Source organism: Enhydra lutris, unplaced genomic scaffold (genome assembly GCF_002288905.1).
Source record: "Enhydra lutris kenyoni isolate GAN:26980312 unplaced genomic scaffold, ASM228890v2 scaffoldscaffold34, whole genome shotgun sequence".
Taxonomy (NCBI): domain Eukaryota; kingdom Metazoa; phylum Chordata; class Mammalia; order Carnivora; family Mustelidae; genus Enhydra; species Enhydra lutris.
In genome coordinates this window covers 14,637,428-14,777,869 of record NW_019154118.1, presented here as the reverse complement: position 1 = coordinate 14,777,869, position 140,442 = coordinate 14,637,428, and the positions used below count along the sequence as shown (strand labels likewise).

General features: G+C 56.6%; 1 protein-coding gene across 1 annotated transcript; it reads right to left on the bottom strand.

Annotated features, from left to right (window-relative positions):
* Nucleotides 1-28,731: 28,731 nt before the first annotated feature.
* LOC111153787 (nectin cell adhesion molecule 1) lies at nt 28,732-87,099 on the bottom strand. Its single transcript, XM_022513026.1, has 6 exons — nt 86,938-87,099; nt 40,438-40,788; nt 39,666-39,968; nt 39,121-39,238; nt 37,652-37,803; nt 28,732-29,279 (listed from the first exon to the last, which is right to left on the bottom strand). The coding sequence occupies exons 1-6, from the start codon at nt 87,014-87,016 to the stop codon at nt 28,732-28,734; spliced, it is 1,551 nt and encodes a 516-aa protein (XP_022368734.1). The 5' UTR covers nt 87,017-87,099.
* Between the last annotated feature and the right edge of the window lie 53,343 nt (nt 87,100-140,442).

Genomic DNA, 140,442 nt, shown 5'->3' with positions numbered 1-140,442 from the left:
GGAGGACGGACCACGTCCAATAGTGCATCACAGCAGAAGCCCGGCTAACCCTCCCGGGTTGGATTTTGAGTGTTCTTGACCAAAGGGGCCAGAACAAAGACAGCATAAGCAAAAATGCATTCACTTGGTGGCACTTTCTCAGGACATGGGGTTCAACACTCTGGCAAGGACCCCAGGGAATGAGCCAGATCATGGGTAGGGGGCATGGCATTTCCCGTTGCAAGTGCAGAATTGGGATCGCGGTGCTAACACCACATTGGACCCTTGGTCTGTGGGACAAGAGCCAAGTGGAAACTTCTGGAACTGCCCCCACCAGCCAAGAGAGCCAGTCAAAAGTGATGTCATATGGAGGCTGGGAAGAGACTAATGCCATCATGACAGCCCTGAAGGATGCAGGGGCGGTCCCTGTCTTAACTCCTCAGTCTGCCTTGCAGAAAGGAGCCCAGAGAATGCTGACTACTGTAGGCTTAATCAAATGGCAGCCCATCTAAATGCCGGGAGACATGCTAGTTCGGTGGCAAGACTTGGAAGGGCCCCTCTGGGGTGCTGGGCCCCCAGCAGGAAAATATATAGGTCCAGGGACCCAAGGGAAAACAGGAGTGCCCCCCTGCCCACCACTCCCAGGGGCCCAGGGAGAATTTGTATTTCCCCTCCTCACAACTGTGGGCTCTACAGGGCAGAGGGCTCCACTGAACTGTCAGCTGAGGCTGTCACCGGCCCAGGGGGCTCCTCGTGTTCAGCCAACCCAGAAGGAGCCCTTCTTGGTGGGGCTGCTGTCACATAGCGGGGAGGGGGCGAGGGGTGTGTGTAGGGCACAGGTGACTCCTGGGGCTTCTTCTCCTTTAATGGTGAATGGGCACATGCTGCAGCCTGGCTGAGGAGGGCATGAGGGTCTGAGGCTCAGACCCCCTCAGGAATGAAGATTTGGGTCATAGCCCTGGGCAAGCCGCCAACACCTGCCAAGCGAGGTGGTAGCTGAGCAAGGGGACGCTAGAGGGGGTGTGGAAAGGAGAGATGAGTGCCAGTTGTGACCCTGAGATCTATTGGGGGTATAGAGGAGCCCATGGAGCAGGGAGCAGACCCCCGTGGTGCCAGGGTGGATCCTCCCATCCGTGGACATGCGCGGTTCGGGTCCGCTGGGGGCTGACCCACCACCGCGTGTGTGCTGAGCTCACAATCCCCATCACTGTCCTCAGGCCGCCCCCACCAAGGACGGAGCATGACAGGGATCGGGTGCAGGACTCCTCCTGCGGCTGCAGGAATCCTCTCGCAGCCAGCTGCGGCTCTAGGACTCTCTCTCTGGGGCCTGCCCCAAGCTTTTGTAGACCACGCTGCAGCCTGAGACGTTCCCGCCCAACACTCCTTCCTTCCTCTCTCCCTTCCCGGGTGTCAGACCTACAGCAGGGGCTGCTGGCTCTCCCTGCCTGCTCCCTCCTTGGTCCCTCACCGCCAACCTCCACCGCAGCTCTGCACATCTCATCCTGTCTTGGTGGCTCCGTCTTGAGAGACTTGAACTGACATAATGGTCACAGGACTCCTCGGTACCATCTTCTGCTCCTGCTCTGGGCTTGGTCTTCCCAAGATGGAGATGCAGGGCCCTCTCCTTAAATGTCCCGCAGTGTCTCCTCCCAGCTCTTCTAGATCTCTTGCTTTGGAGCCTCTGGATGTCCTTCCTGAGTTCTAGTCTAGAGCCACCAAGGTCTGCCAATGGTACCTGCCACCTGAGCAGTGTCCTAGCCCAGAAACCTTGATGGAGGTTGAGGGCTGTGCGGCAGGCTTGGTCAGCGGCCTAGGGCACGTGTGCAGCATGGCGATGGGGCCGCCAGGGTTGGGGGGGGCGCACCGAGCTTGGGTGAGGCTCTAGTTCTTGGCCCCCAAACCTCTGGCAGCCCTCCCCCGCCCCTCCAGAGCCCTGCCTCCGTGAACAGTGCATGCTCTCGGCCGGGCTCCCTCTCACCACTTGTTGGGAAGGAGAATTGATGACAACATCAATAACGTGAGTTGTATACAAGCTGCTGTGTCAACAGCCCCAAGTGCTGGGGATAAATCCGCTCTCGGCCCAGCAACTGCTCTGCAGGCCAAAAGGAATTACACTTCTTTTGGCGAGAACACCAGTGTCTCCCCAGGACGCCAGAGCTGATCTCCCTACGCCACCCTACAGGCCACGCTCATGTGCACCCATCCGCCTCAGTGCCCTAATTGCGTGGCCTCTGTTCAGGATATAGGGCGTCCCTGGCACCTGGCCCCGCCTGCCCGTGGCTGGTGGGTAGCAGCTGGCTCCCTCTGTTCTTTGTCCCAAGTGGTCTTACTGTGTTTCTCAAATGCACAAGCTTCGTCCGGGTTTCCCTCAATCCAGTATGAGCGGAGGCCAGGGAGGGAGGGCTGTTAGGGAGCGGATGGGGTCAGAGCCACGTGCTGAGGTTGGGGGCTTGTATGAGAGAGAAGGTTGCCAAGGGGAGTGTGTATTGGGGGTGTGGGGCCAAGGTGGGCTGTCCCGGGGTCGGGGGCTTGTAGGAGAGAGGACGAGTGTGCATTGTGGGGGTCCGAGGCGGTGGGACTATCCCTGAGCCCGGCCCCTCCCATGCCCCCAGGGAGGGCTGTGCATGCCAGGCTGAGAGGGCAGCAGTCAGTGAGCAGGACTGAGAAGTCATTAGTGGGGATTGGGGCCAGCTGCAGCTGTCCCCTTACATCAGAGCGATTTTTATGCCGAGCCTGGCCCCCCTCTTCAGGGGGTCCCACTGGAGTCTTCCATGATTTTCTGAATCAGTAACTTCCATCACTTACCCCTCCCCCTGTGCCTCAGCGCCCCCCTCCCCAAATCCCCCCCCCCGCCCCCCCCCCCGCCCCCGCCTGCCATTTCTGCTTCTTCCCCTCCCTCCCCCTTCTCAGGGCTCTGGCAAGTTTATGCACTCTAGACTAGGGACTGAGTGAGGAACGAGGCAGATTTGGAGAATCCTGAATGGGGCACGGCTTTCTCCTTTCTGGAACTTTTGGCGTCTCTGCACTCCCTCCTACCTTGACCATGTTCAGGCCTGGGAATGGGTTTCTTTCTCACCGTCCTCAGGAGGGGTGGGTGAGCTGAATCTCTGTACTTATTATGTGGCCCAAAGTGACAGCCAATACCCAACTCAGGACACCAAACCCAAGCTCTGGGGGCTGCCTTGTGTGGTTTCTGCGCCCCCGGAGCTGAGGGACAGCCAGGCGGCAGAGCTGGGTGTTCTGCTGTGGACAGGAAGCCCGATGCCCAAGATGGCTCTGCCAGCCTCCTCAGGCTCCTCTGTCTTTAGGCAGACGCCCCACAGGTATGCTCGTCCTCGTGGCTGCTGTGTGGTTAGGGCCCAGACTGGGGAGCCGGAGGACCAGGGGTTGGAATAGCACTTTTCCCAGCACTCACTGGGTGATCTTGGACAACCCTCAATTCCACTGAGCCCCAGTTTCCTCCTCTAGAAAATGGGGGCGACAACAGGACTCACAAGATAGGTTGGTGTGAGGGTTGGACAGAAGAGGGCTTGAAACCTCGCCACAAAATGCCTGGCACACAGCAAATGCTCACACTGCCATTGTGGTCTCTTCTGCTGGAACGGACAGGGCTGCGCAGTGCATCCTGGGACACAGGGGTCGGTGTGCACCCCCACGTGGGAAGGGGCAGTCTAGTGCCTGTCTAAGGAGTGGACTCTGTGTCCACAGTGAGTTCTAGCTCACATTCATGTCTCTAGGTTGGGGGAGGAACAGTAAATGGCTGGTGGTCTTCTACCCTGCATAGAATCTCAAAGTAGGGCCTAGGTTGGTCCTCTGGGCTAGGCCACCTGGGAACACTCGTTCCCTCCCTCCCTCCCTCCCTCCCCAGGGGCAGGATTTGGCTTCTCAAGATGGACTCACTTTGGCACTTCCAGCAGAGAGGGAGGGTGGTTGTGTTGTATGAAGACAAAGGCCTGGCTCTCCCACGGGTGCCAGGAGAGAATGTGTTATCTTTGGGCCCAGGTGGTCTGGCCTGGGTCTCTGGGCTGGCACCATATAGGCGCCGCCCAGCCCCGTGTCTGCTGAAAGGCAGAAGCTGTGGGCAGAGGCGGCAGCCATTCAAGCGGACGCTGGCCCTCTGAGCGGCTGGGAGTGGGGCCAGGGAGAGGGGCTGCTGCGGGTTTTGGGTGGTAGTTGGCAGGACTGGGGACTGGGGACAGGGTGCAGGGCACAGAGCTGAAAGGCAGGGCTTGGGGCGAGTGCGGGGGAGAGCGGGTCATCAGGTTGGGAAACCATACCCTCCTGCCCTGGTCTGTCCAAGCCCCGCTCTGCCCAGGGCACCTGCCATGTGCAAACACGAAGGGCCACCCCTGCCCTCCCTGGCGGGTCGATAAGCGCCCTCCCTGCCTTGTCTCCTGGGCTTCCTGTGTCCACTTTCCTTCCAGGCAGCGGGACCCTGACTGGGTGCAGCTGGGTTGGCGGCTCTCTCCCGGAGGTTGGGGGTCCTTACCGAGGGGCGGTAGGAGGGGGAGGTGCCCAGATCATAGTAGGGGGTCTGAAGGGGCAGCTGCTCTAGCTCTTCCTGCTCCAGCGGCTGCGGGGGCTTCCCTGGCTCCAGGTGGAGAATCTGAAAGAGGAGGCGAGCGGTTACACAGTCTGTTCCCCTGTCCTGCTCCAGGCAGCCCTCCTGGACCACTCCCCCCACCCCTAGCTTGTTCACACACACCCCCATCCCGGCCTTCACCACGCTGGTGCCTGTCTGGGAGGAGGGAGGCACAAGGGACCAGCATGGGGCCAGGCATCTGCTAGGTGCCTGAGGATTTGCTTTTAATGAACAAATGCAGTGGGAGGCTGAGAGAGGAAGAGCTGTGGGCCCTGGCTGGGGCCTGACGGTCCTAGTGTGTCATTTTGCATCATGGGGGAGGGGGAAAGTGCAGGCGGCGGCCTGTCGCCTAGGCCTGGCCTTTTGCGAGCTGTGTGCTGGGGTCCGTTTAGGGACCCGTGTACGAGGGAGGGCTCTGCTTTTGGGTTGGGTCCCACCCTGGGGCCATCTCCCATTTTTCCTTCCCACCCCCTCCTTCCAGGGACTCGGGCCCACCTGGATGTCCTCAGGTGCATGGTGGCTGTGCCTGTCGGGAGAGGCTCCAGCTTCTGGGAGGAGGGCAGGGCCGTCCTGGGAGAACAGAATGAGGCTCACACACAGGGTTTCTGTTCCTGTCAGGCCATCTGCCAGTTAGCGGTCCCCGAGCCCCACTCCCAGAGTGGCCCCCGGAGCTCTGCCTCCAGGCAGGTCAGAGCTTGGGGTGCTGTCGCCCAGCACCGCTGGGTGGAGGCTCCTGGGTATGTCTGCCCCAGCCCAGCCTGTCCCTCCCTCCAGCCTAGGTGCGGGAACCCTGTGAGTCTCAGGGGTCCTATCTTGGAGGACAGCGGGAAATCCAGAGGCTGCACCTGGGCTAGGACCGGGGTGAGAGGAGGGAGGCCTCTATGTGGCCTGGGGGAACCAGAAATCTCAGATGGTGCAATAAATACTATTGTAATATAATATATTTAAAACCCATATTAAGGGCGCCTGGGTGGCTCAGTGGGTTAAAGCCTCTGCCTTCGGCTCTGGTCATGATCTCAGGGTCCTGGGATCAAGCCCTGCATTGGGCTCTTTTCTCAGTGGGGAGCCTGCTTCCCCCCACCCCCGCCTGCCCCTCTGCCTACTTGTGATCTCTCTCTGTGTGTCAAATAAATAAATAAAATCTTAAAAAAAAAAAAACCCAAATTCAGGCAAAAATCCATCAACCAAATACCAACGTGTTGAAAAAAAGGTGGGGCTGGGGTTACTGAGTTTTCCTTTCGCCTCGTGCTCCAGAATAGCTTGTGTGGCCCTATTCCTGACGCTGTTTTTACTTAACTTGTCGATATTTTGTTCCGACGCTGTTTTTACTTAACTTGTTGATATTTTGTTCCTCATGGACTTCTGCCCTCACCCATGTCCGTGGCTGGGGTAGACTTGTGGCAGGTATTTAACCTGTGGTCTCCTTGTCTGTAAGCCGCGGATCACCTGCTTCTCTGAGCGGCCCCGGCTGTGGAGGGGGGCGTCTGGGCGGGCAGGGGAGCGGGCTTGCCAACACTCACCCGCCGCTGTCTGTCTACAGCCGGCTCTTCTGCTGCCGGTGATGCAGTAAGAGGACAGCAAGAGCCATGGCAAGGATGAGGACCACGGCCACGGTGCCCCCTAGGAACCTGGCCACGTGTCCTGGGCCCCCCCGGGGGAGGGGCTTTTCTGAAGCCAGGAGATGAAGGGATAGAGAGAGAGAGGAAGAGAGAGAGGATTCTCAGAGTAGGAGACGGGGCACAAAGCAGAAGAATCAGACCCTGAGGCAGTGCCCTGCCCTCCCCTTCCCTGTGGCTCCCCCCACCCCGTCCCCCCGGCCCATGCTCCAGTTCTGGGAGGGGCTGCCCCAGTTAGGGTGGGTAGACCTCCTACTCCGCCTCCCCAGGGCCCTCTAATCCCAGACTCCGCTCAGATCTGGGGATCTGGGGCATGGAGGTGGGGGTGGGAAAGGGGGGAACCAGGGCAGGCAGAGGGGTGCTCAGAGATGGGGGTCCCCACCCCCCCATTCTCTCTCTGGCCCTGCAGGGAGGATTCCTGTTGAGGAGTTTAATTTTCTTCCCCTCCCTACCCAATTAAACAAGCAAATGAACTAATTGGTGCTTTGCCCTTGCAGCTCTGGAGAGGGAGGGAGGACGGGACAGAAGATGGAAACTCAGATTGCATGGGGACCCTGGGTGGGTGGCAAACCAAGTCTATGCACTGTGGAAACTGAAAAACCCAGAGGGCCACTGTTGAAGCCCTCTGTCTGGAAAGGCCATCCTCTGTCTGGGGGCACCTGGCCGTTGCCCCGGGGCATTAGCCCCAGGGGTAGGAAGTGGGGCTGGGTACAGGCAGCCCCTCTCAGACTGCTTTGTGATGGGTGGGGTGAATCACTCCGTCTCGTCTCTCCTGGCATCATAAAGAAAGGGTCCTGGAGGGTTGTGAAGGTTCATTGACCAATTTCTCAGTCTGAGCTGGAACCATTGGCTGTCCCTGAAGATAAGAACACTGCGAGGCTGCTGGAAAGGAGCCTGAGCCAGGGAAGGGGGGTTGGAGCACAGGCTGCTTCGTGAGCGGCCCTGATGCCCTAGGTTGGCCTGCGAGACCACGGCAGCGCCGGGCCTCTCCCTTCCCTCCCTCTGCTGGGCTCCGTTTCTCACCTCTGCCCCTTCCAACGTGCAGTGAGGAAGGGACTGGTGAGAAAATCCTATGTACTTCCTCTCTCCTCCCTACACCGTATTATATATAATTAAACACAAGAGCACCTGAATAGAGGCGCTAAATTGCAGTTTGCAATAAACATCATGGAGTCAATTTTCCGGAAGCGGGATTGACAAGCACCTGCCTCTCTCTCTGTGCCATCCTGGGGCCCTGACAGAGGCGGGGTCTGGGGGAGACCTCCATGCCAGCCGTGGCTCCCAGCGAGTCTGCAGTGTCTCCCTGGCCAGGCTCCTGTCTGTCCCTAGCATCTGTCCATCCGCAGCTGGAGGGCCGTGGCCCCCTCGGGAGGGCGGTGTCTGCGTGTGTCTGCGTGTGTGTGTGTGTGTGTGTGTGTGTGTGTGTGATGGGGACTCCAGAGACCTTGCCTTGGACCCTTGGCTCTCCGCCAGCACTGTCTCCTAACTGCCACAGACCCCCCGGGCCAGGATAACTGAGGTCACTTAAACAAACCTTGCCCCATTTCCTGCAAACTGTAGCATATCAGCATGGCCTTTCTTCTTTGTCCTCAAGCCTTCCTGCTTCTGCCCTGGTTTCCGACTCTGCTGCTGCTCCAGTTCTGTGGGCCTGTGCTGCTCCTCTGCAGTGTCCCAGGCACTGTTGGGCCCTGGGCAGCAGGGAGGCATGAGGCCCGGGCCCTGCCTCTGAGCTCTGCTGCCTCCTATTCCTCTTCCCATTCCTTCCTCCTGGCCAGCAGCTCTCCAGGACAGCCGCTCCTCCCCGGCTCTAGTGCCACCAACCCTGGTCGATGCCACCAGCCTTCCTGACCTCGCTGCGCCAGTCTGGTCTCCTCCCAGCCCTTCTCCACCCTTGAGCCCCAGTGATCTTTCTAAAAACCTCTTCAGGCCGCATCTCTGCTGAAAATCTTCCAAGAGACCCTCCGCTTCTGCCACTGGGTGCAGAGGCCTCGGCCCCTCCCCCCCCAAGGCACTGGCTCCTGGAATTCTGTTTCTAGGGGCACAAGGCAAACCTATATCCCCATGTCTCTCCGCATAGCCGAGGCAGGCTGGCATCTCAAAGGACTGGCTGGGGCAGTAGCGGGAAAGCGAACAGGGGAACACAAGCCTGTCTGGCTCCCAACGTTCAGGTTTCTCGCCTCCCCCAGCCAGCTAACCCTGGGGCTGGGGGGCGGCCCCACGGAGCATCTGGGCAGGAGGGAGAGACCGGTTCCTGTCAGCCCTGCCTCCCTGCTTCCAGGTGAGCGCCCCCTGGGACTCTGGGGCCCCTTCAGCAGGAGAGGGAGGCAGCTGTCCTTGTAAGGACATGCTTACGGTGCAGACAGTGACATATGGTAGTGACACCGTGGATATGCCCTTGTGGGCACCAGGGCAAAGGGCCAAAGTGGACGCGATGCTGCGGGCAAGGCCACAAAGGGCCAGGGCCAGAGTGGATAACTCGGGTTTTGTTCCCTCCCAACTGCCCTCTCCGCCTATCCCACCCTCACAAAATAGGAGTGCCAGATCCCAAGAGGCCCGGGACCCTGCCTGATCCCTCCGGAGGGTCCCACCCTGGTGGAAGAAAGATAGGCGGAGGGAGAATGAGACATGGCGACAAGGGAAAGACGAGAGAAGTTGGCTGAAGTCTGTGCCAGGCACCTGTGCTGATGTGGGGTCTGTCTGAGGCTTATGTTGAGGCTGTGAAACTTGATAATGGTACTTCCAGTGAGAAAAATGGGGCTCAGGAAGGTTGAGTAATTTGCCCGAAGTCACCCAGCCAGTTGGTGGCGGAGCAGGCGTGGGAGCCTACATCTGGGTGACGTTCTCTGATGAGGCTGCGGGTCATCTTAGAGGTCCAGCCCCTCGTGTGGAGAGAAGCTGCGTCCCCCGCACCCCTCACCAGACACATCCCCACTGACGCCCTGTGTTGCTTTGTGTCTGAGCCTCCCCTTAACAGCTGTGAGGCAGGGGCCCCGTGCTGGCCCCCGCTGGAGTCCTGGCGCTGGGCCCTCAGACATTCTCTGGTTACACCGGGACGAATCCACTCCCCAACACCCAGCGCCGCAGGCTTTGGGGCAGGACTGGTCACCTGCAGACAGCCGGGCCTGGCCGGGGCCTGGGAGAGCGGGGGACCTGTGTGTGAGCAGGGGGTCAGGCCTCTAGAGAGCATCTCCTGTGAGCCAGGCTGGATGCCCGGCTGAGGCTGGTTGTGTTGACTGAGAAAGCTTAAAGGGGTCGAGTGGGTTGTCCGGAGTCCCACTGCCAGGAACGCCACGGCTGGAATCGAACAAGGTCGACTTCTGAAGTCCCTTGTTTCCTTCTGTGGGCATGGCCTGGTCTTTCTGGGATACAGGAGCCCCCCTCCAGGCAGAGCGTGCACCTGCCTTGGCTCAGGCCCCGGGGACCAAACTGTCTTCTGCTGGTTTCTGGGGCCGAGCCAGTGACACCTGTAAGTCTCAGTGTTCTCACCTGTCACATGGTGACAACACACCCGGTTTTCCTGCCCTTAGACTGAGAACGCGAGATTCCCCGGTTAGCAGGTAAACACAGACTGGGGTCCAGTCTGGGGGTGGGGGGCTGCAGGCCAGGGAGAGAAACCAGATCTGCCCTCCGCACTGTGAGGGGCTCGGATTCCAGTCCGCGTTCAATACCCCATGTCTGCTTCTCCCACCACCCTGACCCTGCACTTGTCATCAGTGGTCCTGAACCCCAGCCCGAGCTCGGTGGCTTCACAGCACACCCGCGTGCTCTACCCATCGCCCCTCAGTAAACATGTGACTGATCAAACAGCTCAGCAAACACGTCCTGAGCACCTTCTGTGTGCAGGGCACGGGGACGGGTGATGGCAGTCTTGCCTCTGGCTCGTGGGGAAGTCAGAAATGTATACAAATAAGTACCCTATTTTGTGATTCCTCAAAAGAAGTCTGTCCCAGGCCTGGGACAGGCGTGGAGAAGAGAGCGGGTGGCTCCCGGAGCTCATGGCTTCGCACAGGAGGAGCCTTCTGAGCCCGGTTTTGAAAGGCTCATAGGAGTTTACCGGAAGAACATTGTCGGCAAGGTGAGGAGTGTGGCAAGGACCCTATGGGAAACGCAGACTGTGTGAGAGATACTGCAAGTTTGGGATGTGGCTGGGAAATGGGAGGCAAGGGGAGACAGAGCAGGAATCTGCGGCAGGGGAGGAGCCAGATCCCACTCAGAGGCTTCGCTTTATCCATAGGTAACGTGACATGCTCTGTCCCACTACCCCTGCCTGGGGACAGAGACACTGCTTTCTCCGGAGCTCGACAGACCAGAGGGCCCCTGTAGCTGCCTCTTCCTGAGCTCCTCGGGGCAGCCCTTGGCCCTTCTGCTCACAAAGCTCTCCCGGGGTAGTCTGCCTTCTGCTCGCATCTAGTGATGCAGGCAGAACAGGTGTTTCTGGGGGGCCAGGAGCTCGGAGGAGGCTGGGTGTCCAGATGTGGCCCCACCCAATGCCGGGAGGTAGGACTGGCTGGGTGGGGGAGGGGCTGATTACATTGCCTCGGGCCCACCCAGTGGGTCAGAGTCCACCTGGCCCTCTCTCCAGCCCAGGTGTGCAGGAGTGGCTCCTTCCCGCCAGCTGGAGGCAGGTGGCAAGGGCTTGAGTGGGGATGCTCTGGATCATTCTCCTCTCTTGGGTAGGTCTGAAGGCAGCCCAGCTGCTTCACAGGGACCTGAGCATCCCTGAGTATCCGATGGAGGCAAGGCTCCCGAGACTCGTTTTAATCTTGTCGTTATAGGGACGCTCAACTGTGAGAATGCAGGTCCCCATCCACCCATGATAGGGAGCTTCTGACGGCCCAGGCCAGGGCACCACTGAGGCTGGGGCTGAGGGCAGTGCAGGACGGCGGGGGTTTGGGCTCAGCCCTCCATGCTCGGGAACCAGCAGTGCTGGCCCTGGAGCTCTGTGGCCTCAGCATCAAGATGAACCTCCCAGCTGGCCCCGTATGAACTCCTTGCCTGGCTCTTATATTGGAGGTTGTGGAAATCTCTTCCCTTTACCCAGGAGTGGACGCTTGCTCTCTTCCCCAGTTCAGCCCCCCTGAGCCTGGGTGGTGGGGGAACCCACCCAGAGGCCTGGAACGGATGCAGCCAGTCCGTGGCTGGCTGGGCATTGTGGCTTGGACTCAGCCGGGCCTCTGCCTTCTCCTTCCCTTGGGCTAGAGAGCTAGGAGGCCTGACTCTCTAGCCTAGGGCCAGAGGTGGGCCTGGACTAGTGCTGGGGCTGAAGCTGTGGGACTGGGCTGTGCTTCAGCCCTGTCTGCTCGGGGTCATCAGCGTTAGTGCAAATACCCTTTACTCTTGGCCACCGAATTTGCTTAGGTTCTGATCTCTGGTCACTTTGCGGTCACCTTGTTCAGACCTCCTGGATGGAGACCGGGGGCTCCAGATGGGCACCATCCCGAGTCCCGGCCGTGTGATCTTTTGTCTCGGGCAGATGGAGATTATGGAAGGGGCCTAGCACGGTGATTGGCACAGAGCGCATGTAAGAAATGGTCACTCTTTTTGTCATCATTAGTCAATCAATGTAAATTGGTGGTGATGATGTTGGTCCCTGGAAGTTTGAAGACTTTCCCTAAGCTATACCTGGGGCCACATTGTCATGATGTCACTTACATAGTACATGCACTTTTTCCTACATCGTCTCATTTGAGGCTTCCACCTCTTTGCCTCTGCTGTCAGATGGGCAAGTGGAGACTCAGAGAAGGTCAGTAAAATGCTCAGGGTCACACAGCTCACTGGTGATGGAAACCAGGCGATCTGATCTTCGGTGAGGGGCTCTGACCAGCCCCCTTGAGGACCTTGCTTGGCGGGGGAGGGGGGTGCGGTCCGTGACCCCTGCTGCATCTGGTTGTAAGTTCATCTGGAGAGGAAGACAGGCCAGCTCGGTTTTGAGTCTTGAGCTTGCCATTTACTCAGCTGTATAATCTTGGGCAACTCACTCAAACCGTCTGAGTCTCAATGTCCTTGTCTGTAAAATGGGACTAACAACAGGTGTACATGAGGTTCAGGCCTTTAGCACGGTACCTGTGACTAGTCAGTGCTTAGTAAGTAAGTGTTGTTTCTAGTAGGGCAGGGACATGTCTGCTTCTTGGGCATCTCCAGGTGGCTGGGGCTGGGGCCCCTTCTCTAATCCCACCTGTTGGCCTCTCAGCCTTGCCCTCAGCTTTCCCTTGTCCCTTGCCGGTCATGATCCACAAACCCCAACTTGTCTAGGCCTGCGTGAGCAGCAAGGGGTCAGGTCTGCCTGTGTGTGTGTGTGTGTGTGTGTGTGTGTGTGTTTACACATGCGGACAGTGTGAGAGGCTGTGACACTCTACTTTGCACAAGGTGTTCTGGTCATCTGGAATGCTCTCCCCAGTGTCACCAGGCCTCCCAGCCCCTCCCACCTGCTCTTCACACCTTGAGTTGTCGTTAGGAGAAAAAAGGATGGCCCACAGAAGAGGCTAACTTTCCCAGAAGCTCACCCCTGCCACGGGGTTTGTCTCAGAGCCCTCTCCAAGGTCAGGCCCAGCTGGAGAGAGTTACTGGGATTTCACGCACATTCCTGGGGGGAGAGGGACTATCTCTCTGATGGGGATCCTGCCACGCAGGGACCTGACCCCCAGTCCTCTCTGAGGGAGGGGATGAGCATCCAGCTGGGGGATAGGTCTGGAGGCATGGGGAAGCCATTTATCGGCCTCTCACCCCGCAGGGATGGTCTGGGGTGTAAGTGGTGGGGGTGTAAGCGGTCTAACTGCCCCTCCCCCACTCCAACATTCACACTGCCCCAGGTCTCAGGAACAGCCGGTCCCCTGAGCCCGCCACTGCCTGTTCAGGGGGGTCCATCACTCCCTCTCTTAGTGCTGCCCAAGAAGACCCTCACTCACCCCACAAAGCCCAGGGTTTCCCCTGCCTGGTTTGAGGCTCTCCTGTAAGGGGCTACACCTCCAGCTCTTCCAGGCTCTTCTCCTCCTGGTGCCCCTCTCAACAGGCTCTGGCTCATGTGGGGTTGGGGGGCGGTCCTCAAAGCACCCCCCTTCCAAGGTATGTGGCCCTGGCAGCCTGGTCTTCTTACAACATCAATCACTCCCCATAGGGCCAAGTCATTCTTGCACTTTATTTCGCTGGGCAAGCTTCAAAAGGAACGTTACTAAGAAAATGAGAACAGGCAATATAAAAACACAGGCGTGGCCGAGTTCATGGAGAACCTATTTCTTCTCCTAATGTAATTTGTCATCCAGTCACAGACTCACTAGAAATTTCTGATGGTCAGCACTGCTGGCAGAAAGCTTGGGCTTCCCTGCAAGGAAGTGAGGTGCCTGTCATAGGAGGTATGCTAGCAGGGCCTTGATGGCTCCTGGGTGGGAGATGATTTTGAAAGGTCACCACATAATGATGATTCTTTATAATCACAGAAAGGCAGGGTTTACAAAGGGCTTTCACTTGTTTTCTCAGGTCTTTGTTATAATCCTAGGAAGCAGGCAGACTACGGATCGATGCCCTTTTTACAGGTAAGAAAACTGAGGCACAAAATCAAAGTGGCTTTTCCCGGGGCTCCTTGAGGTGCCGACTGCTCTCGCTGGGATTCACTTTCTGAGACTCTGGGAGCAGAGCTTCGGGGCACCTGTGGTTCTGTCCCCACCAAGCTGGAAGTAAGTTTGGGCCACATTTGCAAGGACTTAGGAGGTGGCCAGCGGCGATTCTGGAGTTAACGGGCCCTCAGCAGGGACCATGGAAGCATCACTCTCCCCACAAGGACACGTTAGCATGACAGAATGGGGGTCCAGAAGCTGAGGGGCTGCCTGTCTCCCTGGGAGTGGTGCTCGTTGATGGCCCAGCTGTCTGTCCATTCTGGGCAAGGGGCCCTCTCTCATCCCAGGACCCCACATCGTGGCTTCTCCTGGTAGAAAGTCTCCTAAAATCAAATATATATCACGAGTAATCACCACACAGTCTGGAGTTATTGAAATGAGAAGGGATTTCGATATGAAAATGCTTATGTTAAACTGTAATGAAACCTAATGGCTCTTCTCTGGGCCTTGCCAAGGTGGCAGGTGCAAATCTTTTCCACTCAGGAGGGGCTCTGGTTCTCAGATGGGGTGTGTTGGGGCTGGTTGGCAATGAGCTCCAAAACCCGAGAGGGTGCGGAAGACTCAAGAGTTCTGGAAGACTTTCAAAACCTGGACACATCTAGGAGAGGTGGGGAGTGGGGCAGTTTAGTTCTGGCAAGTTCTATGAGCAGCACTGGGGGGCGCCTCGGAGAGAGATGATTTGATTCATCTGTCTTTCCCTCAGGGGAAAACAATCTCAAGAAGAGAAATGGGGACACCTGGGCTCCAGGTCCTCTGTGGAAGTAGTGCTGGAGAGGGTCTGATGGGCACCGAGGCTGAGCATTTGGGTGGACGTGTGGGGCGGGGTGGGTGGGCGTGGAGATGGAGGGTCCTGTGCACAAGCTCCTTTATTGCGCCCTCCTTGACCCTCTCTGCGGCTCTCGAAGTGGGGGTTATCGCCTGCACTACCCTCCACGCCCCACATCACCGAGCTAACAAGAGACAGACTTGGAGGCTGCACCCAGGCCCGTGAGCTCCCAAAGCGGGCCAGCCCACCAGTGTTTGCTGGCGTCTGGGCTCCACTTCAAGACCCCGGAGCATGACCTCACACGGGACCGCATGTGTGCAGTGTGTTTTGCAAGTTACAAGCATTGCGAAACTGAGCCGCGGTGGCATTTTGGTTCTTTTTAATGTGATGTTCAGTACATTGCAAAGAGCACTTAGCTTGAAGTCAGAAGGCCTGGGTCCAAGTTATGAGTCTCCTCCTCACCACCTGGGTGACTTTGGGCAAGACATTTAACTTCCTGAGCCTCTGGTTAATCATCAGCTAAATGGGGCCAGAAAGACCCGCCTCCAGCTTCCCTCCCCAGCCGCTCGTGAGAATCCTGGGGCACCGAGCTTCCCTTCCCGCAGGCCCAGGATGCCTGGCCTAGTCTGGTTGGTTCCTGCTGCAAAGAGTTACACGGAGGTCCTCCCGGGGCTGGGTTTTCGACAGGCTTTTCCAGCTCACTTCCGTTTTACCAAGCCATCATCGATACCATCTTTTCCAGGAAACCTTTCCCTCCGTGAGCCCCGCCTGTCTCAGATGACTCCATCGGACGCCAAACATGGCTCCCACGAGCTCCGTTGTGCACTGCCTGGGGCTCTTGCTGCTTTGTGGGCATACTGAAACTTGTTTCAGGCCCAGGATCCCCCCCACCCAGCAAGCGAGGCTGGGGGGGCCCCCTCTCCTGGCTCTCCTCCAGGCTTGCCGTCAGGACACGGCTCTGCTTTTCAGAGTCTCTATGGTTGCAGGCAGTGGGCAGGGGGTACAGTGGTTAGAGACACAGCTTCCGAACACCCCCTCCCACCCCAATGCGCTCTGTGACTTGGGCAGCTCTCCTCATCTCTTCATTTCTCTGTCTTGGGCAGATGACCATAATACTGCGTCCCTCCCAAGACTGGGGTGAGGGTTTAATATTATCAGATGCTGCCCCTTCGTGGTATTTTAAGTCTTAGCTCCCAGTAAAGGATCTTGGGTCATTTTGTAACATTATAGAAACCTAAGGAAATTCTTACTGTTATTAGCCTTGTGGGACTCAGTTTCCCCATTTGAGGGTTGGGGCACATGATCTTTGAGGGTCCTCTGGTTTTAATGATTTATAATTCTTAAACAGGCCGGTGAATGTCTTGCTTGGAAGCTGAGTGTGTGGTGGTTTAGGGCCAGAAGTGTAGGGCTTGGGGTGACACCCAGGGGCCCAGGCTTGGGGAAGGGGGACCCAACTGCTGAAAGGTGATGACTGGAACCATGCAAGAGGAGGGGCATATGTCGGGTGGTGAGCCTTCCCAACCGGGACGGTCCTGTGTGCCGTCTCTATCCAGAGCCTGTAGGAAGGCCAGTACCCCCAGCTGGGGGAGCCCCAGTTCCCATAGGGGCTGGGAGGCCTCCTGAAAGAGCTGTGTGTAAGGGACTGACACATTTCATGGATCGAAACCCCCAATTTTCCTTTCTCTGGAGGAAAATCCTGGAGACAGATAGCAGCCACAGTCTTTCTTGGGGGGCTGGCCTTCTCCTCACCCTGGGACTCCCTAAGTGGGCTGTCAGAAAAGACATTCTCACCCGTTCTTATTGTGATCTCCCAGTGGGGCCCCCTTCTCTGCTCAGCTCGGGCAGGGGCTTGAGTCTTTGTTAGCCGGGCAGGTCCTTCACTCCTGTGTCTAGAAGCACAGAGTGGGGGTTCTCTCCAGTGGGGAGAATGGCCTGACAGGTGTCCACCCGCCCTCCCACACAGCAAGCCAGACTCCTCCGGAAGCTGCCTTGACCACTATCACTCCAGACACCTGCTCTCAGGATCGACGGCGGTAGATGGAAGTGAGATGGTGACCCATTGCTGTCGGGGCTGCCGAGGAGCTCCAGGGCACCTGCTAGCCCAGCCCCACGTGGTATCCGGGAAGCTGCCCCAGGACAGGCTGCCAAGCTCCTATCTTCCAGGCTTTTTGTCCTGCGTGCCTATAGGCATGGACTCAGAGGTGAAGAGCCTTGCTTGAGAAGAAGCCATGACGGAAATAGAGCCCAACTCCCGGTCTGGCCACTTCCCAGTGCCTACCTGCCTCCCAGCCTGTCCTCTCCACCCCGTCACAGTCATCTCGGAAACCGCATCGAGGTGTGGCTCACAGGCCCTTCTTGTGAAACAGCGGGAAATCTGCTTGTTGAAGACTCAATCCGGGCCGCGGGGGATGGTTTCCCGGCCAGCCTCCCCCGGCACAGCCACTAGGGTGCTCCATGCCTCATGTACCACACAGGACATCTCTATGTTGCGTCAGGATTGGAGTCGCCTGATGGCTGGCCCTTCTTGCTACTCTGGGACTCCCCCCCCCCCCCACCGAGCACACACCATCCTCCCTCCTCCTCTGGCTTCTCCCCATCCCGTCCTGCCTCCCCAGGGCCTCCTTGGCCTCCAGAACAGGGACCTGTCTGAGGAGCATGGCCTGACGGACCCTAAGCCCTCCTGGGAGTGCACCACAGTGGGTTTCACGAAGGGGATCCTTTTAAAACCCCGAATCTCAGCTAGTCATGTGAAAACGTGCTTGATATCCTTCGTTATTAGGGAAAGGCAAATGAAAATCACAAAGGGACGCCACCATGCCCTTACCAGAGTGGCTGCCCCAGAAAGAACAGGAGCGACGCCACGCGCAGGTGCGGAAGTAGAGTCGCTCGAACACTCATGGACCCCTGGTGGGGGCAGAAGTGGGCACAACCGCTTTGGAAGATGGTTGGGCTGGACCTGTGAATGATCGGCCCCCTCCAGGTATACACCGATCAGAGATGAGGGTCACGTGCCCCAGAGTTACCTATAAGAATGTCGTGGCAGCTTTATTCATAATTGGCCCCAACCGGAAACAGCACACCTCTCTGGTGACAGAAGTAATACATGGCAGTGGAGTCGCACAACGCAATGGTACACTACAAGCAGGTACACGCCTCGTGGATACGTCTCACAGGCACCCTGGGGTGTGGAAGGAGCCAGACACCCCAGGAAGTGTGTCCTTTGTATGATTCTGTTCCCGTGAAGTTCCCAAATGGGGGTATTGTCTGGGAGGGAGCTTGAGTGAACATCTGGGTGGGGGGAGCGTGACGTGGGTGTGTACGTGTGCAGTTGTACCCTTAAGGTTTGTACACTCTCTTGTTTGTACGGTATTAATTAAAAAAACCACATAGGATGCCTGGGTGGCTCAGTCAGTTATGCATCTGCCTTTGGCTCAGGTCATGATCCCAGAGTCCTGGGATCGAGCCCCGCATCCCTACACAGCAAGGACCCATACATACATACATACATAAATCTTTTTAAAAATTAAAAAAAAAAGTAAAGTTAAAGGCAACAAAGTGGTAAAACCTTACACGGAATCCTGGTAGGTAAAACAGATGGAAGCCGAGACCCATCCTCTTGCTTCCCACCTCAGGAGTCTCCTGGGGCATTTCGGCAGATGCCACTCTGGGGGACACACTGGGAGCCCTTCCCCTGGAGTAAACATGACCTCAGGGATCTCAATCAGGGCCATGCCTTGGAGGGACACATCCCAGTCCCTCCACGCCTGTGTCCCTCCCAGGAGCTGGTGGGTTCTGGGGGAAGATGCAAACCACGGTGGTCACCATGTATCCACGAGGGCACAGAGCTGGGCTCCTTCCTGGGACTTGGCACGTGTCCTAAAGCCTGATGTCATTTCCGTGACAGGTCCCGTTTCTCTGCCGCAGTTGGCGGCTTAGGGCAGATAGGCCGTGGGGAAAATAATAGTAGGAGATAATTCCCACCTAGCTTGACTCAACTGAGCACTCACTCTGCTTCAGGTGTTGTGTTACGTCTTTACAAAGGGATGATCCTCCTTTAATCCCTGCAGCGGCCCTCTCTGGTAGGTGCCACCATCATCTGCTTTATAAATAACTTTCTCTATATACAATGGTTTTTATTCATCTCAGCAGTCTCTTCTCAGAGCTTCAGTTATAAAGCCCAGGGAAGGCAAGCAACTTGCCTTAGGTACTCACAGCTGAGAAATGGTGCAACTAGTGATGGACTCAAGGTCAGCTGGACCCTCAAGCCCGCCTCTCTCCTTTCGCCACGGCTTCAACGGATGTCTGCTGTGAACAGAACTGGTGATAGAATCATCTGAAAGGACTGCGCCAGGCTGAAACGCTGACCCCGCTCATTAAGGTAAATGGATAGCAGAGAAACATGAAAATCACCACATTTAGGGGAGAAAATAGCCCAAGTACTGGGTGAGAGATACCTGTCTAGAAGTAGCACACATGAAAAGGATTCAAAGTTTTACTCATCCATCCACCCATCCATCCCCCCTCCACCTATCCACTCAACCATCCATCCCGCCATCCATCCATTCATTGGTCCTCATCCATCTATTCATCCACCCACCCAACCACCTATCCATCCATCTGCCACCCATCCATCTATCCTTCCATCCAGTCATCCGTCCTTTCATCTACCCATCCATTCATTCAACCATCCACCCACCCACCCACGCATCTATCCATCGACGTATCCACCCGTCCATCCACCCACCCACCCAGAAATTTAACCACCAGGATTGAGCCCACGCCACCCAGTTTTCTGTGTCACTACCATTACAGAGGTCAGCTGGGTTGGCTGTATCCACCATGCAGAGGGAATGGGCCAGGTTCAGGGAAGACATGCAGATAATCCCCCCCCCACCTCCATCTCCCATCCCCTGATGGTCAGATCTGTTCCAGGAATCATATTTTATCCCTGGTTCCTCAGAATGAGAGAGAGCTAGTGCTGTGTTGTTGTTTTTCCAAACTGTGGAGTATCAGGGACATTTTTTTTTAAAGATAATTTTTAAGAGCGGTTTTAGGTTCACAGCAAAATTGAGGGGAAGATATAGATATTTCCCATATACCCTGTGACGCCATTATGCACAGCCTTCCCTACCACCAAAGTCCCACCAGAGTGGTACATTTGTTACAATCCATTTTGTTATTTCTGTTGATACATTATGACCACCCAAAGTCCATAGGTAGAGGGGGTGGGGGGAAGGGTAAACTAGGGGTTGGGGATGAAGGAAGGCCCTTGTCCTGATGAGCATCAGGTGATGTAGGGAAGGGCTAAATCACTATATTGTACACCTGAAACTAATATCACACTGAAAGTAGCCAGAATTAAAATAAAAACTTAAAAAAAGAGAAAAAATTCAAAGTCTACAGGGAACCGGGATTTTGATGTGACTTTGAAAGTTTGCTCTGTGCAGGGCATTATGATAATGCTTTTCCCTAATGACTGGTCAGCTGAGCCCAGCCTTGAACCCAGGTTTGCCGGACTCTCAAGTTCAGGCTCCTATCAGATGTGTTGCTAAGTGGCCTGGTGATTACAGCAGAGGGATAAGTGTATGAAGAGGTTTGGTCAGGACTAACCATCTCCAGACATTTGAAGGGCTGTCTTAGGAAGGTCAAGGAATTACCAAGGGTGAAACTTAGTGGAGGGAAATTCTATCTCAGTAGAGGAGTTGCTCAATGATGGTGGGCCTAACTTGAGAGGTAGTGAGTTGCCTGTCATCAGAGGTAACTGGGATGCTTGAAGGAAAGCCCTACCTTGAGGGAGTTTGGGCCATTCCACCTGGTAGGTCTTCTGACTCTCACTTTGAGAAGTTCAGTTTAGTTCCACCATTTTGGGGTACCCAGTGTGTGCCTGCCCTGGGCCAGGTGCTGGGGATGAATTAGATGTGCTCCCAGTCTTTAAGAGGCTTACAGCCTAGTGGCGGAAGGCAGCTAGTGGGTTCTAGTCCTTGCTGACTCTTGTTGGCATGGAAGCTCTCTTGGGGCTGAGGGTGCTGGGAGCGTAGCACAAGGGGAAGGTGCTGGCCACTAAGGGGAGCGTGGGTGTGAGTTCGGGCTGAGGGGACCCCAGCATGTTGTCTCTGAGTCAGGCATCCCCAAAGGCCTGCTCTCTGTGGAGCAGGATACCCTCCTCAGAGAAAGCCTCTAGCGCTCCCTGGGGCTGGTCCTCAGAGGGCTCTCCGGGCACAGGCTGGCCGTCCTCCCCTCTGCCTCTCCCAGCGCATCCCCCATCATCTCAGAGAACTGCTACTGGCCTTCATTGGGGAAAAAAAAAAGCACGTCCACTTCCTCCCAGGACACTAGGCAGCAAGAGTCTCCCTTCCAGGAGGGCCTGTTGGAGCCCCTGCCCCGTCTTCTACCTCAGAATCCTACTTTGCCTTCTGGCGTGGACTCAGACACAGGTGCCGAGGAACGGTCTGCCTGCAGAGAGCTGCGTCCCGAGGACTACAGGTAGGTCCCCATCCTGGCTCCCTACTGTCCCCCACTGCTGTCACCAGCAGCCGGGGCCCAGGTGTCGGAGCTGAAGGTGATGATCATGATCAAGGTGACAGCCCAACGAACAGCACGTTTGGTCCCCCAGCTCTTACGTGCTTCACTCACCAAGTCACCCACCTTGCCACCCGTCCGTCCGGTTTCCTAGCTCAGGCCCTGCTTCTTCCTCAGTGACACTTGGCATGGCCGGTGCTTCTGCACTACTAAAGTCTGCTGGGTGGCCTGTTAACGATGCGCCCAGAGGCTCTGGCTCCATTAATGGGGGCTGGGGCCTGGATGACTGATGTTTTTAAGTCCCCAGTGACTCAGGCATGTGTGTGCAGGGTTCACTTCCTTGGCTCAGTGGAGCCTGTGATGTGCGTTGATGGTACCCTGGAGCTGGTTCCCCAGAAGGGCTGTTCCTGAGCCTCCCTGGAGATCAAGGTGAGTTGGGGATGCGCGAGGATGAGTCCCTCTGCTGTGGTGCGCATGCGTGCTGGGGAGGGAGGGTGTGGTTGCCGGAGGGGAGGGAGGGAAGAGGGCAGTGCCTCAGCCTCTCCGCTGGGATCTGGTGGTGTAGAAGTAGAGTGGGGATTGGCCCACTTGATGGGTAAATCAGGCTGTAAATCAGGGCAGAAAATTGGGTTTGGGGACCACAGAAGCCAGTACCAAGGTAGAGCCCCAGGACTGCGTCAGGGCCGAGGTGCCTCCAGGAGCAGGGTCTCCCCGCCAGCTTTCACAGAAGCCTTTCCTCCTGCACCCTCCCCCCTGACCCACCTACCTCCCATTCTCCAAACACACGGCAGATACCACCTGGGATAATTGAGATTTGTAATAAGAAGCATGTGTTTGGTCTTTGTCCTGGTTCCTGGCACAGAGCTCCTAAAACCCTTGGAATTTCCTAAGTGATAAGCGTGATAAAGGTATCTTGATACTCATAAGAGATCCTTTCAACCACACCTGGGTTTAAGTTAATGAAGTTTGGAAAACACCTAAGAATGGGGGCTGGCTGCCAGGGGAACCAACCGTGTGATTAGAAGGTTGGAACTTTCCGCCCCACCTCTGACCTCTAGGGAGGAGTGAGGGGGCTGGAGATTGAGTTCAGTTATCAGTGGCCAATAATTTAGTCAATCATGCCTGTGTCCTGAAGCCTCCATAAAAGCCCAAAGGGACAGGGTTTGGAGAAGCTTCTGGCTTGGTGACCCCACGCAGATGCGGTAAGAGAAGCTCCCCGCTCCTTACCATGCGCCTTGACTTAAATGCAGCTCTTCTAGGAATTATAGCTTTTTCTAATAAACAGGTGATCTACTGAGTTAACTGGTTTCCTAAGTTCTGTGAGCCACTCTAGCAAATTAATTGAACCCAAGGAACCTTTGATTTCTAGCCCGTGGGTCAGAAGCACAGGTGACAAGTTGGATGTGACCCTGGCGTTTGAGGGGGGTGGGCAGACTTGGGGGACTAAGCCCCTAGCCTCTGGGATCTGATGCTCCCTCCAGGTCGACAGTGTCTGGATTGAATTTATTGCTCGGTGGGTGGAAGAAAATGCACATTGGCAGTGGCGTCAGAATCCTACCATCTTTTCTGCTCGACACCAAATGTGGCTCCCACAAACTCCGTTTATAACCCACGGGAGTTCACACTGCTCTGTGAGCGAATTGAAACTGGTGTCGGGTCTAGCATTCTCCAGAGTTAGGCTGGTGCCACCCCCTTGCCTGGCTTTCTTCCCCCTGCTGCTGCTTGAGACCTGGCTCTGGGCCCCTGAGCTGGTTCAGTGCATGCGTTCGAATGGTCTGGTCCCCAAACCTTAGCTTCCTCTCCTGGGTTCAGTTCTCATTGGGCCCAATGAGCATGTTGGGCTAGAATGATCTTTTAGAACTAATACAAGATGCTAAATTCTCAAGTTAGCCTGGGATCCTCTTAAACACTTCTGGTCTGGAGAACTCCTACACATCCTTTAGGCCCAGGGGAAACATCACAAGCCTTTCAGACCTTCCCAAGTAAAATGAAGACATTCTTGTTCTGTGCTACCCATAGGGCTTTATGCACAGTTCTGCTTCGACTTGTGGCCAGCAGGCACTGGCTGTTTTGGAATTTGGGACCCCTGGACGCTCGGAATTTTTTGAAAGAAGGACTCTGGGTGGGACCATTACAGGAACTCAGGAGTGGCCTGGCCCAGAGTGGCCAAATAAATGAATGCATGCATGAGTAAAACAATGAATTCTTCCGTTCATCAAGTTCATTCTCTTCAACATCCTACAATCAGAGTGGTCGAGGTAAGGAAGAAGGGAGAGAGGCCTCCATGGTACCCAGAAAGGAGCTCTAGCTGCCCAGCTATCTTAGTCCCAGGCCCACAGCTGAAGGCAGTGGTGGGCACATCCCAGGGGGACCTTAGCCACACAGGTGGGTCCTGTCCCCAGGTCACCAAGCATTTTGTCTTCTGGATGTGGGGACAGGGCTGAGGGTTGAGGTTTGGGCAGAAGGAGCCTAGCGAGCAAAGTTCTTCCTGAGCCTAGCTCAACTAGCAACTACAGAGTGAGGTGTGCCCTGTACTCCTGGGACCCTGGGGGAAGGGGCTGGATCTGGCTTCCTTGGCCCGGAGAGCCTGTGCCTGGGACTAATTGGCTGGCCCTCCTTCCGCTGCCGGGGAAAGTCTTGGCTAATTTGCCGGAACGCTCTAGTTAAATGCCAATTAGGACGTTCTGTCCACTGCTCTTTTCCAATATATTAATAATGTAATTAAGCATTTATTGCCTGCACAAATTAAAAATTAACTTAAACGGACAGCCTAGAAAACTGAGGCAGTGACCACTTAAACAACCAATTTGCATCTCATTCGAGAACCAGCATCTAAACAGTCTAGGGTGCTGGTCTGGCCTCCCAGCGAGGGGCCCAGCCAGCTGCCAACAGCTGCTGGCTCCTTCTCCACGCCTGATTCCCCGATTCTGCCTGCCCCCGCCTCCCCGCTTCACTGGATCCTAGGTGTGGAGGACGGGCTTCAGCCCAGATGAGCTGGAGGGCTTTCTAAGTGGCCACCTTGGCCTCCAGCATCCCCCCGGCCCCCCACCTTCCTCAGGGGCAAATGGTGTGGATTTCAGTGAAAGGAGATGCTACTGGTGATGATGGGGGTGGGGGAGGTGAAGCCCCTGCCACTCCCACCCAAGACCGATTTGTCCTGCATTCCAGCCCAGGAGATGGGAAGCAGATGGTGCTGGAGTGGGGAGGGGAGGTGACCAAGGAAGGAGGAGCCCTTCCCTGCAACCAGTCCCCTGGAGAGATGAGGAGCTGGGTCTCTGGCAGAGAGAGCTGGCAGGGGACAGGTCCTGGTGGTCTCCTCGAAACAGAAGATGAAAGGATAAAGCTCCCCATCTCTCCCTGTCCCCAGTCTGTCTGACATGACAGGTGTGACAGTGCTGGTTTTCTCCTCCAAACAACAGCAGGAGGGGACTTGGCAGGAAGGAGCAGGACAGCAGGGAGTGGGCGAGAGGGGGAATTGTGCTGCTGTGGGGCAGGGAGGCAGGGACTAGGGCCAGCAGGGGTGCGGTGGTGGGGGGGAGGGCTGCCTCAGCCAGTCCCCAGCCTCTCAGGCTGCGTGTCCTGAAGGCCTCCCCACCTGGGCCTGCCACTGCTGCCCACAGCCTTCCTGGGGGTGGGGGAGGCTTCGGTTCGTGGCAGCTCGTGGCAGCTCGTGCACTGGGGTGAGGTCTCAGGCAGGCCCCTCACAGCAGGGGTGGGCTCCTGGAGGGGTCTGCGTCGCTGTCCCAGAACACGGGCCCCTGGCGCAGGGTGGGGGCTCCTTTCCCTTCACTCCCCTGCCAGCCTGTCTCCAGCTTGACCCTGTCCCCACGCCCACGGCTGGGGACCAGGGCACAGCCTCCGTGGGGAGGTGAGGAGTGACACAGACAATCAAGGTTGTTTTAAACACTTTATTTATAAAAAAGTACATTTTTTTTCCTCAGTACATTTTTTCAACCCATCTTTTTTTTTTTTTTTTTTATACAAGTAAAAGGGGGTGATGCAAACACCCCCTGGGTCAGAACCAGGAGAACTTGCTGAGCCGTCTCCGGGACCAAAGACGACACGGTGACGAAGAAACCGAAGGCAAGGTAGCGGGTTGCTCTCAGAGGTGAGGAGTGGCAGCTTCTCCTGGATTTTTGTTTCCATTTTATACAAAAAGAGGAAACCATTGTTTTCTGGCCTAGAATCCTGTTCCTCACAGCAGGGGTCAGAAGAGCAGCAGCACCGGTGGGACAGGGACTCCTCTGGCCTTCCGGTGGGACAGCAGCAGCGAGAGGCCCCAGGACCCCAGGGCTTGCCCCCCTGGGGCGCCCGTGGCCAGAGCAGGGCTCTCTGTGGGTGCGGGGGCCTGGGAGGGTCCTGCCCGGTCCTTCGTAGGAGCGGGCTCCTGGTGGCAGCTGGGCTTCAGAGGTCTGTCTGGGCCCCTGGAGGCCTGCGAGCAGCCCCCACCCCCGCCCCTCGGGTGAGCTGCCCACATCCACCGAACACAATTCCCGATTCCTCTGCTCGGAGGATGGCAGAAAAAAATTATTGCACCAGTGGCTTGGGCACGTAGGAGGAGGTTGGCAGAGGGGGCACAGGTCCAGGGAAACGAGGCTCCCATGAGTCTCTCTAATGGCCTGAGCACTGGGAATTCACCTCTCTCCTGTGGGGCTTTCAGCAGGACCAGCCCAGTCCTCTGCCACGGCCGCGCGTGCGCACCTGTGCATGCCCAGGGCACCTGTGCTTGGGTCTGTTGGGGGGTGGGGGTGCCCCGCGTGTGCGTGGACGGGGCTGGAGGTGGCTGCGCTCGCCTGCTCACGATCACCGATCCCGTGCTGCTGCTTTTCAGCTCCTTCTGATGAAAGGGGACTCAGATGCTTTTACACATCAGAACAATATCAAAATCTTAAAGAAATGGGTGGGGGTCAGGGGGTTGGGGGGCCAAGAACAGGGAGGGTAACAAGAGGCAGGGTGACAACTGGGGGACGCCTTGGCACAAGGAATACCAAGTTTATTTCATTTCCGGCAAAGGCAGAAGCTCAGCTCATGCTGGGGCATGAAGGAGAAGCGGAGCGTCCTCGTCTCTGTTGGGCCAGGCCTCCCCGCCACCAGCGGGCTGTGTCAGGGAGCCCAGCAGCAGGTCCCACCTTCCTGCAGACTCGGGGTACAGAAAACCCCACCTCCCCAGGCCCGAGTGCCAACCCCTGCCTGCCTCATGCCTACCTTCGGCCCCCGAGCAGCAGCTGCCTTGCCGGGAGTGCCGCTGGGCTCCTGGACAGGCAGCAGCCTCCCACATGGTCCATGCATGTGGCATGGGTCCCACAGTTTGTGCTTTGCTTGGGGGGAGGGTATGGAGGTGTCTTAAAGGGGACTCAGTGCTTTGGCTGGGCCCAGGGGCCCTCCTAAGTACATCATATAAGGAGGAACAGGGATTGGCAGTGCAGGATAAGGGAGACACAGGAGGAAGAGTTCTTTGTTTCATGGTTTCCAGAAGACAGAGAATGCCTCTATCAAGTAGGCCCCCGGGCACAAGGAGACCAAACAGAGGGGCCAGAGTGCCGTGAGGTGGGATGTAACATGGAGAAAGCCCTCTGCCCTGGGTGGGGAGGGGGACACTAATACTGCCAGGAGAAGCAGCCCAGCGCCTCCACACCCCTCTGCTCTGTGGCTAGAAAGACCTCAGAACGTTCTCCTCCAGCTCCACCCCATCCAGTACCCCCAGTGCCAAGAGGGGAGAGCTGCCCCAGGGCTGGCATGGCTTCAGACTTCTGCTACGTGGCTACTGGGCAGCCAGGGCTGGTTGAGGGCAGTGGGGGCCCGGTGAGGGTGGCCCAGCTGGTGGGCCCAGGGTTGCCAGGGCAGAGACAGGGCTGGGCAGGGATTCAATAGCAGCACCAGGGAAGGGAGGAAGGGGTGCTGGGGCTCCCTTGGGAAGCCTATGGCAGGGTAGGTCGGTGCCTGTGGGGCACAGAGTGGTCTGCTGCCTGCCCCCCCAACACTTGCCATCCCACAAAGCCCTGGACAGCCTGGGTTGAGTTAACTAGAACCCTAATGGGCGGGCATGAGCCTGCCTCTCCCATCCCAGGGTCTTTCCTATCCAGAGTGCTGGGGGGACCAGGGTGGGCAGATGGAGGAACTGAGGCACTTTGAGCTGGGGGAATGGAGAGGGCTGGGAGGGACCTTTCCCCCACTGTACAGACAGAAAGCCCTCGTCGTGGGTGACTGATGGGGACCCAGAGCCCCATTCAAGGAGGGAACCTGTAACTCTAAGGGAAAGCTTCCCTAAGGATCCCCTACCCCTTCCCCATCCCAGAATGGAGACCAGGTATAGCTGAGCTGGGAGGGGAGAGAGGAAGGTGGTGAGGGGTGAACAGGAGCTCTTGAATCTGGATTCCTCGTGACCCCACTCCCCTTGCATTTCCGGCAAGCCCAGAACGTCTGCATTGGCCTTGGCAGGTGGGCTGCCCGCTGTACTCTTTGTGTGTGTTCGCAGAGCTTCTACCGTCGACTCCCTTCCCCACTGACTGGTGGTACTCGGTCACCTCTGACACCTGCACATGCTAGGGACCCCAGCCCTGACTCTCCAGGGGAATCAACAGTTACCAGCACTTGACAGGTAAGGGAGAAATGGGAGAAACTCCCCTGCCGAAAGAAGCATTTTGGGGCCAGCCTGAGCTCCTAGGGTAGAGGCTCCAGGGAGCTCTGGTCTCAGCTGTCCCTGGACACTTCTGAAGGCTGTCCCCATCCTCCGCTGGGAGGGGAAAAGGTGGAGCAGAGAGGGGTGGGCCCCGGTGCTGTCCAGCCTGCAAGGGCATATGGCCCCGGGGGGGAACGAGGGGCGGACGTGAGTGGCGAGTATGCATGTAGGTGCCAGTGTTATGCGTTGGTAGAGGCATATGGGAAGCATGGGCCAGGGTCCACCCGGAGGCCCACTGCATGGGGAGCAGATAGGGGTCAAGAGGAGAGACGCACCAGGGCTGGGCCAACTTCATTCTCTGTCAGCCAATGAGGAAAAAAAATGTAAAACCAACCTTGCCAGGAAAATACACTGCCCAAGGCCCTGGGTGGAGACCTCAACTTGATTCACATAAAGAACGAGACAACCCTGGGTGCTTTGGAGAAGCCTCTCCCTGCCTCTCTGGTGCAATGGCCGTCTAGACCAGGGTCTAAGCTCCCGGCTGCTGGTGGCAGGGAGGACTGGGTTCCCTCTCCCTGGGAAAAGAGGAGCAGCAGCTGGGGGTAGGGCGGGGCTTTCCCCCTCAGGGCCCCCCTCAGCCCTCCACCCCCAGTGGGAAGGACGCAAACAGATTCCAGTGTTGGGGGGTGGGGGAGGGCTGGCTCCCCAAACCCTGGAGGGGTGCCCAGGTACACAAGACCAGAATAGGGCTCCCCGCACAGAGGGCAGGCGGAGGGTCAGGGGAGAAAAGGTACAGCAACACCAAAGCCACAGTGAACACAACAGCATGGGGAGGGCTGGGGACGGGGAGGAAATCAAAACCAAGCCAGGTCATGTGTGCCCTGGGCTCCCCGCTCCCCAGGAGTGTGGAGCTGGCTTTGGGCAGCTGGGTGAGTCTCTGTCCAGCTCCCGGAGGAGCGGGCACGGGGGTGGGCAGGGGGCGTGCGGGTGGGGGCTGGGGAGAAAGAGGCGCAGACAGAGGCTGGGCGGGGGGGGGGGAGCTACACGTACCACTCTTTCTTGGAAATGAAAGACCCGTCGTTCTGAGAAACCATGTTCTCGGCCAAGTCCAGCTGCTCGGGGTCATACTGGTAGCCCAGAGTCCGGTCCCCATAGCCATCCTGACGGGCCTCCGCCTCATCCACGGTGAAGTAGGGCCGCTTGGCGTCCTCATCGTATTTGGGGTGGGGACCGCCCACCTTGCGCTCGCCCCCTCCGCCGCCCTCCTCCTCCTCCTCTTCCTCGTAGCTGCTCCCACCCAGAGGGCCGGGCTTCTTCTCATCGTCCGAGTCATCCGGGTACTGCAGGTTCTGGGCCATGGGCGGGTGGTGCTGGGGGATGCCCGCCTTGCTGTAGCCGTTGCCGTACACGTGCTTTTTGGTGCTGTAGTCACCCTTGAAGGTGTGCCGGCGCCGGCGCAGGGCCACCACAATCCCGCCGACCACGATCACCACCAGCAGGATGCTCCCTGCCACGCCCCCAATGATGGCCGTGGGCACCGGCCCGGCGCGCCGCCCGTGTTCGGGGGGAGACGGGGTGTAGGGGAACTCTGGGTGAGGAAAAGACATGGAGGGGGACAGTGTCAGTGTCTGTTCCTGGGGGGAGTCGGCAGGGGTGGCAGGGAGGCAGGGGATGGAAAAGCCAGGAAGTGGGCGGGCCCAAGGCCCAAGGGCAGCAGGGTTTGGCAGGCTTCTTGGCGCCCTGCCCCTCGGGGAGCCCCTGCCCCCTCCAGGAGCCCCTGCCCCCTCCAGGAGCCCCCACCCTGCCTCGGGGAGCTCCTAACCCCTCCAGGAGCCCAAGGTACTGCGGAGTTGCAGGTGGAGGGAGAGGAGAGGCAGAGAGTGCTAGAGCCCCAGAGCCTCCGTGTTGGCTTTCTCCTTGGCTGTGGTGCCAACTAGACCACCCCCATCAGTGGTGCGATGGACCCAGTGTCCCCCTAGCCGCCAGTCACCGTCACAGCACTGCATGACGTAAGTGTGCTATTACTTTCTATTCAGTTCAGGAGGGGATAAGGCTTAGAGAGGTTGAACGACCTGCCCGAGGCCACCAGCCAATGATGCAACACCAGTTCATTCTTTTGCATAGAGAGCCTGTGCTGGACACCTGCAGGTCACTGGGCGCCCACGTCTGATTTCACTGTGCTCCCTAGGGCACACCGAAGAGGACGGGGTCCCAGGCTGGCCCCAGGGACGCCAGCGATCTGGCCCTGCAGAGCAAGGTGGGTGCTGAGAGCACTGCCAGCCTGGGCCAGGGGTAGAAGACGCTCAGCGTGGCTGTGCAGGAGTCAGGCGTGAGCACACGTGCACACATGGCGGCGGCGACGCGTACACACAAGGGAGTGTGCCGGGGCACACCCTGGCCATCATGGCAGAATGCGCGTGCAGAAACGTGCACCCCAATGACAGGGTGGAAAGAAGGAGACAGGAGAGGTGAAGGGAAGAGAAAGGAAGCGGGAGGTGGGAGGGAAGGCTGATTGGGGGAGCACCTGTGCTGTCCCTTCCTTCTCCTTACAGGGCCTTCCTTGCCAGAGGCTGAAGGGGGCCAGAGGGGAGGCGGAGGGAGGCGGTTCCCAGCACCACCACAGGGTGGCACCGGAGACCACGGCTGACCCGGGTCAGGAGCGCTGTGGGCAGGTTCCGGGGGAGCCTGGGAGGGCTGCCAGGCTGTTCTAAGCCCTCCTCACTCAGGCCCAGGCAAAGGTGTATGGTTTGGGCATCTGTTCTGGTCTCTGGGAATCGGTTCCTGCCAGCTCACTCCCTCAATGGGCATCACCCGCTCTAAGGGAACCTGCTCTTCCTATGAGCCCGTTTCGTCCTTCCAGAGGCAAAGCTAGCCCCTGTGTGGGAGTGGGTGGGGTGCTGCCTGCAGCAGGCAGAAGCAGGCCCGAGACTCCAGAAGAGGAAAGGACTTCTGGGAGTCCAGCCTGGAAGGCCTAATGAAAACAGAGGCGAAAAGAAGGGGAGGCCATTTATCTGCAGTCACGTGGCTGAGCAGGGACCACCCAGATGCTCCTGTTCTGGCCTCTCCACCAGGAAGGAGTTGGCAGAGAGAGGCACAGCCACTTGTCACCACTGTGTCCTCCATGCAGGTCACCAAGTGGCTGCCCAATAAATATTTACTGAGTATTTGTCCTCACTGCCTACTTCCAGAACCGTTTCCCTGGAACTTCAAGCTTCTCCAGCTTCACTAGGTCCCATCTGTTTACTGCCTTTAAAAGGGCTGCACACTTGCTCCCCCACAAAGTGGGAGTTGCCTCCACAAGGCGTGCCCGAAAGGCAGCTATCAGGAACCTAGCCTCTGTGCTTTCATCCTGCCTGCTAACTCTTCAGTTCTCACCTCTAACCTACCTCATCACTTCACCCATCCACCCACCCATCTACTGACCTATCTACCATCCACCAATCCAACCATCCATCCACCCACTCAACCATCCATCCACTCATCTATCCATCCATCCACCCAACCATACATCCATCTATCCACCCACTCATCTATCCATCAATCCATCGATCCATCCACTCACTCAAACATACATCCATCCATCAACCCGTCCACCCCACTCATCTATCCATCCACCCACCCACCCACCCATCTACTGAACTGCCTACCCACTGATCCATCCACTAATCCAACCATCCACCCACCCACCCACCCACTCATCCATCCATTCACCTATCCACCCCCTTAAACATCCATCCATCCACCCACCCACCAAGCCACCCAGTCATCCCTCTACCTATCTACCCCTCTATCCATCCATCTACCTATCCAGCCATCTACTTCTCTACCAATCCATCCATCTACCCAATCAACAAACATCTATGGAGCATCTGTTTTGCTGGTCACAGAATACAAGAAATAGCCTCCCTGGGGAACCAAATGACACCCTTAGAGACAAAGCAGCACGCAGACAGTCAAGGGCACTGGCAGGGGCCTCAGGAGTACAGGGGAGGGAGAACACTGTGGTCTGGAGTTAGCAAAGGCTTCTTGGAAAAGACTTATGCCAAGCCTTGAGGATGGCAAGGACTTGGAGAGGCCAAGAGAATAAGAAAGGCATTCACATGGAGGGACCTACCTTTCCTTTCAAATTTTTCCATCTAATCCTGTTGACTCTTCCTATTCAATATTTTATCACTTCATGCCAGGTTTTACTGTAGGAGATTCCTGAATCTCCCACCTCCATTTGGTCTCTGTGTCCTTTGAGTTGCTCTGTCCACAGTCACCAGGTTAATTTCCAGTGTGTAGACACTATCACTCCCTTCCTCAAAGAGTAGCAATGACGTCCCCACTGCTCCCATGACTCCAGAGCTCCCATCATGCCACTTGATCTTGGCTATGGCTAACCCCCCAGCCTTGCCATCCAAGTTGATTCTTTACTGCAAGCCTCTGCTCGTGCTGTTGGCCCTTCCAGGAATGCCCTTCCTCAGTCCCTCGTGCCCATTTCCATTTCTTCAGTTTTTGAACAGCTAAAGTTTTTTTTTTTTGTTTTGTTTTGTTTTTTTTGCAGGAATGAGGAAAGACGAGAGGGGTTGGGGAAGTGGCAGCCCCATGATAATTTGGGACTGCTTCTATTCATGTATGTTATAGCTGTGTGCAGTCTAAGTTCCACTATATTTATTTTTACGCTTTCTGCGACGGCAGAGATCCAATGAAAAAATAAAGCTCTCTGATGTTTTACTTGACTAGACTGAATTTTTTGGGCCCCGCTAATCAGGGTGTGGTAGAGTTTTCTGTATTAACCTATTTCGTGAGAACAGCTTGTGTCCCAAATTAGTCCGTAAATTCGAATTCAGAGTAAATCTAGAACCTGACTACTTTCCACTATCGCTCCGTCCCTAATCCAAGCCACCATCACCTATCACTTGCATTAATTTTTTAAATATTTATTTGAGAGAGGAAGAGAGCAAGAGCTTGAGAGAAGGAGTGGGAGGAGAGGGAGAAGCAGATTCCCTGTGGAGCAGGGAGCCCGACACAGAACTTGATCCCAGGACCCTGGGGTCATGACCTGAGCCGAAGGCACACACTTCACGGACTGAGCCACCCAGGCGCCCCGTCACGTGCATTATTGCAACAGCTGTCCAACTGGCTTCCCTGATTCTTCCTTTCCCCTCTGGAGACCCTTTTGAACAGAGCAGCCACAGAGATCCTGTCAAATCTGAAGAGTTTAAAATGGCCGACACGACCTGGGCCTCTCCGCTCCCACCTCTGATTTCATCTCTTGCTTTCCTCCTGGCTCACTCTGCTCAAGGCTTACCCAGGGCCTTGGCACGGCTGCCCTGTACCCCGGCACACTCTTCTCTAGATGTCCCATGGTCACCCCTCACCTCCTTCAAGGCCTGGCTCACACTTCTCATTGGGATCCCCTTCTTGCCGAGGCCTGCTCTGACTGCCCTGTTGCCAACCGCAGCTCACGAACCCTGCCCCAGCCCTTATGACCCCTTCATCCTCCTCCTCTTTTCTCCATGTCCCTTTCAACAGGACCATGTGATTTTTCGAACGTGGTTCCTCTGTTGTTTGCGGTCTGTCCTGCACTAACTCCAGAGGGACAGGGACTTGGCTTCATTGAGGTACTCCCAAGAACCTCGCCTGCCTGGCAGGTGGCCAGAGATCAAGAGTATTTGTTGAATGGATCGTTAAGGCAAGGCTTGTCTTAGAGGTGAGCCTCTGGGTGTCTTTCCCCTCTAGATCCTTCTGTTTCACTTTTTCCCCCCTCCCCCTCAGCCCTAAGGAGGTTTACTCTTCCCTGAGGATCTTTTGGGAACAGGGGGAGCCCTGGTTATTGTGGCTGCTTTGCATCCAGGCCAGTCTAGGTTAGAAAAAGGGCTTAGGTGACCTCCCAGCGCTGCAGACGGACTTCGGAAGCCAGGTGAGGGCGCAGAGGAAAGCGCTCTGGCCTCAGGAGATGGGGCCGGGAGGCCGGAAGAACTACAGTTCCCAGGGTGCACAGCTGTGGCCGCAGGGAGGGTGGGAAGCCCTGACCTGCCGAAGTAGCCACAGCAGCTGTGCAGCACGTCATCGGGCAGGGCCTTGTCATGCTGGGGCCGGACCCCAGCCCTCCCAGGGGCCCGGATGCAGCCACCTGCACACTGATTACCTCCCGCACGCTGCCATCCACCAGCTGGGCCTCCCGTGTGCACACTCAGCATACAGACAGGCGCCTGCCGGCTTGCCAAGGCACGTTTGCACACTCAGAGGCACACCCCCACACTCACGCCCTGGCACGTGCCGTTGCAGGCTCACACACACCCTCCGTTCCAGACGGACCCCGAAGCCCCACCAACACTTGGTCATGAGAATTCCCAGTCTGAGAGGAAGACCTGTTTCCTTCACCCTGCAGTGGTCACCCCCAGTGGATGAGCCTGGGACGTCACTGCAAGTGGGAACTGGGGCAGACACCCTCCCTGCTCCGCCCCTGGAGCGGCCTGGAGACTCTCCTCCAGACAGCGCCAGTCCAGGGCTAGACGCTGCCCCATCAGCCTCTTTATAGTCTGGCCAAGGCCATACCCTGAGCACCTCTCCCCACACTCCGCGTTACCCCCAGAGGGAGAAGGGAGGGGAGCTCGCTGGTTTGTTTTGGGACTATAGGGCTAGCCCCAGGAAACTGCTCCTCAGCACTCAGATCCTGGAAATGGGCTCATCTGAGGGCCCCAGGCGCTGTGGACATGTACACACAAATTCTGGTGCGTCTGTCCCCACTGGCCCTGTGGCCACAGCGCAGGCCTGCTGCTTCCCATTAGGGACACGCTCACTGTACAGCCCCTAACCAGTCCCCTGGTGCCATCCACGCAGCCTCTCAAATGCTTGGTCTAAGCCGCCTGCCTCCCCACGCTGCTCTTCTGCTGAGAACCCTCCAGAGACGCCCCTTTGACAATACAGAGAAAGCCCCACTCCTTCCATTCCTGCCCACTCGGCTCCCACAAGCTTCCCCTGCCCGTGAACCCCATCCTCCATCACTGCCCACTCACTCATCCCTGTAGAAACAACTCAAATGCCACCTTCCCCAGGACCCAGGGCTCTGAGAAGCCCACGCTGAAGTGTGTCCGTGTGGGGGCAGTGCCCTGCACATGCGTGCCCTGTACACGCTCGGGCCTTTGGTGCACACCCTGCTGCCCGCCGCCTCCCCCCCCACCCCAGCTGCTCTTCATTTTCCTCTCCAGATGCGCCCAGGGCAAAGCTATTACCCAAACGGATGGCCAGGATGAAAAATTAAATTTCCACTTACCCGTCTCGCTCATGCATTCCCTCCTGACTAGTGGGGCTTGGAGCCCAGGGCATTGCTGTGCCCCTCGGATGGGGCCCCCCGAGAATGTGACAGACACTAGCTGATACGGGATGAGGTCTGGTGGTATTGGTGGCTGCTCGGAAATTGTCCGTGAGCCCAAGAACACGCAGCTCTGAAAAGGCTCCGGCTTCCCGGCTGAGCCCTCCAGAGGGGATACGAGAGCTTCCCTCCTTCCCTCGGGATGGCCGGTGAAACCGCTCCTGGGACCACCAGTGAGTGTTCAGTGAGCGTCATGCTTCCTCGGCTTCTGCCTGACTCGGCTGTCAGTAAGAGTGTCCCTATGCAAGGCCCTTCTCACCACTCCTGCATGTGACTTTGGTTACCCCCCACCCCCTGGTCCCGCTCAGTACCTCTGGGGAGCACAGGAGGAGAGGCTATGTGCCTCCTCCAGTTGGAGCCCTCGGCAGCTTGGTCCCCCTGCCCACAGGGCCAGTGAGGCCCGACCATAGATCCCATGCGGGGCACCCCTGCAGCCATCAGCGCAAGGAGATGGCCCGTCTCCACAGCTGCCTTCTTTCCTCTCTGTTTTGTAGTTCGGGCCTGAAAAGTGCCCCCTTCCCCTCCTCCCTGCTCCTGGACCTGGTGTGACTTTGACGAGCAACCCTGCACTCCCGGGCATCCCACATCTCCTGAGCTTTGGGAGAAGGGAGGCTCTACCCTTGCTGGCCCAGCCCTGCCTCTGGGGTGGGTAGCACCCCTTGGTCCCAAAAGCCTAGAAGGGCCTCTGGCTGGTCCACTCATGCCAGGGGTAGGATCACAGGGCAGGTGGGGGGGGTGGGGGTCACTGCTCCCAGGTTTCTCAGTCTCCTCCCCTGATTTCCTGGTTCACAGCTTCCCCAAAGAGCCTGAGTGGTGGAGGCCGACACAGTGGTCCCCCAGCTGCGGGTGGGGTGGACCAGAGTGCTGGTGGCCCCCCAGTGGAGAAGGTACCACCACCTCGGGAGGGCTTGGCGTGTGCAAGCTAGCGGAGCAGGCGTCTGGCCTGAGCCAAGTGTGATGATCGCTGTGTGACAGACTGACAGGCACAGCCACAGGCACACACGACCGAGGCCTGTCTGTGTGTCCCTCCTAGGATACGACTCGCGGCGGCGTGGTCAAGCTCCCTTACCAAACTCCTCACTCCTCATCCTTGTCTGCCCCATGGTCCCCCGGCCAGAGCTCGGGCCCCTGTGAGGCTCCTACTGAGCTCGGCCCACATTTTCTCCAGGAGCGGAGAAGCGTGTGAATCTGCTCTGACCTCCAGCCCAAAGCCGAGCCTGGAGGACAGGCAGCCTTAGCTTTCCCCGGGTTCCTCCTCGGATGCTTCTGCTACCTCAGCCAGTCAGAGAGCAGAGGGCAGGGGGTTGAAGAGAGCAGCAAAGGACCAGGGACGCCACCTTCCCGGGTGAGGGTGAGACGGAGTGGTCCCGATGGCAGGTCGGCGCAGGCCCCACACACCGTCCGGCTGCTCCCTGGGCAGCTGTGCCTGGACATAACCACAAAGGAGGCCTCCTCCTTTCGGAGACCCAGACCCAGAGCTGAGGCCTCTCCAGGCCGTGCCCGAGTCCATGCCTGCCCTCCGGTGAGCACGGTCCAACCACCCACAGGCTCCACAGCTCCCTGACGTCACTTCCTGCGCACAACATGCACCCTCTGACGTCACTTCCTGCGCACAACATGCACCCTCTGATGTCACTTCCTGCGCACAACATGCACCCTCTGACCTCACTTCCTGTCCATCTCGGCGGCGGCAGCAGCACGACACCACCTCCCTAGCCAGGTGCTTCTGTCACTTTCCTATCCTGCGACCAGCTCAGCTACAATGTTAAAGACACCCCCCGTTACGGCTGTGAACTTGTGATGGCAGCTGTACCCCTCTATTGGCTTGTTTTGATCCTTCCATTAATCATGATAATGACAGAGATCGAGATACTAATCACAGAGCATGGGCCATTTGTTGACAGACTGGTCTGCGCTAGGTACTCGGCCCACATTTTGTACATTCTGACAACAAGGCTTCCAGGCACCTCGAGGACCTGTCCACGTCCCAGCTGTCTGACGCTGGCGCCTGTGCTCCTTTCACAGCCCATGGCAGGCCTCCCCCAGAACATCCTAGCTCCTGTGCTCCCTCCCTCGGGCCCGAGAGGGCAGGTGGCTGAATTTCCTCTTCTGCACCGACACACAGGAAGATGCAGGGAAAACAGCGATTCAGTCGGGGGGGCACAGGACCACCATGGCTTTGGGCTATCTCCTTGTTTTCCCTCCAGTGTCCCTGCTTGAGATAAGCCTCGCCCGGCTGCCCACGTGAGTTTCCTGAACTGCAGGAACGGAGGCGCTCCGGCTGCCAGCATCACAGGACACCGGCAGCTCTAACACCGCCCCCGACCGCGCCCCCGGTCCCCCCCAGCATTGTTGCAGACGGCGCTTACTGCCTCCCTTCGACCCCTCTCTGATTGGGGGTCACCCTGTCTCGCACAGAGCCTTGTAACAGAGGAAACAGAAAAGCAAAGCAAGGCCAATGGCCAGAGCTCAAGGGGGAATTGGAGGAGGAAGAGGAGACGTGATCTTCCTGCCATGACACAAGCCAGAGGTGGGGGACGTCGGTTGTGGAGGAAGCAGTGAGTGGGGAGAGAGAGGCCAGGCAGGGGGCAGCTTCCTACCTGTGATGTTGACCTCCACCTGGCCCGAGCGTGTGCCGATGGGGTTGGTGGCCTCACACACGTAGGTCCCTGCCAGGCTGTAGCTGATGGGCCCCCTGAAGAAGAGGGTTCTGTTCTGGGCCTCCACGCCCTTGGGGAGAGAGCCATTCAGCCTGCGGGGATGGGGAGACAGGGCAGAGGGTTACGACTCTCCCCGCCAGAAGCTGCCCCAGTGTCACCCAACTCCTCCAAGACTCCCAGCCCTTTTGCTGAATGAGTAACGGGCAGGGTCTGTCTTGGAAGGAAGAAAAACAGCCCCAATTGTAATCTCCTGCGTTTCACACTCAATGGTCCCAGCACTGAAATGCAGACTGGACCGGAAGGTACTTGTCCCACTGAACTGATGAGAAACTAAGTTCACAGTCAAGGAACACAGCTCCTTGTGACAGAACTGGAGCCCAGGTCTTTGACTCCTGGCACAGTGCTCTTCCAACTAGACCTGGTCTCTTGGGTTGTGGTTTAACGAGCTGCTCGCGTAACCCCCTCACGGAGGAATCGAGTCCCATTTCACTATCTGATTGTTCCGCTAGACACATCACAGGCCTTTCTCCTGGGGAAACGCAGGAACTGCCTTCTGATCCACGAAGCTATGGTTCTGTTGGACCTGGCAGCTCCCAGGCACACAGAGCTGACACTGGCAAGCCGGCCCTGGCGACCTGCACCTTCAGAAGCGCTTCTGGTTCCAGGAAGTGGATGGAGGGTGAGAGTGAGCTAGGGCAAGCCAGTGCCCTCTGCCTCCCGGAGAAAGAGTACAGACACAATGTGGCAGCCATCTCCTGGCCATCACGTCAGCCTGCTTCTTGGCTTCCCCACACCCATCTTTCTACGTGTTCCATCCAGCTCTTCTCTGGAAAGAACCTTGGCTCAGGCCATCAGAGCCAACTGCAGGAGCGGACCAGACCCTCTGAGAGCCAGGTTCAAAGACTGGGAAGCCAGGAACCAGAGGATGGGATAAGGGACAAGCACGCCATGAACACAGGCATGCTGGGCTGACGGCTGCCCTCTCCTTGAGAATCTGGGGGTGCTGGAGAGAAGGAATGGGAACAAAGAAAGATCTGGGATGCTCCAGAAAGCCAGCTTCCCTGGGGACACTTCGATAAAAATAAATACCGGGGGCTCGGGTGGGAGTGACTCAGACTGAGATCACCAAAGGAAAACGACAAAATTCTTTATTAGGGAGAGGAAAGCAGGCAGATCATGAGGGGACCCCCCTCTGGCAGAATGGTTTGTCCCGCTGACCCTGCTACTATCAGATGGGGGGTGTATGCACACGGGGTCTCTCGCGGCCCCTCCCCTTTCCTTCCCACTGAGAAACCTGAATGAAGACCCTGATTTCCTCCCCACTTAATGCTCCTGGAGGTAGGGTGGGGTATCTCCCTGTGACTGGCGAGGGACCCTGCCGGGAGCCCGGCCCGCCCCAGAGCACTTACGTGGTCCAGTGGTACTCGGTGGCGGGGGGGTTGGCGTCAGCTTTGCACGTGAGCTTCACGTCTGTTCGCTGCAGGTACCAGTTCCCATCAAAGCCCTCAATGGTCACCTCGGGCTCGTCTGTGGGGCAAGGAATGATGTTTGAGAAGGGGGAGGTCAGGAGAGCAGGGCTCGGGGTGAGGGAGCCTCAGACAGGGAAGGGAAGGCGGACAGCAATGACATGGATGGAACCAGCTGGGAGAGGGAGAGAGAAGGGGAGAGGGTGGTGATCACGGACCCGCAGAGCAGAAGCAGCAAGGGGACTGAGGAAAGGACAAGGACAGATGAGCCAAGGGAGGAGATGGGGGAAGAGAGGAGGGAGGCCAAAGCACCCCCAGGAAGAGAGAGGGAGGGGAAGGCTCGAGAGGCCAGAGAAAGAAGGGGCGGGGAGGGGAGAGCAGTAGGAGACGGAAGCAGAGGAGGAGGGAGGGCTGGCACGGCGGGGAGGTGGGTGGGCAGGGGACGGCGGTGCCCACCCGGGAACCAGCCCGCCCCGCGCCCCGCTCACACTGCACACTGAGGGTGAGGCTCTCTCGGAAGCGGTCCGTGTGGTAGTTGACAATGCAAGCCAGGGACTGCTGGTGGGCTTCCCGGCTGGGCACCAGGCGGTAGCGGCTGATGACGGTCACCGTGCCGTTGGGGTTCCGGATCTCCTGGTACTCCGCTTCGCCCTTCAGACGTGTTTCCCAGGACACCACGCTGGGAGGCTTCCCGTTGGCCGAGGTGCAGGTGGCCACCAGGACCTTGTCATCCTGCCCCTTCTTGGCTCGAAGCACCGCCTGGGTACCCTCTACCCAGTTGGTGGGTTTGGCTGCGGGGAAGCGGAGAGTGCCATGGGACCAGCTCCACTGCCTCGCCCACGGTGTGTGGGCCCCGGACACCCCCCCCGGCCATCCTCGCCTCTTGGCACTTCTCCGGGGACAGCTTCACACCTAACCCACGTCCTTCCTGCTCTACGGCTGGGACCCGCTTCTGTCAAGCAGAGGCCTTCTCAGAGCCTCGGCCTGCTCTAGCCAAGGGCTCCTGCCCTCCCCGCAGCGTCTGCTTCCTGGCCACCCACAAAGCCCCCAGGTGGGGCTCCGACCTGAATCCCGATCTTCAGCTCTGTCCATGGCAAAGGCCCTGCCCCCAACCCCCAGTGAACTGTGGCCCCACTGGGCTGGCAGGGACCGAAAGTGCCACGCCTGGGGCTCGGGGAGCAGGCCAACCCAAGGCGAATGACGGGGCCACTGAGGCACACGGTGAGGACGGCCAGGGAGGGAGGGGTCGGGCCAGCTTACCCATCACGGTGAGGTTGAGCTGGCTCTCTCGATTGCCGGCGGGGAAGGTGGCGAACTCGCAGATGTAGACCCCCTCGTCGTCCAGCTCCAGGCGCGAGAGGCGGATGGTGCCGTCGGTGAAGGAGGGCCGCAGGAACTCCACGCGCTCGCGGTAGGGGTTCAGCACCGAGACGCCCATGGCTGGGTTGTAGATGGCCACATTCTGCTTGGAGCCGTTGGTGGCTTTCTGCCACGTGACCTGGGTGATCTTCACGCTGGGCAGCGGGTTGGCGAAGCTGCAGTGCAGAACCACGTCCGTGCCGATGAAGCCGTACATGGAGTCGTTCACCTGGACCACCTGGGCCTGGGGGCCTGGTCGGAGGACACGCGGGGGCGGTCAGCGACAGGCACGCCCCCCGCCCCCACTCCCGGGCCGCTGCTCCCCTCTCTCTGCCGGAGTTACTCTTCGGACGCTGATCACAGAAACACTGATTGCTGGTACTAAAAGCACTCCGGGCAATACTGAAAACTGCCGTGGAAACCACACTGCCCAGGATCCCGCCGCGCAAAAATATCACCGATAATCCTGGAGGAAATGTCCTCTTCTACTTTTTTCTCTCTATATTTTCCCTCTATTTCTGCGCACAACCTTCCCTCCCTCACACGGAGCCAGATCATACACTGGACGCACTGTTCCAGAAGCTGCCCTTTCTCCTCATGACACATCATGGCTGCCACCTCACGGCGGTAAACCCACGCCGCCTCCCTGGTCTTGGATGAGGAGGGTCAGCGCGCTGCCTTCTTGGGAGCTGCCAACCTCATCCCCCTTCTGGGCCTCAGTCCCCTTCTGGCAAACGGGGAATAAAATCCAGTCCTCCACCTCACAGCATTTGCTAGGAGAATCAGTGGGACTGAGGAGAAAGTGTGTCAGGAGACAGGAAGCGCTGCCCACATGGCTCACGGTGGCCGCCATGATGGCCATCCCCACAGGTCTTCTCCCCAGAGGCTGAGTGCCTATGGGCTGGGGCAGCATGGCTCTGTCCCTCTCGCCTAGCCAGGCCCCCGGTGGGGGAAGTGGGTGCTTCACAAGGCGAGGCCTCCTCCAGCTCCTGCTCCTTCCCAATCTCGTTCAAATGCCTTGGCTTTCAACATCCCCTCATCTATATTCTGCCTCTCTGTCCCCATCTCTCCATACACGATACTTTCCGACTGTGTCAGACCGTGCCCCTCCTCAAGACACACCATGTTTGCACGTACCCCCTCCCTCCTCCTGACACTCCCAGACTCTTGCTCATGTGGTTCCCTAGAAGGCCCCAGAAGGCTCTTCCCCTTCTCCACCCATGGATCTCCCCCACCTTGGGAAGCTTCACAGACCCTCCCCACCATTACAGATCTTTTCTGGCTTGGAATGTGGTTGTTCATGCCTCTGACTTCTCCCCCAGAGCGGGATCCAGGTCCTTCCCCCCGCCACATCCCCAGGGCCTGGTGTCTTGGCACACAGTAGGTGCTCAGTAGACATTTGCTGCCAGAAAATTGTAACGGAAACCCGCGAGAATAGAGACTTGCCAAGAGGAGGGAGTGATGGGTGGCATCAGATGGATTAATCAATCCCCCCCAGTCTCCTCCCCACTGGCTTCACTCCCACAAGAAGGGCTTGTTCGAGCTTCACCTGAACCCTGAACTCGGGGCAGCCATCCCCTCTGGCGGGTCTCTTCGGGGCTCATTCCTGAGCTTTGTTCCTGGCTGTGCCTCTGCACACTTCGTGTTGTCACATCCTTACTGACCACCATCAGTAACAGCGATGCCAGGCCCTGGACTAACACAGCAGCAGGGGGGATGGCCTCGGTGGTCCCCCAAGGGAGACTGGGGTTCAAGACTGGAAACTTGGGGTTCCTATTTGCCCCTGCATGGTGGAGACACTCAAGCAGGGCACACTCCTTAGAGGGCTTGGAAGACCATGACAGGTGAAACTGCTCCCCTCAGAGGGTACAGGCTTATCTCCTAGGTCCCTACAGCACCCTCTGCGTTTGGCGTACAAATACGTGCTGAGAAATGCTCGCTGAATACATAGGTCTTTGGCCCCTTCCAGCCAGGCCCTTGCCTTGCTCTGGAAGTTTCCCTGATGCTCCCCACTTCTCTATGCCTGTTCACATCCACATAGACCCTTCAAGGCCCACCTGGGGTACCACACCCCTCCCCCTCCCGCTGTCCTTTGGGCCCTTCTGTGGGGTTCTGACATGTCCCCAGGCAGAGAGCACATCCATCAGCAGAGGCAGAGGCAGCATCCATCAGGGAGTCAGGAGAGCTGGGCTCTGTCCGGCTCCATCTCGAGCTGGCCTCGGGACCTGGGCCAGTCACCTGCCCCCTCCTGAGCCCTATTTTCCTCCTCTATAGGGGAGCAGGCTGGACTCCCTCAGTCTCAGTGGTCCCTTCTGGCCCTGAGTCTGATTCTCCGAACTATGGCCCAGCCCCGCTGGGACCCCACCCCAGATCGAGTGCCACGGTGAGGTCAGTGGGCCAGACAGCCCAGTGCTCCTGCTGACTGGCCAGACGGCAAGCAGCTTGGCCCTAGGCCCTCTCAGCAGGGTAAGTGGGTGCTCCCTCCCCCACTCCCCAGCCTTCACTCACCAACCTCCTGGAGGTTGCCCAGCAGGTGAGATAATGTGGGTATAATTGGGGAACTTTCACCACACAAAGCCAGAAAACAGGAAAAGCCAGTTGGGAGGGCTTGGGCCATAGGCTGGGGGTTGGGGTTGGGGTTGGGGTGTGGGCACCAGGAGCCATCTGGGGACTGGTGCCCGGGCACAGTGGGGCTTACAGCAGGACACAGCCCACCAAGCCTGGCTCGGCCCTGGTTCCTGTCACTCCTCTGCAGGTGTGGGGCCAGGCAGAGTTCAGCGCCCCACACACATGCTGCCATTCACTTGCTGTGTCTTCAGCAGTGACCTCACCCTTCAGAGCTGTGAATGCCAGGAGGGAAGATCATGGACAGCGGCGGGGCGGACGCTAGAAGGGGCTCAGGCGCCCCAGCGGCCCTGTCTTGTCCATCAGTGCCTAAGCAGACCGAGGCAGCCCTCCCCACCCTAATGCCTGTTTTGGGATGAAGTCTCCTCTCTCCTCTCCAGAGGCAGCCCCATGGGGGGCCAGTGAAGAGAGTGCCTAGTACACCTGCTTACGGCCCGCAAAGCCGGTTCTCCTGGCCCTTGCGCCTTCTGCCCCGGTGCCAAGCAGGGCTGGCCAGAGTGGGGGAGGGCCTCTAAGGAGCAGATCGGCTCATTTTGATGTTGGCCTCTCTGCCTACAGTCCACTGGGCACAAGGGAGCTCTTGGGATACAGGATTTGGGGTCACTCCCTGCTCCCAGAGGTCTGGAACTAGGAGAGGCTGGGGACACTGACGAGGTCTAAAGATCCTCCCTTTGCCCTTGCACCCCACTCCAGGCTTAGGGCCCCAGAACCCCAGCTTCTGGCTTGGGGCTGCCAGTCCTGGCCTGAGGATGCAGAGCTGGGGAGAGGTTCCTCGTTCTTTAGACTGGGCAGACTGGGAAGCTTTCAGAGAGGGGGTCAGGTGCAGCAGCAATGGGGGAGAGGGATATCCACTCAAAGGGCAGAGAGAGGCCTGGCTCAGGGCAGTAACCCAGGAACAGGGCCCTTCTCTGTGCAGGAAGAGGTGTCCGGAAGGCCCGGGACAGGGGCTGCAAACAGGAGGACAGGCCTGTCCAAGCTTCTCCACCAACCACTCTGGTCCCAGTGACCTGGAAGCTGACGCTTGTGTCTCCCCGATGCCGCCTCAGCTCCTCCCCCCCTCTAAAGGGTCGTCCCATCTCCTCCCCGCTACCGGCAGCAGGCGGGCTCGTGACGAGTCGGGCTTTGCACTCTCCCTCTGTCACGTCCGAGCTATGAAACCTTGGGCAAATGACCTCTCTGTGCCTCAGTTTGTCCTGAGGTTGCAATCTGTAAAATGGGTCCAACAGCGGTACCTACCCCTGCAGTTGTTCTCAGGATTAACTGAGGACACATGAAACGAGAGTTTGGCACACTCCGCACAGAATTACACGCGTGGCCGATGTTAGGAGCCATCGTCATCACCACCGTCATCAGCATCCGTATCCCTTTCGCTTTCCTGGCATGTGCGTCTAGTGCATTTCCCCGCGTGCATACCCCCCCCGCCCACACCGGCCCCCAGCAGCCTGTGAATCCCTGAGTAAGAGGGAAGACACTCGGGCTGGCGGTGTTGCTGATGCGGGAACCAGGGCATCCTGGAGGCTCCACGGACCACGAAATGTGTCACTTTACAGAGGAGGAGTCCCGGGGTTGGGGGGGGGGCGCTGGGTCACTTGCTTGGGTCACCCACTGCTTGGGTCTCCTCGCCCTGCAGGAGAGCAGTGTCCAGCCTGGTGTTTCCTCCCACCTTGCCTTTGTGTAAGGGACTCCCGCGTTCTCAGTCTACTTCCCCAGGGCGTCCTTCTGGGTGGTGTCCCTCCAGAAGCTTCTCTCGCTCCTTTTGGTAAATGGCAGGAATACCGGTGACAAAATGCAGCCCCAGTGCCTGCAGGCCACCCTGCGCTGGGCTTCGTTGGGGGGGGGCGGGCGGGCAAGGGGCTGGGGTGCAGCCCAGAGGCAGCAGGGGGGAGGCACCTGCAGGGCGCACAGAGCAGGAAGGAGCCAGAGAGGGGGGAGTGAAGGGTAGAGGGATCCCAGGGAGCCTCTGCCCTCCGCAGAAAGGTTCTTGTCTCCCAGGGATGTCAAGCAATGTGTTTTTCTTTTCCTGACCCCAAGCACTGCCTACAGTCTCCCTGACCACCCTACATGCCCCACCAACCGGGGCCCATGCGCCAGTGCCTCAGTTTCCCCATTAGAATTCAGGCTGGGCAGCTGGGACTGCCTTCGTGGCTTCCCAGAAGTGCTGAGCCAACAAGGCAGGTGTCGGGCCGGCCCCCCGAGACGTCACGGACCTGTAAAAGCCCCGAGCTCAGCAACAAAACACAAAGGCTCCTCAGTTGTGGCCGACAAGCCTGCTCCCCAGGGCCCACCCCGCCTGCCCTGCCTGCTGTGGAGCTAATCCGAGGCTGAGGCCATGGGTTCCCACGCAGTGGGGTGTGGCCCAGGATGGGGGGGCACTCTGCTCGCTGTACCCACCTCGAGTGGTTTCTCTTCCCACCCTTTGAAATTTCAGACCCCTCTCTCCCTGGCCAGGCAGGCTGGGACTGGGACCCTGTGGGTGGGTGGAGGGGGGCACAGGCTGGGGGGGGGAGGTTTCCTGGGATTTCTGGCACAGACCACCTCATCTTCTGTCCCCCACCCCTTTCCTGGTGCCCTCAGTCAGGTGGACAGCAGAGGCCAACCTGGTCGGGGGCAACTGGGGCACACTGGGGGAGGTGCCCTGGGCTCCCCACCCAGAGCGTGAGATGGGATCCATCTCTAGGGTCTTCCCAGGATCTCCTTCCCACCACCCCAAAACTGGCAGAAAGGAAGAGGACATCCGGTTAGAAACCAGCTTAGTGGTAAGTGGGAATGACTCACCTAGGATTGGGGGAGGGAGGGATAGGGCCTTCAGCCGAAACCCTGCTGACTCAGCATAGTGACCTAAAGGTTACAGGCCCTCTCCTCCCAGTGCAGCTACTTCCCCAATGTCAACTCCCAGGGCTGGCGGGGTCCTCACTTTCTGACACCAAGGCCGATCCACATGGGGGAGAGGCTGGCAAGGAAGAAGGTATGATCAGGAGGGAATCCGCCTTCTAGGGTCCCCTCCTTTGGGAAGGTTTTAACAATCACTGTTGCCCAGACCCAATCGTTCTGCTAGCAAGAACCCACATGAGCACGGTTCTCACTGAGGTCCTTTGAACTTGTCCTGTCTCGCATCTATGCCCCAGGCAGGTTTCCCCATTATTCGGGGACTGCCACTCTGCCCTCCAGACTCCCCTCCACATGCAGGATGGGGTCCAGGGTGACCCAGCTCAGAGGGCTCCGAGAGGACCCAGATGCAGCAGCTGACCCAGTCCTGTCCCCATACCCCTATGTCACCCCTCACTGGGGTCCCTGCCTCCCGCACTGCAGGTGCTCTGCCCGGTCCGAGTGGGACCTGGGGGACTCTCTCTGGGAGCAGTGCCTGCTGGGATGGCTCCAGGAGTCCTGGGGCCTTGAGTCCCTGCCTCACCCACCTTGCCAGCAGAGGTGATAACATCCCATGATCCCACAGTCAGGGGCTAATTGCTACTGTCCAAACCCAGGCGCCTCTGCCCCTCATCTGGGGTCACAGAAACTGCCGATGTTTTCTTCTTGACTGATGCCCGCCCCCCAACTCCCGACACAGAGCTGGTTAATGATGGGCTACGGGGCTGGCGCCGGAGCCTTGGGCGGGTGAGAGCCGTGTGTGGGAGACGAGGGGGCGCGGCAGCCTGGGAAAAGCCCCGCGAAGGAGCCCAGGATCTTCCAGACAGGCTGGGCCGGCCCCGCTCCCTGGCAGCCTGGAAGCCCCGGGGTTGTGGTGGCGGCGGTGGGGGCTGCTCTGGCAAGTCCCATCTCTCTCCGAAACCTAGCAGGACAGGTTGGGGGACAGGGATGAATCAGGGAGCGGGGTTTTGCCTTCTCCAGCTGAGAAACAAGTGGCTGGGGACATCTGAACTTCTACAAGTCTGCAGCCTCTTGGCTACCCCATCCCCAAGGCCCAGGGCAGGGCCCGTCCTCAGCAGCCCCCAACTTCCCCTGGGCATCCCAGAAACAGACAACCCCTCTCAGTGCTACCCCCTGTTCAGCTCTAGCCTTCGGACTCTGCCTGTCGGCTCTCTCTGGAATGCTCACCCTGCACCTGCCACATTTCCTCTGGCCAGGTGGTGCGGAGGAAGGGGATGCACTGGAGATCAGGGGAGGAAGTCTCTGGGCCCCACTACTTGGTCACGTTTTTCTAAATGGCCTAAGGTAGGCAGTTCCCCTCCCCGGCCTCAGTGTCCTTTTCTGTAGAACCAGAGTGTGGATCCCACGGCCCTGGAAGATAATACTTTGGACATCACCTGTCTGGTTCTCTCTCTGCCCTAACTCTGCACCTTCCCTGGATCACACTCTAGAACTTTTCTACCAAGTGGCCGCTCCACCTCTGCATACTGCCTAGCTCCTCCAGGAAGACCTCCCAGATTAAGCGGAACGCCAGGAAAATCCGGGGTGCTCAGCCGCAGAGCCGGGGCGTGGAGCTCTTCCACATCCACGCAGTCCCAGAGAGCGACGGACACTAGCTCCTGCACGCTTCTGAATTCATCTTTGTTCTCTGGCCCCGCCGGCCCCCATCCAGACCCCCCCCACCCCCCCCCCACCAGCCCCCCCCCTCCCCGCCCCCCCCCCCCGCCACCTCCAGCAGAGTCTCACTTCTCTATTTTCTCAACACTCCCAGGCCGGGACTCTACACGCTTCCCCCCACCCCCGCCCCTTTAAGTAAACCCCAAACTCTTCCATTGGTACCTTCGCGCTCAGCATCTCATTCCTGCCACCATGTCCCCTTGGCAGGCTGCAGTCATCGTAACACTGTAGCATAACACTGAGGCCCCACACCTGCTCCAAACTCTACCCCAACCCATTCACCACATTCTAAAACACAAATCATTGTCTACTTAAAATCCTTCCATGGGTTTCCTGCAGCCCTCAGGATCAACTGCAAAGTGCTTTTGAGCTCTGGACCTCATCTTGGGCGTTGGAACTTAACTACCTCCTCTCCTGGCCCCCTCTCCTCTGCCCCATGGAACAACACTATCCTTTCCCTGGTGCTTTACTTCCTCTGCTAAAAACCCATACCCCGTTATCTGCCCCAGTCCCTTTCATCCTTTCTGAGTGCCCTTAGCCTTGATTTTGAGGAGGCGGCTTTCTGTGGGCACTCCTCCCTCCCCCGAGTGAGGGATCCATCCAACACCCCAAGGGCCCCCTAATTGAGGATACACCTGTCACAGCAGCTCCCCTCTGGAGGGAAAGGCCAGTGCCTGGCATGCAGCAGGCATAGGGGTTCTGAGTGGTTGGTGGAGAAGGCCACGAGCTAGCTGGGGTTCCAGGCCAGGCTCAGCCATTTCCCGGGTGTGATAACAGCTTCCTGGATACCGCACATTGGTCAAGGGCAGGGCCTACCCAGGAGGACACCGCACGGTGTCAGCAGGTGGGGTAGGGGGACAGAGCTGGAAGGGGAAGCCTTACATCCACACCGGAGGTGGGCAGGTCAGTGCCAGAACCTTCTCCTTGACTGAAACCAGGAAGCTGTGCCCCACAAGGTATGCCTTTCCCGCATCCCCAACCCCACATCCTCTGCTTGCTTCCCACTCGCCGCTTCTGGGTCCCCTTTCTCTCTCCTTTGCCCCAGTTCCTAGCACATAGTTCTGCCTCCTTCCTCACTCCACACCAGAGGTGAAAACTATTCTTCTCACCCAAGCAAGCCACGGCCGGAGGCCCTGCTCCCAAGGTCTTAGCCTGCGAAGCCCGCACGGCCCACAGCGCTGCACCCCTCCCCAACACGGCCTGGCTGAGCCCTCTGAGGCCTGGAAGCGCCCGGCTCTAAATCTGGGGTTGACACAGGTCCCAGCTCCACGGCCCACGCCAACCCTGTCTCCGCCGGCCGCACAGACGACACGTCTCCCAGCAGACACCCACAGGGCCAGGGCTCCCCTCAGCAAAGGAGCGTCCTTAATGACACATTTCGGGGAGCGTAGGCAGCAGCCTCTTCAGAGAGCTAGTGTGGGGGTGGCAGAGACTGGGGGTGCCATGAAAACAGAGAGAGAGTTCCCCGCGGCCTCCCCAGGAGAACCCCTTCAAAGCTGGGTATCAACATACGTGTTGTCTGGGTCCTGCGGGTGCTGGGCTGACGTTCACCACCTGTTTGGAAGTGGAAGCCTCCAGATCTGCCTCTTGCCAGAAGGGCCTTTGTCGGACCACCCCAGTACCCGGCTCTGCCCAAGCCCCGTCCAGCTCCACGCAGCTGTCTGTCCCCAAGCCTGGGGGCTGGGCCTATGTGGGGAGGGGCAAGGCGTGGAGGGCATCGGACATGGATATCCTGCTTGCTTCCAGGGAAGCTCATTCTAAGAGGGGAGGGTTGGGAGGGAGACTGATGAGGCCGGGCTGAAAAGGACGGTAATTCACCCACAAGCACCGACTCTGAGCTCAGATGGGCCTGGGCTTGTGTGGGCTGCTTACTGGCTGTGTGACTGAGCGTGCTGCAGCAGCCTCTCTGGGCCTCAGTTTTGTCATGTATGAAATGGGTACGATATTAGTGTTGTTGCCCAGGCTTGATTTGAGGATTGAGTGAGATAATTCCTCTAAGCTCTCAGCACCGTGCCTGGCACACAGGCATGCTACAAATGGGCTGTGTAATTGTTATTACAGTTTTGGGGAAAGAAGCTGCTAGAACTCAGGCAAGCTGATTTCCACTCTGGCTCTGCCAGCCACCGCGTGATCTCGCGTAAGCCCTCGCTCTGGTGAGGCCACTGTCCCAGAGCGGAGGTCCTCAACCTTGACGCTACTGCCGTTTAGGGCCTGATAATTCTTTGTGGGGGGGGCTGTCCTGTGTGCCAGCCTCTGCCCACCCTTCCTCTGTTATGACAAGCAAACATATCTCTAGAAATTGCTGGAAGTTCCCTGTGGGGCAAAACTACCTCCACTGGCTTAGAGGAGAGGGCAGGGAGCTTGGGCGGGGGTACCGGCCCATGTGTGAGGGATGTGCAGGGTGGACCCTGCAAGCCAGGCGCAGGAGGGGAATGGCTGGGGGTGCTTGCCAGAGGGGAACTGTCCTAGGTCCTGGGGCAGAGGGCCCAGAGGCTGGTCAGAGCAGGGGTGTAGCCTTTCCGCCTGGAGGGCCTGCAGTTGGCCCTACAGGAGGGACGGGAGGTGTGTGCTTGGGGAAGGCAGGTGGAGAGGACCAGAGGCCCCGGGGAGCCTGGGCTGTCAGAACGCGGGTTACAGAGCAGCACATGTGTCCTCGGAGGACAGAAGGGCAGGAGACACAGCCCGGGGAAGCGTGGCTGGGAGCCTTGGACAGGGAGGCGGCGAGGCTGGGAAGACAACAAGGCCGTGTGCTTCTAAGAGCAGAACCGATGGGCAGCGTCTCCCTCCGGCTGGTAAACTGCTATCATTCCGGAAGGTTTGCACCTCATTTGGTTCCTGCTTAAGTGAAATCCACAACATGTGTTCCCTGCATTAGTGGAGTGTTTGTGCTTAATTAGTGGCAAATTCTTTCATATTAAAGTCATTAAGTTTTGCCATTTGCTCTTCTCACCCTGGGTCTGGATCTATTTCTTTCTCCTTTTAACGCAGGCGGCCTGTGGCAGGCGGTCCAGCCTCAGGAGGCATGCGCACATGTGCTCCCCCACAACATGCACGCACACACACACTTGCGTGCACACACACACGCATGCACCACCCCTCCCTGGGGCACTCGGACCCTACAACAGTCAGCGCTGTGCCCATCCCACCCTGGGCTGGCAGGTGTTGCTCCCAGCACTCCATCCCCACACCAGGCTCCTCCGCAGGGGCCAGCAGCTGTGCCTCCCACTCCTGGGGGCTTCCCCCTCGGGCTGCCCTGGCACAGCCTGTCCGGCTTTGGGGTGTGGGTCCAGGCGCCGCTGCTGGCGGGACAATAAGAAGCAACCGTGTCGCTCAGGGGGCCACACGCATATATCCCAGTGCAGATACTGAGACGGAGGGGCGGAGACTGCGTATTGAGCCTTCCCCCCCCCCCCCCCCCCCCCCCGCACCTCCCGGGAAGACCTGGGTCTCAGCAGTCCTAGGGCTGAAGTGCAGGACCTCTGTGAAGATGCCTGCGGCCACAGCACAGCAAGGATGCTGGTTTCTAGATAGGAGGGTGGGTTGCCTGTGATCAGGGCCCCAGACAAGCTCTTCTCTACCAGCATCTGAAGTTGCCTGAGAAGCAGCCATACACCTGTTCCATTTCTGGGCGGCACTAGCAGGTCTGGACCCTGCGGTGGGACTGCAGCCCGAGGTTAGGTTAGAATGTCCGCAGGCTGGGTCTTCTGCGGCATCCCTTCCCTGCACAGATGCTACAAAGCCTGCCGTAGGTCTGAACTCAGCACTGGGGACTCCCGCTGCAGGCGGCAGTGGGACAGGGGGGTTGGGGGTGGTTGGGGCCTAGGCTCAGGAGGTACAGGGGAAAGCTGGCAGTGAGCTTTCCTCAAGACGAGGCAGGAGCCCCTCCCCTGGCTTCATGCCCCCTCCTCCGTGAAGCCCCTCCCGGAATGTCTCAGTTGCCACGACCTGGTCTCAGCCTTCAGCAGGTCGCACCTCCCACTCCACACCCCCAAACCCACCCCCAGAAAGCCTTCCTTGCCACCCTCTGAGCTCCGCTCTGGGCTTCAGGCTTTCTCTGATGCACAGCAGGCAGCATTCAACCTCTTCGCTGGGCACGGTCCGGGGAGCAAACAAGAGGAAGAGACAAGCTACTTCCCGGCCTGAAACTGGCAAAGACTTGTGGTGGGTCATGTTTTCTCTTTGACCTTCAGCCAGAGCAGCCCCCAAGCCTTGCCTGCGGGGTCTCCAGCAGGGGGCTGATGGAGAACCCAAGCCCCACAGAGAAGAACACCTCCTTGTGTCTCACCAATTCAGGTGACGTCCGGGTAGCTTCACAACAGAGTGAGCGGGCGCTTAGGGCAAAGGGACAGGAGAGTCTTTCCATGTCCCTTCCGTCACTTTCAGAACCTACCTCTTTTTCAGACCCCCCCACCCCACCCCAATCAGCCTGCTCTGGCTTGGCTATCACCTCCATCCCGAACCTCTGCCCAGTGCAAGGCTCAAGTGAAAATGGGCATTTCTCTTCAAACAGAAGCCACAGGTGTTAAATCCCTCAGACCCCTCCAACCTCTCGGATGACGTCAGCTTTGGCTTTACCGCACCCCACTCACTGTGCCCACCTCAGTGTCAACCCCAAGAAGCATTCTTCCCAACCACAGGGTAAACCCTAACACTGCCCCAGCCCAATCTCAATGTCAATGCCAAATTAGACCACAAGACGGGCGTTATGACTCTACCCCTAGTGCCAACCTCTTCCTGGCTCTAACCACAGAAAGCAGCAAAACCCTATATGTGGCCATCATTTCCGCCCTAATCTCAGATCACCCCAGGTCTGAACTTGGCCTCAGCTCGGTGGCACCCCAGGAGGAAGGCGGTCTGGCTCAGTCTTTCTTTTTTTCTACCCAATAGTCCCCCACCACCACCTTGGGGGTGGCCACGGGAAGAGAGGGCTCCAAAGGGTCCTGACATCACGGTGCAGGGAGAGCCCAGGTCAGCTGGAAGGCCTCCCCTGTGCGGGTGGGTCTGCCTGTCTGGGGAACTGGGCCTCCCACACCAATCTGCTCTCCCCTCAGCGGCCCCGATGCCACCCATGGCAGGGCCTTGAGGACATGTGCGGTCCCTGGAAAGCCTGCCCTGGGCTGTGCCTTTCCCCAGTGCCCAGGAGGCTGAAAGGGGGTGGTGGGCAGGCTCACACTTTGTAGCCTGTCCTGCTGCTAATTCCAGCTTCAGCAGCAGGACCCACAAACAAGTCCCACAACCTTCCCAAAACCCAGCCTTCTCACCCATAAAATGGACCTCAAGCGAGGCCACCTCATTTAGCTGCAGTGAGGATGGAGGGAGGGTGTCTGTATGAAATGACTTCTGGGGTTCTGGGGTTCTCGGGGACACATCCTGCCTGGCCTCACTGTGCTCCCGGCCTCAGGCTGTCTGTCACCTGGCCTTCCTCCCCTCCCTTCCCAGGACTGAAATCATCACCTTCTTCTTGGCTAAGTGCTGAGGGGAACAGGTCGTTGCCCTTGCCACAGCCTGTCTCCTTCCTGCCCCACAGGGCAGGGGCACGGGGGATGAAGGGACTTGAGCTAAAAACGCCAAGCCCCGGTCATTGCTTCCAGACCTGCCTGCTCTCCCCCAGCTACCCTGTCAGAGCTTTGAGTGTGTGTGTGTGTGTGTGTGTGTGTGTGTGTGTGTGTGTGTGTGTGGGCGGGGGGGGGGGTCTTTCCCTGACTCTCCACTCCCTTCTCCCTGCCCTCCCTTTGCCCAACATGAATCTATCAGGAGCCGCACCCAGACCCGCTTCCAGCTCAGACTTGCCGGGGTTTCAGGAGTCACTGGGTAGGGGCCTGGCATGCTGGGACCTGTCTCCTGTCCTGCCTTGCAGAGAGAGAGAGTGCGCACGTAGGCAGCGGGGGACAGCGCCCAGCTGCAGGGGTGCGGCCCAGCCTCCGGGCCACCTGCTGCCCCTCCTCCTCTCTCCTTCCCATTCTCATGCCCTCTTTGCCCTGCCCATCATACTGCTGGTCGGGGCCCTGAAAGACCAGGAGGCGCTGGCGGCAGAGGGGTGTGTGGGGGGGAGGGGCTCCCCATGTTGTGCCATGCCTGAGGAGGGTATGGTCTGCCACCTTCAACTGGCCCAAGATGGGGTCTGTCCACCTAGCAGCAGATGCCAGGGGTCTCACTGGCTCCCCTCCCTCACAAGAGGAGAATGTACAGGAGGACGACGTTCCTTAGGAGACCCTTGCCAACGGATGGCAAGAAGAGCTACCACGTGTGTAACTTAGCTGTGCCAGGCCCAGGCCCAGATGTTCACTCCTATTAACTCACTTCATCCTCACACAACTCCCGGAGCTAGGGAGCATGAGTGTCTCCATTTCGGTGATGAGGAAACAGAGAGGTCGAGTGACCCGCCTAAGGTCACACAGTCTACGAAGCAGATTCAACACGCACAGTCTCCATGAGGCTCCTTTCCAGGAGAGGCTATGCTCACCACCACATGGGCTGCCCGTGGCCTCCCTTTCTCCCCTTCCTGGGGAGACAAGTGGCCAGCACACACCTACCAAGCCCCAGAATCACAGGGGAGGGTGGGATTTGACACGTGGGACCCTAGCCTATTGGCAGCTCGGGTGATGGGGGTTGGATTAAGTTCCTTGTTGGGAGGTCAGACGTCAGCCCCTCACCCTGGCTCTGGGGGAGGCTGAGCCCCCGGTCCCCACTCCTGTTAGGGTAACAAGGCTGGCTGGGACCAGGGCATCCTCAGCCCATGGGATGTTTCTGGGCACCGCAAATACATAAAGCCTCCATTCCTTCCTTGTTCCCTCTGCCTCCCAGTCCAGGAGTTATAAATCTTAACTCCTAGTCTGAACTCTGCCAGTCTCTGGCTGTGAATCTTCCTTTGTCTGTCCCTGGGGTTCTCCACCTGGGAGATGCTGGTGGTCGCATCTTCCCCCTTTGCCTCTGGGGCCTCGGGAGGACCAGGTAGGCCAAAGCTCAGGAAAGGCGGATGATGTCTACCATTGACTAATGGTACCACTGACTGCCGCTCTGGTTCGGCCAGGCACACATCAATATGATCGCACTGAGTCTTTCCGACCATCCCATGAGGGGAGCCCCCTCGGCCCCAGGGCCAAAGAGGAGAGTGATGGCCAACCTCTGTCCTTTCCCCAAACCTCAGAAATGCGAGGTCTTGTTCTCCTTTTTCATCCCACACGCACCACCCAGCACCCCCAGGAAGTGGGCAGCAGGTGCTAACGAGGAATTGGCAGAAACTCTCCACACCCCTCCCTGCGCAGGGGCCCGGCGGCCCGGAAGGGGTACGTTGGGGCCCACTCAGGGCCCCAGGTGAGCAGAGAGCTCGGATGGACAGCTCCCAGACAGCTCCACTGGCGGGCTTCCCACCAGAGGCTGCTGGGATTGCATGTCAAATTAGCTTAATGAGTGAGGCCCCAGCTTTAATTGGGGCCCTCTGCTTTGCTGTGCCGTCTCCTGCTTTCATTTTTAATGCTGGGAAAGGGTGGGTTCCCTTCCTCACGGCCTGTGCATTTTCACCCTTGCTAATGGCTCCTCGCTCAGAAAGGCCCCTACAATGCTAATTGGGTTTAATTCCTGGGATAATTAATGATTCTATTGGAAAACTGAAATGTTGTGGGTGAATTCTGGGTGTAAACAGATAGGAAAGTCAAAGGGACAGAGAGCCCAGAATGAGGCCCTGGGAGAGACTGGGGTTGGAGGAAAGGCCAACCTGAGAGTCTTTCACCGTGGGTCCCCGAGATGGGGACCGTCTGGCCTAAGAGCTCCCTGTGCACAGACAAGGAAACAGAAGCACCGAGAAAAGCAGTACAACCAAGGGCTGCTAAGAAGTTGGTGGGGATGGGGACAGAAGGAGCTGGCAGAGCTAGGCCCGGGGAAGAACAGGGGTGGGAGTATGTGACTTCAGCCTTCGATGGTTCAATAATGTGATAATGGACGTGAGCACACCTGGGGAACAGCTATCAGCCAGACGCGGGCCTGTAGAAATGTCTTATGATTGTTTCTCTGGTTGTGGTTACAAAGGCCCTGCCTCTGGGTCAGCAGATAAACAGCTCATCAAGCCAGGAGGCAGCCAGGTGTAGAAAGGAATGGTGGTGGGCAGGTGGTAGAAGGCCCTGGAAGGCCACAGCCTCTATACTGCCTCTCGATGTGGATCTTTCTCCTCTCTGGTCCTAAGGGAGAGAGCTGGCTGGGGCCTCTCTTGAGGTAAGACCTGTATCTTTCCTGCTTGGCTCATACCCACAAGCCTGATCCTGAAGCGCGGGGAGGGGTGAGAGATGGAGGAGACATGTGCCCCTTGAACTTCACGGTGACCTGCAGGTTTGGCGCTATTCTGGGGAGGGAGGAGACGGGGCTGGGAGAGGACTGGCTGTCTAGCTGTAGGGTGGGTCCACGTGCCCCCTGGGGTCCATGTCGGGGGCCCTGAATCCAGGCTGTCCGGCGGCCAACGGGGCACCTCACCCTCCCCGTGCCCGACTGAGCTCTTCTCCTTCCTGCTCCTCCCTCACCCCTTCCCTCCCCAGGCCAAACTCTATCAGTCCCCTCTTTCCATCCTTTGGATTCCCTCCTCTAAGTTTCTGGAACCCAGCCCTTACTGCGGCTTGAGGGGGAGGCGAGACCCGCGCCATCTCCTATCTGGAATCCTGGCATCAAGCACACGAAGACGAGCGAACTTTTAAGGAGCACTCCCTATCTAGGCACCGAATGTCCTTTCATCCTCTCAAAACCCCTCCAAGAGAGGTCTTACTGTCGCTGCTGGGAAACAGACCCAGGCCGGGCAAGGGTCGGTCCGCGCTGCACTGCCCAGCGGGTCTGAACGCAAACCTGATCTCCTCGCACAAGTCCTAGCTCTCCACTGCCCCGGGCTAAGTCTGAGGTAGATCTGAGCTACTCATCAGCCTTCACCATCGGTCCCTGCCTATGCTCCCAGCTTCTTTCCTCTCCCTCCCAGGCCTCCACCCTCCACGCCAGCCACCGTGGGAAACTCCCACCCTCCCCGCCACCAGCTCTGCTCCGGTTCCCAGGGCACCAGCTCTGCCAGGGGCGGCGGGGGGAGTGTGTGTGGAGGACAGACAGTGTTGGGCTCTGGGAGACTGGCTTCTCTGAAGCCCCAGCTTCCCGCACGGGGTAGGACCCCAACCCCTGTCTGCTCAGCGACCCGCGAGCCAGGCTAGAGTCAAATTGCAGAGAGCACATTTGGGGACGCGGGCTCTGTCAACTTCTCCAGTCACTGGGATTCACTAATCAAGACTTCTCAGGAAGCTCAGGGTCAAAGGGGGGGTGGGCAGGCTCCCCGGAGAATGCCGAGACCCTCTATGCCAAGGAAGCCTTCTCTGTAAGAGAAAAGCCGAGAGGCCCCACACGTGGGAGAAGCAGCCAGCTCCGCTGCCCCCAGTGGGAGGTGGGAGGCCCCCTTCCTCCGCTCCCCAGTCTCTGGCCAGCCAGGGCTAGTCCCACCGCTCGGCTCTTCCAGCCCCCTTTACCTTGATGACCCTAGATTCTGGAATGGTTTAAGGAAGGGGCCACCCATTTCTTAGATGTTGAAATGAGACCCAGAAGGGTGAGGTGACTGACTTGAGGCTAAGCCATCAGTTCATGAAAAGCCAAGGACACAATCCAAGTCTCTTGCCCCTTCTTTTACTTTCTGGGTCCCAAAGGGATGAGGAAGACAGACAGGCTAGAAACTGCCCCTGGCTGAGTGAAGGCTTCTGGGTAGGAGTCTTTGGAGGGTAGGCTGGTGTCCCATCGAGTGCTCAGGGACCAGGCTGGCCTAGATGAAGGCGAGATGGGCATCATCCCTCCCCCATGCTGCACCCCCCCCCCATGAGGTCTCAGTAGCCGCAGGCCGGGCCCCTTGGTGGGTGTGATCAGGAGGTGCTCTGGAGTTCACCCCAGCCTGCTCCTCTGGGGAGGGATGGAGGAGGGATGGAAGCCTAAAGAAGCAGGTCAAAGCAAATCCTCTCCACGTGCCCCACCCCCACTGAGGCCGGGCAGAGCCAGAGCCTGTAGGACCAGAACCCAGGCGCCCTGTCCTGACACGTCCCGGGGAGCAGCTTGACTGGGAAGTGAGGGAGCAAGTCCAGGGATTTGGGGTGGGGGTGGGCAGAGAAAGTGAGGGAGGACAGAGGGGGGCAGGCAGGGGGCTGGGTGGTCTGCCTCACCTCAGGGGACACGGGGAGCAGTGCTGGCAAGAGCCAGGGAAAGAGTAGGTTCTGTGGGGGGAAAGGGGGTTTAATGAGGAAGCAGTGTTGGCTCAGCGGGTCTTTGGCCCCAGGCCCCTGCCTCCCTACTCACAGGCTCAGACAGGTCCAGAACGCAGAGCTGCTGGCTGCTGAGAGGGGCAAGGTGAGAAGCAGCCTCACCGTCTGGGGAAGGACCTGGACAATGAGCCACAGCCAACAGGAGGCCTGACAGGCAAAGGTGGGGGGGTGGGGGCTGCCTGATCTCCCAACCCTCTCCCTGCCTTCCACCAGGCCTGTGGACTCCAGGAGCTGCCCACCACAGTGGGCCGAGGCCCCTGACTGCCCACAGTGGAGGTGGGAGGTGGGGAGGCTGGGGTGGGGATTAGGGCGGGGAGATGCTTTGAAACGAAGAAAGCCTGGTGGGAACTGGTTCTTGACTCAAGGCAGAGAAAGGGGAGGGTGGGGGATGGCCAGGGCTTGTGATGGTTTTTTTTTTTTTTTCCTTTTATGAGATGTGAACTCAAGCAATTAAAAATATGCATTTTATTTTACACAATCTGTCCTGATGTGTCTATTCATCTTTGCTCTATCTAGCTCTGGTCCCCTCAGAATGGCTGGCATTCCAGGCACTTTTTTTCTTTCCTCTAAAGTGATTAGACCAAGTGTGTCCCCACGTTTTTACGAGGCTCAGCCCCCCTCCTCTGTAGGCTCCCTGAGCCCTAAAAACAAACACGGTGGACAGTATCTGCGCATCCTGCCTCCCAGCATTCTAGCAGCAACTTATTTCCACCCCTGCTGATAGAACACCTCCTTTGTACCAGGCCCTGGGAAGTGTTTCCTGCTTTAGGGTCTCAGAGGATTGTCCCTTTCATTCTTAGGAGCAAGTACGGACATTCCCATTTCACAGAGGAGGAAACTGAGGCCCAGTGGTTGAGAAATGTGCCAAGTTACTGCATAGCTAGAAAGTGGTTGGCCCGAATCTGGGCTGCAGTCTTCTGGCTTTTGTACACTGCATCATTCAGAATGAGAACGCCCCTTGTTTTTCTGTCTGCTCAGCTAGCCCCTCTCCTAAGGCCAGATTCCAGCTTTCTACGCATGCAGTGTCTAACTCAGGGTCTCGCTGGCTGACGTTCGCAGGTTCTCTGCTCTGCTTAAGAGAATAGGAAGAGTTTCCCAGGAGGACAGGGTGGGCAGCAGAGGTCACTGCCGGCCCCGGGTGGGTCTCCTCCCAGGGAAGGAGAAAGGGAGCAAAGGGAAAGGGAGCAAAGACTGGGGCTTTGGAGTAGCGGAGTTCTCATTGCAGAGCCACTGGTGCCTGGACAGGTAGCGGGGGACCACACCTGCCCAGCCCATCACGCTGTCCCAGGCACCAGCTGGCAGGGACTACCAAATGGACTTGGGCAAGAAAGCAGGTACAGGGAAAGGCGACGTTGTGCCTGACCCTCAGGCCAGGGGGCAGCAGCAGAGGCGTGCCCAGCCAGAGCTGCTGGCCAGAGCCTCTGAACCTCCCAAACAGAAGTCAGAGAGAGGGGCTGTCATATACTGTCCTCTGCCTCTGGTAAGGTTTTACCCTAACAACTTTACCCAGGTGGCTAAGTAAATCTTCCCGCCTTGGAGAAGATCCTACCTGGGAAACTGCTCAAATGTTCTACACCCTTCCCTGATGGGAGCTCTTCCTGGTGTCTGTCTTCAATCCCTCCTGTTGCAAAGGAAGCACACTCTATCCTGGGGTGTCTTTGAGCCTGCTGGATCAGGTAGCAGAGCTGCGGATTGGGCGGGTCCTCCTCTTAAGGAGAGAGCATGAGGGGTAGGGAGGGGACTTGGGTGGCAGACAGAACTGGTCTGGGCTCTTCCACTCACTGGTAGTTGGGACTCAGTGAGCCTAATTCCTCATCTGTGAAATGGACTTAATATTTAAGCAATAAATGGCTACAAGACTTCAGTGAAATCGTGGACATGGTAAGTGGGACACAGAGGAGGGGATCAGGAGGTGATAGCTGGTGTGTGGATACTCTGAGGTCATGGACAGAGCCAACAAGCTGAGATCCCTGCCTGAAGATGGGGGCAGGCCCTTATCCCGAAGACCACGGCTACTCCCATCTGTCTGGATTCTGGAAGCTGCCTTGTGTCCTCCCGCAGAATGAGCAGCCTTAAAGCTCCACATCAAATCTCAGAACTTCAACTGCTTTTCCCTCCCCAGTCAGCAGCCTCACTCTGGCCTAGCGTGCCTGGCCTGGACCTGGAGGCCTACGGCAAATGGGGACCTAGGAGTGCTCCGTCAAGTGCCACAGTGTGCTCCCCGCAGAGGGTCAGTGGTGGTATCCTGTGCCTCTACCAGTAAGCCTCCTGGGTGGGTGCCAACACAGACCGGTATTCACACCATGGGCCCTGAAGATGCAGAGAGAGGAAGGACCAGGGCACCAGAGGTTTGACATGGTGGGCCAAGGGGCTTCCTCCAACCTCCTTCTCCAGTTTTAGGAGCCTAAGAAAGTTCCGAGTGTTCTTACAGGAACTCTGGGGCACAATCAGCCGGCAGATGCCAACGGTGCCAGCTCCTCCCTCTCCCTGTGTCCTCGGCACCACCCAGGCTACCGCACCCAGCTCCAATACCCAGCCCCAGTCCTGAAGAGCAGAGGCCCCTACCTCAGCTGCCAGCCACACCCCCGCACCCTAGCACTCTGGCAGGCTGACCTGGCTGGGCCTCTGGAGTGGACGGAGTCACAGGATGGCCAGGAGGGCCCCATTCCAATGGTTCTCCCTGCTTGCTTGTCGCCCACAAACATGCGAGGGAGCGTGGCAGGAGCCTGGGGTAGGGTGTTTTGAAAGACACTGGACGGACTCACTGGGCTGGGCACTGGCTCGCCTAGGTCAGGAGTCCTTCGCACACCGCCTTCCAGAGCAGGGGCTCGGAGGCAGCTGAGAAGTGGAGGCTTGGTGGCACTTGGGCCTGCCACGGTCCGTCGGTGCTGGAGTCAGAATGAAAAACCAGGTCCTCCCCCCCCCCCACACCCCAGCTCACTCCTCCTAGGCAAGGCCTCCGGAATGAGACTGCTTTCCGGGGAAACCCAGAGCCGCTCTGGACCCGTCCCCTGCCTGTACAGCGGGGACTGCAGCCACCAGCCCACCTGCTCTTGCTGGCTTTTTGGGGACATCGACCAGGACAGGCTGTGCAAAGAGGGCCATGTGGCCAGATGAGAAGTGCCTAGAGCTACTACTGTTCCATGATGGGGGGACACGGAACAGGACTGTGTCCCCCACTGGGGCAAGGCGTGTCCTAAGAGCTTTGCCAGTTGGCCTCCGGGGGTGGGAATAGTGACTTGTCCCTGGACCTGGGCCCTGTGGTCTGGCCACGATGGCCTATGTCCCATGCCATCCTGCAAGGACACCTCACTGTTAGGCTGCCAGCAGCTCCTCAGCCCGTGTTCTTGGCTCTGAGGGTCCCTGACGGGACAAATTCATTGTGTGTTGATGTCATTTCCCGAGCACTATCACCAAGTTCATGAAAGGGGCTGGGGCTGGGAGTCAGGAGGCCTAGGTTCTAATCCTGATGCTGCCATGATCCAGTGAAGCATGGGACTCGCTCTGTCTGGGCCTCAGTTTCCTCATTTAAACACACATGAGCTAGTCCGCTCAGGCTTCCTTCAGGTTCCCTCCAACTTGGCCCGCCTGGGAGTCTCTGCTCCGCAGCCAGCCCCCCGCAGGCTCCAGGTGCAGAAGGCGACAGGCTCTGGGGCCTCAGGGGCACACTGCTGGGAGGGGGGTGCTCACTTCCCCTGTGTTCCCAGGGGACTGGGAGCTGCCGGCTGGCAGACGGGGAACCTCGGGGACGCTATCGCTGTGCAACGGGACAGAGAACAAGCTGGATTTTGAAACTCTGAGGGCCTGCAAACAAGGCGTGGCGAGTTCTCAAGGGCTTCTCCCGCCTGGTCTAGGGGGTGTCTATCAGCGCTGGTTACTTGCTGAAATGACAGGGCTGGGCCCTGTTCTGGGATGAGGGTGGGTGCACCAGGGAAGCCGCCAACTCCACACAATGAACCAGGCTCTTGCCTGAGTCCAGCCACAGCCTGCACAAGAGCTTGTGCTTAGGTAGTGGGGAGGCTCCCAGCCCGGAGACCTTGAACTCACGCCCAGGAAGTGAGGCGTCTGTTAGTAAGCGAGCCTCCAGCCCCAAGTCAGGTGTCAGATCCTGCAGAGCCTGGGGTGGGGGTGGGGAGGGGACACAGGCCAGGGAACCGAGCACTTGCACTTGCACAGCCAGCCGAGTTCTGAACCTGCCTCTGCGCTGATTCACTGTGTCATCTCCGTGAGGGACCTGCCCACTCCGTGTTTCCTTTCTGTCTCCCGTGATACTGGAATACCAGTGATTGCTCTGAACGATTCCTGAGATGACTGTCAGGGTCAACACCAAATGCCCTCTGACCAGACAGGAACCCGCACACCTTTCCAGTGCTGGAGTTCCAGCTCCCCCAGCAGCATCGAGGGCCGACCGCACGGGGCAGGTCCTTGTTGTCCCTTTGTCCCCCCAGCCCTGCAGGAGGCAGGACTCTGACTCGGTCTCCCTGATGAAATGCTGGAAGCTCAGACCAGTGAGTAACAGAGACGTGGTCCTGGGGCTCCTGAGGGGCTGCGGGCCCACTCAGTACCATCCATGAAGGGACCCAGCACCCCAGGGCAGTGGACAGGACGCCTCTGTGGGGCCCCCCTCAGCAGGGAATCCCTAGAAGGGGACCTCGAGGCCCCAAAGTCTGACTCCTGCAGACTCCTCCCTTCCTCCTGCTCAGGGGGGCATCTGCAGAGGAGACGAATCTGGGGGAGATGTTAATTAGTTCTGACAAATTAATAAAGAAAGCCTAATTTATTCTCCGGATCTAATTTCCTTCCCTGTGCTTTATTTTCCTGCCCAACAAGCTGCTTGCTCAGGAAACCGAGGGAAAAAGGCAGTGGCAGTAGGGTCATCGGAAGACGGGTCGGGCCCAGATGAAGCTGCCCCCTCCTGCCCTCTCCCTGCACCACCCCGCCCCTCCCCTCTGGTGCTCCGGGAAGCCAGCCCCAGACACTAAGCTGTCAAACCACTCCCAATTATCTCCCTCTATGCCCGCAGGCTCCAGGGGCGACAGTGTAGCACGCTGGCGTTGACTCCTTCTGTCACCGGCCTGCTCTGCTTGGGAAAATGCAATTTAATGAAGTCCAAAGGCAGGGCTGGGGCAGGCGGGGTCCCAGGAAGAGGGTGGTGCTGGCCTGGGGATGGCAGATCATGTCCCCTTTCTGCGGTCCTCCATCCGATAGCAGGTGTCTCATCTTCGGTGCTCAGCCGAATGCCGGCGGGAGGGGTTGTCCCTGCCTCCACTCCCCGCTTCTGCAGCAGGGAGCAACCGAGGCATTGACCTCCCCCGTCAGGGCCTCCGCCTCCCTTGGCTGCCCGCTTTAATAGCGTATGGTCATGACAGCTCGGAAATTCTTCCCGCTGTTTAATCTTGATCGCTTCTGCTGAAAGGCAAGTGAGCGTCCCCGGGCCTTTTGAAACAGAACCCGGGAGAGGTTCAGCCGCCAGACACTTCCAGGCCAGGGTCGGGGAAGGAGGCCATCCGGGTGCTGGCAAGCCAGCTCTGGTGCTGGAGGACAGCGGGTCTTCCGTCTGGATTTGGGTTGGTTTGAGCCTGGCCTCACCACTCGCACCCTCCTGTTCTCTCTAGGTATATAGCAATGAGGCCCTAGCTCCCGGCTCCTGGGTTCAGATCCCAGCTCCGCCACCGGCTTGTGGTATGGCTTTAGACTGTGTGTGTTTCCTCTGTACACAAAAGAACAATGGTAGTAACTTCCTCCTAGGTCGCTGGGAAGATGGAACAGACTTGTGTGAGCAGAGCAGCAGGAGTGGAACCTGGCACAGAGGGAGTGCTCAGCAAACGTCAGCTCGTGCAGCCGACGCCGCTGTGCCTGCCAGGTCCCTTGAAGCTCCACGGTTCCTCTTGATGCCAGGCCCCCACACCTGCTCTTCCTTCTTCTTTTTCCTCTTTCTCCAGCATCCCTCATCCTTTAAGTTCCCCTAGACGGGGTCAAAGCTCCTTGCTGTGTGTGCCTGCCAGGCCATCCCCTTTGGCCATTGCTACAACCGGTAAGAACTCACTTACGGTCTGTCCCCTACTAGACAGACCACAGCTCCATGAGAACACTGCCGGTGCTTCTGGCTCGAGCTGGATCCCAGCACCCCACCATGCCCGCCCACATCTCAATCACTCAAAGCCAATGATGGGCAACAGGACTGGGAGGCCAGGGGCCATCATCGCTTCTTATGCCCCCGTAGAAAGGGTCTGGGATGGAAGCGGTTTTGAGAAATGCTCCTGGCAGGGATAGAGGGGGCCGGTTCTGAACACAAGCTTCTCTGCCTGGCTCCATTCTGGGTCCTACATGCCGGAGGCCCCAAAACTAGTTGGGAAGGGCTTTCCTGCTGCATGCCAAAGACACAGAGCAATGTCTCACAGCAAGGGCAGTCAGACAACTCTAGATATCAGAGGGCCTTGGACTTGACCAAGTGCTGGAGGACCGCCGTGCGTCCTGCACGCATCCGCCATCTGGCCCGCCAAGGATGGGCCAGAAGAGACTGCAGAGGAACAACCAATCTGCCCCTCTTGCTGGACAGACAAGGATACTGGGGCCAGGCCCTGCCTAGGGCGACTTGGCCAGCACGCGGCCAAGGCAGGGCTCCTAACTCTGAGGCTGATGCTCTTTCCCTGAAAGCATGCGTGGCTCACAGTAGCAAACCCACTTTCTGTCCGATCCTTGTATTTGATTCCCGCCACCCTGGATTTCTGTTAAAGTCACTGCCCCGTTCATGCTCCCAGTGAGGTCCCAGAAGGATCAGTCACATACAGTGCAAGGCGCCAGGTTAAAGCCAAGGTGTGCTAGGCTCTTCCAAACTGTCCCCTCCGCTGCACCTAGGCCTCTTGCCCAAGACCAGTCCCTGCTCCCCCCAAACCTCCCAGACTCTGCTCCTTCGGGAAGCTGGCCCGTGGGGGTGCCACCAGCTCCTGGCTCGCCGACCCTGCCTTAGCACCCACTGGAAGGAGTGGCTACTCAAGGGCACATGGTGGGCATTCCTGGTTGCCATCATGTTTCTGCATGTGCGCTAGAGGGCAGGGCGGTCTCCCTCCTCCCTCTGGATCTTTCCCAGGACCACCCCAGTGTTTCTGGAGATGGAGAGAGCCCAGAGAAGGGAGAGAAGGGCTTCTGGGCACAGAGGGCCGTCCTCAGTGTAAAAAGAGGTTCCCTGGACCCTTCTTCCATCTTTCCATCCATGATTTGGTTTCCTAAGCCGTGTGAGGGCTCAGAGCAGGTCTGAGTATACCCCGGAGCAAGGACAGGCCCTGGGGTTGCCGAGAACGCCCTGCCACACACCCAGCTAGGAGGACCGATGCAGAAACGGGGCTGCAGATTCAGCTGTGTCCGTAGCCATGCCAGGCACTGCGGCGAGGGGGTGTGAGGGGACCCAGCAGGGCTGGGACAAGGGCAGCACCCGGTCAGCAGGAGCAAGGCCAAGGCGCAAACTGCCCTTGGCGGTGGGTGGAGAGCTACTCCCAGGACGAGACAGCACGCATCCCTGGCCCCAGGCTGAGGGAGGCCTCGGACATTCTTCCGCTCACAGCCTGGCGGGAGTTTCTGTGGCAAATGTAGGCAGCGAGGGCTGAGTGCCTGCCCTGCCACACCAAGCGGGACTCTCCCTGAACTTTCCTCGAATGTGAGACAGGGAAAACCACCCTGGCCTCTGCAGGCTACAAGAGGAGGGGAGGGGACCACTCACAGATGCTGTCATGCCATGCAGGAAAGGGGGGCACCTCCCGGGGGCAGGGGCTGGTCAGGCTCAGCTCCTGGAGCACACTGTGGTGGGCAGGATTTTCAAGGAGACCACACGTGTGTGTGCGTGCGTGCGTGTGCGTTTACAGAGGCCCATTTAAGGTAAAGGGTGGCCAGGAAGGCCTCACTGAGAGGGGACATTTGAGGCAAGAATCAGGAGCCAACCATGGATCTGTCTTGGAGAAGAATGTTCCAGGCGCTGAAGTTCCAGGCGGGAGTGTGCCTGGGAAGTGTGGCTGGTGTGGCTGGAGGGGAGGGAGGCAGGGACTGGAAGAAAGAGCCCAGGGTCCTCTGGGCGGGATGAGGGAGAGCCACCAGAGTGTGCACAGAGGGGCGCACGGTATGGGCTAGGTCTGAGGGAAGACGCTGACAACTGCGGAGAACACGCTGGGATAGGAGGCAGGGGTGCTAGGAGGGAGGCGACAGCTATCATCCCGGACATCTTAGCAGCCTGAGCAAAGGTAGGGAGGGAGAGCCAAGGCCCCAGGGGGAGGGGAGGGGTGGGGCAGGGGGAGGGGCAGCATCCAGGCCTCTGGAGCCCACCTCTCCCACCTCTTCAGGTAAGACAGCGGGTGCACACACCCTCTTCCCACAGATAAGCTGTCCTCCTGTCCCGGGCCTGAAAGGGATGTGGGAGGGGCAGGGGTGAGGAGGAAGGGCCTGCACAAAACAATGGCCTTGAGCCAAGACAAGAGATGCTTGTTCCCCTTTATTTATGATAGTTGTTGGGAGACATAAGGCCAGCCCTCCCCCTCCTTCCACCTCTCCCTGCCATCCCCACCTCTTCCCTGGGCACAGGCTTTCCTCTGACACACAGAGATCAAATAACTTTTCACTCAAAGGGAAAGATACTATCTCCCCTTACAATTCAGCACCAACACCAGCAGACTGACATCCCCAGATTAAAAGGCAATTAGGCAGCTTTGTTTTTGCAGGGGCTGAAGGTCTGCCTGGCACCCTTCTTGGGAACTGGATCCCACTGTGGGGAGGGCCAATGGCTCCGGTGACTCCCCATGGAGAAGGCTGCTGGCCCCACCTGGGTCCCATCCCCATCCCCAACTGAGACACCACTGTAGCTTTTCTCTGCAGACCCTTGCCCTTGGAGAGTGAAGGCTAGGTGTGTGATCCCCCCTCCCCGAAAATATAGTACTGATGGCTTTCAAGTCTATTTCAAAGAGACAGCATGGACCTGCCCCCACCAGGGTTTCCAATCTTTTGGAAAGGACATAAAAGATGAGGAGAGAAGGGGCTTCTTCACTTGGTTCACGGTGCTGATGGTGCACGAGGGGTCAAGGCCAACAGCCCCTTCCTAGCATCTATGTCCCATCTCATTGAATTTCCCCGGAGTGGGTAGTATCACCATTGTTTTAACGCTCAGTAGTTCAATTTTCATAGAAGCAGAAACCGAGGGTCAGAGAGGCGGGGTAGGTTGTCCAAGGGCTCAGAGCTAGTTTGCGGGAGGCAACCCCAATCCCTCCCGCCCTCAAGTCCTCCCCATGGGGCTGGCTGAGGAAGGGGAGGGTTTTAGAATCATCATTTGCCTTCCTGTAGTTTCCGTTGGCCAAGGACAGTAGGATCTTGGCCAGCCCTGCCAGCTGCGGTGGGTCAGGGGATGACCATCCACCCGTAAGTGGTCCTTAAAGGATAGGGAGGTTTTCGTCAGGCACAGGTGCAAAGGCCACCATGCTTACTTTGTCATAAAGCTCCCTTGGGAACTGGGCTCCTGCCCCCCACCCCACTAGCCTAAACATCATTGTGTGCCTCCTCCCTTGCCCAGACGAGGCTCCGTCCTCCAGGATACGGCAGACTCTCTCCTGCCTTTGGGTTTTGACATAAGCCGTTGTGTCTGCTGGGGGCACCCTCCTCTCCTGTACCCACCACTGCCCTTTTCTAGCTAAGGGCCACTCTCTGCTCTCTTTTGCTGTCCCCCCTCCTTTTGCCAAAACTTCCACCCCATCTCTCATGCCAGCGACCACCAAGGTGCTCCACAAAGGCCGTCTAACCGAGGGGAGGACCCCTCCCCACCTTCTCTCACCTCTGAGAATCCACAAAGGCAGCTCTCAGACCCAGCCATACCACACCCCCCCCCACCCTGTCCCTGCTAGGTCAGGTCACCAAAACCTCCCCTCCTTTCCAGGTCCTTCTCCGGGGTCACCTCTCCCTGATAAAATCTACTGGCCCTGGCTTTCCTATTCCCCTCTCCCGTGCCAAGTGCATACTCCAAGTCCAGCACTGTACCAGCCTCTCTTGGGCAGAAGTGACCATGGTGGCAGCAAGAGATGGGAGGGCAGAGGAATAAGAAAGAATAAGGCACTTTCTTTTCCTCCGGAAGCTCCACCTGGGAGGGAACTCACCCATGCAAGCAAATGATTACTGAGTTAAGTGCTCTGTTTTGTTTTTTGAAACTATGAACCCAAAGCCATGGGAGTCCAAAAGGAGACACGATCCTCAGGGTGATGGTCGACAGGAGAAGAGTGAGGTTTTTAGCTGGGTCCAACAGGACGAGCAGGAATCCCTCAGAGAGAGAAGAGGGGACCAGAAGAGACAAGGTTGTCTGAAAGCCTGAAGGTTGCTAAGCGTTGCCTTATTGGTGCAGAGGTGAGCGCCAGGGAGATGTGCGTCAGCTGAGAAAGGGCTCTGTCCACAAGGGTCTGCCTGTCCTCTAGCCACTGGGAGCCACCGGCTCTCCTTCGGCAGGGCAGTGACACCACGAGAGGCACAGGACTGCTCTGTGAAAAGCACTGGCCACAAAAAGGCCACACAGTGTGATTCCATTGATGAAAAATGTCCAGAACAGGCAAAGCCAGAGACGTGGAAGCTGATCGTGGTTGGCAGGGGTTGGGGTGGGGTGGCTAAGGGAAGAACAGGGAATGGCTGCCAAGGGGTACAGAGTTTCTTTTTGGGGTGATGGAAACATTCTCTGTCAGCAAGTGGCGACGGTCACCCAACTCTGTGAATGTACTAAACCCCACTGTAACTTTAAGTCGACTTTAAAGGGCGACTTTTACAGCTGGTGAATTCTATCTCGAGAAAAAAAGCAGAGGCCATGGAGTGGGATGGATGGTGGGGAGCCAGAGCCTACCCCTGCCCTGGGGGAGGCAGGCTGGCCACTAGGAGGCCTCCGCAAGGCTGCAGCACCCCCACACGGAGGGGTCCCTGCTCAGCACGGCTGCTCAGAGCCATGACCCGCTACTGCCTGTCGACTTCCTCCCTCCCTTGGTCAGGAGGGATTCTGCTGGGCTGGAGCGCAGGGGAGAGATCTTGGGACCACCGCCTCACAGGGGCTGCTCCCCCTACCCCCATGGGCAAGAGGCGTGGCTGGCACTTTATTCCTGGGACCTGACCAATAGACAGGTCACCTGACCAAGGCATGCCACTTATTTCTGAAGACAGGCAGATCCCCTGGTAATAGAGCAGGCAGGGAAGAGGCTTTGCCACAGAAGGGAAAATTAGGGCAGAAAATAACATCATGAAAACAGAAGTGTCCAGAAATAGGAGGGAAAGAGGCTTGTTCACATCCCAGTGTGTGAAGCCCTATCTGAGCTCCTGCACGTCTGAGACGGTCCCACAGCAGGGCCCCCCACGTTTCTCTGCTGGGTTCTGAGCTCTTCGATGTGCCTGGCATGTGGGGTGGGGGCTGGTCCTGAGTGTCCACAGCAGGGCTGTGAGGGAGCACTCACTCCCAAGGACTCCATTCTCAAAGCCCTGTCGCCTGGAAGGTCTGGGGACTGAGGTTCCCTAGACACCCGGATGGGGAGGGGGGTGCATCAGCCATCAAAAGTGGGTTGAAATTTCTGAGGCCTGTACAGTGGTGTGTGTGTGTATGTGTGTGTATGTGCGGTCCCCAGTTGAAGGAGATTCTGAGATGCCCGGATGGGGTGAGGAAGAAGTCTGGAGGCAGGGGAGACCGAGGCTTGAAAGTACAAGCAAACACCACAGGCTCTGATGTCCCCTGATTCCCCTTCCAGTCCCGGTGTGGCCAGAGGGTAGGGCCGGCTCCCCAGTCTACACAGGCGGCCGGTGCTTATGAATGAAAGCTGGAGGAAGCCCAAAGCAGCCTGAGAGAGCAGGAGGGTGACACCAGGGCTCCCGACTCCCTAGTGGGCAACGGAGAGCTTTATTCTTCCTCTGGGCTTGGGCCCCAGGGCAGGGCAGGGCAGAGAGGAGAAGGCGAGGCAGAGCAGGTTGGAGGGGGAGGACCTCACTGATTTTTCCCAGCATCCCCCAGGCCACTTCTCTCACCACAAACCTCAGTCTCAAGCCACTTGGTTGTCATGGAAACAGGCAGAATAGAACAGATGGTCTCCACTAGTCAAATTCCAATTAAACAGGGCAGAGATGGATCGAGAAGGGGGTGTGAGGTGACTAGGCCACGGAGGGCTCTGGCCCCAAACCCAACCCGCCCGCCCCGGGCCACCCCATGATGAACAGGAAGCCCCTGGTCCCTTCCGGCAGACCAGGGGCTGGGGTCAGAAGGACATTCCGGGAGGTGGGTCGAGAAAGCTGCCCAGGACAGTCACCACCCCGTCCCTTCTGTCCTTACCCCTTCTCAAAGGTGCAGGAGAGGGCTGCAAGTTGAGGGCACACCACCGTGGAGAGGGGCAGTGCTGGGGGACACACGTTTAAATCTACAGGACCACTGGAAGAGAGACACACGCGTGCGTATGTGTACACACAAGCACACTTGTGCAACGCAATCGTGCATCCATGTATACACACACACCCATGTGCCCATTTGCAGGCTCACAAACACACGGAAGGCATGTGCGGAAAGTGAGGCAAAGCCATGAACCAGCCATGAACACTCTTAGAACAGTACAAAGAAAATGCTTTGGAAAACAGAGTAAGCAATTTATTTCCATTTATTTCATAAACATGCATTAAAAAAGAAGGAATTAGAAACACACACACACACACACACACACAGACGTGCACACCATGCGGTTCCAGGCTCAAGGACACAGGGCACATTAACTAGTAGCACGATCACTGTGCTATGGCGGGAAGGCTCGCCGAGTGCCATGGAAATACTGGGGAGGAAATGATGAATTTGGGGCAGGGGATTAGAGAAGGGTCTTGAAGGACGAGAGGAAGCTGGCCAGGCCATGAGGCAGGGCCCCCACCAAGCAGAGGGACAGTGGGAACAAAGGCCGGGTGGGAGGAAAGGTGGGAAGCAGCGTGCGCAGGGCACGAGCCCCTTGGGAGTGGGGTCTGGCTGCAATGCACGGAGGCTTGCCAAGCACACACACCCGTGCACAACTTCACACTCGCAGCCACCGAGCCCCCCGGTTCCTAGGGCTTGACGCATAAAAGATACCTAGTAAATGTTAACTCCAGGAGAAAAGATGCTTTTGTTTGCTGCAAACACCATGAGGTGGGTACAGGAGGTGTCGGGAGAAAGGGAAGCGTCAGAAGTTTGCACATCTTGGCTACGGGGGTTACACAGAGTGCCAAGAACCCAGAGAGGTGTGCAGAAGAAGAAAGCTTACAGCCTGCTAGGGGCTGAGAAGGAGGGAAGCCGGCCAGCTCCCATCAGTTTACTGTGCATTTATGGAGTGCCTACTGTGTACAAGGCACTGAGCGAGAGCCTGCAGAGATCTTAAGACTGAGGCCTCTCCTTCAAAGAGCCGTGTGTCTGGGGCGAGGGGAGGAGAGAAAGTACTAGACAGCACAGTAGGTTCTTGCTACAGTGAGACCCTAGATCACTGGTTCTCAACTGGGGTAACTCTGCCTCCCAGGGGACACTGAGCAATGTCTGAAGACATTTTTTATTGTCACACGGGGGGAGGTGGGGGAGGACGCTGCTGGCATCTACTAGGCGGAGGTCAAACACCCCATAGCATACATATAGCCCCACATAAAAAAGAATGATCTGGCCCCAAATGTCAGTGGTGCTGGCTGGGGTTGAGACACCTGGCGTAGACCATGGAGCCTGTCCTTAAGCCAGCAGCCTGCGAGAGTTTCAGACAGAGCAGGGGTGGGCAGGCGGCACGGGAATGGGGAGAAGCCCCCAGGATGTCTCAGAGGGCTCGGGTCCTGGGACTGGGGAGGTGTCCTGCAGAAACGAAACCACTAGGAACTGATGACAAACGAGATACCGGGGATGAAGGAGGAGTCCCAGCTCTAGTAAATGGTAGAATTTGGGTTCCATCAGGAAAGCTGGCCTGGGGTGCAGGTCAGGCCGAAATCAGACAGAACAGACTGGGGGATTGTTTGCTTAAGTCCAAAACCCTCCACAGGGCCTTCCTGGGCCCTCACATGGCCACAGGCCCCCATCCCCCATTTGCTCTTCCGTGGGCACTCCCTCAGGCTGGCCCACTCACTCTCCTCTGCCACTTCAGTTACTCCCGCTCAGACACCAATGCCCCGTCCCAGCCTCAAGGTCACTTCCCCAGGGCAGCCTCTCCCAGGTTAGGGCTTGGTGGCCCCTTCACAGTCCTGTGCATGCTTGAATTGCTTGGAAAATTCTCAAACTGCTCTGCACATCAGTCCAGCCAGCCGGGAGGACACCTGTTTGGGCTACCACGGTGCATCACTACAAGTTCGTGGGAAGGATTTAAACAGGCAGGAGAGGCTCGCCGGGGCCCTGGCTTTGACCTTGCCTCCTTTCCCACCTCCCTATTCCCTGACCACTCAACTTAGAGAAATAGGTCTAGAAGGAGCTGTTCCGGGAGCCGTCAGGGTGGGGCAGTGCCCAGGACCCTGAGGGAGAGGCACGGAAGCCTGCACGACCCAGGAGGACAGTTTCTAGCAGTTAGAGGTGAAAATGTCACCCAAATACCCAAACTCAAGGGCACACGGCCTCCCTCTCCTCCTCACCCCTGCACCGCCGATTCCGCTTTCATTTGGGGAGGGTCGGCGGCGACAGGGCCGGCCCTTCCAGGAAACATCCAGGGGCGTCCAAAGAGCCTGTGGGGGGAAGCCGGCTAAAGCAGACCACTAATCTCTCTTGAAGATTAAATACCACACTCGCTGGCTCCTGAGGCCAGAAACCAGCTGGGGGAGGGGGCTGCCCAGGGCCAGGGTGTGGGTGGGGGAGGGGAGCTGAAATTGGGGAAAACCCATCAATGATTAACCAGAGCTACTAATTATTAACCAGCTGGACTCCTGGACTTGAGAGCCCCATTTCTGGCTTCACCCCTTCCGTGTCAAATCCCAAGCATCCTAGAGCTCCGCACCCCGCCCCTCCCTCCCCCCAGAGACTATCTCCAGCTTGGCCTTGCTCTTTATCTTCCAGTGACCCACCCAGTGGCTGTGGCTGGGGAATGTCAACCCCTACTCCCAGCCCTGCCGAGGGTGCGGAGCAGCATGGATGACAGTGACGGAAGCCGGATTTGGGCTAGGTCTGCATGACCCAAAGGCAGCCTCGTCCTTGGGATCCGAGCCCTCCTCACTTCTAATCCCAGCCCCCACGCCCACCCTACCCTCTGGAGGGTAGCTCCGCCCCTTAGATCTCCCTGTTTAGCCTCAAGGTTTGGCAAGGGGGGGGCGCTCCCAAAGCTTCTGTTGGGGGGGGGTCTGATGATGGGGAGGGTGGGGAGGGTGGCAAGCCTGGGGGATATGGGAGAAGGGGCTCTGGAGCGGAGTAGAGGAGAGGCATGTTGGGGCTCCAGATGGAGGCTTTTGGGGTTACCTTTAGGATAAAGAGAAGCCCAGACTCTGCAGGGGCAAATGACTCCTTTAAGCAACGGCCAAGGGAATCCATGGCTAAGTCAGCCTCATCTGAGAAGCAGAGTGGGTGGGTCACAGTGGTCTATGGCCCCAGGGTGACTTTGGTGGCTGGATGGTGGGAACGAGCTGCCCGCAGGGTGGCAGACGGTCGGTATCACAGCGTCTGTACCACAGGTCAGACAGTGGGGTGCCTCACCCTGCCACACGCCCTGGCTCGCCCTCCTAGTGCTGAGACTTGCCACGGAACTGCTGCCCCATGTCGTGAAACGCTAACGGGCAACAGGAGAGGCTACCAGGAGGTCACGCCACATGGGCATCCCTGAGGTGCGCTGCCTCCCATGGGGCACCCCGCCCGCCCGTCCCCATGAGGGCACAGGCTGCTGGGAGGAGGAGGGGCTGCTCCCGCTGTCTCCAGGGTGAAGAGAAGGCAGGCAGAGGATCCAGCTCCTCACCCCCTCCCCACGGCCCTCCCCGCTGTCCTCTCTGTGCCCGGAATCTGGGCAATATGCTCCCTTTCTCAGGCCCTTCTCTCCCCATCACCAACTTAATTCCTTAATTCCCACTGGAGATAAGCGGATCTTTCACTGCAATTTATTGTTAATCCAAAGGAAAACAGGGTTCGGAAGGGGTGAGGGGGAGGTGGGAAAGCGTGAAGGCGGCCAGCTGGCTCTGCCTCCTCCTGGGTCCATGGACGGTTGCAGTGGCTGCTGCAGGATCCCAGGCCAAACCCCCGGGGACACAGCAGCCCCCACTCGGGGCCCCATACCCGCTGCTGGAGATCTCAACAACCTGGTTCCATGGAGAGCGCCTAAGATGGCACGGTGGGTCAGAGTTGACCAAAAGCACCCAGAGGAGAGAAGACCGAGAGTGGGGGACCCTCTGTAACCGCCGGAAGGACACCATGCACCAGATCAGATGTGCTCCCCACAAGCCCAAAGGAGGCAGAGACAGGAGTCGGCAGGGGAGGGGGGGCGGGGGTTGGGACTTTGGGCATGCAGATCTCAGTGCAGAGAAGAATCTGGGGCACTCAGAGCTGACAGGGCTTCTGTGCAGGGTGCTGAGTCCCCTGTCATCGGGGGTATTCATGCTGAAGCTGGATGTTCAACCAACCGGTGGGGATGGGGCTGAGGGGATTTTAAGTGAATGGGCGTTTCATTATCCTTTTTCCTTCCAGGGCCGGGATTCTCCTGACTTCCCCCTGTCTATCCTCTCCTGCTTTCCCCTGCAGGGAATGGGGTTACCCTCAGCTGATAGCTCAGCTGGGAGGCTCTTCCCAGATCTGGGGGAGGGAGGGGAACAAAGGGGTTCAGAAGCAGAGCCCGCCTTTAAGGACGCAAGAGAAGCCAGGCCTGTGCCCCATCACACCTGTGCCTTCAGAGCCTAGCAGGGAAGGCTTAGGAAGAGTGATAGGTTTACCTGGGCATTAGCCCACAAGGCCCCAGCTCCCTCTTCCCATCTCCCAGCCAAGCCAGCGTCCTGCAGGCATTAAGTGACAACACCCTCGGGTTGTCACCTGCTGTGTGTGAGGCCAGAGGGCAGATTCCATCCCTCCCCTGTGGGACTGGGAACTCCAGGATGGCCAAAGTTATGCTCAGTGCTCAGTCCCTGTTCCCCGCTATGTGCGGGGCCCACGGGAGGCACTAGTGCCCACACTGTCGAGGGAATGCAGGAATGGACGTGTCCACCCGCCTTCTGCCACCACACACCCAGGGCAGAGGGATTCCCCCAAGTGCAGGCACCCAGCATGTTGGGCAGCCAGAAGCCTGCACATGGGGTTCGCTGGCTGAGGGCACATAACTCTTGCTTCCAACTACTCTTAAGGAAGGGAGCACAGGATAGCTCCGAAGAGCCACCAGCGGGCATCGTCCGGGACCCTCTGGAGGTGGGGGTGATTTTCCAGGAGCCCAGGAGCCTGCGTGGGTGATGTACGCTGCCCAAGTGGCAAGGAACCCAGCCGATGGCCCCTGCAGTGTGCTGGGGCAGGCGTCCCAGCCCCGAGGAACCCACCCTCCCCTAGATGTGGGCTCCCTGGGCAAGCAGCAGCCACTAATACCCAGGTGGTGTGAAGACTGACTGTGCCAGGCACCGCGCTCATCACACCGCGCGGCTGTCTACCGCTTCTCAGCCTCTCGTCACCGCAGGCCCACCTTCCAGGGGCGGGAACTCAAGTTCAGAACAGGCAAGACACAGACCCGCATGTGGGCCCATGTAAGTAGTACGAGACGGAGACCACTCGGCCCCCCAACAAACAGGGGGCTCAATCTGCCGGGGAGAAGAGTCCAACCCGTTGTTTGGGATCCTATAGACAAAACAATGATCTGAGATTGACCTTCTGCATTCTCTAACTGACGGCGGGAGGCAGTGCAGACCCTGCCAGGGACAGTTGTGGTCTTTGCCTGCCTCTTTACCTCTACTTCCTGCTCCCGCCCCCCAGTATCTAGGCTCTACCCCTCCCCCGCAACTGGGGGAGAGCCCCCCACCTCCGTGGGGGGGATGATGGCAATCGGGGTCTAATCAGGAGCAAACACATACATACACACACACACACACACACACACACACACACACACAGCACGTGACCTCATGTGTGCTCTCGCATGCATAGGCGCGCACACACAGACACACACACACACCGTAAACCTCTCTCATACACAAACAGAGGACATAAAAACACTTGTAAAGAAACACATAAAGCAGCACAAATTATCATTATGGCTTGAGCTGTGTACACAAGTGCCAGGGGGTAGGAGGGATGGAGTGAGGATAGGAGAGTGGAATCGAGCCATTTTCTGGGCAGAGCGGGGGCACTGGTCCCTAGGCAAGCTGCCTGGTGGCCCTGTGGGCCCCTGCTCCAGGATCCCTGGAGGGAAGGGGGAGCCACAGAGACCCTTCCCCTGTTACTGCCCCCGCTGTAGTGCCAGGGAGAGGTGCTGCGGGCTCCCTCCCCCATCACCACCCCCCACCCCCAGGACAGGCAGGGAGGCCCCTCCTCTGATTCCTGGGAGGTAACTCAGGTTGGGAAGGGTGCTGGGTGGGCAGGAGCAGGCAGGGGGCCGTTGCCTAAGTTCCCCGAAGACCCATCCATCAATGGAGCGGAGATAATCAGAGTGCTCAGCCGGCCCAGGACACTGATTACTCTCCAGGCACCATAAACACAGGGAATAAATCTGGGAAGGGGCTGGGTAGGAGGGCATCTCGGCGGCAGGGCTGGCCACCCTGCCTGGGAAGGGAGAGGAGGCCCATCCATCATTCTGAGAGATGTAGCTATCTAGGCCAATGAGATGAGGATAGTTCGGGGGGCGGGGGAGGTGGGCCATCATAATAAAATAATCCAGTGCACTGCGGCTGCTCTGCTCTGATCTTATTTACACTCGGGGGAAGCCTGGCCCTGCCTCCGCTCCAGTTTTTACCCGGGAGCCACTGCAGAAGGCTTCCGCCATTGACTCAAGACTCTCGAAGGATGCCTGACCACCAGGGTAGGGAAGGGGCAAAGGTGGGCCTCTGTAGGGGCTCTGTGTGGACATGTACTTCGTAGGTTTGCACAGGGGTCTGATGGGTCTTCAGGGCTCCATCCTACCCTTGCTTCCAAGCCCTTCCTGGGCACAGGGCAGACTCCAGCCTCAGGAACCAATCGCCAAGCTCTGGCCTGTGTCTGGGCCGCAGAGGCTCTGCCATAATTCAAGCTAACAGAGCATGGGTAATCTAGAACAGCAGAGGGTCTAGGAGGAATTTCTCTTTGGCGTCGAAATGTATCAGATGACTGTTTTGCAGCCCAGTTACCTTCCTAATTAAGCAAGTCTGTGAGGCCTGAGCCCACGTGGTGGCCCGCAGGGGTCAGGGTGTGCTGAGGGCAGCATTGGCCCTGAGACACCGTCGAAAGGCCAATCCGCCTGTGAGCTATCTGGAGGTCACCCAGTCCTCTGCCACCACCCTCAGAAGCATCTTGATCTTTCTGCTCCCAGGGCCCTCTTCCCTGGGACAGTTCCCTAGGCCGTGTGTCTGCTGTGCCTCTGTCCCCAGCTCCTGCTCTGAACCTGCCTGGGGCAGAGGAAGCACCAGCCCTTTCATCTCAGGGGATCAAAGCAGCCAGTACAGCTGAGCATCCTAAATCCTCCCCACCTCCCCAGGTAGGGACCCCTCCTTTGCCATCTTTTGGGAATCTCTGGGTGAGGGCAGAGGAGACCAGAACCTTCCAGAAGCTTAGGATAGGCTGACACAGGATCAGCTTGCTGAGCTGTGGACCCACCCAGAACCCAGGGCCAGCCTGGGAACACCGGCTGGGGGTAGTTCCCGGAGGCTTCTTTGGGAGAAGCTATTATTACCCCTGGCCCTAGTCTCACAGGGAAGCGTAGGAGGAGGCCCCCACGTGGCATGAGTGATGCCCCAAAGCTCAGGGGATGAGAGAGTGAGGATATCGAGACATTTCTCTCCAGCCCAGCCACATCAATACCCCCAAGACATAACAGTGACAGCAGTGGGACCTACCAGGAGTATAATGATTGTGCTCCTAGAACCTGTAAGTTAGCCGAAGGACACAGCACTGAATGACTACGGAGACTCTGGCGATAAGCACTGCTAACTCCCACCAGCTTACCCCAGCACCACCAAAGGCAACAGGGGCATAAGCAATACGTAGGGGAGGTGGGCATTCTGGACACAAGGTCCTGGGCTACTCCAGCCTTGGCAAGCTGTCTCTCTCCAACACCGGTCCATCCAAGAGAGGCTGCTGAGCTAAGTGGTCTGATCACGGACATGGGGCCCGACTTCTTGGCTCTGCCACTTACTAGTTAGTAAGTCACTTGTGTGACTATGGGCAGGCTACCTAACCTCTGCTGGGCCTCATCTTTCCACGTGTAAAGAAAAAGGGAGAACAGAAGTATCTTTCACATGAGTCGTTAGGAACATTGTTATCACACGTAAGAAGTTTACGACAGTGTCTGCCCCCCAAAGCACTCTCAACGGAAGTTCGTAATTACTATCGTTGTCATCGACTGTCCAAGCGACCCACCATGTATCCAGCTGGCATCTACTAGCAGGCCCTGATGTGGCCAAACCTGTACTAGCCCTGGGGACACAGAGATCCATCAGTAACGTACCTTGTCCCTTCGGAGCACTCAGTCTCGGGGAGAAGAGAAACCCCGGGTCCGGATGACCATATTAACAAGATGCGGAGTGGTTAGTGGCACAGGGTGGCATGGATGAGATGCGAGGGGGCTTTGGGATGGGAGAGGTCATCCCCAGCTGGAGGCGGGGTGGGTGTCGTCAGAAGGCTTCCTGACAGAAGTGGCTCTCATGTCAGTATTTAGACAAGGAAGGCGGGGAAACAGGGGCACGCATACAGGGGTGTGCGGCTGGGTGGGCCTGGCACGCGGGTGAGGGCAGTGAGACGTAAGTCAGGCGGGGGCAGCTGAAGGATGCTCCCGGGCCTGCGAGTGTCTTTCTCACGTGTGCTTTAGGTGCGTCGGTCCAAGAAGCCGCGTGGGCAGACGCAAGCCGGGAGTCAGGGGCTCTGCTAGAGTCCCGAGAGCAAGGGCGTTGCAAGCAGTCCTTCTCGAGGTGGGGCCCATGTCAAGTGGTGGCAAGGCTGGCTTGGCTCTGAGGCACCTTCTCAAACTTCCTCTGTCCTGGCAGCTGACGGAATTGCCTGCAAGACGCCAGGACTGAGGGAGGGGGTGCTTGGGGCGCTGCTCAGGGTCCAGAGAATGGAGTGCACGGAGGCAGCCTCACCAGTCCCACTTGGGGCCTGCACCCCAGACCAACGGTAGACTGGGGCCTTCCTGGGGAGCTCTAGGAGCCCACGCAGGTCTCTACTCCCCTTGCCTCCGGAGCTAGGCTGACTCTTGTCTGCCCAAACGGACCAGCCCTCCTATCTCCGCTGACTCACTTGGCAGGCACACCAGCTCATGAGCCAAAGCGTGGGCTGGCCTGCGTGACCCTCCATGGGAGCGCACAAGTGAGCTCGTGTGCCCGAAGAACCAGTTCTTTCCTCACTTTCCTCTACAAGACTGAGCTACTGAGACGGGGCAGGCTTCCCTTTGCTCTGGTCTTGTTTTTCACAGTGACTGAACCCCGGTGGTATTCTGGTGACCGGCCCGTATGCAGAATTGCAGGGGAAAGAGACAACAAGATAAAGCAGGAGGGGAAGGGGCACACAAGAGAGGAGAGGGGCTGTCAACAGGGACAGGAACCTGCTAGGCAAGAAATAATCCCGTCTTTGGTGGGGAGAATCCCAAGGGGGCAGCCACAACTCCATCACAGTCACCGTGGGCAAGTTACTCCACCTCCGGGAGGGACGTGAGACCAGCAAGTAAGTCCCTGCCAAGTGCATCTTTAGGGGAAGAAAGATGTTTCCACGGTGGGGTCCCCAGGCTTCCGCCCCCACCTTCTGGGCAGAAGGATGGGTCAGGATTCAGGCCAAGGTGGCTGGGAGGAATCCAGACTCCATCTCTGCAGCTAGTACGTGTCTCTCAGACCTAGGGGTGAGTGTGGGCTGCTGTCTCCTGCCCTCCAGCGGCCTTCTTCCCCAGAATGCGGTTTGCTGAGCTTCTCGGCCAGCTCCTGCCAGACAAAGCACACTCCTAGGGACAGCCCCGGGGTGTGGGAGCTGTGTCCTTCTCCCCTTCAGGCAAGCAATAGAATTGGGGGGCTTAAGGAGACAGGAAGGAGTGTTTCCAACTTTGGGGAACACACAGTGTAGGAGGCCTTCCTCTTAAGCCCAGAGATGGAACTCAAACTCCCAATGGGACATTCGTGTGCCCACGGCCACTGGCCTGTTTTGCTTCCTGGGCCACGCCTGCAGCCAGTCCCAGCGGAGCTACCCGCCAGCGGAACTAATGTCCTCTAATGAGATCCGGGCCAGAGTGGCCGGGCGGGTTTTATTGTCTGTGGCTTGGTAATGAGACTCCTCATAAACTGGGAATGAAACTGGGGTCTGCGAGGACCAGAGCTGGGTGGGGAGTGGCCCAGCAGAAGGAATCGGCTCTGCCTGCCAGATCTCAGCCCCTTCCCCTCTCTGTGGCCCCAGGCCGGTTCACAGGCTCTCTGAGCACCGCTCTCTGCCCTCCCTCACTCTCTGCCCTCCCTCGGGCTTCGCGCTCAGATCTCAGGGTCCTGCCTATGGCTCAGGCCAGATCTCCAGGGCGTGATGCTCTAGCTTCCAGAAGGACACCCTTCCCTCCCCCACATCCCCATCCCCCCCAATTGTACAATTGCTGGGCATCGGGTACTGTGGTGCTGACCTGGGCTCCATGGTCAGCTCTGGCTGGGCCACTCTCTGACCTGCATCCTCTCTTAACCCTCACTTCCCTAGGGAGCTATGGCTTGTTGTAGGGGGAGAGCAGTGACGGCTGGTGGAAGTGCGTGACCATCTCACTGGACCTGTTCTATCGTGGCCTGGCTCAACCTTGGCTTTGTGCCCACACAGCCTGTTTCAGCTCCCTCATCTACTGGCCTGGGAGTCAAAGACCCGGCTCCTAACGTGGCCACACTGGCTTGAGCTCGTCAGCAAATTACCACACTGACTTACTTTCCTCATCTGTAAAATGGAAAGGCCCAGGGATACCTTTCACGTGGAGTTACTGAGAGGACCCACTGGAACCATGAGCTGGTGGTTCCACTGGAACCATGAACTGGAACCATCCACTGGAACCAAGAGGGCCACATTTTTATTATGAGGGGTAAAAGGACCCCATCTGCAACGGGAGAAACTGGAAGGGGCTTTGCTGCCAGTGGGAAGCAAGGGGATGCCAGGAGGGATTCTCGATCTGGCTGTGCCATCCTGCCAGATGAATGGCCTGCTGGAGAGAGGGCCCAGGGGCCTGCCCTCTCCCCAAATGTGGGATTTTGAAAGAAGGCAGGGGCTGAGTCCCCGGCCCTCTCTGCCGCCCTGGCTTCTACCACAGCAGAGCTCCAGATGGGCAACAGAGCCTCACTGGGCCATAACCAGGGAGTGAGGGAGGTGCCCAGCGGGACCCCTGGAGACGTGCAGCAGAACAAAGGCTACAGGCACCTGCCGCGCATGTGCCTGAGTCCATGACCACCAGGGTCGGGCTCATGCAGGTGCCTGGAGCCCACCAGGCCACCTGAGCCCCCAGGGAGGCTGTAGCCCCCACCATTGTTTCCAGGTGGGGCAGCTCCTGGCTGGCGACAAGGGCAGTGAGGTCAGCACTGGGAGGGCAGTGGAGTGGCTCTTCCAGGGGAGTACAGAGGTGGCACTGCCCCACTGGCAGATGCAGAGGGGGTCGGGACCATGCGGAGGGACGGAGCGTGGGAGCAGCCACCACTTTGCTGCCCGTTTATCACACGCCTGGCAATGTGCTCAGCACTTTTCACCCGTCACCGTCAAATCTAATCTTTACAACTTCCTTGGAAAGCTGTACTCACAGAAACCCACTGTACAGATGGGGAAAACTGAGGCCTATGAATTAAACTTGACCACGTCTACTCAGCTAGCACTTCGTAGAGCTGGGATTCAAACCCAGTCCACCCACTGCACTTTGCTGGGTGGCAGAGATGGGGCGCTCTCCAGGCCATGGGGAGAGGAAGCAAACTGTCCGCCATTCTCTCTTGACTAGGGCCTGGGATCACTGCTGCTGTCTTGCCCTAGAGACCATGAAAGACACAGATCCCGCGAGCTCCTGAGAATACATAACACTGCCCCCCTTCCCTATCCAAGAATTAACCTTGGGATTATCCATTGCCCTAAAGAGCCTATAGCCTGCCGTCAGGAAGACTTTCTCTGTGTCCTTATTGGGTCTCTCCTGTTGCCCTAAGTTTGCCTCTCCTCGCGGAAAGGGTCAGGGCTCAGATGTTAGGCTTGATGCGTTTTCTTTCCATCTATCTCTTCTCTCTCCCCACCTCCCAAATCAGCACATACAATCCAGAGCTTTAAGGGTTAATTGGACTAAAGGGTGTTATCTCCAACTCGGGGCATTCCCTCTGCAAGGTGATCCCTGCTCAGATCTTAAGTTACCTCCTGCCCCAGCCAGCACATCTGCTGCTGGCTCGAAGACTTGGTCTCTATGGAGAGGGGTGGGCATCACGGGGGAGAAGCAAATGCCAGCCGACCTGGGGCACAGGGTCCCAGGCTCCCAGAATGAGCCCTCTTTGACTTCCACTAAGGGGGCTCCTGAGTTCTGCTGCACAAACCAGGGTGTCTCCAGGCACATGTATGTTGCTGACCTAGGCACACATATGGTTCTGCAGGGTGATTTATAGAAGACCAAAGCCCACTCTCATGCCCCCTTTTAAATGCTAAGAGTATGCCACCTTTCCCCCCCAGATGATCCCCTTGCTCCCCAAGTATTCATACTGGAAGCAAAGGTGCCAAATCAGGAGCTGAAAAACCTATCTCCCAGGGCCCTTCCCAGCCTTGCAGGGATCTCCAGAAGCTGGGGGACAAGCCAGGCCCCAGTGAGCAGCAGGTTCCGGATGCTATCTGCCAGGGAGACAAGAGAGCAAAGTCTCTCCAGGGGAGCCTCTCCCTGTGAGCATGCGGAGGTCCAGTCTAAAACCAAGGACAGAACAGGAACCAGTGTAGAGGCTGCTCACCCCACAAAGGACGTGACAGCCCATCTAGGAAGGAGCTGGCTGAGGGCAAATCCTAGGTCTCTTCCCAAAATCACCTCTTGGGTACTCTGACACAGACACAGGTTATTGTCAAGGCACGGAGCCATTCACAAAATCCTAGTTGGAAAGATATAAGTAATCAGTTACATGTGAATATCCACCTGATATCTATTTATGGCCCCAGTGCCCAGGTGATCCACACATTATCGGTGAAAAACATCTCCTTGCCCTCGAACCCATCTGTGGGTCTGCACGGGCACAAAGCATTGTAAATTACCAACACAAGCACACAAAGCCTTGCACATGCGTGTGTGTGTACCCACTCGACACTGACGGCGAGACAACATGCAGACTGTTGGAACCGTTATAGCCTAAGTCCCACAGCTAGCTAGAGTCCATCCCAGCCCAGCACCCAGGCCAACACACAAAGTTAAAAAAAAAAAAAAATCCAAACGGACAACACAACAGGAAAACAGGTGAATACATAGGCCCCCTCTCTGTCTCTGCCCCAGGTAGGAGCCATTCAAGGTACCAGGTTCACCAGGAAAGATACAATCAGGAAAATCGAAGGTTTATTCACACCTCCCTTGGTTGCTTTCTGTTTGTGCCGAACAATGAACATCAGTCAGCTGCTAAACAATGGCAGTACGGCAGACACGGCGGCCGGGGCAGACCCTCTGCCGGGACCCCCCACCCCTTGCCCTGGCCCGTTGGCTCAGCCATTAGCACTGGGGTTCTGCGGGCTGGTGTCACCATCCTGGCAGCGTTCAACGGTGGCCTGGGTCAGGAAGTGGCCAACGAGGTAGATTCATTGTGCAAAGCTGGGCGGCAGAAAGGGGAACTAATACCATGCTTTTGGCCAGCAATGGACCACAAGGGGCCCCCCAGCCCCCCGAGCCACAGGTATTCAGGCTCAGAGATGCCTTCTCAGCCACTCTGCCAGGGCTTCGCGGCCCAGGCTCTGCACTGTCTTTTCTCCTCCAGCTGTGCCTCTCCAGCCCAGAATCTGATTCCGAGATGCTCTCCATGGCACAGCAGCCCAGGGATCGCTGTCACACATGCTATAACTCCCAGGCCAGCAAAATGGGTTTAACCACAGTGTCCAGCCCAGCAAGCCGGAGTACAGGGCTGTCTGTGAGGAATGGGGAGAGGGGGAAAGAGCCCAGCAGCTCTGACACTCCGAGTTTCAAAGGAAACAACCTTCTGGGAGCTCTGCACAGACTGCAGAGAAGGGGTGTGTGGCAGCCACAGCGGGACAGGTCTTCTGAGGGTGTGCCTGACACCTGGGGTGTGTGTTCCCTTTCCAGACAAAAGGTTTGGGGAAGCCAATTAAGGAGGGTGTGGTGTAGGTGGGACACTAGCTCTGCGCACCTGCTTCAAAGGCAGGTTCTCTGCCTCTTCCCTGGGGCTCCTCCTGACCCTCTTTAGGGTGCAGCCCACAGTCCCCCTGACCCTCTCCCGGGAGTTAACCTGTAGGAACCACAGACTGTTATCTCAGAAGCTCGTGGGGCTTCACCGCCCAGCCAGGGAGTAAAGTCTGTGTTGTAAAAACATAATTCTGTGTTTACACGTCAATAGCCAGATTGGGAGTGGTGTGTGTGTGTGTGTGTGTGTGTGTGTGTGTGTTTAGCCGGGAGGCCATCATTCACACTGGGGGCTGCCCTCACCTGCTTTCCCCCAGAGGGGTCCTCTGGTCTGTGCTCCCTGACATAGACAAGAAGAACCCAGAAAAGAGCATCAGGCTGGCAAGTCCCCAGAGAGGAGCAGCAGCGAGCACTCAGGAGGGAGCTGGCAGGGGGGTGGAAAGCGGGGTGTGGGCAGGCCTACTGGCCTCCATCTAAGTGTCAGATGGGCACCACCACACCCGCCTGCCTCCCTCTGCAGGGGACCAGGCAAAGGGTACACGAGTGCTGGCCGCCCCTGATGCCAGCCAGCCGTGACAATGATAGTCGAGGCGCGCTTATGAAGTGCCTGTCTGAGCTGGGGTTCTGGGTCTGCCTCCTACCCCTCAATCTGGATTTTTTAGTACGGGGAGTGTCTACACTAGAGCCAGGTTGAGGGTGCCGTCTCCCTGGCCCCACTTCCTGAGCGGGGTGGAGTAGGGCAGGCGTCCAATGCTCCCTCCAAGAAGGAATTAACCACTGTGTATCACAAAGCTGGGGGAAGAGAGCAACCAAAGGAGGGGAGGCTGGGGGTGAGTTCATTCTTTTCCCCCAAACCTTCCCACTCTTTGTCCGATCAGAATTAGGTTAACCCCTGGTGTGCCAGCCCAACGACAATTCTCCCAAAGCTCGCCTTTCCCTAGAATCCTGGTGTGGACGCTATGCAGTTAAGGGTTCCCAGAAGCCCAAACCCCCAGGGGTCAGAGGAGTCCTAGGCAGGGCCTGAGCTCCACTCCTGCTGGCTTCCCAGGAGGTCAGTGTGAGAGGAAGACCTTCACTCCCCATGACCACCCTGCCAGGGAAGGGACTAGTCAGGCCCCTGGAAAGGGGCAGTGCCCCCACCCCCACACACCTAGCAGGGCAGCACCCCACAGGCTGTAGGGGTGGGGGAACCCTTGTGCTGGCTTCTACAAAGTGCTTACGATGCCATCGGCCACTCGGCGAGATCTGTGGAGCCCTGGCAGTAAGCTGGCGGCAGAAGGGGTACAGAATTGAATACGAGGCCAGATTCCTGCCTTCCAGAGGGGTACGTGAGCCCCGCAACTCGCCCGCAACTCGGCAGCCAGCCGGGCAACCCCGGGGTAACACACTATAGGAGATCCTACATTGTCCCCTACGCGGAGCTGGTCTCTCTGTACTCTGACCCCTGATTCTGCCACCCTAAGGCCAGACCACGTGCTCCAGCCAAGACCCCCCCCCTCCCCCACCGAAACCCCATCTAGCCCCAGCGGGAGGTCCTCTCAGGTTTCTTCCCAGAGGAATGGAGGAACCCCCACCCCCACCCGGGGCCCCGCTGGTGTCACCAGCCACCCTGGGAGTCGGGCAGCTTCCCCAGGGACACAAAGGGTTAAACCCAAGCGAGGGGACTCGGTCGGATTTGCCTCCTAAACGCATTTTCCAGTTGATTCCCCAGCACAATACGATGCGGGCCTGGTCGGGCCTCCGCCCCCACTCCACCCGTCAGATGGGCCAGCGCGGGCCACCCCAGGGTCGGGCGTCGGGTTAACCCCTCGGCCGCCGGCACCTCAAGGAAGGACACGAGGGGCATCCTCGGGAAAGTGGGTCATGCAGCCACCTGGCTGGCACCAAGCCCGCGGCGCTTCCTCCGGGAGGAGTCCCCAAACTGCGAGCAGAGTTCGGAGGCGAAGTCCAGCCCGCTCAAGGCCGGGAGGCTGCGAGCCCGCGCCGCCCGGGCCTCACCCACCGGGAGAGGAACCGCAGGTGAGCTAGAAGCTGCCTCTGACGCAGGAGCGGGCTCTCGGCGCCCGCGTGGGGCTGCGTGGGGCGGGAGGGGGCCCGAGCGCGCGAAGCCGTCTGGCGAAGGGGCCGGGGACAGAGACGAAGCCCCCCTGCCGCCTTCCAGACCCACAGCCCACGGGCTCTGAGACTGACGCCCTCCCCCTGGGGCTGTTGTCTCATACCCCGATACGGCGATTACGGTGATTATTTTGCATTTATGTAACATACAGTGTTTCCAAACTGCCTCCCGAGCTGAGAGCCGGTTATTAAATAAATAGAACGCTATTACATATTATTATTTTTGTGAAAAACTGAGCGGAGAAAGTGCTTTCTTGCTACACAGAGACGTGCATCCAACCGCTTCCCTGCAGGGCAGGCTGCTGGGCTGCTTCTCATCCTCTCTTTCTCCGCCGTGCCACCCGCACCCCCCTCACCTAAGCCGTGACCCAACTTTTCTGGCTCCTTTCGATGTCTATAACCCAGACGTGCCCGCCATCCAGCTCCCAGCCCCGGGAAGGCAATGGATAGTGGGGAAGAAAAAGGCAAAGACGGAACGCGCTTACCTGGGAAGAAGAATGCGGTCAAGCCGAGAGCGAGTCCCCACCAGCGTCCAGCGGCGCCCGCAAGCCCCATCCGAGCCATCGGGGTCCGGCGGTCCGGCGAGAGGGGCCGCGAGGAGAGCGCTCCCCGCGCTCCAAAACCAGTCCGGAAGACGAAGGCCGACGGGTGCTCCGGGGATCCAGGTCAGCCGCAGCCGTCGGCCGGGGCGGGGTGGGCTGGGTGCGATCCGCGCGTCCGCAGTCCGGGCCCCGGGCCGCCGGCGGCTCAGAGGCTCGGTGGATGCCCGCCGCAAGTTGCACGAGTCATGCCCCCTTCTCCTCCTCCGCTCTCCTCCCCGCGCCGGTCCCCGCCCTCTTCTTCCACGCAAAGCCGGGCTGGGGAGAGGGACCCACCCCCGGCGCGCCCGGCTGCCCGGCTGCGCGGCGCGGGCTCCCGGTCCCCGGCGCGCTCACGCCCTCCCGCTCGGCTCCAACTTGCAGGCGTCCATGGCCGGCCGTCCTCAGAGGGCGGCGGGCGGGCGGGCGGGCGGGCGGGCGGCGCGGTGGGCTCGGGGCCCAGGCGGCGGGCGCGCGGCTCGGCGGCTGGGGCGGTGCGGCTCCGAGCGCGGAGGGGCCAGCCGGGTGCACCGCGCGTCCCCCCACACCCACCCCGCGCCGCCGCCGCCGCTGCCGCTACTCGCGCTGCCGGGTCCCGGCGATCCGCAACAATGTGCAGCTGCCCGGGCGCCGACTCGCGCCGCGCTCGCCGCTCTCGCTCTTTCTCTCACTCGCCGAGCTCCAGCCTCTCAGCCGCTCTCGCCGTGATGTCAGACCGAGGGGGAGGGGCCAGCGTTAACCCCCTCCTGTCTCTCGACGCGCCGCCAGCGCCCGCCCGGCCCTGGCCCGGCCCGGCCCGACCGCGCGCCCCTTCCGGCCCCCGGCGGAGGCGGGTCCCCAGCGAGGGCGGCGGGGGTCCGCCGAGGCCCACTGGCTCGGGAGGCGCCCCTTCGGCCGCCTTCCCGCCTGCGCAGGGCGAGAGGGCTAGCCGCCCTCCTCCTCGCTGACAAAGGGAGGCAGTGACCCCTAGCGGCCGGCGTGGGGGGCGAGGCTGCTGGGTGGGGGTGGAGGTAAGGGGGGGCGGGGAGGGGGGGGGGGGGGGGGGGTGGGGGGGGGTGGGCCGTGGAGGAGGGAGCGTGCAGTATGGAGACTACTGGATCTGGCAAAGTCCAGCAGAAAGGGCTTCTACAGGCCCTCTACTCCAACTTTGGCCCCATTTTACAGATGCGGAAACAAAGGCCCAGAGGAGGGGAAGTCCACTCGCTCAGGGGCACAAGGGCAGAAAGTGGCCGGCCGACTTGGAACTGGAACCCCACAGCCAGGGCTCCCCTCTCTGCATCACCTGAACGCTGAAGGGAGAGGCAGCTATGTGGGGACGGACGACCGGGAAGCTGCCAGAGACGTTGGTGGTGGGCAACCATGGGTGAGATGGTGCCACTGAGGTTTCTGGTCTTTTCTAATCTCCGCTCCCTTTGCAGGGTTTCCTTTCCCCGAAACTGAAGCCTCCTCCCCTCCTGAAACCAGCGGGAAACCGAGCTCTACTCCCTTTGCCAGAGCCTTGGTTTTGGGCGATTTGCAGGAATCCCGCGAAAGTGACCCGTCCAGCCAGTGTCCGCGGCAGGGCAGGGACTCTCCGCCTCCGGTTCACCACCCACCACATCCGGGTGTGGTTGGCTTCCTGCCAAGGCGGCTGGGCCCTTCGAGGACCCTTGGCAGCCCCAAGCCTGTCCTCTGCGCCTTCCCTCTGGATCTCCTACTCTCATCCTCCACCCTGGGAGAAGGCAGGCAGACAGACAGTTTCCCACCAGGGAGGAACAAGTTCTCCCTAGATGCCTGACCAGATAACGTGCCCTTTGCCCATTGCTGCCGTTGTCCAGCTGGCAGGAACAGAGGGGAAGTGCCAGTCTCTTGATAAAATATAAATTCCAGTTCCTGGATATAGGAGAAGCAAAAGCAGGCTGGGCAAGGAGGGCACCACTTTCTCACTATTGGGGATCTCGCCCTGGCACATCTCTCATTTTCCCGCTGAAGTGGTCTAATTTGGCACTCAAACGTGGATGTTTGTGCATTCATGTACACGTCTTTTATATTTAACAAATATAATCGAGCTTTCTTTGTACCAAGCACCGTGCCAGGCTTGGGGATGAGACACCATCATTGCCCTAAAGGCACACAGTCTAGTTTGGGGGGCAAAGAAGGAAGACAGATATAGAAACAGAAGTTATAAGCCAGTATTTCCTGTGTGTAGTGTGTCCAGAGGTGCACATCCAGGATTTGGTGGGTTGTGGAGAAAGTGCCCTGTTCTGCCTGGGGTGGGATGGCGATCATGGAGGCTTCTGGGGAGAAGGGACACAGGAGCTGGGTGAGTCATCTAACAGACAGCCGTGTGCTGGAGTGGGGAGGCATTCAAGAGACTGGATTTCAGGTGGGGGAAATCCGTAGGAGGAAAGTCACAAGGACCAGCACCAGCTGGGTGAGTGGGACACACATGCTGGTTCTAGCCTGAGCCTTAGACTTGGGGAAGAGAGAGGCCTGTGGCTCTGTGAATGCCTGGAAGCCCCCAGGAGGGGTTTATGCTGGGGAATGTCTTATCAAATTTGATTCGTGGTGCCCATTCCGGCGGCTAGACACCTCCCCTCTGGCCCCTGGGTACTCCTAAGGGCCACGGCCGAGTTGGTTTATTGCCATGGCCTGAGACTCTGTCTGGCGCCATTGTAGGAGCTGAATGGATGGGTCTGAGGGGACAAATCCAGAGGTACCAGTGCTTACTACTTCCGCGCTCATGTTCTCCCACGTCTTCACCCTTGGGTGAGGCTTCTCTGATCTGCTCTTAAATGAACTTCCAGAAAGGGCATGTCTGGGGGTTGGCATGGCTGCCTGCGGATGGGTTGTTTGGAGAAGATGAAGGCAAGGAAATGAGATAGTATGGTCATTCACTCATCACCTTTAAGCAAGCCCTAAAACGTGCAAAACACCAACATGGGTACCAGCCATGTGTGTGTGTGTGTGTGTGTGTGTGTGTGTGTGGTGGGTTACAGCAGACAGAAAAGAGAGCTAGGGATGACACAAAGGAAAGTAAGATAGAGCTTGTTTACTCAGAGAGTAAACAGATGTCTTTTTGAGTATATACTATGCTAGCTATCAAGGGTACAAAAGCCAACAACGAAGCCTCACTCAAATAACTATCTTATAGCATGAAAGCTGGTCACTGCCAAAGACAGCCCCCAAACATGGCCATCTAGAGGAAGGAGTGAGTGCTTCTCATCGTGGAGAGCAGGGAAGGCTTCTGGAAGAGGTGTCTTTTGCCTTAGGCCCTGAAGGGTGGATCACATTTGGACCAAGGGAGATCCAGGAGAGAATTTTGGTGGAGGGAGCAGCTTGTACAAGAATGTGAAGGTGGGAGAGGTTGGGGCTCCTGTGTGGGAACAGTGAGCAGTGCAGGGTTGTTTTGTTTTGTTTTGTTTTGCATTCTGGGGTTGTGTAAGAGAAAGGGACAGGAAAATGCAGCCAGAATGCAAAAGGTCTGAAAGATGCCCTTCAGGGACATGAGGAAGCAGGACCAAGTGTCAGAAGACTAGGCTCTGGTCCCTTCTCTTAAGCGGGAAGCCTGGGACTCATTGTTGCCGCTTCTTCAACCACCATATTCTAATCCAAAAGCAAACACTGTTCATTCTGCTTCCAATATGAAGTCTAGCGATTGCTCCATTTCTACTATTAGCCCGCTATCCACATGCTCATAATTTCTGCCCGATCCCTGTGACACCCCCACCCCCGCCGCCCCCAGCCTGTAGAGCCAGTGCACACTGAAGGGAGGGAGTGAAACGTGACAGTTGAGCACTTGGGACTCTGGAGCTAGACTGCCTGAATCCTCAAACCACCCCCCGTCTGCTGCCTCGTAGCTGTGTGTCCTTGGTCAAGTCACTTAACCTCTCTATGCTCAAGGTCCTCATCTGTACAATGAAGGGGAAGAGTAGCCCCTACTTTGTGGGGTTGTGAGGATTCAAAGAGTTGAACAACGTGAAGCACTTGGGAGCATGTCTGGTGTATACGCAGAACTGTGTAAGTGTTAGTCATCGCTCTAACCGTAACCTCTCTCCCCACATCCAGTTTTGCTCTTCTCTGCCGTGGTGCCAGGGGGACATCTGAATCTTTACAGCATTTATTTTGAGGTAATTTTGGATTTACCAAAGAGTGAGAAAGATGGAACAGAGTTTCCATGTGCCCCTCACCCAGCTTCCCTCAATGTCAGTGTCTTCCGTGTCCACAGTACATTTGTCAAAACTAGGCCATTAGTACTGGTGCGATACTATGCACTGAACTACAGAATTTATCGGATTCCTCATCTTTCTACTGATGTCTGCTCCATGTGCGGGGATCCAATCCACAATATCACATTGCGTTTCACGGTGGATTGTGTTCTGTTGCAAACGAGCGGGTCCAAATACCCGAGAATGCTTCCTTGGCCTGCCAGCCTGTGGGGCTTGTGTCCAGTCCTCCTTGGGGTCTGTCAGGCTTCACCTCACCCAGCTCCAGGGCACAGAGTAGGGGCATGGGGCTTTCCTGAGGTTCCATGAGACCATCAAATGTGGATCCTTGGCCTTTGCCCATGCTGTTCCATCTCCACCGATGCTCTTCCTTTTCCCTTTGGCCAGCCGCTTATTTTCGAGGGCTCGGTTTACCGGTGTTACTTCCCCAGAGTGGCCCCCTCTGCCCTTTAGAACAGGCAAGTCCCCTCCTATATGCTGTCACAGGGCCCTTGCATGCCGTACCCCTTCTGTAATTGCTTGTGATACTTGATTCTTTCCTTCCTCGGCTCTCAGCCCCTCCAGGGCAGACCATGTGGGTCTTGTCTGCTCTATCCTTAGCACCTCGAATGTGCCTCACCCTTGGTGGGCACTCAGTGAAAATGTGTGGGTTGACTAACCCACATCCTGTGCCACTTTCTACCATCGCTTCTCCTCTCTGGGCTCCCATTTTCTCATCTCACACTGAGGCGTTTAATCTGTTCAGCAGCTTTCGGATTGTGTTTCAAAAGCCCTAGAATTTCCTGGGTTCTCCACTCCCTGCCTCATTAGGAGCCCTGTTCAAGAGCACCTTGTTTTCATGCTCTTTCAACATGGGGCTTTTGAGGAAGGTCCTTTTTAATGATTCTGCTGCTTAAAAAGTTTGACTCCCCCCACCCCAACATATCGTAACATGATATATTCTGTACTGTGTCTGTAGTCGACTCTCCATCAACACGGAGGTTGGGGTACCAGCTTCCCACATGGTTGAAAATCTGAATCCAGATTTAACTACTGATAGCCTAATTACTGATGGCCTACTGTTGACTAGAAGCCTTACGGATAACGTAAGCAGTCGGTTAACACATTGTGTATGTTCTATGTATCATATGCTGGATTCTTATGATCAAGTAGGGAAGAGAAGATGTTATTAAGAAAATCATAAGGAAAAGGAGCTACATTTATAGAACTGGACTGTATTTATTGAAAAAAAATCCATGTGTAAGTGGACCAATGTAGTTCAAACCCATGATTTTCAAGGGTCGACTGTAGTTGCATGATTTCAGAACTCTGTGATTTATTTTTTCTGCAGGCTGCAGTGAGCCGTGGAGGGTCTCTGGACAGAGAAGCACTTACTGGGGGTTGCTGGAGCTGTGCTTTCTGGAGATGAATCTGGCAATATTGGGGGTAAGATGGACAGAGGAGGACTGGTCAGTGAGGGAGGAGGGGCGCGCAGAGATGGGATTGCTGTGGGGGCTAAGTGAGGAGAGAATTTCTTGCAGGAGGAGGTTGCCAGTAGAAACAGCTGGGGACCAGAAGGGGGTCATTGGGGGTGCCTGGGTGGCTCAAGTCATGATCCCAGGATCCTGGGATTGAGACCCATGTCGGGCTCCCTGCTCAGCGGGGAGTCTGCTTCTCCTTCTCCCTCTGCCTGCTCGTTATCTCTCTCTCTCTCTCAAATAAATAAATAAAATCTTTAAAAAAAAAAAAGAAAGAAAAGAAAAGAAGGGGGTCTTTGGAAAGGGTGGCAGAAACACCAGTGACCTGTGAGAGTGCTGTTGGAGGTAGAGTCTGGGCAGAACCCAGATCAGAGAGGCAGGAGAAGCAAATGGAAGGTGGACCAGCAGAGGCAGCAGGTGTCCGCCCTGCTCTGGAGAAGTTTGGTGGTGGACAGAACGAGTAACATGGCTCAGAAGCTTGGAGAGGCTTAGCACAACAGAGACCAAGTGGCTTCTTTCCCCTCTTTTTGTTGGGAAATCCAAAGCTACTGAATATCTTGAAGGCAGAGGGGAAAGCGCTCGTGAACTGTACAATCTGGAGAAACAAGTGTGAGGCGCTCAAGAGGGTGTCTTTCATGGAGTGGGCCCTGGAGGAGGTGTCAATAGTGGCGCTGGGCTGGAGGTCAGCCTTGGAAAAGAAAGGCCTCATCTTTCTCTGAGCCTGGAGCCCATGTGAGGAGAACGGGGAAGACAGAAGTTTTGGGGTGGAAATCAGGGAAGTAAATGATCAGGTCCATGCAGCAAGGTAGGAGCTGACATTACCCACGCAGCGATGAGAGAGGTGGCTTCAGACCTTGTAAAGGAGAGGCCAAAGGAGGGGCCAAAGGAGGGGGAAGGGAGGTGGGATTAGTAGTCTTCCAAAACCTGAAGGGAAAAGGAGCAAGGCCAGCCTGTGTGCCTTCCTCAAGGAGAATCAGCACCAGTGGGCATGTGGGTTGGGGAAGTAGATCTCGGTTTAGTCTGGGAAGGCTGTGGAGGGAATGACAATGGAATCAGCTCCCTGTCTCTTTTCAGGCTGAGGCCCCGGGGCCCTGTATGGGCGTTGCTGGCCATGGGATTCTTGCCCTGGTGTGGAGAGGGGCCTGCAGGAACTCCACATTCCCTCCTGGCTCCGAGGCTTGATGACGGTAGGAATGATAGCCCACTCAAAGGACAAGCACGTGGACTCACCTTTATCACCTCTCCCCTGGCTAGGGGCTGTGACCAGACAGAGATCGGCCCTGAGGAAGGTGCCACCCCCAAGAAACCATCCCAGAGCCCTCCCTCAGCTTCCACGGGCTCTTTCAGAGAGGCAGCTGTTGGGTTTGGACAAGACCCAAAGTCAATACAATAATGACTTCCCCTCCCGGCCATATTTCAGGCCCCTCTGTGTCATTTAGTAATTGGCTAATAAAGCGTACTTTGATGTGAGGGGGAGCCCTTTAAGAAGTCCCCAAGATCCCCCAATACCCGGAAATCTGCTGATAGAAGATAAACTCGAACATAGAATGGTATGCCGAAAGGGGGGTCACCCTTTCCTCTGAGCCTGGTCCCCAGTCGAGGGTCAATGGAGGCCGAGGGCAAGGGGAGAAGAGAGGAAGAGGAACTCTCTAGAGAAAGTATGGCCAAGCCCTAGCCAAGCCCTAGCCAACCCCAGAGAGGACCCGCTGGCATGGGTGCCCCTTTCCCTAACCTGACAGGCCAACCTCACCCCAGGCAGTGGGAAACCACAGCGCCTAATTACTGTTATCATCACCTTGGTAGCTGTGGTGATTATGATGGTGCCTGTGTATCCCACAGTGCTTAGCAACATTTAATTATTGTTATTCTCCCAGAGATCACTGCAGAGCCTCCCTATTGCCCTGGCTGCCATTGCTCTTGGGGACGATGGACCAGCTGAACACAGCTGCTCCCCAGGCACAATGGTCCGCCACGTCAGAGTGGTACCAAGATGGCTGACAGGCAGCCAGCCTCTCCCTCATGGACCGTGCTGTCCCAGGGAGCTCCATAGCTCTGGGAGCGGGAGCTCTGAGCCATGGTAGAAGGCCCCGGTTCTACCTTGAACCAACCAGTTCTCCAGAAAGAAGACCCAGAAGGCAAACTAGTCTATACCCTGCCTCGGGTCAGAAGGCACTCCATGCATTCCTGCCAATCACCGTGTCCACAGTCCTTGGGAGCCTTTCTGATTTGGGAATATTAAAAACTCAACAGCGCTCCTGGGAAGGGGGTTCTGCTGGAGACCTGCGTGGACCAGGGAGCTGAGACCAAGATATAGCAAGGGACTGGGAAGGCTTCTGCCTGCAGCGTACCCCATGGGGAAGGCTAAAGGGAGGAAAGAGGAAGAAGATGTTCGGCATCCCACCCACACTCCCTTCCCTTTGCTGGTGCCTTCAGTTTGGGGGTGGAAGGGTGTCGTGGTCAGGATAGTTATCAGAATGGACTACTTGTCTAGAGAAACTGGAATTTTTTTTTTTTTTTTTTTTTTTTTTTGGAGAGCCCTGTGGAAGTCAAGAAATGGAATTGATTGTAGGGGAGGGATAGAGATCTGGGGTCAGCCCGAGTCTTATGGAGAAAGCGTGTGGTGGACACTTGTTCTGGGCATGTGGGGATGCGGCTGCACCATCTTCTCTGGGGGCACTGTGGAGCTGTGGGTCTTGGCTTCTCTGGCCTCGGGCCTTTTCAGGATCCGATGAAAGCCATCCCCTTCTGGCCCGCAAAGAGCATGCACGCACAGTAGTCACATGGCAACCCCCAGAAGCCCAGCTGGGGCTCTGAGTTAGGAAGTCCTGCCAAGGAAGGAGTCCCTGGGTAAGGAGGCAGCCCTGCGCCCAGACTCCCCATGATCTGTGCTCATGAAGGATGTTAGTGACATGGTGCATCTAGGATGAGGAAAATCTGAACCATATCTCTATGGTGTGAACTAAAAAGCATGATACATAAACTGCATTGCAACCCTGTAAAAAAAAGATGTTCCTACAGAAAAATGGGAAGGCAGCATGGAGAAATGGAAACAATTTGCAGGGAAGTTTTTTTTTTCTAATTTACTTTAACATCATTATAAAGTTACTTTAATACTAGATTTACTTTTTTCCCATATTATGTAAAGTGCTTTTCCTCCAGAAATGAGCTTCTGAATTATATTTGATTTAGGTTAATATTAATGTCCTGTATTCCTTGAGTACATGCTTCTGGGGACAGCCACTCTAGGAGGATGTCAAGTGACCTGGATGTGACATCCAAAGGGTAGACAATGCCCATGCAGGTCATTGAACTTGGAGGAGCCTTAGGGAGCAGCCGAGCAGGGAGGGGGTATATGATTTGGAGTCAGGAGTCCCAGGTTTGTGTCCCAGATCTGCCATTTCCTAAGTGTGGATGAGAAGGGTGACCAGCTGTCCCAGTCTACTTGGGATGGAGGGGGTTCCCAGGACATGGGGCTTTCAGTGCCAATGGGAACAGGGAAAGTTCTGGGCAAACTGGGGGATGGTCATCCTCTTCATGAGCCACTCTACCTCAGTTTTCTCATTTGTGAGATAGTGTTGATGACCTCCATTTGTAAAGGTGGGGGATGAGGTTTCTTACTGAGGGACAGGATGTGCGGGGGGAGAGGAAGGGCGCCATTCTCCTCAGCCTTGAGATCTAAGAGACCAAGAGCCCATACCGATGCACGCTGTGATTTAACATGGAGGACTCGAGGCAACCACTCTCCCACAGAAGGCTTTAACAATGATTCACTAACAAATATTTGTGGCCCGCCTATGGCCGGGTACCATGCTAGACGTTGGAATAAAGCCATGAACTACTAAGGCGTGCTCTCTCCCTTCCTGGGAGAGTCAGTGGTGGGGTGGGGAGGGCAAGTCAATGGGGAAGGAAGAAAGGATCTATAAAGAAGTGAGATAATAGGGGAATCTAGGGACCCATAGGAATGGCAGAGTTGTGGGGAACCTGCTGTACTCTAGAGGGTCAGGAAGGGTGAGGGAAGCATTCCTGTGGAGGTAGGCTGAACCCTGAGGGGCGAGGACTGGTGAGGACTGGCTAGCCAGGGATATTCTATGGAGAAATCAGGCAGGGGGAAAGGCCACGAAAAGGCCCAAGGGTCCAAGGGCATCATAGGACTGAGTAGTTGCGTCTGCCTGGTGCGGTGCAGGAGGAGAGGGGGAGAAGGGGCCAGGAATTGTGTACCAGGTCGTGTGGGCCTCATGCACTGCCTGAGGGAGTTTGGACCTAATCCTCGGAGCAGCGAGGAACCCCAGTGCGGGCAGAGCACACGGGCGTTTCACGTCACGTGGAAGTCAACCAGTATAATGCTAAGCCCCTCCTGGTATTGTGCTGGCATGGCATTCCTGGGCCAGGCCCCGGGTTTAGTTTGCTCTAGCCAGGTCCAGAGGACCAGGTCATTGAACTTGGTGCTAGCTCTGTCTGTCCTGCCCCCAAGGCCTCTGAGCCTGGCCCATCTGCGAGGCCTCCGGCACCTTCTGGTCTGGTGGAGTCAATCTGTACGTTCCCCCAGCAGGGGCCCCGCTGCCTGGCACAGACTGTGGCTCCAGAGAGCAGAGCGCTGGCCCCCTCCCAAGCATGCTGCTGTCACCACAGTGTGTGTGTGGGGGCTTGATGGCTGCGTGGCAATGAGCTCAGGGCACGTGGGGGTCTCCCGTAGCCCAGGCAGCTGATAAATAACGAATGATGACACCAGTCTGCCCAGGAACAGGGAAGTGGGTGTGCACCCATGTGCACGTACACACACGCGAACGCGTGTACACTCAGATTCACCGACATTCATGCCCATGCTGTCGCTGAAACTCAGGCAAGCACACAGAAGGACTCCCTGCTGCCCGAGAGAGGGAGAGGCCCACGTGACATTGCATTCATCCAACACTGACACATGCGTGTGTGACAACCGCTCTGTGTACAGCCTCACGCAGGTGCCTGCACACCTATGACCCGCACCCCTCTGTCAAGGTCTTAGCACAAGGCCTGGCACACGGGATTATGATATTGTTTTGTGTTATCGGGATATCATATGAAGACACTGGAATACGTGCCCATGTCCCCATACACTCATAGACCCCCATACATTGCCCCAGACACTCCTTTAAAGGCTGGTGCAAACACAAGAGCTCCCTCCTTCTGCCAAACCAGTACACACTTCTGTGTACAAAACCGGGCTCACTCTCATAGACGTCTAGGTTGCTCTAATTCACTCTCGCAGTTGCACCTACACAAAATCACAACAACAACAACAACAATAGCAATACCAGGCTGGGTGATTGCTTTGTATATTTCAAAGGGGTTTCAGGTCTGTAATCTCAGTGGAGTCTCACAGCAGCTCAGAGGTAGGTGGGTGGACTGGGCATTATTACCCCAGGTTTATGGTTGAAGCAGAAGCCGGAGAGGTGAAATACACCATCTGGGACGCCGCCTGGAACCCAGATCTGACTTCTCTGCAGCGAGCCTCCCCCTGGGGCCCCTGGGCCTGTTTGACAAGGTCCAGCTCGCACTAGAGAAAGACACAAGCAGGGCACTGGCTTGCTGCTGGATTCCAGATTCCTGGTCAAAACATTTCCCGGAGTCAACCCTGGCTGAGAAGTGGGAATTGGAGGCTGATAAAGGGAAACCGCCATCATTAGGAATCCCATAAAGTCTCATTTACAACTCCAGTCAGATGAAAGGAACAATTGACCGAGTTGGAGGGAAAAGCAAATACCGATCTCCTTTAGGACTGCCGTTTCCGACAGCTGATCCCAGGAGGGCAAGAGATCCTGGGGTGGAATGGGGGTGCCTGTCCCATCTGTGTGCTCCCCAACTCTGTGCACTTCCTCTCCCCTCTGTCTGGGCGGGCCTCGGGGGTCCAGGAGCTCTGGTTCTTGGAGAAGTGGGAAAGAAGGACAAAGAAGGCTCTCCCCCTCCCCCAGAGCTCCTCTCTCCTCCCTCAGCGGAAACTTCCCTCTGTGCTGCAAGACACCCAGCACCCAGCCTCCTCTTGGCTGTAGCAGAAATGGGGACCAGGCTGCCAGTCCCCTAACACCTGGCCTGCCAGCCCCACGGAGGCCAGGCCCTTAGGCATGAGATCCAACAACTTTGAAAGGTGATGAGGACAGCTTTTTTCAAAGTGCTCTGTGGGGAGGTGGCTTGATGATAAAAGGATAGCCAGTGCAATCATTCTTCTTTTGCTGCTTCTGCTGCCGTTTCACTCTGGTTTTATCATCGCTGGTGACTTAGTTGCTGCATCTGCCAAGTGGGGAGATGAGGACCACCCTTACTCTGCCAGGATGGGGACCAGATGAGATGAGGGGTGTGAAGCCCCCTGCACTGTGCCCTGTGGGGCTCCAGGGTGTCAGCCTCCCACGGAGGGCCTCCGTGGCCAGGGTGGAGGGCTGGCATGGCAAGAGGCACTCCCCCAGCCTCCTGGGTGTGCTGGCTCTGGCTGGGAGGGAGGGACGGGCAGGGAGGGGACATCTGTTTGACACTCTTGTCAGCATCCGTTACCTGGTGTGTATTTTCCCAGGAGCTGATTACATTACAGCATGTGTTGATAAACATTTGGAGTTGGAGCGGAGTGGAAACTGAGCAGAATGCTAAGCGGGTGGAGGTTTGGTCAGGAGAGGCTCAGAAAGGGCTGGCTGTGAAGAATGGGGGGTGGTCATGGGGGCCCCAATCTGGTGCTCCTTAGCCTGCTCTGCCCCTTTCTCCTTCTCCCTATACTCCCTGCTTCAGCTGGCAGCTGGGAATCCCGACAGGGTCCCAGAGGCAGTGCTTTCCAGCAGAAGAGGTGTGGGATTCGGACTTAGGCACTTGTGGGTTTGAATCCTAGCTCTGCCACAAACTAGCTCTTGGCACTTTCGGCCGGTCCCTTAACCACCCCAAGACTCAGTCTCCTCTTCTGTAAAGTGGGCTTCACGTACACCCCACAGAGTGAAGATGGAGAAGACACCCACCATGCCTGGCACATAGAACTCGGCGCTCAGTGAATGCTGATTCTTTTCTCAGTTTCCTTAGAGGAAAAAAGGCACTATAGCCTGGATTGCGCTTTGGATGTTAGGCAACTTTATGTTTACTTTGGACTAAGGGGAAGTGGGCTCATGTTTTACATAATGCAACCTGCCTACTTCTAACCCTGCTTAGGACTGGTCAGGTGGCCCAGGGCGACTGGAATATTCCACCCTATGTCTTTATATAGCTGTGCACTTAGGATGGCTGAAGTGAGTTATTTGTTTAGTTATCTGCCTGATGCTGTTCTCCCTCTCTAGTCCCCAAACTCTCTGAGGGCAGGGATGGTTGCCTGGCCACAAGTGAATGCTGGGAGCCTAGTCCAGTGCCTGGCACCAGAAGGAAAGCCTGACTTTCACCCATCTGATCCGTTCAGAGCAGAATGGTCAAGACAAGCCCTCCCAGAGGTCTGTGGTGCCTTATTCCATGCTTGTTTCTGAATTCAGAGCACTGGCTGTACTTCTCATTTGGCCTTTGGAGTAACTTTTCCTGTGAGTATCTCTTGTCTGTCTGAGATTGTGAGTTTCTGGTGGACTGGGGGTGTAGACCTTCAAGATTCAAGAGGACACGAAACTGAACTGAGAGCAAAAGAAATCCGACACACGTGCCTAAAGGAGGGAGAGATGCTGCTCCTTTCTCCCTCCTCCACCTCGCAAGTCCCTGCCTAGGCACCTGCCATCGCAGCCCACCTCCAGGTACGCTGGTGACCTCGAGGCTGCCGTCTGGGCTGCCCGCAAGTTGAAGGAGCACGACTGCCCAGCGCCACCTAGCGGGCCTGGGGCCGGGGGAGAGCGCGTCCCCATCTTCCCAGGCCTAAGGGTACAGTGACTGCCCCACAGCGAGGAGTGGGGAGGCCCCGGCCACCGCCCTCTCGGCCCCTTTCTCCAACTCCAGAGCGTGCAGACCCTCGGGGAAGCGCGCTTCTCCCGGGTTCCGGGGAGCCCTGGCCCCGACGGCAGCAGTCGGGATCCTGTGCGCCCGGCCGGGTGTCCTCGAGGCGGCCTCCCACCCCTCCCCCTGCACTTCGTGTCGTCGTTCCGGTCTTCTGCAGCCACAAAGAGGCCATTGATAGGGAAGAGCAGCCGGGCTGTGGTAGGAAAGCTGGAGGGGGCGCGCGCGCGTGCGCGCGCATACGTTTACACACATGAGCGCGCGCGCGCCCCGCCTCCTGCAGCGCCTCGCTCTCTTGGGGGGCGGAGGGCGAGGCAGCTGTGGAGCTGGGCGACAGGGCCTGGGAAAGCTCTGCGCCTAGCCCCCTTCTCCTTCTCTGCCGTCCCCCCAGTTTCTGCAACCACCAACCACCTCTAGACGAATCCCCAGGGACTGGTTCATCCCAGAGGCTGGCCTATCTCCCCATCGGCCTCTTTCCCCCCCCCCCCCCCCCCCCCCCCTGCTGTCCTCTCCCAGCAAAGATGTACGTGGCACTTAGGGGCCCTTTTTAATACCAGGCGAAGCCAATATTGTTAGGAACGAAGAACCGCTGTCACAGCTGCTGCAGAGACAAATACACAGTAATGCATCCCGGGCTGATAAGGCGGTTTGGCTGGGCGGCTGCTCTGGTTTATCAGCACGGGTCCTCTCTGTAGAATGACTTATAGGTGGCACACGGCACCCAGAGGAGTACTGGGGGGCCGTGTGCTGTGGGGTGGGAGACGGGAGAAGGCAGGGGCAGGAAGAGTTCTGCTGGTGAGGATTTGCTGAGTCTCGCCTCTTGGCCGACTCCTGGAGAGTGGAACTGGATTTGAGCCTGGGCTGCCTGGGTTGGAGGCAGGGCTCCTGACCCTTCTGCAAACTCGGCTTCATCACTTCGCTGATAAGGAAATCCTTACCTCTCACCGTATCCGAATCCTGGGCACCCTGACCCTTTAGAGGACTGTCCCAGGTACCCTGCCTTGCCCAGCTCCTGGTCCCTGCCCCCATCCTGTCTGAGAGTTGCAGAGCTGGGCAGCAGTGATGGTGTGGGGGTTGGCAGGTGGTGCCTGTAAATAGAGAACTGGGAGTGGCAGGAAACAGGCTCCTTGAAATCCCACTTGGGCCTCCCTGGAAGCTCCTGCTTGCCACCTGCATACTAGTGTGTACACAGAAATCTGCGGGGTGCTGGGGGAGGGGCTGGGCCCGGCTACTGACTTGCCAGGTTGGAGACACTCCCTCCTAGTCCCGGAAGCTGTTGGGGAGAGTGTGCCCTTGTATGTGTGTCCCCATTTGTGGGCAAGGCTGTGCCCATGTGGGTGCCCAGAGATGTGGGTTTATTCATATATTTGGTCTATCTGAGTTCGAAGGGACTTTGGAAGAGACCTCTCTGATCTCCTACCCCATTCTGCCACATCTCTGCCAAATGCTCATCTGGTCCTGCTTGATTGCTCCCAGTGACAGGGAGCTCACTACTTACCAAGCCAATCCAGCCCTGCTCTGTCAGTTGGAATACTGAGATGGAGACTATGCCAGGCAGCTTAGACAGTGCCCTCCCCCACCCTCACCCCCAACTTCAGGAAAACAGGGCCAGGATAAGGTGTTAAGAGACAGCAGCCCAATATAGTTACAGCCAGTGTTTGCTGAGTGCTGGCTATTAGCCAGGCCCTGTGCTAAGTGTGGCACAAACACCCACTCTCATGATCTTCATAACCTCTGTGAAGTCATGCATGATGCAATCTAATTGTGTTAAAGAGGAAACTGAGGCAAAGCATAGTTAAGGCCCTGCCTGAAATGTCATAGGTAAGAAATGGCAAAGGCAGGTCTCAAAACCAGGAGGTCTGGCTCTGCCTGAGCTTATTCGCCATATTGTAATCGCAGACACCACCCAGAAAGACAGAGAGACAGAGAGAAAAGGTGTGTGTGTTTATCTTCTCCAGCTTTTCTGGCTCAATGGTATTGGAAGGTAGTGGGAACTCTGGACAAGAAATTAAGACATCCAACCTAGATGGGCATAGGGGCCGTACTCACAGTGATGCAGCATAGGATAAGTGTGGTTGGTGGATGGGAAATGAATGGGGATAATCTGTATTTACGTTCCACACCAGCCAAGGGTAAGGTGGTACACGGTTCAGAGAGTTTTATGTTCAGTTTTATGTCTAGACAGAGTTTGGGGTGAGGTTATCACTTCTCTTGTAATTAGTGCAGGAAGGCTTCCCCCAGCACTGCTCTCCTGCTGTCTTGGCTTGGCCATCTGTCCCCAAGAGTGAGGCATGCATAGAGTAGCTGAGGGAATAGGCACAAGATTGGGAATCAGGACATCTGCATCTTTGGCCTTGGGTCTGCTCCCGGCTTGAGATGTGACCTTGGATAAATTACCCTCCCCTTCTGGGTGTCCACGTTCTCACTTCGAAAATGAGGGGTTAAGACTTGGGGGTCCATCAGGCCCCTTTGGTGGGTGTACTCTCTGCAGTCTGTCCAAGAGGGCTGCTCTGCACAGGTGGGCAGGTTGTGCATTGTGCAAGGTCAGCTTGCCAAGTTGTAAATGGGTGCTAAAACCTGGCCAAAGCTCTTCTCACCAGGCTGCATGGTGGTGGGGCATGCGTCCACCTGGGCAGAGGGACACTTTTTCCTAATTTGTGCAGAGGTACCACATGGGTCAGTGGTGACTCTGTAAGGTGCCCATGCAGATCGGCTCCCTATGGTTGGTCAGAGTTGGGGTGATGGTGTTCAAGGGAATTTCTCTATCAGAAAGTGAGACTGTAGGTTGGGGGCCTAGGGGGAGGAAGAGAAGGAGGCTCCATGGCCCATGAACTGCCCATGAATGCTGAACAGGGAGCAGTGGGCAAGTGCCCACAGGAAGCTGATCTGCAGACAGAAAGGGAGGCTGGGGGGTGGGGGTGTAGGAGGGCAGGTCTTGGTGGGCAGCCGGCGGCCACATGGGATGGGCCCTGGGGTTGAGGTCAGGGTGTCCCTGGGAGCAGTGGCTCTCCCTGTGCCCTTGTCCCCTGAGATGGGGCTTTCTGTGGACATCTTTGGGCAGTCTGGTGTCTGTACTGGGCTCAGTCTGGTCCGAGGCTGAAGACTATGTGTGGTACCAATTTGGGCCTCACTGGCTCTTGAGAAGGAGATCTAGTAGGGACAGATTTCTGAGGCCTCTCAGTATCCAGGGAGAGTGTGGCATGTTGCCAAGGGGGAAAAGTGGGGGTGAGGAGGAAGGGGAGGTATGCAGGCTTGGAGGGATCAGAGAAGGGGCGAGCCTCACTTTCACTTGGCCGGGGGAGTAGCTGGGAGTGAGTGGACGTGGGAGTGAGCCCTTTCTATGGGGGAACCCACTGCTGATCACAGACCAGGCCTCTGGAGACCATCTGTCTCCCTCGGCCATCCCACCTCCAGCCAGGGACAAGTTTGGGATGGCAAACCATGAGAGTGGCCAGGCCTATCCTGGGGTGTGGGGGTGAAACAGGCGCCATTAAGCCCCAGAGTTGTTCTCTCTGCAGGGGCGACTGTAGGCGTGCCCTCGTAACCAGACCAGGTGAGCACACCCCACTCTCCCGGTTGGGGGGGGGGGGGTCCCCACTGCTGTTCTTTAAAAGAAAGAGAACACAGGGAAGCTAATCATCTGTCTCTTGCTCACAGGGTGGCTGTGCCAAGTGACATGGTTCCGGGCTCCCTGGGTGCCTTGCATTCACTCTCCGAAACTTAGTGAGCGTGACCCCGGCTCTGCGAGGGTCTTGCTGGGGAGGCAGCTGCACCGGGAAGTGGAGGGAAGCAACACTGTGTCCTCTGCCCTGTATTAGCACAGTGGTGATGACAAAAATACTGATAGCACAGAGCTGACATTGAGTTCTGACCGCCTGCCAGACACGGTTCTAAGTGCTCATGCTCTAGGATGTATGAGTTTCCTGTTGTTGCTGTAACAAATGACTACAGACTTAGCGCTTTAAAGCAACAGACATTTACCTCGTTGTTCTGTAGGTTGGAAGTCCGACCCAGGTCTCACTGGGCTAAAAATTAAGGTGCAGGAAGGGCTGCAGTCCTTTCTGATGATTCTAGGGGTGATCCCATTTTCTTACCTTTTTAGAAAAATTGTATTTATTTATTTGAGAGAGAGCACTAGCGAGAGAGCACAGAGGGAGCAGTAGAGGGAGAGGCAGAAGCAGACTTCCCACTGAGCAGGGAGCCTGAGGTGGGGCTCGATCTCAAGACCCCAAGATCATGACCTGAGCTGAAGGCAGCCACTTAACAAACTGAGCCACCCGGGCGCCCCCATTTTCTTACCTTTTATAGCTTCCACAGGCCTGTGTTCCTTGGCTTATGTCCCTTGCTTCTGTCTTCAAATCCAGTAGCACTGACTCTCCCTGGGGTTTCCTCCACTGACATGTCTTTCCTAACCCAGCTGGGAAAAACTGTCTGCTCTTAAGAACTCGTGTGATGAGGTTGAGCCCACCTGGACAATCCAGGATAATCTCTTCATCTCAAGGGGCTACTTTAAACACCTCCACAAATTCCCTTTGCCACATAATGTAACATAGTCATAGGTCCCGGGAATTAGGGCATGGAGATCTTTGGGATCCATTATTCTGCTCTCAGAGCATACTTTTTTATATAATGAGGCAATGAAGCAGGTAATGCTATTACCCCCATTTTAAAGATAAGGAAATTGAGGCACAGAGAAGCTAAGTAATTGCCCAAGATTACCTTGCCAGGACCAATGTATTTGGGATTCAGACTAAGGCAGCCCGACTCCAGACTTAATACTTTTGTCACGGTGACAAATGCAGGACCAGAGAGCAGGTGACAGAAGACATCCAAGCTTGACATGGTGTAAGGTCAGGTCCCCTGAGATCAGCCAAGCCGTGGAGCAACATACTGAGCATCTACTATGTGCCGGGCCCTGGGAGGGGCTCTCAGGAGGATGGGACAGATCTCTAGTCTGAGCCCCGGGTCTAAGCCTGTTCTCTTTCTACATCCTATTGCTGTGTGTGTGAAGGGAGGGGCCCTGTCCCACGGAGGTTAACTGGGAGAAAGGATCGTGCTCTAGTGGGCTTAGGGCCCGGGGCTCTGGGTGAGTCTGGGTGGAGGACCGGGTTGCCCTGCACCCCATAGGACCCTGCTAGATCAGCCCAGCGCCCTCAGGGGCTGGCTCACCAGGCCGACTGTTCCTGGCCATCCATCACTATGGGGAATGGGCGCTCAGTGAGCCTGGGACCTGCAAATCATGGAAATTAAGACCAATTAGAGGGGGAACCAGCAGCCCCTTGGCAGGGCTTCCGGCCACAGAGGCGGCTCAGGAAGTTTATAGATGTTTCCTTCTATTTTGTGGTCCAGCTGGGAGGCAGAAACATGCCAGCTCAGCACAAGGCCTTGTCTAGATGCTTCTGAGCAACTGGGAGGGAGGGCATCACCTCCGCAGAATCTGCGGTCCCTCTCCAACTCCCCACAGGCCTTGCTTTCCCATCCCCAGGGACCCCAGAGCCAGCCTCTGGGCCGTGGGGCCCTCCTAGCCGCACACCGGGCTCCTTTTCTTCCTGTGTGGCTCTGTCCTCCACACGAGGCTTCTGGAGAATCAAGCCCGGGGTGGGGGGGGGGGGGGGGAGGAAGAGAGACAATAGCAAGTCACCTTGCGGGGTGGGCAGCAGGCTGCTGGGCCTGCCCCTGCTTATGCCCGTCTCCTCTCCCTGTGTGCTCCTGCATCACCCAGCCAGAGGCAACGGCTTCCCACTTCCCCACCATGGGCAACTCCTGAACAAACGCTTCCCCTGGTTTTGTCCCCAGGGAAAAAGGGACTAAGCTCTCAGGAAGTGTGCAGACCAGAGTCTTAGGGACCTCGTGGCATTCTGGGGGCAGTGGCAGGTTGGTGCTCTGGGCGCAGGGACAAAAGCAAAAATAATTCTCCTGCTGCTGGGGTCCTTGCCGGACTTTAACCGTTGCCCCCTTGCCCTTGTCCTTTACCCCGTGCCCTGTGAGGAAGGCTGAGATGGGCCCAGGCACCGTGGAGAGAGGGCTGGCCATGAAGGGGCTCCAGGAGGGCAGAGGCTTCTCTGGAAGGGGGTCAGGAGCATCCAGGACATAGGTGACACTGCAAGGGACACCGCTTGTCCCCACTTTGTGCTGGGGTCTTTTTTTTTTTTTTTTTTTTTAAGGATAGGCCCAGTGTACTGGGTTGAAGTTGCCTTCTGGAGAAAGACCCAAGTGGAGAGGAGGGGCCACCTTGCCCAAGGCTTCTGAGCCAGCCATCAGCTGGGGCTGGCGACAGGTCAAAGGGCCTGGTGGCATGTCCAGGGCTGACGGGAGACAGAGCCGGATAAAGCCGTGCGCAGGTCCTGGTTTGCATGGGGGAGACAGGAGGGCGGTGGAGGGCAAGGCCCAAGGGAAGCTGATATCTGGAGACAGGTGGGTGAGAGAGGCAGCACGGGGAGCAGCACAGGCTCTGCCCAGGCACAGGTGGCTTCACAGCAACCCGTTGTCTGTCCCTTCCTTTGGACCTTCAGGCCGGGGCTGCTAAGTCTGCTCCCAGCTCCACCATTTGACGACTCTCATCTGGGTGTCTTTGCCTCAGGACTCATCTAACTGGGCTTGGGCCCCTGGCTTAACCTCTCTATGCCTCAGCTTCCCAACCTGTAACAGGCGATTAACAATAGCACCTACCTCAGAGGGTTATCATGGCGGTTGAGTGATTTTAATTTACAGTGGTCCCTGCCATAGTCAGTGTGCTCTAAATGTTAGCGATTACACGAATGATTATTACTCATGTTATTAAAAAGACCAGATGATGTTGTTTTAAGACCGCAGCGTCCAGAGTCAAGCAGGCCTCGGTTGGAGTCCTGGGTGTTCCACTAATAGGAATGTGTGATTTGGGAAAGTGGCTTAACCTTTGGGAGCCTCAGTTTCTTTATCTACCAAATTGGTCTGACCATAATCTCAAGGCCAACTTCCTAGAGATGCTGTGGTGATTACTCGAGACAGCGGAACACACGTGCGAGCCGAACTGTAAAGGACCTGGCACAGTACGTTGCTTTGGCTTCCCGGCTGAAGATCAGATTTAGGACAGTCTCTAAGGGCGAAGGAAGGCCACCTGACAAATGGCCGTGACCTTCAGAACCAGAGTATGCCAGGAAATTCCATAGGAAGAGTGTCTGCTCTCGGCTGGACAATGTAAGGAATCCGAGCAGGACTTGGGGTTCTGTTCCCAGGCTACCCCAGGTCCAGAAGTGGGGTGGTGGTGGGAGCAGGCGATGGGGCCTCGGCCCTGCCTGGGCTTCTCACACGGAGGGCGAGCTGAGACTCCACCGCGGCCAGCCCCGTGAAGGGCGCAGACAGGCTCCGACCTTGGGGGGCATCTGCTGAAGGTCAGGGGTGTCCTCAGGGTGGTCAGGCTCAGAGGGGAAGAGCGAGATAAACCTCAGCCCTGAAAGCACCTTCCCTACCGGCAAATCTATTGGGTTCCCTGTTCCATGCTCTAAGACTTCTCTCTGCTTTGCTTTATCTCTCTTATTATAACTTGTAAGTATTCAGTTTTTAAAAAATATTTTGCTTATTTATTTATTTTTTTGCAGAGGGAGCAAGTGGGGGAAGGTGCAGAGGCAGAGTCAGAGAGAGAGACTCTCAAGCAGACCCTGCGCTGACCGTGGAGCCCAAGGCAGGGCTCGATCTCACAACCCTGAGATTGTGACCTGAGCGGAAACCAAGAGTCGATGCTCCCCTGACTGAGCCACCCAGGCACCCCCTCCCCTGCTTATTTTTTTTTTTTTTTTTTTGGTGATTATTGAATACCTGTCTCCTTCATTAAAATGTAAGCTCCCTGTGAATGGAGCTTGTGTTGGGACAGCTCACCATGGGAATTACAACACTCCTATGAGGTAGTTATTAATATCATCCCTATTTTACAGATCAGGAAACTGAGGAACAGAGAGGTTAAGTAACTTGCCCAAGGTCACACAGCCATCAGCCAGAGGAGCTGGGATTCAACCCATCTGGTTTGGCTCCAGAGTCCATGCTTTTAGCTGGGGGACTATACCAGCTCTCTGAAGCAAAGAATGAATGAACCATGTTACACATTTGTAAATTGGACAAATGGGTTTTGCGGGAGGAGTGAATGGTGTGACTCCTGTAGATTTGGCCACAGGGTCCTGATGAGCAGGACACGACTGGCTCCTGTTTATCTGCAGAGGGATAGGGGGGTCTGTGAAGGGCCTTTTGGAGGAAGTTCCCTCCCTTTGTCTGGCTCCTGCCCATCAGGTGCCAAGGGTGGGGGCACCCTTGCACACAGATCCCTCAATCTTGCCATTGTTCCTGGTTCCCTCTGTCCAGGATTAAGGAATTGCAATGAGTGCCCAAATCCCTGAATTCCCTGCCCTGGTCTTTGCCTCTTCCCAGGCCTCCTCTGTCCCTGGAAGCCCTGAGGGCGGGGTGGGGGTCTGGGGACTGTTCTTTCACTGCAGGGAGGAGGTAAGGAGGGTGAATGAGGAAATGCTTCTACTCTGCCGGTTCCTGGCATGTCCTGCTCTCTCTTCTGGCCAGAACTACCCCTGCCAGAGTCATCTCCTGCCCATGCCCTGGCCTCCTGCCCCAGGAGCCCCGAGGAGCCAGCTTCAGCTCCTCCCCTGGGATTCCTGTCCTCCAGGAGGGGACATGTTTGGGCACAGTCCTGCCTGTGCCAGCACTGTTGATACTGTTGGCCATGACTGAGGTGTGATAAGGACACAGAGCCTGGATAAAGGGCCAGGTTTATAAGCTCCTTGGCATGGGTCTGTGCTACGGAAATACCATAAGATGCACACGGCTGTAGCAATTTGAGATCCTTTCTTTCAGGGAGAGGACAGTATGCGATTGGGGGAATCCTTTGATCACTATTGATAGTGGGGGCTCAACCCCCAAGGGACCTATGAGAGGGACCACCGATGGGCACTAAATTGCTTTCAAGTGCCAGTGTGGGGGAGCAGGGAGGGGATCCAGTTCTCTGCAGAACTTTGGCTTTGCTAAGTGGGAAGGCACGTTGAGGGCCAGAGCTGAGTTGCTCAGGACTCTGGAGGCAGACATGGGTCTGTCCTCCTCTGCCCTCTGCTCTGCCCATACCTTGGGGCTCAGTGTTACCTTCAGACCTGTGGAAACCAACCTTCCAAGAAGACCACTGTGAAATCCTCTGGCTCTGGCTGATGCTAGAAAGCCGAAGCCTGGCCGTAGCGAAGCAGGAGATCCATCTTCTGGTCTTGGCTCCGTTAATATACATTTCACCTCTGTGAGCGCAGCGGGCATGAGGCGACGCTTGGACCTGGTGACTTCTAGGGTCACTTCCGGTTTGAGGATTTCAAGTAGGTAGTGCAATTTGGGAGGGCCTGGGGCTCTGAGACAAAAACCTACCCCTGGGGGCACGAGCCAGAGACACTGGAAAGTACTAGTAACCACTTAATGGTTGGCACTGTGCTGGGGCCTTCATCTATGTTATCTCCTTTGTTTCTCTCAGGAACCTTTTTTTTCTCAGGAACTCTTTTTTTCTTTTCTTTTTTTTTTTTTTTAAACCAAATGAAGTAGGACTTAGAAAGGCCTAAGTAACTTGTTCAAGGTCACACACTAGAAGAGGGAGAGACAAACTCGTATGGTGGGTTGTGTAACTCAAGGCCTGAGCCTGGCGCTGGGAGACAGAAGTGGGTGTGGGGGCAGGCAGGTATCTGGTGGTTTGCTGTACGGAGAGCAGAGACTTGTCCCGGGCTGGAGACTGTCCTATGCCAGGGACATTCACCCCTGGGGAGGAGGGAGGAGACTCCCGGGTGGAGGGGTGGGGTGGTGAGCGTAGGAGGTAAAGGCAGGAGAGAACCTGAGCACAGCCGCAGGGGGAGGCTGTGCAGGGGAAGGGGCTGCTGGGGGCCTGAGAGCACCCTGGTGAGTGGTGTCCGGTCCCATGGGCTGCTGACTGTGGAATGCCACGGCCTGTCCTCCTCGTTGTCCCTCCAGGCCCCTGGGGCCTGCCCCGACTGCACACATGCACAGACACGCTGTCGTCCTGGGTCACACGGCCCCTCAGACACAAACAGGCTGGCACCCTGGCTCACGGGGATGGGGCTTCACTTCCTGGCACTCACCTGGGCTCTCCTGTTCCCAGCCCCACCCTCATCCAGTCTGTGTGTGTGTGTGTGTGTGTGCTCCTCTTCAGCCTGTATAGAGCTCTGTGGTCTGTTGGCTTCTCTTGGGTTTGCACAAACACACGCCCAGGGTGATAATCTCTCTGTTGTGTGTCTCCTTCACACACACACACACACACACACACACACACACACACACACGTCCTTTTGTCTGTCGCCCCTGCTTCTCAACTGGTCTTTCTTTCTCTCCAAACCCTGCACATCCCTGGGTCCCAGAGAACCCCATTAATCTTTAACAGGTCTGGGCTCTTTCTGCCTCTTGTTTTTGTCCTCATTGCTGTCTTTGCAGGCTCCCCCAGCCGGGCTGTAGGGCTGGGCAGGTCCCCTCCTGCAAGTGGCCTCCCCAGGAGCCCCAGCGGAGGCATGGCGTTGTGGGTGGGGGCGGGCAGGGCCGGGAAGGGATTTATTTGCCTTGGATCCTTTTCTGCGAACATTTTTGTCCATTGGCCATGATATTTCATTGCTTTCAGCTGACGTCATTCTGGTGCGTGGGAGAGGTTTAGACACCCACATGGTGGGGGCAGTGAGCACTGACCCACGAGTAGGGGAACCCTGGTGCCCACTCCAGGGGAGCCTCCGTTTTTCATCAGATGTGTGAGGGGTTTGGAACTGATGATCTTTGGTTTCGTTCCAAAATGTTGAGATTCTAGGAGACTTCTGCTCTATTTAGAATCAGTCTACACCCTGATCATTTCAATTAAAATCTCTTTCAGTTAACTCATTTATATGCACAGGCATCATACATGCAAACATGAAGACGCACACACACATGCACATGTGCAAATGCAGCTTAGCTACTCCATGTGTTCCAGGAACTTCTCCAGCTCATCTGGGCCCTGGGGCCTTTCGCAGAGTGGAGGCTACAAGCACAGATGTGTGTGCTTGTGCACACACACACACAAACCCCACACAACTTTGAGGTGCATCTCTAGGTTGAAACGTGACTCCTGCTGACAATGACCTGGGCACTTGCCAGCCTCCCCACCATTCCCACAGTCCTTCTAAGAGTAAAGACCTGAATCCTCAGCCTTGTTCCTGCTGCCCCCATCCCTGACTGTCAGAAAAAAGTGGGAGGTGGAAGAAGCCTAAGAGAGGATGTTGGGGTGAGCAGGGGCCCCTGGAACGTCAGCGCTGGAAGGGACCGCCCTGACTGCTAATCTAGTTGATAGGTTTCAAAACACTTACAGTTAAAGCATAGAACCCTGGTTCTGACCAACTCTTGCCTGGGCAGGCACACGAACAACACTGATTAAGCCAGGGTGCTCAGGGTACGGTGGGTGGGGGCTGGGGGCCGGCATACTCAGCATCCCCCAGCTCCCATCACCACTCCCACATGCCCCTTGAGTGAATGAGCTTGCTGCAACCCCTTGGATCTTTGACAAGCTTAAAATCCATCCATCTCCTGATCTGCTCTCCAGTGTGGTCCCAGAGGTGGGAGTACCACCTACAGCCTCATTAGAAATGCAAATTCTCCAGAGTCTCCCCCCCCCCCCCCCCGGTCCAGCTGAGTCCGGAAGCTGAGGGTGGGGCTGGTGCTCTAAGCGGAAGCTTCCAGGTGATTCTGGTGCCCGGGACTAGGACAACCTTCCTGCCTTACAGATGGGGAACTGAGGCCCCGAGAGGGGTGTGTCTTACCCACATCTCAGGCTATGACTCTGGGTGACCTGTTTGTAAATGTCGGTATGAGGAAGTTCTGGAATGTTCCTGTCTGTTGCCTCTCCTTCCCTTAGGCTGGCATGAATACTCAGGGACTGGCTTGCTTGGAGCCTCTTTTCTTCAGGAAGGTTGCACTGAATGGTGGGCAATGAGGGCAGCCCCCTGGGTCTGTATGAATGGGGAGGGGTGTGCATGAGGACCCCGAAGAGGGGAAAGATTTAGGACATGCCTGGTCATTACTCACGTGGTACATCTAGGGAGTCTTCTTGGAAGAGGTGGCCTCGAGACTCCAGAGGACAAGACCTCAGGAAGCAGAGGTGTGTTTTTTTGCACAGGCCAGTGTGAGGGTGTTGGCAGGAGGAGGAGGAGACCCAGGAGGGCCAAGGCTGGGAGCATGCTGGCAGAGGAGGGGCTGGCACGGGGTTGGGGGGTAGGAGGAGTGGAAGTACTCAGCTTTTCAGCCCTGCTCCCATTCCCCCCGGAAGCCTGGGGACTTCTCCGAGGAATTAGGGAGCGTTTAACATCTCTGGCTAATTAGCTGCCGCCTGCTACCAAGGAAGGAGGAGAGGGAAGTTGGAGCCAGGCAGCTTTGAAAGGCAATGCTGCTCCTTGACAAAGCCGGCCTGGGGAGGTTTCAAAGACAACTTCTGAGCAGCCCGCACGTTTCATGTTCATTAGATCCGCGCTTCCCAGGCTCCAAAGACAAACAGTGGGATTTCAGGGTTTTCTTCCCTTTTTGGAGACATTTCATTCTGAGCTGTGAGCTTTCAGCTGGGGAGGAGGCAGAGCCACTGAGCTCCTGCTCCTCCAAATCCACAGCCTAAGCAGAGCCCGGTTCCATCTACTCTGCACACTAGAAGCTTCCCAGGGCACCCCCGCAAATCTAGTCCAAGCCCCCTACCAAGGCCAGTTGAGTAGGTGCTGTGGGTGCGGAGGGGGTTCCAGACCAGGTGCCACTGGACTTTCAGCTGAGTGGGGACAGGAACCAGAGTTCTCCTTTGTCACGATCGCCCCAGCACCTAGGTGCTCAGCCAGTGTTTACTGAATGGGTGGGCGAGTAAAAGAATGAATGCGTGTGCTGATCATTTGCCAGTCGCTCCCAGATCCATTTCCTGCCTTTCTCTTTCATGTTTGTGGCACAGAGAACTACGCTTCCCAGACCTATTGGCTTCTGCATAGGTCCAGCCAATCAGGGGCAATGGAAGAAGGTGGAGGAAGAAGGTGGCTGGAAGACCAGCCAGGTCTCTGCAGCATCTCTGTCTCCTCTTTGCCTGCTGCTGCCAGCTCCCTCTGGCTGGCCTGTGGCGGTTCCAGCTTCTGTGGGGGTGGTCTCAGCTCCCGGGCTCCTGGAGCACTGCCTTCTCCTTCTAACAGAAGGTGGTGGAAGGGGGTGGCTTCCCGCTGTTGTTCATCTCTGGGGTGTCCTGCCTCTTCGGTTACTTTACAACCAAATCCCTGATTTAAATCCCTCTGGTTGAAAGGCCTAGGGTGGCTTCTGTTTTCTCCCTGGGCTCTGTGAAATGAATGAGTAAATGTGCTGCTTTTTTGGTTCAGAAAGAAGACTCTGAATGAGCAGTGAGGTTGGAGCAGGTTCGATCGGCGTGGGACCTGGAGTCCTATGGAGGGGGCAGCCTTGCGCTGGGCAGGTCGCCCCACCGCTCTGCTAGGACGCACGTTTGGGGCACACAGGTGTGGCTAGAAGCCCAGGAGACTGCTCCTATCCCAGCAGTGTTCTTTCCCTCTGAGCATGGCTCTGCTGGGTGATTCTGAGGGGTAAACCGTGGCATAAAGGGACAGCAAGGCGCTGAGGGAAAAGCCATCTACTGCCAGTGGGACCCTGCATGGCCCTTTAGACTCCCTGACTCTGTGGAGGTTCACAATGATCCTGCCGGGTGGACCATCTCCTGTGGGAGAAGGCTGAGACTCTATGAGCTCATGTGTCCTTTCTCCTTTCACAGAGACATGGTCGCTGAATTCCGTGAGCACTCACTGTCCCTTTTCTCCTACTTGCCCACATGCTATCCTCACCGTTTCTGCTCCCTTTGAACACTCAGCATCCTTCACCAGCCTCCTGGCTGGTCTGTTTGCCCCAAGCTCATCTGCTTCCACACATTCTCCGAGATCTGGTCCAGCACCTCTCCAGCAGTGTCTCTGATCCCCCTCCCCATGCCCACCTCCACCCATAATTCAGCCTCATGAAGCTGCTTCGAGCTTCTCTAACAGAGCTATGGTGGTAACACCTCCGTGCTTCTCCAGGGCTGTGCTCTCAGGTCTGAGGACCTCCATCTTCCCAGGAAGCTCCCACTCTCTCTTCAGGACCTGGCTGCAATATCTGCCTCTCTGGGACCCCGCGCCCAGCTGCCCTGCCCCAGGTGGATGCCCCTCCCTGCTCCCAGGCACCCTGTGTCTTCTCAGTCCTGTTGCAGTCATCACACCGAATTGCAACTGTCTGGCCGCACCTCTCTTTCCTCTCCAGGACTGCAAGTTCCCCTGGGGGTGATATAGGTTTTGTACACTCACTTATTTAATAATGCCTACTGAGCACCAACTTTATGTCCGGCACTGTGTCAGACTCCGGGAGACCTGGTTCATGTTGCGGAGCGTATGGTCTCATGGGGAGTAATCACTCACACCAGTAGCACTAGCGAGAGGGCCCCCCAACATGTGCGATTATAGGTTCTGAAGGCCAAGTAAGGAGTGTGATAACCTTGGGGTCTGGTACTAGGAGGTATTCCATAAAGGCTACTTTTCTACCCCGGCCTCTGTCCCAGGCGCCAGGGTGTGCACTTACTGCTGTATTTGTAACCCTGTCCCCACCGTGGCCGTGCATGGTTGCCCCCCTGGTCTGCAAGCTCCCTGTGGGAGGGACTCTGTCTCTGCCCAGGGTCTCGTGACCCATCATAGGCGCATGACAGGTGTGAGCTGAGTTAGAAATGGAATTGCACCCCTGTGTGTGAGCCGGAATGCTTACCTACCTGAAGGAGCCCAGGCCACTGGGCAGTGGAGTCAGGCTCTAGACCTGGTAGCCCTTCCCATCTCTGAATATGGAAAACAGGAAAAGGGGAGTCCTTTCACCTCTGTTACTTTGTGGCTGGGTGACCTTGGACAAGTCATGTAGCTTCTCTGAGTCTCACTTACCCCACCTGTAAAATGGATCCATGTCACAAATTTGCTACGAAGAGGCTTTAGGTAATACACAGAAAGCGTTAGAGCCCTGCCTGGCATAGAGTAGGGACTGTGTTGTCATTATTATTTATTACTATTACCATTTCTACAGCAGGTTCCCTGGGGGATGACTTGCTGCCTTCTGCATGCGTCTCCCCGCCGTCCTACAGCCGGCCCAGCCCCCTCTGGCCTGGCACGCGACTGGAGTCCCATCTTTCCTCTTGCTAGGAAGCTGTGGGTAACTGGGGCTTAATTAAGCATGCTTGACTGGGGTGTGATTAGCGGCTGCTGTGAGTCAGCGGAGGCCCAGGGTGGGGGGAGGACGGAGGGGGGTGGAGAGAGAATGGAGCAGAAGGCTCCTGGTGCCTGGGGCTGTATTTCTAGGCTCAATCAGCCCACTTTGTTCAACAATTGAGGGGGACAGGGTGAACAAGCCTTGAGTCTCTCAGATTCCTCTGGTGGCTCTCACCAGCCACCCCACCCTAGCCGTAGCTCTGTGGTTGTCATTACTCACTTGTTCATTCATTCATTCATTCATTCAGCAAATATTGCTGGCTTCCTCTTTGCCAGACATTGTCCTAGGTGCTGGAGATGGTGTTGTGAAGAGCATGGACATAGGTCGTTGCCCCCTTGTGACACACAGACCTGGCGGGAAGGGCCGTGGAAAAGTAGATACTAATGTCTGCCACCATGCAGGGTCCAGCACCTAGGGGACTCTGCTCCGGATGTCCTGTCCGGCAGAGCCTCCCATCACATGGGAGGTGACACGGATTCCTTACCTGTCTGTCTTGCCCACCTACTGCTGGCAACCTTAGGCCATGGATTATGTGACATTCTCTGTCCCTTTGGCTCATGGCACAGTGTTTGGAACACAGCAGACGCTCGAAGAACTGGTTGGTTGGTCGGTTGATTGAACCCCAGCTCAGGAAGCAGCTGGACGTGTTGTCGCCTAGAAGAGGGGTTGGCAAACTCTAGCCTGTGGACCCAGTCCCGCCCACCGCCATCCCATTTGGTATAGCCCTCAAGCTTAGAATGGTTTCTACATTTTTAAAGGAGTGGATTGTAAAAAAATAAAAAATAATCAAAGAATAATATGCTGCAAAGCCTAAAATATTCACTCTCTGGGGTGTCACAGAAAATGTTTGCTGACCCTCGCGTTCCTCGTCTATGCAGTGTGGAGCCCGAGTTAAGATAGCACCCAAGCCCCTTCCTGGTATGCGGGGCTGTGATTCTGCGCGCCACGGTTCTTGCTCTGCGCCCGAGGGCCGGTGCGGCGCGCATCTCTGCTTCACCGGCAGCCCCCCGACGCCCGCACCGAGCAGGGGCTCAGTCAGTCTTCGCTGGCTGGTGTGACGGTGGCATGGGAGGGCGCTCGGAGCCAGGCTCTGTTGCTGACCGCTGTGTGAGATTCGGCAATGGTTTCAGTCTCCAAGTGTCAGTTTCCTCACCTGAAGAATGGGGATAATAACTTAGTACCGAGTTCTTAGGGTTGCCGTGGGAATGAAGGAGGTCGGTACACGAGGAGTTTTGTGCCATCTGTGGGGCTGTCCAAATGCTAATACCTCCTGCCCCTGTTTCTACTGGACATGTCCTGGGTACTCAGCTATGTTACGAGGACCACTTGGTGTATTTTAACTCATAGGATGGTTTCCCTAAGAAGGATGGTTGGGTTCTTAAAGGTCAAGGTGATTCTAAAGCCTCCCATCAAAAAGGTCCCAGGGGCATGGTCTCAGTGATGGGGTGTCTGTGGTCTTGGAGCACCTGCCTGATCACCGCTGGCTCCTTCACTTGTGAGAAAGACTGTGGGAAGGGACAGGGTATGAAGACTTGGGGAGGGCGAACCCCCAGACTCTGGATCCCTGACCATTCCCCGGGTGGGCATAGAGCCAGACTGGCACAGCGGTCTCAGCCCTGCCCCCATGTCCACCTCTGTTCATCGGGACAGAGAATTTGGCTCTCCCGCCTAGCCTGGCTGCCCCCGACCTGCCTTTCATACTGCCACAGCACCCAGCTTCATCTCTTCATAACCTGGACTGACCTTTGCTTAGCATTTTCTTTTCAATGAGCTCTCCCATTGATGTCCACTTTGTCTTCCACAAAACCCCTACGTGGTAGGCATATTATTTACTGCCTCTATAAATGAAGATACTGAGGTTCAGGGAGACGAAGAGACCTGCCCAGAGTGAGTGTCCCAGCTGGGATGAGGCCTGGGTGTATCACTTCTAGGGCTCTATCCTACCTAATGGCCTTTCTTCACCTGCCTTAGTTGTATCCACGGACCTGTCTTCTCCTGGTCTCTTCCACGCCTGTGTGGCTCTGTCACAGCAAACCCACAGGCCTGGGAGAGTCCCCGTCTCCTCTCTCGTGCTGGTGCAGGGGCAGGCCTGCTTCCACGGGGAAACCTACCGAGACAGTGGGACTGGGGCCCCCCTTGGCTGGTCCTGAACCCTGGGTCTAGAGGTAGAGATGGCTAGGGAAGGCGCCGCTGTGGGGGCCAGGGAGGAGATGTCAGACTCAGTTACCATGACGTGGAACATTTCTGCTGCCATGGGGCCCTGGTGTCATTCTGCATTAGGTGGCATTCAAGGCCCACTCCCTCCAGCCAAGAGCTCAGCTGCCTGCCCCTCTCTCCCTTCCTCCTGCTGGTTGCCACAGTTGGTGACACTCCTGACCCTGGGGATACAGTTCGGGCCTCCGGGGTGCCCAGCCTTTGGGAGATGCTGCTTCCTAGGACCAAGGGTTTAACCCGGTGAAGGAAGCCTTGACCCCTTCACACATCCGTCTGGCATTCCCAGGGGATCAGGCTCCCATTTCATGGTTTGGTGGGGAGAGTCCGGGTTTTGAGAACCCATCAGTCCCTCTCTGTAAGCTCAGCCCAGAGGCGATGCCCAACAGAAGCCTGGATACAGGGTAGACTGCGATGGGGAAGGAACTCAGACTTTGCCCTGTTAGTCCCAGAGGGACTCCTAGCAGGTCCCTGCGCACCAGCGTGGGTTCCCTTCTGCTTGGCTCGGCTCCAGCTTTGTCTCGGCAACTCCCCCCCTTTCCCTCTGTGCGGCATGAGGTTGAGGATGACAAGGCTGGGCCACAGAGGGGTAGCAGAGAGGGCACAGAGCCACAACCCTGAGGAAGAAAGTGGTTTTGGGGGGCACCTGGCTCTGTGGGTTACCCAGAATAAGGAGTGAAGAGTGGGGGGGCAGAGAGCATGAGCTGGGTGCAAGCTGAGCCCCAGGGTGCAGGGCTTGGCCGCATGCCCTACTCTCCTCCCAAGGCCTTCCTAGCTATGCTCCCGGGGTCTGGCTGGGGCCTCCCTTTTCAGTTCTGCTACGCCAGGCCTCCTCATTGCTTATCCAGACTCCAGTCTGCTCTGTCTGCCTACAGCCTTGACCTCCTCCCCCACCCTATATCACATCCATCAGGCTAATGCTGACCATGTCTCCTCCCTGCTCCCGATCCTTCCATAACTCCCCATTGCTAACAGGACCACATCTAACTTTTGAGCACGGTCCCTGTGGTCCATCCCTGGTCAGCCCCGCTCTGCCCTGCTCCCTCTGTGCTCTGGTGGTGGGAACCAGGGCAAACCCAGACACCCCATGCTCACTCCCATCTTGGACCTTGACATGTGCTGACCCTCCACGATGTTAGATTGTTACCCAACGTCATCACCTAGAAAGATGCTACTTGTCCTTTGTGTCCCCTCTCAAGATCCACTTCCACTACAAGGTCTCCCTTGGCCTCTTCTTCCACGGAAATGCCACCCAGTGGGGCACACATTTTCATTTAACTGTGATCTGCTTTTATTTTGGTTGTTCATTGATGTTTCTCTCTGACTCTTGACAGCGAGTAACTGAGGGTTGAGACAATGTCTTAATTACCTCGAGACCCTTGACAATAGCTCTGTGTTTGACTTACATTGCTGATATTTAATAAATGGAAAATCCACCAAAAAAAGTGTTTGGAAAAAATGCATGAATTAGTAAACGAATCAATGGACTCGAGGAGTCCTCCCTGCTCCCTGTTCCTTCCACAATGTCCCTCACACCTCCCTGGGGGACAGGGGGAGACAGGGCTCCGAGCCCCTAGTGTGCTACCCAAATTTCTGGCATGGGAAGCTGAATTCTGCTTCAGAACCCGGCACAGGAAGCCCAGCCAAGGAGCTGCTTTTGCCGTGGTAGTGTCGACCTTGGCCAGTTCCAAACTAGGTCAGAGCCTGCTGACGGCCGCCAGGAGTCGGCCAGCACCGACTGCCCGTGTCCTGGCCACGTGGTTGCAGCTTCCGGGTAGGGAGAGCAGGCAGGGATGCTGCTGAAGAAGAAGGGTGGGAGCTTGGGGTCTGCTGGGGCTTGGGAGGGGCTGAAGGTCTGCCACCGAGGCTAGGCCAGGTTGAAATGTTTCCCTTGCTCCACACTCATGAATTAGTGAAATCACCAGTTATTTATTTATGTATTTATTTATTCAGCAAACATTTACTGTACACCTGCCTTGTGCCAGGTACAGTACTAGGAGTTGGGGTGGGAGAAAGAGGTCTTTGTCCTGAGAGGGAAGGCAGACGTACCCAACCATAGGACGATGAGCTGGAGTGACACTGAGTTTGTAGTGGACAGCCTGGGCTGGCCAGGGGAGAAAATGGAGGGGGGTCTGCAGAGATCAGAGAGCCACCATGTCCCGAGGCTGCAGGGATGCAGGAGCCAGACTCCACCCCACACCCTACCCTCGAGCATGCGCTCTTGACCCTCTCTCCATCCTCCCACCTGTGTGGCTCCTGCCCTGGTCTGAGCCCTCTCTCACCTTTCACCATTAGATAGGACGTCTGCTGCATTATTATTCACTTTTGGAGGTTCCCTTTATCCATTTGAGGAAGTTCCTTCCTACTCTCTAGTTCACTGAGACTAAATATCAAGAATGGATGTTGGGATTTTTGTCAAATGCCTTTTTCTGCATCTTTGGAGAGGATCGTTACGTCTTTTCTTTTGTAGTCTGTTAACATGGTGAGTTACATCCACTGATTTTTTAAAATTTTAAGCCAACTCTGTATTCCTGAGATATGCTCCCCTTGCTTTTTTGAGATTGTCTTTTTACTATATTGTTGGGATAAATTTCCTAAAATTGGTTCAGGATTTTTGAATCTATCATCTTGAGGCATCTCGGATCTGCAGGTTTTCTTATAGTGTCTCTGGTTTTGGTATCAGGGTAACACTAGCCTTTTAAAACGAGTTTTGAATAAAACTCCTAATTGTCTGGAAGAGTTTGTATAGATTTGGTAATGTTTATTTCTCCAAAGTTTGGTAGAATTTACCAGTGAGGCCTACCGGCCCCGGAGTTTTCTCTGTGGGAAGATTTTTAACTACAATTTCAATTTCTTTCATAGAGAGAGGGCCATTCAATTTACTTCTTGAATGGGCTTTGGTAGTCTGCTGTTACTTTATTTTTGATTCTTTGTGCAGTCTTTTACATTATATGATATGCTCTTGTTTTTTCCTTCATTTTTTATTTTGCTTATGCTTTTCCCCTACAAAACTAGGCTCCAGGAGGACAGACACTATGATTTAAGCTTTGCATTTGGCAGAGTCTCAGCTCAGTTAATAATTGTGGAATGAACAGAGGTTTATTTTGATTTTTCTAAGAACACCCTAATGTGGATGTTCCCATTTTATATCTGCGGAAATTGAGGCTAAGGAGGTTAAGTAAATTGCCCAGTAACCACTGCATCACCTAACAAGTGGGTCAAACATCTAATCTTGCTCTTAGTTGGTTTTCTTTCTGGGTAAGTATTCACCTGGTAGCAAAGTGGGCAAGTCAGGTCTGCAGAGAAACGAGACAGTGCGTCTGCAAACTTCCATGTGCATGAGATTCACTTGAAAGACTTATTAAAGGGGCCAGGAACTCAGCATCTTCACCAGCTCTCCGGAGGACTCGGGGGTGCTTCATCAGGAGGCCACACTTGGAGAGGCTCTGGCCCAGCCGGTGCCAGCACAGGGGAAGTGTGAGGTCTGCTCTGCTCAGAGAAGGAGGAGATGCCTGGTGTGGGGACCTGGGAGCCCTGGAGGGGGTGGCTGTGACTCTGAGCACGGGGGATCCCTGTCTCGGAGGGCGGGACATTTGTGGATACGTACGAACAAGCCACGAAGGTACTTAATCAACCCCAGCAAGTGCTTTTGACTGCACGGAGGAGTCAACTCCTCTCCCTTCCACTCTTGTGTTTCTCAAGTGCCCAGAGATAGGGCCGGTGCTATGTCTCTGCTCTTAATAAAAGGAGAAACTATAGGGTTTTTCAGGCTCTTCTTGGGTCAGGTCCCAGAAACTTCACTGCCCGTCTGGCCCCATTGCTCCCTTCTTGCCTGGTCCATGGGGAAGGTGGGACTAGGAGATCAGGGAAGGATGACAGGGAAACAGAGAAGTCCTGGGCTGTTTACTTAGGGAAAATTTAGTTGCCGGATGCCTGTCTCAGGGTTCAGGAATAGCTGTTCTCCTGGCAGATTCAAGGGAGGGGCGTGGGATGAATGAAGAGACTCTAGGCCCTAGGGATGCACCGTAGGATTTGCTCATCGCCAGAAGGTCTCCTGGCTCTCCATGAACCTGTGTGGGAAGGCCTGGGGTACCTGTAGTGGGAGGGGTGCCTGGGTAAGGGGGATAGGGCCTGTCCTCCACCCTCATCCCCTGGGCCTTCGGATGGCACATTCCAAAGCCTCAGCTGGTTTCCCTGTCCCTCTGCCCTCTGGTGTCACGTTGGATGAGGCTTCTGCTGCAGTGAGGCAGGAGCGGCGGCAGAGGCAGTAAGGGCTGGTGCCCCATGGGGCAGGCAGAGAGGGGGCAAGAGGGAGAGCACAGAAGGAGGAAGGGCAGAGGGCCGGGGTCTGCACTAGGCGCCAAGGTGTTCTGTTCCAGGGTGTGGGTGGGGGGAGCGGGCAGCCTCCCAGAGGCGACGGATAGAACGCATGGCTTGGCTCTCAATTGGCCTGGAAGCGAATGGAGTCATTTGCATGCCATTACCAGATTGGCTGGGAGAAATAGAAGGGCGCTTGTCCCCTGGGGTGGTCTCTGCCATCCTGCGTTGGCACCAGACTGGACAGATGTCATCGCCTTCCTAGGGGAGCAGCACCTCCCTGGGCAGAGTAGTTACTTGTCTTTGTGGCCTCATCTCAGCAACCGGGGTCAGAGGGAAGGGTCTTCAGCAATTCCCAGAGGGTCAGAGGGAGGGGTCTTCAGCAATTCCCAGACAGCAGGGAGGGCAGCCCACTTGTGCTCAGCATGGGAGTGGGCTGCAGGCAGTGCTCTGTTACCAGCTGCTGGTGTGATGTTTTATCTGGTTGGAGATTTCTATTCACGGTTTATTGCTGGGTAACAGACTACCATGAACCCACCAGCTTAAAATGACATGTGGTTTCATCATCTCACAGTTTCAGAGTCAGGAGCCCAAGCCACCCTAGCTGAGTCCTTTGCTTGGGGTCTTACAAAGCGCACATGTAGGTGTTAACTGGTTTGCGTTCCTTCCTGGAGCCTAGGGTCCCCTTCTGAGCGCCTGTGGCAGAATTCAGTTCCTTGTGGTTGTCAGGCTGAAGTCCCATTCTCTGAATGCCATCCAAGGGGCTCTCCCGGCTCCCAGGAGCAACTCACAGCTTCTTGACATGAAGCACTCACGTGGCCTCACTCATTTCAGAGCACCTTACTTCTGTAAGGTATCTAAGAGGTCTCTCTCTCCCCACGACAGGCCAGTCCAGTCCAGTCCCTCTTTTATGTGCTTTCTCCTAACTAAGTCAGGCCCACCCAGGTTAGTCTTCCTTTTAATTAACTCAAAAATCAACTTATTTGAAACCTTAATTATCTCATGATAGCCATGAGTCCCACTCACACTGAAGGGCATTAAGCAGGGTGTATCCACAAGGAGGCCAGAATCTTGGGGCCACCTTAGAATTCTGCTTCTTGCAATATTTAATGGGAGGGGTTGCTGAAGAGGGAGAGAGAGGTATTTAGACGTTCACAGATGAGAGGCAATGATGAGTACAGAACAAAGGAGTTTTAAAGAGCCCACCTGCAATTCTGTTCTGCTGTGCTCTGCTCTCCCCTTCCTTGCTTATAATGAAAACAGTTGATAATTCAGAATTTTAATTATAAACAGTGGCTGTTGCATGGATAGGAACCAAAAAAGAGCATTTGCTCTATGTGCTCATTTCTTACAGGGAATTGGTGGGAACCAGCTCAACCAATGAGTGTTGCTATTGGCCATCTGCTGGAACGGGCAGATAGCTTATAGACTCAGAGAATCACAGACTGTTGGAGCCAGAGGGGACTTTGGGGATCTCGTAATCCAACCCAGTCATTGCTTAGATGATGGAACTGAAGCCCAGAGAGGGGATGTGAGTTGTGCATGGCCACACAGCTAGCTGATAGCAAGGTTTGCCAGGAGCCAACTGATGCTCACATATTCAGCAAACAGATCTTGTGTGAGGACTGAGAGAGGGCAGGTGGGTCCTTGGTTACCTCGTCCACTTTCAGTACACCAGTTGGCCTCACTGCACAGTCCCTGCCCCTCTAATGCACCTGGCTTCATAGAATTCTTAATGTGTAAAATATTCAATAGCAGTTGCCTTCCTTGTCCTGGTTGGCCATGGAGAGTAGACAGAGGGGGCTGCAGCCTGAGCACAGATGGGGTAGCAGCAGGAAGAGGGGGCTCTGCAGCCTGCAGAATGGCAGTGTGTGTGTTTGTGTCCCCAAATGAGGTGAAACCCAGAAAGCAGGACTCCACCTTGTGTCCTCCTCCCCCATGCTATCACGTCCTGCCTGTGACTGTGTCACCTCCATCCCTCCAGCAGCCTTTATCAGTGTCACAGGTGCTGAGTCACAAGACACAGGTTACCAGGGAAGGTGATTAATGATGGCAGCTGTGGTCCCTCCTACTCTCCCACTCTCCATGACCTTGTCCTTCTCCTCTTCTTTCCGGTTTCCCTTGTCCCATCTTTCCTCCAAGAAAAGAAATAAACATTCAAGGTGTGATAGAGGAAGGGAGGGAATTTGAGTCCTTCTGGAGTAGCTGCTCTGGGTCAGGCACTGTGCCAGGCTCTTTCATTTGTTCTCAATTCACAGTGTACTCAGGGAGATGCTGCAGGGTGTCCCGGGGCTGCAGGGGAGGGCTGTGTTCTTCCCATGTCCCCATAGAGGGCAGTGCCAGGCTGATTTCCTATAGACACATTTGCGACCCTTTGGCACATATGTTGTTCATGGTGGCTCTGATGTGCACGTTTGTCAGTGTGCCAGGCTCCAGAGGACAAGCCCACATAACTCTGGAGCCTTCAATGTCAAAGCTGTCAGGGACCTTTGCAATCACTCACTTTCCTAGAAGGGTAGGATGGAGGCCCAGAGGAAAAATGACTTGCACAAGGTCATACAAAGCTGGCCTTTCCTGATTTCCATCTCTGGGTTTGTTCTTACATCCAGCGTTCGTTTCTCCTGCTGTGCTTTTCTTCTCCTCTGGAAGAAGAGACATGGTCCCTGAGAGGTTCAGAGCTGTAGGGTAAAGGGGGAAGAAGGGTAAAGGTCTTTAGTGAAGGATATTTATGGCATGAGGAGAGCCTCTCCCAACACCCAGCTCTGAGCAGCTTCACCCAACTCTCTCCTTGAGTGATGGGTCTTGTTGTCATAGTGATGAGAATGGGCTGCCAGCCTACCGACAGGGCCTGGGATTTGACCCAGCCTCTCACACTGAGACAACCTCCACACAATGTTCTGTGTCCTTAGTCCTTTCCATTGTGTCCATGTGTATATATGTGTGTGTGGAGAGGGGTGGAGGGCTGCAGACTGTGTAGGGAGGACTATAGTACTAATACACACAGAACCCCAAGCCCAGTTTCTGATTTGTGGAATACGACGGTGGGTCTTCGCATCTCCTTATGTTTTGGGAGTCCTAAGCAGTCATGTAAAGGGGTTACAGAGTACAACTCAGGAGGGCCCAGGGGTGCTTTTCCTGCTTCCGTTGGCTTTCTCTGGGTCAGGCTGAAGGAGGTTGAGGGAGGGGGCTGGGCTCAGACTCCATCTTCAGTGAGCTTGGCTGAGGAGGGAGTTAGATCAGAGGTGAGAGGACTGGGAACTCAGGTCTAGAAGATCTGAGAGCATGAACTAAACTCCGTGGGCCCTGTTTTCTTGAGAAGTATGTGGTTGGGTAGTAGAGTCAAGTGGTATCTTCCCCTTTTGGAGGAGCCAGTCCTCTCAGTGAATTCAGCACCTTGGACAGGATTCGTGATGAGGCCTAAAATGGCAGGAAGGTCCTCCATTCGTTTTGGTGCCCCCACTAGGCCTGCAGGCCTGGTGGTCATGGGTACCAAATGCCCACAGTTTCCAGTAGATCCAGGTCTGGGTCTCTGGGCTCCTAGGCAGACTGACTTTCATGGCTGAACCCTCAGAAGGCTTGACTGCCTGGGAGTCATGGAGTTTGGGCTATTCCTTCAGGTGGGGTTGGGGCATGGGGGGTGTTGCTCATGGACATGCTGCCAGAATGGTAGTTGCTAGAACTGGATTTGGGGAGGTCAGTGCACAAGCACTGGTCAATTTTGCCTGTTTGCTTTCTCTACTGTAAGCTCGAGGATAAGAGCCAAGTAGGTCTTTTGTTTGCTGCTGTGCCCCCAACATTTCTCACAGTGCTTGGCACACGGTAGACACCGTTCAATGATTAGTTATTAAGTGCCTTTTAAGGAAAGAGGCCACAGAGTGAAGTTTGGAGTGGGAGCTGGAGAGGAACAAAGACAGGACCTTGGATGGGCCTCTGTTGTGAGACATCTTTCCTGCCCTGATTCATTTCTACTGCTGTCACCAGGAAGCTCCTTCCTCAGCCTCGCCAGTCTCCCCAAGGCACCCCACTTCCCCATACCATGTAAGCCTCTTCCTTTTTGATATTTACCCACTTCTGACCTATCCTTCAGGGATTTTTGCAAGACTACCCTACCACCCCGGACCCTCCCCTCCCAATGCAGAAAGCTCTCCCCACTCCCCAAACTTCCAGAGCTCTGACTCTCTGGACCCCTAGCACTAAGAAGGATTTTGTATTCTAAGTGTGTGTGTCTTAGTTCTATGTTTGGGTTCCATCGTTTAGACAGTTTTTTAAAAATTTAATAATCAATTTTACGTACCCCAATAGTATCATTCCAGTACATGTTTGATATTACAAAATTATTAATGAGATGTTCTTTTCAAGTCCCATGGTGGGTTTTATGCTCTGAGCCCATCTCATTTCACACTAGTTGCTTTTTCAGGGCTCCATAGTCCCCACTAGAGTGGACGGCACATTTCAACAACTTTTGGTGCCGAGAACAGGCCCCCTGAATGCGTGTGGCAGAAAGCACCAGCCCGGGCACGTTGCTGGGTGTCAACAGGATAGAAAGCCCCTGCAAGCCAGAATCTGAGTTCCTGCTCCATCTCTCCTGACTTTACTCAGCTGGGGCTGGTCTCCGTGCATTTGTCACCTGCTCCTGTAAAGGTGGGGGTAATTTCTGCTTCCTCTCTATAGCAGCAGAAGGCTATAACCTGCTATCTCAGGTTTCCCACAAATAGAAGGTGCTATATTTCCTTCTGCATGAAAGGTTTCAGCCTATATGACCCTACAGCCTACTTTGTATCACCTCTTCCTCCTTCCACACCTTATCCCATCCCCCACAAGCTGTCCTAGAATAGAGAGAAGCTCTCATTCTAATGGAATTGCCCATCTACTGCTGGCGTAGGTGCCCTGAGTGGTACTGAGTTCACCATTAGTGAGGAGGTAACCAAGACTAATGCCCTCTTGCAGCTGGGCTGATGCAAAGGGGGATTCTGCACAAGGGAGAAGTCAAGCAGGAGAACATCAGGGAGTCACTTCCCACTTTGAGATTCCACAATTCCATCAAATACCCGGCACGTGTGCCCTAGAGGATTGGGTGGCGGGCAAGTAGAGGGGCCTGGGAATAGCACGGTGTGGAGTTGAAAGTGAGGAGTGAGGCATAGGGTTGCCCCCACAACACATGCTGACACCCAGACTTCTGTCTGGGTCCCCTCACGCTGTCCCCACACCTGCCTGCACCATAGACGCCCACTGCCAGCCATTCTGGCCTCTTTTCCTCTGTAAGCTCAGAACCCCTGTTCCTTCTCTGCTGTCTGCATGAGGGAGGCGATGGAGGGTTGGGGTTAGAGCAAGGCTTCTGGAGCCAGATCTTCTGGGTTCGAATCCCAACTGCATGATGTACCTGGAAGGTGATCTTGAGCATTTAGTTAAGCTCTCTGAGCTTCAGTTTCCTTATCCCCACAGGCAGGCTGGAAATAGCATCTGCTATGCACGGTCGCCACGAGCATGCTGGGAGTTAGCTGCGTGCTGGGGGTACCGCCTTATAGAAGCATCTGTAAAATTAATGACGGGAGGGGCTCCCCCCATGCCCCCCCCTCTGATTGTCCTCCTGTGGAGGTGACTTGGTCGTCAGTGTCTCTTCATGACGGGAAACCAAGGACCGAGCGCAGAATGTCAGGAGCACAAGACCTGGACCTCCCTTCTCCTCTGGCCACTGTATAACTGGTCTAGCTTGGCCCAAGATACTTCTGTTTAGACAGTCCAGTGGCTTCATTGTGTCCTTGGCGCATCTCAAGCTGGTTTCCAGCTACAACCTGAGTCTGTTTTCCACATTCTACTGAGAAGTGGGTTCTGTCTTGTACTTGTGCAACCAAACTTTGCCACTAAAACCAGAAGCATCCCTTTCCCATCTGCCTGTTACCGTGGCAGGTGCAAGATACCACTGCCCCAGACTGTCCAGGTCCTTTTAGGGTCTGGGTCCCCGTGCTGGACATTTGGATAATGTCTTTCTGCTCAGGAGCATCTGATGCCACTAGGCTTGTCATGGTGCCCACTAGGGAGTGGCCTCTGAGATGGCATGGCATTGAGAAAACAGGCCAGGCTCTAGCACCTTCCCTTCAGCTGGGGTGGTCTGACTCTTTCCTTTGCCTTTGTCTCCAAGTCTTTGCTGGAAGGCTGTACTTCACTCATGGATTTTTCCTGGGGATGGCTGGTCCTCAGAATAGTCCCCTCAAGGTCTTTATGGCAGGTGCTTCTCCCATCTGCCTGTGTGCCCTCCCTCTTCCCAGCTGCTAGGCCTTGTCTCTGGGCCCGATGCCAGGGTGAGCTTCCTCTTTGCTTTCTGGGTGGCTCTTGTCTTTCCCATTAAAAAAGGGGGTCCCTGCAGGCAGCAGGCAGGTCCCCTTCTTTCTTCTCCCTATCCCTGTACACAGTGCCAGTGACCTGCTTCGTTCTTTCTACTCAACAGATTACTAGTTATTAGAACAGTGGACACTCCCTTCCTCGAGTCCCTGAAGGGTTTGCCTACATAGGACTCTCAGTCGGGGCGACGCCCCCGGAGAGAGGCCGGTGCGGACAGGCAGATGCAAGGGAGGGTAGAGAAAACTAAGAAACGGGCAGCGTCTCACAGGCAAACCGAAGGATGGTGCATGAAGGCTGGGGCTGGTGGGGGAGGTCGGGGAAGGAGTCATGGCCTAGTGTTCTTCCTTTCCAGATGCACAGAGTCAGGGCTGGGACAGGCCTCGGGCATCTCCTGTTCCCGTCCCCTTGCTTTATATGTAAAGACACAAGCTCGGCGGGCAGGTGACTTCCGTCCATGCAGCTGGACTTCCATTGTGTTGTTCTGAGCAAAAGCCTGCAGGGATGGAGTTTAACTGGGACGCCCTCCCACATGGGGCTCAGGATCTCCTCCTGCCATCCTTCCTACGGACTTTCCCAGACACCTTCACACTGGGCACTGGTACCCAAGGGGTGGCCACCTGCAGGACATTTCACTGCAGAGGAAGGGCACAGAAGGGGCAATTCTTCACCCACACAAACCACACGGGTCTGCTAACCCCACTGCCCGTAAGCCTGGGCTGCGGGTGGTCACTGTTAGCGCTCTTGGAGAGTATGCTGCCTGACCTCACAGGCTAGACGGATTGATGGTATCATGTCCAAATCAGGAATGGCGTCTCCTTCTGGGTCTGAGGGCTCGCTGGGTGATGGTGGCCCAGTCGCTCGACTTCTCTGTTTCTCAGTTTCTGGTCCATCAGGCAGAGAGGGTGATTCTTTCCTCCCAGGAGGGAACAATAACAAGATGAATTCAGAGTGCTTGGGATTTCCATGTTGTTGTGGAAAAGGGGGGCAGTATGACTCCCCCAGCTCCCTCCCTCTCCTTCTCCTTCCTTTGTGTGGTGCTGCCCCTCCTGGGGCTCCAGTGTCTCAGCTCCGAAGGCTTCCTTGGCTTGAGCATGGCGGCAGCTCCTGCCTTTTGGGAGAAGCCACTGTTCCCTCGGCTGTTTGCGGACGGACACCCACCTTCCCGCTCCTGTTCTTTCTGCAATTTCTTTCTACCCTCTGCTGAGTCCCAATCAGCCCTTCTCTTGGTGCCCCACAGCCAACAGCTTTTTTTGGGGGTGCTTTGAGCCCTCCGCAGTGGCCTCCCCAGACCAAGAGAGGGCTGCGGTCACGCCTACCACTGTCCAGCAGCCCAGCTGGGCCCAGAGGCCGCTCGGCTCTTCTCTGGCTGTTCCAGGAGGTGGGCAACCCTGGGTGTCCTAGACGGAGAGCAGCAGCAGCGATGGGGAGAGAGCCGACCACCAGCACCCCGCACCCACCCCCTGCCCCCAACTCAGCCCAGACATCTGCTGAGCTAGGTGTGTGACCGAGCCCTCGGCAGCGGCTGGGCAGAGGCTATCAGACGGCAGATTCTCAATCCCGCCTTCTGTGGGGTTCAGGAAATATGGGATCACCACCAGCCCACACCGGGGTGACCAAAGTGGCTCTGCCGTACACCAGCCTTGGGGTGCTCTAGTCTGCACTCACCTTCCAGGAAGGAGGAGGTGATGCCTGCAGGGCAGTCAGAGACTGGTGATGGGGGGGACAGCTGGAGCGTTCTGTCTGCTCCCCACTCCTCGAGCCCAGGCTTAGTTCTGGCAGGGAAGGCAGCACTCCTCGTACCTGGCAGGGGACTCCCCCAGATGTGGAACATCTGCAGGGCCAACCAGCCACAGAGTGCATTTGTCCAGGGCATGCTGGTAAGGAGCCGCTGACGTGGTGTGATTGTGGCCAGTGGGGGGTGTGGGGGGTGAGGCAGGGGGATGGGAGGGATGACGTGTCAAGGTGTCTCCTCCAGCCAGGCACCTGGCTGGTCGGGCCCGAATCTGCCCTGACGGGGAGTGGAAGATTCTGGACAGATGGTGGAGCGTTTTCTTGGGACAGTACGTCTGCCAGCTCAACACTGTTCTGGGGCAGGATGACATGGATTTATGCTCCTACACGAATTCAATAAACTCCACGGTCCCCACACTCCCGCGTGCAGGCTGGCAGATGGCTGCAGAGCCCCACAGCCTGTCTGTGAGGCTGAGGGCTCCATTGGGGTGAATCAGGGCTCTAGAGACCCCAGTGGAAGGGGCACCTGAAGGACCCAGGATGTGGGTTGAGGGGGGCATTGGCTCCTGCCTTCCGATGTCCCCCGAGTCCCACGACACTCACTGCAGTCCCAGTGGGTGTAAAGTGAAGATGTGCAACAGCCTGGCTCTAGGTTCCTTCTACTTTGACAAGTGCCCTGGGTTCCCGAGCTCCCCACCCGTTTCCTCGTCCTCTCTGCACCCCCACGGAGTGTCCGCTGCTCCTGGGTGGGCAGGATGATGAGGCCCAAGCCATTCCCAGCAGCCCATCCACTGGGCACCTGTTCCAGAGGGAGACCCTGAGTGCGGGCCCTCTCTGGGGGCCAGTTCTGCCCCAGCCAGGCGTCCTTTGCTCGGGGATGAAGCGGGGAGGTTGTGGCCAGGGCCTCGGCCACACCCCTCGTCACGCCTGGCTTGCTGCTCTTCCACGGGTGTCATTTTACACGAAGAGCCACTAAGACCAGAGAGGAAAAGCCTCGCTTGAGACCCTAAAGCTATCACAGAGTGGTGAAAACGGCCCAGCTGCCCACGGGGTCTCCCACCCTGGAACGGACATGGGGTCCATCTGGGCACCATCAATGCAGCCCTACTTCCTACCAGCACGGGGGCGCTGGGGACAGCAGAGACAGCGACAGTTGGCTCTGGCCAGCTTCCTGGTGCTCCCCACCCGCTAGCCCCATGCTGCACAGCTCTGCCGTCCCTCCCCCTGGCTTCCAGAGTTGGCCATTACAGACAGGCCGGCAGAGAGAGGGAAGTGGTGCTAGTGCTAGTGGTGGACTTTCTGGCACAGGAATGAGCAGCAGGGAGGCAGTCCTTTGAAGGAGGGGCCTGGTGCCTTGACGCTTCTGGGCCATCGTGGGTTTGGGACAGCACAACCTTAGGGCCCCAGCCCACTCTGGGAAGTTGCTCCCCCTGCTGTTTCCCCTGCCAGGCTCCCCTCTGCCAGTCTGAGGGCCAGGAGCTTCAGATATCACAGCTGCTGCCCCTCCGGGTGCCCCTCATCTGCCACAACTGATTGCCACATGCGCCGTTCCATTTCTCACAGCCCCGCTTGGCCCAGGCGGCCCGAGCCCATCCAGAGGCGGGCCCGCTGTTGATTGCTGCGCTAAAAATACCAGCGTGGTTTCTGATGAGAGCAGGGGGCTTGGCTCCCCCTTTACCCAGCACCTTGGCTCTTGGCTGCCTTTCTGCAGAGTACTTGTGGGGGGGGACCTTGGAGCCTGGGGGCAGAGAAACTCTATTACTCCTGTGCCCTTTGCAAGCATCTAGACAGAAAGCAGAATGGTTTTCCAGATATCCGGGGGCCAGATGGCATCTGGGGGCTTTCTGATGTTTTGAGTGGTAGGTATTTTGTGTTGTGTGGACACAGTCTTATGATGTTCGGTGTTCTAAGTGTGTGATTTGCTGCATCTACTCTGGGAAGGAAAGCTGGAAATTTCCCAGACATCTGTCCCTTTCCTCCCTCTGCTTTGCTTCCTGCTTCCAGTCAGTCCTGTGGGTTCCTCCTCCTGCATCATCTTTCCCATTTTTGCCCATTCCTGCTCCTTACCATCCCTACTCTCTTTGTTTGGGTCAGGGCTCTGCCCAAGTGTTCTTCCAGCCCCTAAGAGTCCCCTCTCTCCCCTTACACTGGGCCATGTCACTCACTACCATCAGATGCTTCCTAAGTTCACCTCTCACAAACCAGTCCTCCACTCTGAAACCTAACTTCTGGGCCCAGCAAGTAAGAACCTCCATGGTCTCACCTTGACAGGTCCCTCCAGCCTTATTCTCCCCAAGGCACCCTCAAAACCAGTCACACTGGGCTGTCCTCTGTTCCCAGCACAAGTCCCAGGGTGACCCTCAGTACCAGTCACACTGGGTTGTCCTCTGTTCCTGGCACAAGTCCCAGGGTGATCTTGCCTGTGTTTCCCTAAGGTGGTCAGGCTGTGGGAGGCTGAAACCAAACTATTTCAGGGAAATTGCAGATTAACATAATCATAAACTTTATTGCCCCCTTTGCCGAGAAGTAGGCTTTTGAATAGAATAGTGGAGCCTGTCCCGGGAGCCTGGTCAGCTGGAATATGGTGAAGCAGCCTACTGGTTTTTGCTTTCAAACCTGTGTGAGTGACCTCACTGGAAACAAGGCTATCTTCCCTGAGGGCACCTCAGACCTCGCCAACATGTTTCAGAACCAATGTATTAACAGAGTATGTTATCACCTCCTTCCTGGACCCAGGTCTGAGAGGCTGGTACCCAGGATTAACCACACATTCACAGAAAGAGAGAATGAATCTGAGTCTTACCAGATGGGGCTCCCCTGGCCTGGTCTAGGGGCAGTTGCCCATCTGGCCCAGGCAAGCTGTTTGGGAAACCACTGAATGATATCAAGCTGTGTAAAAACTCCCCTCCCCAGCCCTCTCCTCTCCCCAGCACCTGCCACCATCGACTCTAATGCCCAAGCTGCTAAGTCCAACCCCCTTGTTGACAGATGGGAAACTGAGGTCCAGAAAGGGGAAGGGGATCTTCTGAGTTACTGACAGAATCAGAACTACGACCCAGGCCTCCTGGATCCCTGACAAGAGTCTTCCCACCACAGCCTATTGCGTCCTTCTTTCTCTCATCCAGAATGCACTTCTCTGTCATGGAAATTCTGCTCATCTTTCCCGCGAGCTACTCAAGGCCCCTTCCTGCATGTCACCAAATGAGTGCCCTCTAGGGAAGCTCCCCGAGGACAGGGATGGGGTTGGTTTCAAGTTTAGGGCCTGGTTTCAGTTCAGGGCCTGGTATATAGAAAGGACTCAATGAATGTGTGTTGAAGGAACTGATGAATAATTCAAAAGTCCATTCTACTGAACTTGCATTTGAAGGGGGATGTGGTTACGGTTGTAGGAATTCACATTGCTTTAAAGCCAAATGATGCAGTCTCTCGGGGCCAAGAGGAGCCCAGGAAGGCGTGAAGTGGTGTTCTCAGGCTGTCCACCTGCCCCTCTCCTTTCCACTTGCTGGCAGTGTCGCTGCCCCGGCCAGTGCCAACACCAGCCTACCAGGGCCTCCTTCCCTGCGAACCTGCTGTCTTTCCTGCTCACCTCTGCCCGGAGGGATCGAGAGAAAAATCGTCTGCCCTGGTGTCAGACTTCTGGTTCTCATTGCTGCTGGGCACCAGCCACAGGGAGCGTAAGGAGGAACAGAGATGACAGCGCAGAAGGAAACATCAGAGTGTCTAAGTCAAGCAAGTGTCTCGTCTTGTTCCTCTGGATTCCCCAGACTTAACGAGCGTGCGTGTGAACGCGACAGCCTTGCCCAAAGGCTCTCCCTCGTGGTGCTGCAACGAGGACACGGCCCCGCTGTCTCCTCTCCTCCTCCACCTTCAGCAACTCGGCAGGATTGTCTGACTGCCTAGAAAGTAACCGTGCACGCTGGCGTCAGGAACGGGGGATTTATCACAAGGATGTGAGGGTGGCTCTCGGGACCCCGCCAGAAGCACATGGGGCCTCGGGAGAGCCGAGAGTGCCCCGGAACCCCGCGAACTGCCCTTGCTGCCTGGTTCCACGCCATGATGCCGCGCGGGGTCGCATCCTTGCTGCTCTCCCAGCTCCACTTTCCTGCCTTACTCTGCAGATCAGCTTTCTTCGCTTGCTCATCAACACACGGGCCGAAAATAGCTGCTCCTCCCCCAGCCTGCCCGCACCGCCTGACCTCCAACTCCAGGCCCAGTCCCCCCTGACTCCCAGACTCCGGACCCCTTGGAGCCAAAGATCTTAAGAGGGAGCATCTGATTGGCTGTTGGTCAGCCAATGACTTGTGTCCTGCTGGGTCAGGTGTCCACCTTTGACCCAATCGTATGAGGCCAGCCGGCGGGAGGCGGTGGTACGGGCGGGTGGGGGGTCTTCCTGCTCCGGATTGTGAGCCGGCATGTTTGTTAGGAGGGGTAGCTGGGCGAAGCAGCCGTTACCTCTACAGCCTGAGTTTTGCCCCGTGGCCAGCCAGGCTCCAGTGGAAGACAGCTTCTTTTCCAGACCCATGACCTTTGTCAAGGGTGGACCCAGCCCTCTGCCTGTAATGCTAGCTGGTGGAGCTGGAGCCCTCCTCCCCCTCGGCTGCCTGCAGGGTAGCCCAGGGGTGGGGTGCTCGGCACCCGGATCTCTCCTTCCCCCATGGACTCAGGCTTGCGTGTAGGCGGCCTGCACCACAGTCCGGCAGACCTCCAGCTCAGCTACTGCCCCCAGGCACCTGCTCCCCTTGATTAAGGGTAGCCCAAGCCCTTATGGGATGAGGGCGGGAGCCGGGACCTGACTGGGATGAGGGGACTCTCTGGTGTTGCTGGGGGTTTCTAGCATGCTGGGCCTGACCTTCTCCTGCATTTGTTCTGGGCACACCGTGTCTGTCTGAGGGTCTTTCTTCCTTTTTGGTGGCTTAAAATGTGTTGCCGGTAACCCCCTGAGGGAACTAGAGTCAGAACTACTCCACCAAGCTTCTCTCAAACTCCTGACCCACGCAAACTAATGTAATAAATATTTCTGAGTTTAAACCGTTGAGTTTGGGGATTATTTGTTACATGGCATGGGTAACTGATGCATGAAGAAGACCCCTCTGTCATCCTTAGGTGCTTGACTTGTTGAAGAAGAACTTTAATTCATTTTCCAATTTCTGCTATGGGATGAAACAACGGCCAAGGTCACTCTTGGGTCCTCCACCATTCATCTGCTGTATTAGTAACACCCACCTAAGAGGCTGGTGTTACTCTCTTGCCTCCAGTGGATGTTATCTTCCTCTTCTCTACTCCTGTGAGCTTCCCTCCCTAACTTATTTGGGGATAAATTCTTTGCTCAAACCCAGTACCAGCTTCAGCTTCACCCCCATCTCCCCAGCTTGGGTGTTTACTGAGGACCTTCAGCTGTGTCCTCCCACACCCTTTCCTTCAGTTGGAAGAAGTGGTTCCACAAAGTCTTTTAAGTTCCTTGGGCTGTTCAGGCACACGCTGGACCCAGTGGGTCCCAGGAGGCAGAGATTTGCACAGCAAAGCAGAAGTCCAGGGGGAGAAATATTCAGGCTCGAAGTCAGGAGCTTTTAATTCTGGTTTTGCATATGTATGAAGTCCTGTGGGGTTTGCACAACTCCTTTTACCGTTTTGGGGTTCTGTTATCTTGTCTGTAAAATGGGGCTAAAAGTATTTGTCCTGATCGTTATATGGATAAAATGAGAAGATATATGGGAAAGTGTTTCCTGCACAATAAAACACTTTACAAATGTAAAGATTAAAATGCGAGGACTTACCTAGAAGGTGAGCAGCCATTTTATGAATATTTACCTTATTTATTCCTGAGGTTGGTATTCCTGTCCCCATTTTGGGACCAGGAAAGGGACGCTCAGACAGGGGACCCGGCTGGCCGGACGTCCACTCATCCCACCATCTGTGCTGCTGCCATTCCTAACCCGGACCCTGATGTGAATCCTCATGGAAGAAACCAGAAGAATGGTGAGATCCAAAGATAGCCTTGACTCTGGCCCATGAGTTCCTTCAGCTGCCTTGTTCATCTGCTCAGCTGCCCCTCAAAGGCTCTGGTAGCTCAGAAGGTCAAGATCCTGAGGGCTTCCTCTATGACGTGACCCAGCCTAAGGGGCTTTTTCATGGGTATATACTAAGGGGATGGGGTCTGGGGGTCCTGGGAGCAAGCTGACTCTGTCCCTCTCAAGAACAGTAAAGTGCTCCCTGCGTGAAGGAGAAAAGGTTATAGAACCACAGGGGGAGATTTGGTCAGTGAGAAGTTAAAAGCCAGATTTGCTATAGATAAGCTCTGGGTGATGACCCCAGAGGGAGGGCTGCATCCATTAGCACTTGTGGCCCCGCAAGGCCTTTAGACCATTTCCGCATTAGGCTGAAAGCCTGCCACCCCCCCCACCCGCCCAGGTTTCTTATTTAGGGACAGGGGAATACTTCAGTGAGCCAGGCCACACAGTCCAGAGCCAAGAGGCCATGCCGCCTCCGCCTCCGTGAGCCCTGCACGCAACCTCCCGCCTTTAAAGGCGCCCTCCCCTGTTTCCCATCTGCTCCCGTGCCCACCCGCTCTCCCCTGCATGGGCCTGACTTCCACATGCATAGAAAAGGATCTCTGAGACTTTCTCCCAGGCATGCTTTAGTCAGGACCACAGCACCCCTCCCTCCAACCTCATTCTTGTGCTTCGGAGCTGTATCGTCGAGTCCATGATCCTCTGGCCCTTTGTGAAGGAAGGCTCCTTTGCTTCTGTGTTGTCCTTCTGGACAGAAACCATGCACGCTCCTGGGCACTCTTCTCTCCCAGCTTCAGAGCTGCACAGAGCCCCTGGAATAGGGTACAGACAGCCACTATTCAGGGGTGTGGGGACAAAGGGGTGGTGGCCACGACTCTGGGGCAGGGAGGGGTGGGTAACATGTCTTCTCTCTGAGCCTGAAAAATCTCTCTTGTTATTGCTTGTGGGCCAAAGCAAAATGTTTTCCCTGGCTCTGGGAGGACCTCATTGCCACCCCCTGCTCACTGGGGCTAGAGCATTTGTCCCCACACAAAGGAAAGGTCAAGAAGCTGCTGAATTGCATTTTCCTCTCTCCTTGCCATGTGTCTCTGAAGATGAGTCATTCTCTTTCCTCTCCTGCCTTCCCGCCTCCCTCCCTCCTCCAAGCCCAGTCAGTCATTGGATCTGGAACTGCTGCCCGGCCAGGCTGCCTGGGCCTCTCTGTCAGGGGTGGGCTCCCAGGATCCTCAGCAGGGCATGCCACCCTGTCCTAGGCCTGTGGGCCTTGGGACTCAGCCTCTTTTATTTAATATTCTGAAATAACTGTGGGGTCATTTCTGTGTGTCAGGTATTGTGCCAGGCCCACAGGAGATGAGGGACAGGCCTCTCCCATACTCATAGGCCCAGAGTTGAGTGGAAGAGAGGAATGTTACACAGGAAACCGTGCAACATACACATAATCATATGTAATTAACACTGGGATATGGACCACGAGAGAAAAAGCACAAAGGGCTTTGAGAAGGCCTGAGGAACACCCCATATAGTTGGGGGTGGACGGATGGCTAGGAAATCTCCCTGAGGAAGGAAACTTGAGATGAGACTTGAAGAATGGAGTGGGAAAAGAATTTCAGGGAGAGGAACCAGCACACACAAAGGCCCTGTGGTCAAAAGAAGGTACTGTAAAGAAATAGCAAGAAAGAGTGAGGTTGACACGCAGTAAGCACAGGAGAAGGGAGGGAAGATGAGGCTGAAAAGAAGGGACCTGAACATATACGGCCTTGAAGGTCAGGCTAAGAAACTCAAAAAATTTATCCTAAGGGTCAGTTTGGCAGTTTCTTACAATGTTAACTGTACTTACCATAGTTAGCAATTCTGCTCCATTTCTGTATTTACTTAAAAGAAATAAAAATATATGGGGGCGCCTGGGTAGCTCAGTGGGTTAAGCCTCTGCCTTCGGCTCAGGTCATGATCTCAGGGTCCTGAGATCGAGCCCCACATCCGGTTCTCTGCTCAGTGGGGAGCCTGCTTCCTCCTCTCTCTCTCTGCCTGCCTCTCTGCTTACTTATGATCTCTCTCTGTCAAATAAATAAATAAAATAAAATCTTTAAAAAAATATATATGTGCACAAAAAGACTTGCATACAATATTCCCATTTACTCATAAGAGCCCCCTAACTGGAAACAACCCAAACACCCATTATATGGTGTTTGGATAAAGCCAACAGTGATGTCTGCATGATGGTATACTCCAGAGTCCTGAAGAAGAACTGGCTGCCGAAAGATTTGTGCATGGCGTATGTAGCAATAGGGCTGAATTCCAAAACTGTTATTCTGAGCGAAAGAAGCCAGACACCAAAGAGTACATACCGCGTGATTCCATTTACATGAAATTCTAGGAAAGGCAAAACTAATTTACAGTGATAGAAATCAGATCAGTGATTGCTCTGGTAGGTGATGGAGGGTGCAGGGTGTTGACTAGATAGGGGTGCAAGGGAACTTTCTGGGATGGTCACACAGGTGTATAGATTTGTCAAATTTCATTATCTAGACACTTAAAATGGGTGCATTTGGTTTTATAGTGAATTGTGTCAATAAAGTTGATTTTTGAAGAAAGTACTTTCTGTCCTGAAAGCAGTATGGATCCTATTACTCAAATAAAGGAACGCACCACTTGCGGAAACAAAACAAGACAAAAATGGGCGATGATGATTAGATTTGAATGTTTCTGAAAGCCCTCCAGCTTCTGTAAGGAGAACTGGGAGGGAGCAGGCGTGGGAATGGGGAATTACTGTCTGTGTTCAGGCAAGCCAGGATGTTGGTGCTGTGGGGATGGAAGCCCCAGGAGACAGGGGCAGAATGTGCACCCGCCTAAGCTGGGCCATGGTGCTCCCTCCTCAAGGTCGATAGGCTGTGGTGGCCTGTGGCGGGGCATAGCCCTGGGGCGGCGATGCTGGTCCACAGTGAGAGGACCCCCATGCCTTTGTGCGCGTGCCAGCCGGGCTGGCTCACAGACACTCGGGTCGCCAGGTTTTTCCTGTTGCCCCACTCAGGAGCTCACGTTTGGACTCACACTCACGTTCTCAATTCCCATGCATACTTCAGGCCACGTACCACGGAGCTTATGCAGCCTGAGGGATGCGGGTTTGAATCCTGCTTCTCTCACTTGTCAGCTGTGTGATCTCAGCTCAGTGGCAGCCCCTGGGGTCTCGTTGTTCTCATCGGTGAGGTGACGGTGACAGCAAAGGTGGCTGCTTTTGAGACGGATGTGAAGACCAGCCCGGCTGAAGGACGGAAGGCAGTCTGCACTGTCCCCGCAGGTCCTGAACTCGGCAATGATGATTTGTATTTCGCGTTCACGCTCACTTCCATTCACACTCCAAAATTAGCAGAAGGTGCGGCAGGAAAGCGTAATTCATTTCTCCGTGGAATCATTCACTTGCCTCCTGCACCCCCGTCCTGCCCTGGGGTCCCAGCATCAGCACCAGCCCTGCTGCCCCTTCCGACAGCTCCCCTGGACCTGCCCAGCCCTCCAGACTCACCTTGCTCGAGTGGGCATCCACCGATCCTCTGTCCCGAGCTGGGGCAAGGGGGCAGGCCTGGGGGTTCGGAGGGTAGCCTCTACCCCCTCGGGCATGGCTCCTTTTCAGCCCATCCTGCAGCCTCACACCTGGTCCCTAGGAGCCAGGTCTGCTCGCAGCCCTCCTGGGAGGCTGAGGTAATTGGCTCAATTAATCAGCTCAATTAGCACCTTCTGGGTGAGCGGATCAGCTCAAGTCCCACCCAGTCTCTGTCAAGCAGGCTTGGCCTGTGCTAGGCACGACAGCTGTGGCTGAGGAGACCTGGGTGTCTTGGGCTTCCTTGGAGAGGCCCTGAGGGAGGAAGGAGGAGCAGAGGGCTGGGGAGAGGGAGGAAGGGGGCTAAGGCTCCAGCTTTCATCCTTGTTTTGAACTCCATTCCTTTGCTAAGGAATAGTATA

Bases quoted from the DNA above. Each gene is read 5' to 3' on its own strand.
- LOC111153787 (XM_022513026.1), bottom strand. From the start codon at position 87,016: ATGGCTCGGATGGGGCTTGCGGGCGCCGCTGGACGCTGGTGGGGACTC. The intron at 40,789-86,937 runs GTAAGCGCGTTC...TCCTCCGACCAG, and splicing joins GACCGCATTCTTCTTCCCAG to GCCCCCAGGCCCAGGTGGTC. The intron at 39,239-39,665 runs GTGAGCGGGGCG...CTTGCCCCACAG, and splicing joins CCTCACCCTCAGTGTGCAGT to ACGAGCCCGAGGTGACCATT.